Source organism: Pseudopipra pipra, chromosome 6, assembly GCF_036250125.1.
Source record: "Pseudopipra pipra isolate bDixPip1 chromosome 6, bDixPip1.hap1, whole genome shotgun sequence".
Lineage (NCBI taxonomy): Eukaryota > Metazoa > Chordata > Aves > Passeriformes > Pipridae > Pseudopipra > Pseudopipra pipra.
In genome coordinates this window covers 5,214,699-5,357,968 of record NC_087554.1, presented here as the reverse complement: position 1 = coordinate 5,357,968, position 143,270 = coordinate 5,214,699, and the positions used below count along the sequence as shown (strand labels likewise).

At 42.4% G+C, this 143,270-nt stretch overlaps 5 protein-coding genes and 1 long non-coding RNA gene across 14 annotated transcripts; 3 read left to right on the top strand and 3 right to left on the bottom strand.

Annotated features, from left to right (window-relative positions):
- Positions 1–59,625: 59,625 nt before the first annotated feature.
- Positions 59,626–71,476, top strand: E2F8 (E2F transcription factor 8). 5 transcript variants are annotated; one of them, XM_064657161.1, is made up of 14 exons: positions 59,626–59,704; positions 59,928–60,037; positions 61,255–61,530; positions 61,815–61,971; positions 63,065–63,370; positions 64,045–64,206; positions 65,617–65,754; positions 66,073–66,282; positions 66,652–66,736; positions 67,008–67,491; positions 68,377–68,607; positions 69,442–69,571; positions 69,716–70,032; positions 70,737–71,476. In XM_064657161.1, the coding sequence occupies exons 2-14, from the start codon at positions 59,999–60,001 to the stop codon at positions 70,908–70,910; spliced, it is 2,709 nt and encodes a 902-aa protein (XP_064513231.1). In that variant the 5' UTR covers positions 59,626–59,704; positions 59,928–59,998; the 3' UTR covers positions 70,911–71,476. The 5 variants fall into 5 exon arrangements, with proteins under 5 accessions (XP_064513231.1, XP_064513232.1, XP_064513233.1 ...); XM_064657164.1 differs by lacking the exon at positions 59,626–59,704 and adding an exon at positions 70,146–70,208 and having other exon boundaries at positions 59,858–60,037; positions 70,737–70,850; XM_064657162.1 differs by lacking the exon at positions 59,626–59,704 and having other exon boundaries at positions 59,857–60,037; positions 61,255–61,512.
- A 3,734-nt stretch (positions 71,477–75,210) lies between these two features.
- CSRP3 (cysteine and glycine rich protein 3) lies at positions 75,211–90,163 on the top strand. The gene is made up of 6 exons (XM_064657169.1): positions 75,211–75,478; positions 81,555–81,686; positions 85,663–85,831; positions 87,509–87,644; positions 88,318–88,411; positions 89,498–90,163. The coding sequence occupies exons 1-6, from the start codon at positions 75,211–75,213 to the stop codon at positions 89,575–89,577; spliced, it is 879 nt and encodes a 292-aa protein (XP_064513239.1). The 3' UTR covers positions 89,578–90,163.
- LOC135415448 (uncharacterized) lies at positions 75,439–85,676 on the bottom strand. Its single transcript, XR_010431123.1, has 5 exons — positions 84,834–85,676; positions 83,553–83,666; positions 82,403–82,593; positions 81,560–82,269; positions 75,439–80,063 (listed from the first exon to the last, which is right to left on the bottom strand). It is a non-coding gene; the product is annotated as an uncharacterized LOC135415448 (long non-coding RNA).
- A 486-nt stretch (positions 90,164–90,649) lies between the features above and the next one.
- Positions 90,650–107,484, bottom strand: ZDHHC13 (zinc finger DHHC-type palmitoyltransferase 13). Of its 3 annotated transcripts, none has more exons than XM_064657167.1 (18): positions 107,369–107,484; positions 106,260–106,393; positions 105,624–105,746; positions 105,084–105,161; positions 104,467–104,611; positions 103,116–103,180; positions 102,380–102,542; positions 101,466–101,591; positions 100,987–101,120; positions 100,127–100,227; positions 97,627–97,751; positions 96,854–96,916; positions 96,381–96,474; positions 95,113–95,175; positions 94,905–94,988; positions 93,356–93,513; positions 91,940–92,037; positions 90,650–91,254 (listed from the first exon to the last, which is right to left on the bottom strand). In XM_064657167.1, the coding sequence occupies exons 2-18, from the start codon at positions 106,355–106,357 to the stop codon at positions 91,119–91,121; spliced, it is 1,854 nt and encodes a 617-aa protein (XP_064513237.1). In that variant the 5' UTR covers positions 106,358–106,393; positions 107,369–107,484; the 3' UTR covers positions 90,650–91,118. The 3 variants fall into 3 exon arrangements, with proteins under 3 accessions (XP_064513237.1, XP_064513236.1, XP_064513238.1); XM_064657166.1 differs by lacking the exon at positions 107,369–107,484 and adding an exon at positions 106,761–106,885; XM_064657168.1 differs by lacking the exons at positions 95,113–95,175; positions 107,369–107,484 and adding an exon at positions 106,761–106,885.
- A 742-nt stretch (positions 107,485–108,226) lies between these two features.
- Positions 108,227–135,454, bottom strand: LOC135415447 (serine/threonine-protein kinase pim-1-like). The gene is made up of 3 exons (XM_064657170.1): positions 135,371–135,454; positions 110,332–110,691; positions 108,227–108,760 (listed from the first exon to the last, which is right to left on the bottom strand). Exons 2-3 carry the CDS (start codon positions 110,579–110,581, stop codon positions 108,741–108,743), a joined length of 270 nt encoding a protein of 89 aa, XP_064513240.1. The 5' UTR covers positions 110,582–110,691; positions 135,371–135,454; the 3' UTR covers positions 108,227–108,740.
- On the top strand, positions 118,783–121,011 carry LOC135415442 (uncharacterized). 3 transcript variants are annotated; one of them, XM_064657157.1, is made up of 2 exons: positions 118,783–118,867; positions 119,690–121,011. In XM_064657157.1, the coding sequence occupies exon 2, from the start codon at positions 119,743–119,745 to the stop codon at positions 120,988–120,990; it is 1,248 nt and encodes a 415-aa protein (XP_064513227.1). In that variant the 5' UTR covers positions 118,783–118,867; positions 119,690–119,742; the 3' UTR covers positions 120,991–121,011. The 3 variants fall into 3 exon arrangements, with proteins under 3 accessions (XP_064513227.1, XP_064513228.1, XP_064513229.1); XM_064657158.1 differs by lacking the exon at positions 118,783–118,867 and adding an exon at positions 119,038–119,181; XM_064657159.1 differs by lacking the exon at positions 118,783–118,867 and adding an exon at positions 119,195–119,303.
- Positions 135,455–143,270: the final 7,816 nt, after the last annotated feature.

The following is a 143,270-nucleotide window of genomic DNA, read 5'->3' as shown; positions in this document are numbered from 1 at the left end:
TTCAGTGATGTCAAGGTAAGCACTTGTATCTGAGGCCCTAGATTTTTCTGTATACAGCCTTTTGTGTTATCCATAGACGACTGTATATTGTACATGAAATTAAATCAAAGAGAGGGTTCTTACCAAAAATCACCTTTTAAAGGAAAAGGCCAATCTGAGTGAAAATATATTCAAGTAAAAAAAACCAAAACAAAAAACACCCAAACAAAACCCCCACACCTTTCTTCCACAGACAAGAATTATTCTGAAGGTAAAGGATTAATACAGAGAAACTAGGGGAAAAAAAAAAGAAAACTCACGTTACTTTGAGCAGTGCAGCCTGTGTGCCCTTATTGTTCTGCATCTGATCTACAGTTTAACTGATCCCATGGGAAATGGGAATAAGCAATTTGCCTGCAAAAAAAGACAGCCCAAAAAAGTATTAATAATGAGAGCAGCAAAGGACTGGAAAGGATGTGAAGGATCTCCGCTGTAGATGCTCAGTTTGTCTCACCGAAAGGCAGAGGAGAACACTTTGCAATGTGGTGCAAGGAGAGGATTCTAACTTCACACCACCTTAAAAAAAAACAGTCCAAAACACCAAACCAAAATCGAAGACAAAATTCCTTGCTCCAAATTACCAACAGGACAATCTGCTATTTTTATTTAATGCAATACAGTGAACTGATAGTAAGGAGTATATATCTCAATTAGATTAATATCCAAAAGGTACAAAAACAAGTCACTTCAAATTCATAGTCACCATGTATCACAGTAAAGCAAGAAAAAGCAGCGTATTACTACAGCAAAATAACTATAACATCACCTATTTCCATACCAGGTTGCAAAACCACCTTGATTTTCTGTAGGTGATGTTATCTTGTCCCTCCAGAGTTGAAGACGGGTTTAATCACAGCACAATATATATTCCAAGTATATTCAGAAAGTGATTGATGACATGAAAGTCTAACTCATAAACCCCAAAAGGAGATAATATGTTTACTGGCCAAAAAATATCAGCAGTCTAGCAGTTGCCTCCACAACGAGTGACTGCATTTTTCTTTTTCCTCACCCAGTTTTGAGCTGCCTCAGATTCTACTGGGAAAATATTAACACAGCACTACTGACAGCTGCTACATCTGTACACATAAAAGTCTCAATTTTTGTTTTAAAATTACCTTTCAGGGGAACTGTTTGCTTGTGTCCTGCTCACAGCTGATTAACCTCAGTGATGACACTGTACTATGAGACTGACAATGACACAGAGTCTCCTTTTGCTTAGGACTTATCATTAAAAAATTCATGGTTAGGCTTCACGAAGATTTGGGAAGGCTCTATCCACATTTGCTACAGGCACGCTGGTGGCTTATGAGGCCAATACGTGACAGACATATCCGATTGCAAAAGGCACAACAGAAAGACTCCTTAGATGGGGTATTCTGCAAGACACGGTTCTTTCTGTGTTGCCTTTTCTCCTCAAGAGTGATCCTGCGTGTGTTCTCAAAGGAAACAGCTGCGTTATAGATGGTGTGTCTCCAGGCGTCCCGATTGGAGGCCAGAGTAGACCAGTTATGGTGATCAATATGGCCAAGGCTGAGATGTTGTTTCAGGGAGTCCTTGCATCTTTTCTTTGGGGCTCCTCTCATGCGGCAGCCAGTGGCAAGTTCACCATAGAGCAGGATCTTAGGGAGGCGGTGGTCCTTCATCCTGGAGACGTGCCCTGCCCAGCGCAGCTGTGTTCTCATCAACATGGCTTCTATACTTATGACTGCTGCTTGCTCTAGAACAGATGTATTGGTCACAAAATCTGACCAGTGGATGTTTAGGATCGTACATAGGCAGCGTTGATGGAAGCGTTCTAGGAGACACAGGTGGTGGCGGTAGATGACCCATGATTCGGAACCGTATAAGAGAGTCGACAACACTATGGCTTTGTAAACACTGATCTTGGTGCTTTTCTTCAAGTGTTTATTACGCCATACTCTTTTGTGGAGTTTTCCAAAAGCACTGTATGCCTTTGCTAACCTGTTGTCTATCTCTCCGTCGATCTTACCATCCGAGGAGATGAGGCTACCGAGGTAATTAAACTGCTGGACTGATTTGAGCTCTGATTGGCCAATGGTGATGTGGGGATGATGGGGGACTTCCTGAGGTGCAGGTTGATGGAGGACCTCTGTCTTTTTTAAGCTGACTTCCAGCCCAAAGAGCTCAGCAGCATCTGCAAAGCAGGATGTTAAACGCTGCAGGGCTGCTTCTGTGTGGGCAACAAGAGCGGCGTCATCAGCATAGAGCAGCTCCCGGACAAGATGGTTTAAGGTCTTGGTGTGGGCCTTCAGTCGCCTTAGATTGAACAGACTTCCATCAGTACGGTATTGAATGTAGATACCGTCCTGATCATCGAGGTCTGTGTGTGTGTGGTGGGGTCCTGGGCTGGCTGGGAGTTCCCCGGGAACCCCCCCCCGGCGCTGGTGGGGTCCCGGATTTCCGGGTGCCCCCCCGCCGCGCTGCATGTGAGTGGTGGGTCCCAGGCTGGCTGCATGTGTGTGGTGGGGTCCTGGGCTGGCATTATAAAATAACACAAAACAAAATACTCTGCAAGCCTCAGAAAAAATACAGTTTATAAGGTTAAAATCAAGGACTTGAAAGGTGTCTTTTTGGCTAGTCTTAAGGTGGAATAAAAGTGTTTAGTTTACACTCAGTAGGTTTAACCATGTTTTAAGCACAGAATCTGTTGAAAATCCTACCCACTACATCTTAACTGCAGGTGCTCAACACAGAAGATTTGTATCTGATGTTCTCCTAGGATATGCAATCCTTTCTCTAAGTCCCTAAAAGGCATTTGACTTCAGCTCCTAGTGTTCATCTCTTCCAGAGTCCTGCCTAGTAAGAAAATCTTCACTCCACCTGAGAAAAAGGCAGCACTGGTGTCCCAGCCCTGGTTTCCCCTCTCAACACCTTACTGGACCAGCTGGCTCAGAAGAAACCACAACACAAGCCCATCTGCTACAAGTCCACAGTGTCTGACAGGAAAACAAAAAAGAACAAACTGAGCTATTAGTTCATATAAAATTGTTGTAAAAAAGTCATCTTGAGAAATCACTTTGAAATGACAATATGAAATGGTCTCTGAGTAACAAATTCAAAGCTCTGTTTCTTGCAAGATATTTTTCCTACTAAGATTCTGGTAGTTCCCCTCAGAGATTATGTCCCCTTCTCGTTACAGTGCAGGAATATGAGCATAAGAGCCCACTTCCACCTACAGCAAGATCTCAGAGCAGGACTGAACTTCAACTTAAGTAGTGCCAGGGGTTAAAAATGGCAGGTCTGTCGTTGCAACCTTTGCAACTCAAACCAAGAGGTTTCTGTGTCCTCCCGAGGATCACATTGAATTATCCAAGCTGGTAGCAAAACACAAAAGCAGAGTCAAATCTGTTGCTCAAATACTATGGCAAAGCCACTCAGGTCGGGGCTTTTCCTCCAGTGCAAGGGCAGTGTGAAGAGGAGCGATTGCACGCAATGGGAAGGAAAGGTCAGGGACAGAAAGCTCTGAGATAAATAGGCTTGAGGCTTTTTTCCCTTGCAAAGGGAGAAGTCACCTAGAAGTACCTCTGGGAAGAAAGAGCCGTTTAGTTTTTAAAAGGATTTATATCCTTGTCAATTATAATTGAGGAATTTATAATATTACACACACAATTAAACAAATCAGGGCTCACAAACTAGAGATACTCATCACTGGTCTAACCTCTATCTCCATGTTACCTCAGATATAATTAGTACCATGGGACTTTCCTAGCTCTTTTTCAATTTCTTCCTTCAGAAGGGCAAGGTGCTATTGTTTTTAAACTTGTGTATAACCAGGACATTTGAAATATCAGGTAAAAGTCCAAAAATAACACCTTTAAGTGCTCTGAAAGTGCAAAGCGTTATTGTCTAAAATTAAAAAAAAATACCCAAAGGAGGGGGAAAAAAACCCAAAAAAACCAAAGCACTTTTGTCTAAGAGATTAGGAAGATCCACACGCTTTCCAACAAATCAGTAAGCATCTAGACAGTAATAAGATAATGGAAATTGAGAGTATTTTCTTGTACAGAGCCAAGATTGCTGTTTCACTTGACCCACAGGAAGCAGGGAAGTGCTATTTATGACACCAACAGGAAAGAAAAAAATAATTTTTGAAGTCAGGTAGTTTTGCTACTTTTAGTTCTATTAATATAATGGACATAAATTTGAAGCATTTAATGATCCACTAAATCCCACAAAAGGAGCAGTCTACTGCTCCCAGCAGCAGTGCTTCCCTGGAGCTTGTGCCAAGCTTTTAAGAGAGCAGTGAATTCAAGTGCTTCATAAATATTTCTGCAGGACTGTAAACACCCATTTCAGTAACACCTGTGTACACATCGGAAATACTAGGCTAATGCAACAGTAAATACGAGGAAAAACTGTGTTACCCAGAACAATTAGCTTGTAGATAGTGGCAGACAGCAACTTAATTTATACAGAGTATCCCCAATGCCCAGTCCAGCTTCTGATCACCATATCCTCATCAACTTGGCACCAGCTTCAAAACGCCTCAAAACACTTGAAAATTTTTAATGGTGAAATATTTTAGGATTCTTCCTTGGACAGCTGTCAGTAAAGAATGAGGGGGCAGGTTAGGATGGACGATGGTAAAGGCCGAGGGAAAGTACCAGCATTTGGAAGACTTGCATCAATTCATTCACCTGCCTCATCACAGCCAAGTCAGAAACAAGAAGTATGAAATAGCTTTAAGAAATGTGTTTCCTAAAATAATACTAGTTTACACATTGACTAAAAAGCATATGCTTTAAAATTCTTTGGGAATAATAGGGAAGCAGGCAGAAAAAAGACTGGGAAAAGCTGTTCTGTGGAGGGAAAGGGTCCCTTCATTCAGGGTTTTGAAATATTAACACCACAGCCCCTTGAAAATCATTTCACAGCAGTGACTCCCTACGTCTCCATATCAATATCAACAGCTATAGAATCAGAGAATAATTAGAGTTGGAAAGGATATTAAAGATCATCTAGTTGCAACCCCCTGCCATATAGGCAGGGATGATGACTATGCACCTCTGTCCCAAGGTAAACATGCACAAGATACTTAGATATTTTAGACATTCAAGCAGCATTCATAGTCTCACATCATGCTGCCTTTTTACCCCCAAAACTACATATTCCACTGGCTGCCAGCAGGAACAGTGATCTAAGACTATACTGTAATTGACTATACCAACGAGCAGGATCATCTAGTGATGGAACTGCTCAAGTGGGATGTGAACCACACTGACACAGCACAGGACATGACACCACTTCCCTCTTAAAAGGAAGGGGACAACAGAAAAACAAGTCAAACGTGGAGACCAGGGCTTAAAATTGCACCAAGGGCAGCGAATTGGTGTCATGTTGGAATGGAAAACCACAATTCCCAGGGCCCCATCACATACACAAGCAAAGCATCAGTCAGGTAGCGGCCAAAACACAACAGAATGCAGCAAAGACTATGTGTTTCCAGTATTATGGTCAGGTCCCTTGTTTTCAGTTTCTTCTCACCTTAACCTTTAGCTCCAACCCCCTCAATTATTTACAGTCCTTCCCTGACTCCTATAGTGTTCTATTAACATTTTTACTCCTAAACTACTGCTACCATGTTCAAACTTATCTTCTGCTTAATCAGTCACTACATGGAAATAGCTGTACTGAGCGATAAAATTTTATCTATTTGTGTTTACACAAAGGACTATTCATTTCACATTCAGGATACAATGCACAGATAAGCCTTACTGCAGAGGCCTAAGTGGGAAAGCTCGCTAAATAAAAGACCTCAGGCTGCCTGTGCTGGTTTTGTCTGGGGCAGAGTTAATTTTCCTCACAATAGTTGATATGGAGGTATGGTTTGGAGTTGTGCTGGAAACAGTGCTGATAATATAGGGAGATTTTAATTATTGCTGAGCAGGGCTTACACAGAGACAAGGCCTTTCCTGTTCTTCATGCCACCCCACCAGCAAGTAGGCTGGAGGTGCACAAAAAGTTGGGAAGGGACACAGGTGGGACAGCTGATCTCAAGTGACCCAAGGGACCATATGGTGTCATGCTTAGCATATTAAGCTCAGGGAAGAAACAAGGGGGGCACATTTGGAGTGACGCCAGATAGAAGCACAATTTATTTTAAATAAGCCTGAAAAGGCACTTACCCTAGTTTAAATCATTGTTGTGAAAAGAGGAATACTGAAGGTTTTCCAAATACTTAATTTAGCCCATACTAAAGAATATAACACACAAGAAATGCACACGTCTAGTTCTGACTTGGACTTTCACTCACTGAAGAAACATTGTAGATAAAACCTGGATCTTTCCATTATCTACAGGGTCTGTCCCTGTTACACAATCTCATTTATAGGGTTAGGTACCTGAAAAGATCCAGTTTCTTCTAAAAGAGACATCCAGGAAGGAAATGGTGGCTTATTTTCACCTACAAACAGGAAATTCTTCACAGAAGGGGCAAGACAAAGTCTTACTTCTTGCTAGGAGCTGAAATAAGTGTAGAGTTACTACAGGTATTTATGATAAACCATAAGTAAGGAACTACAAATACACTGCAAACATATGCATCCAGCTGCAGTGGTAGTCAAATAAATGACTCATGCACATCATCAAAAAAAAAAATAATTAAAAAATTAGAAGAGCCTCTGGACCTCCCCTTATATATCAGACAGACCCTTATAGAAGCAGTAAGTCAACATTACAGACAAACTTCAAAGGAAAACATATGCCAAAACAAGTTATCCATTGAAAGAATATTCCTTACCTTGAACTGCCTATAGCCAGAAAGACCTACTCCAGAGACATTTCTCCAGCTTAGTCACTTAGTTAACTAAGTGCATTTACTTAAATAAAGGTAACAATTTGATTAGCCATCTATAACCACTATAATAAGACTTAGTTTAACCTTTTAAACTTTGAGTTTACTCTTCATCACCGAGAACATGGCTGAGCTTAATTTGAAGTGAATAGTAACCCTAAGCTTCAAATTACAGTGTCACGCTCTCAGGGAACACTAATGCAGCTGGTGTTAATATTTAAAATAAGGGGCTAATTTGTACGGAAGGAAGTTTCAAAAAGCCACAAATTTTTAAGAAGCCACAATCCGAATACCCCATCATAGCCTCTAAATTACAAGCGACAAAGAGATCAATGCAGCCCACCACTGTGACTCCTCACAAAGATAGCTCTACTCCACATATGCTTTTAGAACCAATCCTTAGATCGTAAATAAAATTAACAGAAACATAAAGCCTCGTGAAACCAACTGCACAGAGGAAACATGAAAACTATCATTAAGGATACCAGGTTTTCTTAAATTTTGGGCAGGAGTGGGAGAAATTTGAACATTTTTCTATTTCTAACACATAGTACTTGTCTCTTCATTGTATTTGTGGTTTACGTGACTGTAGAAGACTCTCCTTCCTCAAAGAAGAGATTTTGAAGTACTTAAATGTCTGAAGTGTTCTTTTCATTGCAACTATGACCTTTAAAATAAGTAGGCACTTAATGACAGAGCAACTGTCCAAATCTTCTAGTGACACTAGAATGAGGAAGCAACAAGCTACAATTTTTTTTTTTTTTTAAGCTCATTATTTCTTCCAGCATTTGGTACAGCTGGTAGAAGTAATCTTTTGGCTAGGCCTGTCATGGGATAAAAAAAAGTGTATTTGCTATGGTAGATTACATACTTTAAACCAAAATGAAAGGCTGAAACATACAAATATTTATAAAGGAATAGGGGGTTTCAGACTTTCAAATTGTGCAATAAAAATGCATACACATGCATTAGTTCAGCATGCTGTAAACACATCCATATCATTTTATACCACACTATTTAACTTCTTTCACAGATCCATCTTCATGTTCCTGCTGCCACATTTCAGCCACAGATACCTGCACTCCCTGCACAGTTACAGAGCCCCTCAGCTCCACACTCCCCCCCAGAGCAGTACCAAGCCTTGTGCATGCACACACACATTACATATATTCCTTAGAGATTCACTGAAATGCTAAGGACATGCAATGCAGTTTTGTATAATATCCATATTAACTGCTTGTTATTCTCTGTATCAGTAAATCACACATTACCTACCGCTCTGAATAGCTCAGTAACAAACATACTGATGTTCTATATTTATATGAGAAAGCCCTGATGAACATGTCCCACGTACCAAGAAGAGATTGTTATGCAGATATGGATAGCTTTCAAGACTTGTTGGTATTGTTTGAAAAGCTTTATAAAGTCATGTCGTGAAAATTCAGCATTTTTTTCTTCTAGAAAGCCACCATTTTAATTTCATCTGGGAAATCAATTTACACAGATCCAACAATTCCTGGTACACACTGCTTTGTAATAAGAGAGAAAGGATGACAGAAGATTCTCCAGAAGTCATGAACCACTTTAGAAGATACAGTTGAAAGCATACACAGGAGGAACTACTGCAGCCTCTGGATGTGCTTGGCATTCAACTGCAAAAGCTGACACAGACAGAATGGGATACGTGGAGCTACACATCATTAGCCTTATTGATAGAGACCTATGTCTCTATCAATAAACTTAAACCCAGTTTAAGAACAACATCAAGCATGGTAAACAGCTGCCTGGCAGAATAGTGTTTAGTCAGTCAGTTTAGTCTGAGTTCCATCCCAAACGATGCAGCTCTAGTTCTAGTGATGTTTGTTGCTGAGCTTTTCCTTTTTTCTCCACTATTGCAAATTTATCCAAACTTACAAACCCAAAATTGTAGGCTTCTACTTGTATCTAAATAAATATCACTACACAGTTTGCATCAACTCATCCTCCAGTGGAAGGCTACAAATAAGAATTTTTCCTGCTCTAAGAACTCCATTGAAACAAAATATTTCTACAGCAACATCCTTGTCACATCAGTTGAGGAAAGCATATAATTCCTAATGACATAGTGGCACTTCCAGCCTTATCTCATTAGTTCAGATGAGCATTAAAAAGTTTGACTGACTTGGATGCACCACTGAACAAAATCTACCAGGCTTAACTGAAAGGATATAGAAAGAAAAGTGTTAACTAAGTTCTGATACGGTTCCTTCCTTGCCATTACACAGCCATGGAATTAGAGATATCAACTGACCCGTGGAATTCAGAGGTACTCAAAAAGCCTAATTTAAGACCATTTATGTGCTCAAATTGCGCAGTGATGGTTACACTGGGAACCTGAGTAGCAAAAACCACAGATGAAGCACTTTAGATATGGTCCTGCATCTTTATATGCATCATCCCAGTATTTTCAAAGCTACTTAGTAGAATATTCATAATAATCATTCAAAGGTCTAGAATGAGGATCCAATAAAACCAAAATACAATGAAGAAAGAAACTGAAGGGGAAAGGTTTTAACCTAATTTCAAAATATCCAGTGTTTGCTTGAAGCAGTATAACAGATGACCCAGAAACTACTTTTTCCGGCTTTCTCCTAGCAGCCCACAACTCTGGTCCTGAGCCTACACTAGACCTCATCACTAAACAATAGCGGTGCAAGGATTGCATGTTAAAGCAGGAGAAAAGAGCCACAAGAATCTGATGGGTAACCTGCTGACAGTACATGATCAAAACACACATTAATTGATTAAACTTTCAGGTTAACTTTCAAAATGCCTGTTCAAGGACAAGTCATACAGGTTGTTCCTGCCTAAGACAGGAATTTCAGCTACTAACCATACAGGTTAAGCAAGTAGAAAGCAATTCTTTATCTACTACCTTTTTTATTACTCTCTCACCAGTGTATAATTTTAAATGAACTAATATTACTAAAAGGGACTCGTTTATGTGGTGAAATAATATGAACAATAACACGTTAGTTTCTCCACTAGAGTAGTTGCCTCTAGTGCAACCATTAGAACTCTCAAATTGGCAATAGACACAGTGCTCATTTTCCAGTGGCATCACACCCACACCTTGAATTCCCTAAGAAAACAAGATTTATTTTTCTAGGGGAAAAACCCTGTTAGAATCAATATCACAAGTTAGCAATTCCCTATCTGATAGGGAATCTTTTCAACCAAGGATGAGTATATGTCAGACCAAGCCATTAACTTTCAAAGGCTAAGAACAGCAAGACCGCCAGTACCACATTCAAAGCGACGTGACCATCGTGCAGTTTGCCAATACAATGCAACAGGCCAGTTCTCCTTTCTAAATCACTTTCAGACTTGTTCCCGTGCAACCCAGGACTCATCTCAAAGCATTTTAATGAAAAATCAAGTATTCCTGATGGAAAAGATATGCTTTATTTTGTGGTTGATATTCATAGGATTTCTCATGTTATTCTGCACTTCACTCCTTGCCTCTAAGCTATTAATTGCAAATGACTGTGCTGCTGGGGAAACTGCATCTTTGGAAATGCAAGACTGAAAAACCCTAGTTTTTATGGAAAGTATTTTTCTATTTGCATACTAGCAGGTCTCCAGCCACTAGGGCACCACCTTCCTCAGGATTCTCTGCCTGTAGTTTAGGATCTTGTAGTTGCGTCTAAAATGGCAGGGATACTTCAAGTGCAAGTTTAAAAAGAACAAAGAGCAAAATAAAGCCCCTTCTGCAAGGTCTCAAATGAGAAAATCCATTTTTCTTTAGAGCATATTACCATAATCACAAGACCTTACTTTTGTGAGACAAAAAATTCTTCTGTTGATCACAGAGGGAAACTCACAGCAGAATCGGAAGAGTCTAACTCAGACTTTATGAATTCCAAGTGCCCTGGGAAATAACACAGGCCTTAATATCACCACTGGCTGTCTCCAGCAAAATGCAAATTAGGTTGTGAAAAAGACTACAAACCCCTTCCCCTCCTTCAAAAACCAACAATTCCTCAGCTTTTTTCCATTTCTTTCACTAGTTACCATGCTCTGTGTTGCTGACGCTTGGATGGACCACTGAAGTGATGCAGTATAAACACAGCTAATCTACTTCAGCCAAAAACTGGAAAGAATATAGCTGAAAAACACAGCAGAATATACCCTGAAACACAGTAAGGCATCACAAAGCTGTTCTGTGCCAAGCTTCTTGCTCCTCCATTTTCATTGCTTCAATGGAGAAGGAAGAACTGCAACAATTATTGTTACAAAAAGGTTAGTGTACTTTATGGACAGAAAGATCTGGGCAAAACCACCACCTTTCATTTATGGTTCCAGTTTGGTGTGCACCTTTCCCCAAGGAAATAATGGAGTCTCTGTCCCAGAGATCTTACCACCTATTTAGACAAATGTAAGGATAAAGGTTGTAGGATGTAACAAAATGCAAAAATGCAAATTTTCAACAATTTAACATGGTTTTTCATTCTCCCTGTGTGTATACTTCTGAAATACAGGTCAGAGCCAAATAGTCAATGTAAGAGGAAATAGCAATTTGATCATTTCTAGTGAGAGCACTACATTGTTTCTCTGCTGTTACTGTGTGTCTGCAAAATTAACTTGTTCCAACTGAGTTTTCTCTCCATGTGGCACAAGATCTGCTATTCAAGAACCTTTCCTTTCCACGGCTGCAGTGAGAAAAGGGAGCCAATTTATATCATTCTTCCTTTGTGTAAAGATTTCCACTGTGGTGTGAATTTTGTTTAAATTCATTTTCAAAAATAATTTCCTCTGTAGCTCTACATGAGCTTATGTCTCAGCACACAGCAACTCTAAAGCAAACTTTTAGAATATGTCACCTTTAGTACAATATTCATAACAGGCTCAAAACACTTTAAGAGAAAAGAACAAATGAAAGGCTTTTACATAGTCACAACCCTCTTTCACTAACTTTCATCCCTCCCACCCTCATCTCCTAGTTTAGTTTTCCTGAAATATTCCTGCATCTTCTCTGTTGGCCTCTGCTTTTATCCAGGGCTTTTCTGGATAAAAATCTCCTTTATTTCTGAGTGAACAGATATCTCCCTCCTGCCTAACCACTTACATCATCAAGGAAATCATCCCCTTGATTGCCCTAACAGCACATTAGCAGTTGAAAATATAAATATATTCTACCACTTAAGCCTGCCTGCCTGAAAGAGCAGATGATGCCCACTCAGGTAGCTCTTCTACACTCAGATTCCCCAACAATTTCAATGCAAATTCCCCACGGAGGATGACTACAAAGACTGGGCTCCTGCAAATATTTATAGTATAATTCAACACGGTTAATGAAGTAACCATGACACAGACCAGAAAGTATACCAGTTTAATATGTCAGGCCTTAGCCACATGAATAGAAATTAATATATACACATAGATATCATCTAAATCATGAAACTACAGGCTCTGCATTAATAAATAGTGCAGCTGTAACAACACACAAAAAAAAAAACCAGCCCTGAATACTAAAAGGTAAAGAAGCTTAACAGACAATTACACAAACAGTAGAAAAGCTAAACTTCATTTTAGGAAAAAAACCTGGTGTGGAAAAATCAGCATAGGTGACCTAACTTACAGTTCAATTTCTCTTGAGTAGATACAATGAGATGCAAACTACTTCTGTACTATCAAAAAGGAAAAAAAATTAAGATTCAGGTTAAATGCTGTCAATTAAAAGAAAATAAAAATACAGCAATTGAAGGACATGTACTTACATGAAAGGTATCCAAGTATGATAATAGTACCCATCGTCTAATTTCCAATCATCAGTTTTACACTTTTTACACATTGTCTGAGAGATAAGTTCCTAGTTTTGAGTGCTTACCACTGCATACACTGGTAATTTCAAGTAGTTTTGCTCACAAAAAAACAAGATTTCTGAGCTGCAGTCATCTCGTTCTTAAAGCATCTGCTATCTTTATTACTGCAGGATTTAACATTCAAGACAGTATATGAGGCATCTAGTGATTTAAAAGATTTTCTTCCTTACAATAAAATCCTTTAAAAATATGCTTATGTGCTCATATGCTTGTATTTCAGTTGTATTGGGAAACCAATAGAAATTAACCTAAAACCTAATACTCCAGTCCCATAACTACATAAAAATCCTAATTCAAACTACTACTCATACCCTTGTTTTTCCAAAAATAATGTGTGACATGAATGACATTAATTCCATAATTAGATATTCTTTTCCCATTACCCAAAAAATTGGTATTTGATGCAATAGAAGTGTGTACAACACGTTATTAATCGCTGTCAATAATGTGAAAGACTGCAAAGATAACTACTCATCATTCTAGAGTCTGGACACATGGCCAAACAGAAAAAAAAAAAAAGAAACATATGGAAATTAAGTTATCATCAATGGTTATGAATAGTTTTTGGCTTCCAAAGTTCAACACTCAAACATCTGACACACTGCCTAGATGTCCCTCACAAAAGCCTTGATTTCAGCAGGTTTAATTGCACAATGTTCTCTGTGAACATATAATGCATTGCCACATACGATGAGTGACAATGTGCTTGGACTGTGGACACACACAGATTTAAAATATTGGAGTCTAAGACTTGATTTTGAGCCATTTGCTGAATGCACAGTCACATTTTCCTCTCAGGCATTAAGGATGAAACTAACTTATTAAACAGTCATGATGTTGTTTTATGTCATCTTTGACATTATCTGCAAAGGAGACAACACTACATTACAAATAAAAACAGTCTTTACTCAGCCCTTAAACAGAAATTAAGACTGAAGGTTTTCATTATTTAGAAGCTGTAAAAATTCTAAATTGCAATCCACTTTCTAGTTTAGTAGGCATGGATATAAGAATAGAAAATAACTGTCATAATGTAAAAAGCACTCTAGATTACTAATCTTAATTGGCAACAAAAGACATCACTGAATTTCATCATAGCAATTGACTTGCAATAGAATAATTTCAGCATACTGTTCTCTTTCAGAAAAAAATCAGTCAGTCATTCCAAACTCCTAAATGAATTTGGTTATGATAGACACCCCTTAAGTTTGTCAAAAACACATGCAAGCTTTAAGGAAACCTAATTACATCCTGTTGTGCCCTCTGCGGAACACACTAACAGACCGTATTACCTCTCTTCTAAAGGCCCATTCTCAGCTGGGGCAGCAGTTACGATACACTCCAGAGCATTCCATGCAGTATGAGGTTGTTAATAGTATATATGGAGGTTCATCAGGGATGGGGGGTTCGTTCCCTTCCTCTCCCCAGGAAGAGATCCAAGCCTGAAAAACTACTCAGTAAATGAAGTACATCTACCAGCGCTAAGTGTGGTGCACACAGCACTTGCCAGGGTTAAGACAGAATAGACTCTGTCGTCCTCTAACCATTCCCTAGTTTACTCTCCCCCTCAGACAAGATTCACTAAAAATTAAGCAAAACCACTGTCTCTCTCTCTTGAATATTTGAAGTGTACCTGCTGAAAAGCCACCTACAGAACAGTACACTCATTTACAAAATATATTGTGAGGGTGTTGCTGGTTTTGTTGTGGTTTAAGGGTTTTTTTGGTTTGGGGTTTTTTGTTTGTTTTTTTTGGTTTTTTTGGGTTTTTTTGTTAGAAATAGGGACAAGTATATATTTCAATTTTTAAGCAGATTTTCTCGTATGAGATGAATGCTTGTGTCATACTTGCTTTCATGTTGCTTACCTTGTGTTCTTGTCTACAAGACTAGAACAAGTATTTCTCATCATTCATCAAGATTATCCAGTTCTAAACCCCATTTTACTGATAGCAACAAAAAGCCCCGAACAAAACCCAAAACCAGCGCTGCAAGAACAAGCCAGCTCTCCTCCAGCTTCCCAACCTCCATCACACTTTTAATCTCCCTGATCCTCAGATCAACCAAGGATCTTGGAGCTATGTTGCCTAAAAGCCACAAAGGGCCATGGTGACAGCTAGATTCATTTGAAAATAATGCCCACTTAAAAAAAATAACACTATCTTAATCCAAGGGGACTCCAATACTGGGAGCTGTGTATCTCAGATATTCTCATCTGTGTAGGGCAGCAGGGGAGTTATCCCAACAAGTTAGCCCTTGAAATGCAAAGCTGCAGCAGTAAGGCAGTGGCAGACAGAGCACTCCAACCTATGTGTCACACTGAGATTCTTAAGGGGTTTCTTTATTTGAACTTTTTAGTAAAGCCCCAGAGATGCTTCTTGCTATTGGAACATATCCAGGTTGGGCCAATTATGACCACCCAGCTGCAGCACTTGCCAATTTAGATCCTGTGATGATAACAGAGAACAAGGGAGATGGGTTTTTCTTTTACACCTCAGCACTTTCCACACTCCTCCTGAACCACAGGGCTACATCTTACCTCCTGTTATTTACAATTAGCAATTGGAAACTAATATTCTACACTATGGAGATGCTTATACACACAGAAAAATCCAACAGCTACATCTACAAGCTGAAAATATATTACCTACATATCAGATAAAGACAGGTGAGTACAGGAGACTATAAGCAAAACATTGTGTTTATACCACTACTGATTACAATGTATGTTAAGAAACCTGGATTTTCTGCTAGTGTCACTCAACTCAGTGTGTATCTTTTGTCTCCTTGTGATTCTGCCAAAGCAATAAACACATTCACACTCAGCTACTGTAAATGCAATGCATGACATTAGACCACCCACCATCAAGATTTGAAGTTCTGTCTGTCTATCTAGAAAGACCTTTGTCTGTACATGTTTTCACCTATTTTGGCATTTCAATGTGCTGTGCTGCCCTCCAAGTTACTACGTAGTTACACAAGGTGAAAAATCTCCCCCCACTCAACTTTCATCCTCTGCCAGCTGGTCTATTATGTCATGTCATTTGAGTTTTAAAAGGATGCATCCATGTATTTATTTTTCCCACCTGATAAATATTTATGAAGATTTTACTCCAGTCCTAACACATACACACTATAACTAATCTTTCTTTTATTTAGTCAAGCATCTTAAAGGAAAAGGAGTTTGAAGACAGGCTATTCCTACTGCCAAACCTGAGATCCAGAAGTCAGCATATTAAGCAAAATGATGCCAGCTTGAAAGACAAAAACAAAACCAAAAAAAAACCCCAACAAATCAGCACATGATATTATCATGAGTTTCACAACAATGGAGTGAAGCATTTAAAATCTGCAAAAACTAAATGTTTGAAAGAAAGATCTCTTCTGCTGTTTGGTGATGGTTTTCTCATTAACAGGATGTGAGCTATCAGCCTAAATAACACTAAAGCACAAACATTATGCAATTAAGAGATAGCTGTTGCAATTTTCACTCATTTCTAATATCTTATATTGATTTTGATCAAGGCTGATATCGAAAGGACACGCTTTCAATAACTAAACCAGTACTATCTAGGGTTTTTTTGGTTGATTTAACATTCATGTTGGGAACCAGTGGGACAATAATGGAACAACTGAGGCCCAGCTCCTGCCCATATCACAAAAAATTTAACTACAATCCAATTTCCCTTACCTAAAGCCTAGCAATTTTGTGATCTCTCCAGTTTCTAACCACTCTTATTTTTACTGTGTTTACAGAATTTACTTAAAGATTTTGAATATCACAGTACTAAACTAAAGACCTTTTAAAAATTCATTACCTTGTTTGACATGATACAGCAAACATCAATGAAGAAAACAAGGCATCTGAATTAGAAAACTTCAGAGGGAGACACTGAAATAACACAGACAATTCCATCTGCCTTGTTACATTTTTGGAGTAGTCATATCAGATGCATGTTGTTTATCCAAAACAAATCCTCCAAGTTACTGAGGATCTGATAGTCACTGCTGTCATCACAATGAAGAACTGAAAGACTCCAGCAAATAAACTGCAAACTCAATGCTTGCAGCACATAGAGTTCTTGTTTTCACCTATAAGTGAGGTTTTTCACAACAAGCCTACCTTGTCTTCATCGATTTCTCAACTATTATCAGATCGCAGAAGCCACTCCCTTGCCCCTCAGCTCCCTTGAGTACAACTCCTTTTTTAGTGCAGAACACTTGAAAAATAGCTACACAAGTCTGAGTACATATTTATTACCATCAATGTGCGATAGCCTCAAGAGACATCCACGCATCATAATCTGTTAGCAAGAAAGGAATCACAGTCTTCAATACTGTGCTATTTTTTGCCTAATGCTGCAAGGACAAGCTAATTTGCAAGCCAGATGATTCCTTTCTAAAGGATGAATGACAGTCTTCTGTAAAGAAGGGATTCTTTTAATTCTACCACAAAAAAACCCTATCCTCTCACTGACTTTTATATCCACAGGAAAGTTGCAGGAGCATCTCAGTCTCCCAAAGACAGGTCTGTTTTCCCATCAGAAGCTGCATAGACTTCTGAGGAATGGGAGAAGGTTGAGGTGTCTACACTGGCTCCATCTCCCCCATAATGCTGTACACATGTCATTCCACATGTCTCTGTCATCTCCTACCTCCGGGTTATTCTGCATTGACAGAAAAAGATCAGAAATAGAGAGTGAACTGTCTGACTGGCAAAAGGCTTTGTGTGAGAAAAGGCAAGAAACTCACATTAACTTCCCTTCCAGTCTTCCTCTGCAAAGGAAAATTATGACTGGATCTAGAAAACAATAGTAAGATACTGCACTGCAAAGGGATTTCTGCTGGGAGAATAAGTTAGTCCAGCAGTCTCCTACAGTTATTTTAGAGTTAGACCAATGCAACCTTGAACAATTTTAGAAGAAAATATCTGCTTTCATCTGTAACACATCTACTTCACCACCACGCTCTTACATTTTAAGTACTCCTTTTAGCAATCCTTTGAAAATAATAAATGAACATGAATGCATACACAGATACATGATGCTTTTCAAGGAGGAATAGCAGAAAACACACACCTTTGTCACACTCACCAAGAGCTCCTTCACCTGCACTGCACATCTATTTTAGAGCCACACACTGCACTGATAAATATGCTTTAAGTTGTCTGTTGTACTGGATCCACATCTTAACACAGAAATCTAATTGCTTTGTTAAATACATTAGAGCTTTGCTGTTACAGGAAGTTGTCACTAATATTTGTTTCTTAAAGTGATGAATTGTTGCAGTGTGCAAGCATAAATAAATCTACACCACATCTGTCAAACTAGACTATAATCAAGTAGAAAAACCCCTAACACTGACTGCCTAAAAATAAAATACTGACAAATGCAAGTCTGTCTCTCCCTAATGCCTCCATTTCCGAAAGACCCTCAGGGTACTCTTAGCTTTGCAATATGTCCTAAAATTAGTAAATAAGTCTGAATTATCACAGAGGTTATTTCCTGTCCACTCCTTCCTCCTTTTTCCCATTCCCTTTCCTACCACTTCCTTCACCAGGGATATCACAATAGATAGAAGACCTCAGGGATATCAAATTCGCTTCCAGGCACAGACATAACAAGAGGCAGTGTCTGACTGTCCAATATGAATTTCCCAGCTATTTAGGTTTCAAAGAATTTAATACCACAGCCCACACATTATTCCAAGTGACAATTAATTCAAAGCCAAAGGGGTGGCCATTTGCATAATAACATTTTTCTAAAGAGGTGTGCAGGAAACTACATGCTAATGAGTTCTAGTGTATATTATCTGAAAGTCACACTTGCTTTATAAAAATAATTAAAAACACAATCTCTAATGTTTACCTACTTGTACCTTTTATGTAACAGATTGAGAGACACCTGTCCTATTAAATGCACAAAAGTACACAGGTATCATTTTTGCAACACTGAGTCACCTGGAACTCAGTAATTCATGTTGGACTGTTCACATGTGTAAGGACTGTGCGAGTGGGCTGGTTTCTGAAGGGGTACATAGGGGAAATGCATCCTATGGCACAGAAAACATGGGTTTGCTACATCTTAATCACTGAAAGAATGGGGGAAATACAGCAATTTCTGTTGAGGTGCATCTCATAGCTGCAGAAGCATTTCCAAGAACACTCTGGCATCACGACTAAATTTTCTTACAATCTAACCAGCAACAGAAGAATTTTCTGCTAGTCATAGAGTTCTCCTTAGCATCCTATAACCCATGTTTGATACAAATATAGTAGGCTTTTCCTTTTTAACATCAGAAGTTCACTTTATTTTGAAGCAGTGTTCTTTATACACTAAAGAATATATACTATACTACATAGCACTTCGCTGTATTTACTGCTTGAGCCTTTTGGTTTCATTACCTTTGAGATTAGATTGATGAAGCCATTAGGATCTTAGCTATAAAACCCTCATTTATATCACAGGATGTGGAAAACTAGAGTAAGAGGCTCACTAATGCACTGAGACACAGATACAGCATCAGGTCCAGCTTTCACTCTTTAGTCCACACTCATGTGGGCCCCAGACAAGGAACCCCAAAGCTAGCTAGAGAAGACAGCTTATATAATCCACCACAGACTGGAGATTTGCCACAGACTCAAGATGCCTGGCTAAATTTTGAAATATCTCAGCTAATTTATGACCATTAATTCTTGCAGTCATCCAAGATAAGAACAAAAAACCTTAGGGTTCAAAGCCTGTTGTCAGTAGCAGCTGGAGGAAGGGCTGGATTTCTTCCCTATACACAACACAACCAGCTGATGCATCATATTGTTGGGTTTCTGTCCAGCTCTGAAAGATCAGCTACTGATCTGTGCCACAGGCAGCAAAGCAACACCAGACATACTGTTGGTAAGACTGGAACCAGCAGATCACACCAGTCTATTCTTAATCTATAAGAGAAGGGGGGCAAAGCCAGTTTAAAACTAGATGCACACAAATGCAAGCAGGGAAGTCCTTGCCGGCAAGGGCAGAGTTAGGGGTGTCATATTAAGTACCCATCAGCATCAATCCTCACTCCTTTGAAACTGGAAATACTCTTCCATACAGAGTAACACAATTTCAGCAAACGGAAATAATTTCTGCCTGATTTTGCACAGTTCCATTTACAACAGCATCTACACTTATCTACTGTGTAAATGCTCTACCATGCAAGCATTTTGAGAAGCATGCTTGCCAGGACTTTGGAATAAACCCACAAGAATAATTGTCCTGCTTTTTGTTCATGTGGGGGAAAGTGGATGTCAGGCTCTTCTGACCACATTGCAATTCATCCTAATGCTCTATTTTTGGTTAACAAAGATAAAAAATTGGGCATCCTGCTAAATCAGTGCCATCAGCAAGTCTGTAAAAGGTGTTACAGGTGTTTTCAACAGAGATTTAAAGTCTTCTCCTTTGTAGTGCAATGCTTCATTGGTAATTCTCCTGTTACTATGTAGCCACAACACAAACAGCAGTTGTTTATGCATCTCATCACCTACTTATAGCTGCATCTCCTGATCAGCTTCACTCCCTCCCTCTTACAAAGGCTTTAAGCCACTGTTCATGTGGAAAGCCAATACTGTCCTTCATCACTTAAACCACTTGTTAGATTAGAATCTTCAAAGCACACCCAAATGATTTACAGTTATGTTCCATCGTCTTACAATGCCATCTGCTTACACATGGATATTTCTTCCACATCCTTAGAACTTCAGACAGAACTCCTTAGCCAAGTTATTTTTAAGATAATGAACTTCCCTCAGTACGTGGAAGAGAAAATACTGTCTTGGTGATGACAGAATTTTTTGTTCATTATTTTCCTGTTGTTCAGTGAAATTAGTGTTGTGCTGCTTCAACCAAAGTGACTTAAAGAATTCAATTTAGCATTGTCAGTCAGGAAGGATAGAACTGTGCCAATATACCAATAAAAAGTATGTCTTTTTAAGCTAGATTTACTCTGATGTACAAGTCATTTAACAGAAATTGCATAACCTAGCAATATGAACAACTGACAGATTCACCTGACCACAACAGGAACAGAAATAAACAGTGCAGCACACCCATCTTATAAATCCCATCCATACACATTCCATCTGTTGTTTTTAGGAGCCACATGTATCTATATCCATTGCTGAAAGTCACAGCATATGTACACGTGCTACATATAGTTTACTCACTTTACAAAACAGAGAGAAAACTCAAAAAATTGTGCAAGTCTAAGGCCTCAAGAAATCACACACAAGGTTTTTTCATTTTACAGTAACAGACCTGGGGAAAGGTAGGGGCAAAAAGATGAAAGACTGATAGAATTACCCTTGAGTCAATTCTAGATGAGACTATACCACAGAGTCCCCAAGCACATAAAGTTCATCACTTGCAGTCTAGTCCACATCAATATAGACTCTTTGTATCACATCCTAATGTGAACTTGCACAAGTTAGAAAAAAAGTCACCCCCAACTTTCAAAAGTTTGCAAAATTCCTTTAATTAGACAAACATTACAGGAGACATCAGCTGAATAGGCAAGATCCATTGTTTACCTTATATAAAAATATTTGTCATGATGGGAATTCCTTTAAGACTGGAGTCTGACTGGGAAAGGACTGGCAATACCAAATCACACTCATAAAACTCTCACTAAAACCGCTGCAGAAAGAACTTTTACAGAAAATAGAATATCTTGTAGCATCAAGGTGATACCTTTCACCACCAAGGTGAAAATCAGCATCACTAAAATGAATATAACTACTTGTTTCTTTGAGCCAATTTCTTAGTAAAAAGTAGTTTAAAATAGTCACAGACAGCACATCCACAAAAAGGGTTTCAGAAGCATCTTAAGAGCAGAAAACTTAGATCCTAAAGCAAAAGCCAAGCCTTGGATTACCCAGGCACATCCATGTAACTAAACTTCCCAAACCTAACTCTGAATTATAAGGTTTAATGTAAATTTACTAACAAATCTTATATACTGTAAGAAAATCATAAACCCCACAGTTAGGAACTAAAATCCTACAGAGATTGTGATGTTTATGGAAGGTTTTAAACATTTGCAAAATAAAGAAGTTGACATTTTCTCAGTTCTCTTGCTCAGTGGATTTTCATTGCATTTCTATTTCCATAAAAGCCCAGTTAGTTAAATTATCAGAACACCACATAGCAGTTTGCTGTAATTTCATAAAGTAAGCCCTGCTGAAATTTATGTGGTTATACTTGAGTGCTTTCACACTGGCTCAGCAGCACAGCACCCACCAATTGCATTATTGTCTCAGCACAAAATTCTACTAATAAACATCGTACTCAGCCACCACTACCCTGCTTTAAACAACACAAGCTCCCAGAATGAGCAGGTCAATACAAGTGGAGACTACTTATGCTCTTTAAACTGACTTCGATATAAAGGCAGCAGCAAAGTATCCTCAAGCAAATTGGAAGGGTGTCAATAATAAACCAGGAAAAAATACAAACCAAGGAGAAAGCTGTAGCATATGGCTTCAGTCACGTGTATCACCACGACTGCTTCAAGAAAAACAATTCAAGAGAGAAGACACCCCATGAAAGAGTGTTAGTCTGCTTTTAACACTGTAAAACTGCAGCTAACACATTCTTCATTCAAAATTAAAAAAAAATAGAGATGAAGATCTTTACTATGAAGTAGCAAGAGAGAAAAGAAATATACTGAATGACCACCATCAGTTTGGCTTTACAAGGTCCAGTGTGGATAGAGCCTTCCCAAATCTTCGTTCGCGAAGCCCAGCCATGACCATGCTGCTGACAAACACAGTCCTTCCTAAAACCGACTGGCCCAGTACACCAGGTAGGTACAAAAAAAACTCTAAGAAAAAATTAAAATACAACTCAAGCAGAGACAAAAGTTTAGTTGGACAATAGAGCACATATAAGCATAAAATACACATTTACAGAGATGCTTCCAAAGTCTGAATGCATTTCACAATTATATTTTACTCATCAATCACAGAGTGTTCATTCAAATAGAGCAGAAGACGCTTCTGTCACTATTGCACATACACATTTCTTTAGCATGTCCTACTAACTTAGAGCTATGGATCTGAATAAAAAGGCAGAAAGAGTGGGAATGAAATTGATGGAAATCAACTGAAGAAATATTCCATTTCAGTCATCAGTAGAAAACACATTTAATCAGAACACAGGGCAGTGCTAAATTTTTCATGACACAAGACATGGAAATGTAACTAATCAGATTATTTTAGCAGCAGTTTTTACCTCAAGTCTCCTCTTCAAGAAAATAAAGAAAATCTGAATTTACTGCTCATGAGCAATCATCCATTTTATATCAAAACAATAATATACATGCAAACTCTACAGACAAAAATCTGCAGTATCACCTCTATTACTCTTGCATTTAAAGACTTCATTGCAAAGGTCATATACTGGCATAAAACCTGCTCACTTTATTCACATTAGTATTCATGCTAGTAATCCTACTACCTTCAGATGGTCTGCTTACACGGTTGTTAAATCTGATCAAATTTTTCACTCCTACATTACACGTTACATGGAATTTGGCTATGTAATTCCCACTAGAACCAACTTAAGATATGTACATAAATGCATTGCTATCCCAAACATTAATATGAGTCCTCTTAAGCTCAGCCTGGCAAGCTGTGATGAGTGAAAAGAACCTGCTTCAACTGATTTCAGCACTCCCAGAGGCAGCCCTGCTTTGAGATCTTGAAGATCAGCCAACACATAGAAAGCAAAACCCCCTACCTCTAAAAAACAAGCACAAATACTAAATCTTGTCTTCCTTTAATCAATACAGCTACAAAGTTGATACCCAGAAATACACTTATTTCCCCTCCCCCCCAAAGAAAGGAAATTAAGCTTTATTTCTACACTACAAATGCAAGCCTAGCATTCTGTATTTTACTTAGAAAAGACAAGCCAGATCCATCATCGAGGGGTGTACACATACAAAATGATTTCTTACTGCTTCAAAACCACTAAACAATGCTTGACTTTATGTCCATAAAATATATGGTGCTAAAAAGGAGAATGCACTTACCCAATTTAAAAAGAGCTTGGTCTTATTTCTTCCAGCACAAGTCTCATTTCCAATAACAAAAAAGTGTCTACTGATGATTAATTTTAATGGCCCGTGATCACACATCCACTTTACCCTACCAGAAATCTCAGAATTTTAAGCTTAAAACCACTAAAGTTTATATTACTATTAAACTCCATAATAACAACAACTGAATTGCATCAACATTATTATTCCAAACTGCTTTTTCTCAGTAAACACAAGTCTAAGCAAACCTCTCCTCAGTAACCTTTCCCTGAAAAATTCTATAGGAAATGAAATGTAATACTCTATTAAGACTTGTTTTGCAAACAGAAGTGAGAGAGATCACCCATGCATGCAGAGCCATTAAAATAGATCTTACATATATCATTATAAATTTAATAAATCTCCATGACGGTTCGAGTTCAAGTTAAAATGAATGTCAGCAAAGCATGACCAATTGATGTTATCCCAGCTGCCACTGAGCCTCACTTGGGGTTATATTATACATTCAGAGGCCCCAACTACATGTGCACCAAATACCCAGAGCCAGGAGCAGATGGGAGATGTAGGCTTCTATACCTATCAGTAAGGAGAGACAGACATAATTGCATATTAATTTTGGTGCATCAAAACAATTATAGTCTACTTTGGTGTCACAGGTCGCAAATGTTTTTCCCATCACACCCCATATGCAGTATAATGTTCTACACTTAAGGAGGGGAAAAAAAAAAAAGTGTTCTAGCAGCCTCCAGAAAGAAATTAAGTCAATGGAAGGATTTTGTTACAACTCATATTGATTTACTTCAGTCCCAAAATGCTTCCTTGAAAAAAGTAGAAGGAAGACCTTGGCAGCTTGTCAGTTAACAGATCTTGTTTGGTGCAATTAAAATACACTCAGAAGTTCTATTTTGTTCCCCAAATAAATAGTCCCCAAATGCTATTTCTCTCTAAGCAAACAGCTGCATTTTATCCAATTTCTGAAAGTTTTCCAGGCCGCTTATATTTCTAATGGGGTGACAGGGAAACCACTTTTATTCTTCAGCAGACTTGATGAAATTGTGACACAAACCTCCCTCTCTCCAAAATGAGGCAGCGCTGTTGAACAGCAAAATAATAGCTGACAGTCAATTTTTTTTCCAACTCACTTTTCAACTGAAATAAAAATCATACAGGGGAAAGGAGCTCTCCACACAAAGCTGAACACAGTGTTTTCTATCGCCCATCAAATCTGCGTGGAAAGTGGCATGAGTAATTTATTCAGTAGAAACATGTCAAGTTTTACATTTTGCTTGACTGGTGCCAACAAAACAACTTTCAAGTCCCAGTTGTTCACAAACCAGAGTCTGCCTGAGACTGCAACTTCATTTAGGTCAATTTACAGCACCAATCCATTAGGATGAAATAATACAACGCTACCTTGACACACAGAGCTTTCACAAACCACTTGGACAAAACAAGGTCCAGCAGCTGACATTGGGCACATTCCACCGTGCATTTTGTCTCAAGTCAAAATTACATCCGGCAACTCCAGTAAAATGCAAACACGACCACCAGGACAATGAGGATACTGACAAGTGTAGGACATTTTCAGCAAATTAAAACACCAAACCACAAGAAAACAATTTTTTAACCTCTCTACTAAGGGTATCAATTAAAAAAAATTAAACTTATAATAAACCAGTAAGTTGTCAATCAATAAGAGTCAATATATTTCATTTTCACTGTATGTCTCCTCACCAACCAACAGCCACAATTCTAGTGGTTTTTCCCTTCTTTCACTCATATTACAATTTCCCCTTCCCTCAGCTCTTTACTCCATACATCGGAACAAGCTTAAAGACAAAACCAAACATCTTCTAAAATATATAATCAGAAGAAGAAATGTAGAGCTGGCTAAGCATAGTGAGCAGCAAGTGCAACTGATAGAAGTGTTATAAGGAGCTCTTCTGCCATTGTGCCTCCTTCAGCAATTTAAGCAGAAAGTGCTTTCGCCTTTTGTCACTTACCCTTTTTTGATCTTCCAGTCCGTGTGTCACAGTCTTCCTTTTCTGATGTTGGCTGGATTCAGAGCCAGATTCCATTTCCCAGCTACAAAGACTCTTCCAGCCTCTAAGCTTTCTCTAAAAATCCATAGCATAAACAACAGAAATCTAAAAATAATTTAAAAAGCAAGATAATTCCTTCAAACCTCATCCATGTCCTTTATCATCCTTCTAAATTCCTGTTTGCCATCACTGCTCATTACCTTAACAAGCAGTCATTCTGTGAGCCTCTATATCCTACAGTAGCTCAGATGAAGGTTTCCATGTACATGCCTTACAGAAGGATGACGGAGCTGAATCCAAACCCAGTAGTTTGTGCCACATTATTGCTCCATCAGCAGCCTTTTCAGTGCATTCCTGGCACGGATAATTTATATGTCAATAAAGGTGTTAATGTGCATTTAATCCACTGTGTTGATATTATCAGCATCCCTCTCATGGGCCACCTTCTTCCCATAAATCAATGTAAACACTTCACAGTGATAATTGCCTTTTGCAAATCTAGCAGGTGTTAATTACGTAAAATCATCCATGCACGCTTGTCATCTTCTTCTATGTATTCAAACAAACACCTAGAAAGGGGGGAAAAAGGCAGTTTTTACCAGCTTGAAGGAAAACATAGCTACTGATATTCTTTGCCCACCACCAGGAGCCACAAGTCAGAACTGATACAATACTTTCATGTTTTGAACATTCTACACTCTTCATGCAAGCCTCTCGAAATGCTTTGATGCCTATTTAGTGTATTACCTTGTCTTTGGGGCTTCTTGCATAAAAACACCCCAGAATGACAGTACTGCACACCACAGCTGAGCCTTTTGCAACACTGACTGAAGCCTGCAAGGATCAACTCAAAACCCAGCTTTGCAGGGTTCGAGTCCCTAAAGCCAAACCCACTATTCTTCTCGGGTCTCTCACCCACGAGACTTTCTCCACAGTCTATAAGGTTATTGTGCATCACCTCTCAAAATCCTGAGCACACTAATACAGTTTCTATTAGTACCTGAGAAAGAAAGTGATGCTTGAAATCACAGCTTAGCAAGTCAAACACCTTATAATGCTGTTCTTTTTTGCACCGAGAAGCACAAGTTTACAAGAGACAAATCGCTTCCTGAGTTAATTTGTAAGGTGGGATCAATATCAGCAGGCTTCAATATGCAGGCACCAGGAAATTACTACGCTGAATTCCATACTAAAAAGGCTAAATATTAAATCAATTTCAGCCACATTAGCTGAGCATGATATAAAACCACATATTTAACTGCATGTTGTTACAAGCCTGGTCATGAGACAAGCTCCAAAAAAAATCCAAACCTCTGTCCTATGTAACAAAGGAACTAATAAAGAAGAAAGTCAGACATCCTGCCATCGCTAAAGGATAAGCAGCATAAATAAAATACATTTTTCATAACATAGTAAAAATGTCTGTTCTACATGCTGAGGTCCACTGTTATTCCAAGGAAAAAATCTTGACAAGACAACAAGTAGAAATACTGCTTTTGCCTATCACTTCAAATGCTCTTTCACTGCTCCTCACCATGAAGCAGTAGGTCATTAATCCGGTTCTTTTTCTTCTAAAAAGCACAGGGAAGAATACAACTGACTGCAGCAATGCTGCTGTGCTTTGCCATTTGAAAATAATCTAAAAACACATCTAAACTATTTTAAAGAGAAATAAGAGGTTTCAAATTTTATTTTGAACCAGAATGTCCTCCTGATCTGTGGTTTCAAACCTGCCAATAACCAGGGAAATCTAAAAGGTACCTTGAAGGCAGTGAATGGCCTTTGACCTTAGCAACAAATATCACACACCAAAAAACCCCCAACTTTTATAAATATCCTTAAGTCCCACCAAGGAAAACTTTTTCCCTCCAGTGATTTCACTGTGATGTGACACATGAGACTGCATCAGTCACATCGTGTAATGCCATGCTGGAATAGCATGACATAACCAGTGCAACTAAGGACAACATGAAAGGTCCCCTGAACTAGGAAAAAAAAGAAAAGAAAAAAAAAAAGAAAAAGTGCAATCTCTGGAAGTTCCTGTGCATTCAACGTTACAGCTTTAAGCATCATGGGAGTAGATAGACTCTCTGGGGAAATATGTGAGTATCTATTTGTATATAGTACTTAGTATATGCCTGTAACCTAAGAGCATGTATTACAGATATTTAGTGTCATCGCATGAGTTAGCTACATTAAGCTTCATATATTTAAAAAAAAAAAAAGGTATTAACATGGAAAAAAGAAATGTACCCTGAAGCTTGAAGAAACATTTCTGATCAGCCATTAGACTGAATTTTATTCTTACTATCTCCAATAAAAAGAAGTTTCACTTTTTATCTCTCCATGTTTCTAATTGTGGAAATTGATTTACTACCAAATTTAATTTAATGCCAATTTAATTGGCATTAAATACAAAACAAAAACTTCAGGAAGAAAAAAAGGTAAGATTTGCTGGGGAAATCACCACATAGCCAGAGACACTGAAACCAACAAAATATCAAGGGACACAAAATTTTACCTCGTTTTCCCACCACTGCAACATCCAGAACCCCCAGTCTGGATCCAGGTGGGCTATGACTGAAAACCCCCCCTGAATAAACAGCTGTAAGAACTCGAAAGCCTACACCTGACCATGGGTTAAATATATAAACGATCTCAATAAACCACAGGTGAGTTAACGTTATTAAATTTAAACCTTAAGGCCTGCACCTGGATGTGTCCTAGGAGGGTCCATCCTCAGCACACAGCCCCAAAAGATCCCGACCTGCACGCAATGTCATTCAGAAACACCTCGCTGAGTACCCAGATCCCCGCACACGCCTCCTGGTTGCCAGTCTTTCATCGAAAGCAGAGCAAATAAACACAACTTTTTGGGGGGGGCGGGGGGGTCGGTCTCATTACAAAAATCCCACGCAATCTCGCAGCATCAGAAATCCTTCATTCCCGCCACTGACTTGTGTTTCAGAACAAGCAAGCCAAGCAAATCCGCAAGTTCCACGTAAAACAGAAGCCCGGCAGCTCCCAAGTTCCGCGAGTCTGTGGCGCGGCCCGAGGTGAGAGACAAAAAACCCCGCGGGGACACCTCCACCCGCGGGTTCCAGGCAGGGCGGGCGCCCCTCTGCCCCGCACGCGACATGAGACAAAATAATAATAAAAATAATAAAAGAGGGCGGCAGCGGCAAGATTCGCCCGGCAGCAAACCCCACCCGCGCCCATCCCCGCCGGGGGCTCAGTCTGCCAGACCGCGCAAATCCGGGCGGGGGCACCGAGGGAGGGACCCCCGGACCCCCCGCACCAGTCACGGCCGCCCCCCGGGCCGCCCCCGTGGGAGGCAGCGCGGAGGAGCCGCTCCTGCGGGCGGCGCCGGCCCCGCCAAGCCGCGCTGCGGATGGGGCAGAGCCCCTCGGGACCCCCCTCCCGCCGCCGAGAGCCGCTCCCTCGGCGGGGCTCGGCTCGGCTCGGCGCTCCGCCCGCCCGCGGCCGCGTCTCTCCCGCCGCCGGAGCGGCAGGGCGCGCCGGGACAAACTTTCGCATCCCTCCTTCGCCGGGCGGGCTCCCCCGCGCCGGGCGGGTCCCCGCCGGTACCTGCCGGGGCTGCTGCGGCGGGGAGGGTGGGCGGCCCTGGGCGCTGCTCCTCCCGCGGGCCGGCGGCCCATGCGCCCAGGGCAGGGCGAGGGGCCGCCCTGCACACCCGGCTGCAGCTCCGGCTCCAGCGCCGCCGCTCCGCGCCGCCGCCACAACTCACTCTCCTGTCGCCAGGACAACGACCGCCCGCCCCCTCCGCCGAGCCCCCTCCTTCCCGGCAAACGCCGCGCCCACGTGGGGCCGGGACGCCAATGGATGGGCGGGGGATGCGGCCGGCGGAGGCAATGGGGGCCCGTGCTCTGGGCGGGAGAGGGGGCCGAGGGGCGGCGGGAGCGGCTGCTCCGCGGGGAGGCGGCGGTGGGAGCGCTCGCAGAGCCCGCGCCCGCACCCTGCGTGCTGGGCTCATTTCATGCCAAGCCAAGCTAGGCCACGCCACGCCAAGCTCTGGGCTCCGGACCGGGCTGACAGTGCGCGACCTTGACCAGAGAAGCAGCCACCGGCACCCTTTGGCTCTCCTGCGTCACCTGCCCCAGGAAAGAAGACGCGATGTCGCTAGCAGAGCGGTGCGGGCAGGCTTTGGGACACATCAGGTCATGTCCCCTGTCTGCCCAGCCCGCTATCCTACATCCCATCCCATGGGATGTAGGAGCATCGCTGCAAGACCAGTACAAAGAAACAGGCACACAGACCTGGGGGATGCCAGTCGGGAGAAGCCACAAGGCCCTGTTGCACATACAGTATTATTAATGCAATATATTGTTGGTACCAAACACATCTCAATTAGGTATGTATTCAAAAAAAACCGGTATGAACCCTCTCATTAGTGCAAATCCTTGTGTTGGACCCTGAGATTAGTTCAGCTGGTTGGAGCATGGTGTTAATAACACCAAGGTTGTGAGTTTAATCCTGTACAGGCCAATCACAAGTTGGACTTCAATGATCCTTGTGAGTCTCTTCTAACTCAGAATATTCTGTGAAATTACTTGGAGCAGGTCCAGCCTGCTCTGGAGCCTCGCAGGCTTTAACAAGCCAGGGCTAATAAGCCACACTGGGTGGAAGTTAATTCCTTACAGACCCACTTTGGCAGCTCAAAAACAGTTCTGGAAATTACATGTACCCACACTCCAGAAGGTTCTGCAGAAGCCACCTGCAGTCCAATATGACTCTCTGGCCTGTGGTGGTTTCGGTGCCAGCATGTGCCCATGCCCCAGCAGACCTCAAGCAGCCACATATTCCCTTGGTCATCCCCATATCTGTGCTAACCTGGCCCACACAACTTCTGTGGAGAAGTAAAAGAAGCACTACCAAATATCAGGACAGATGAGAAATAAATGGGGTTTATGTAGAAAGATTTAGCCTCAAACTGAAATACACTTTTTTATAGCAGGAGTACTGTAACACACTGTGTTTAGAGCAGAATTGTTACCATCAAAGTCAAGGCTGGCTGGAGGCCACAGAAACAGGTGGTATTGAGGGGACTTTGGATTTCTGAAGGCAATCAGCTGGTCATGGTTCACTGCCTGCTCTGGCTACAGTCCAAGACACCCAGGATGGCCACTACCAACCACTTTTTGGGAGTGGCCAGCGTGACGAGAAATGGTTCCTGTTCCTCAGGAGTATATATTCAGGAGCAGTATCACACTTCATCCTTCCTATCCTCGCACCAGTCCAGGTTTTCAAGGCATTTTCCTCATTTTCTGCTTAAACTCCCTAGTTAGTCCTATATGTGATTCCTTCTGTGGCACCTCATTCTTGAGCAAAGAAAAATCAATTCATTCCCAAATAAAATTATGGCTACAGTGTCACCTTGCTTTTAGCTTGATACTCAAGGCTGTTGATTCAGCAGAACTACAGCTTTCCACCCAATATTCAGTACATCTGCTGACATGAAACACCAGTAAACAAAATTTACATCTCATTTAGACCATTCTTTAGTTCTGTACTTTAAGTGTTAAAGAATGTGGCCTCTGTAAAAAATAGCCTATAAACTTAGGTTGCCTGAGGTTTTGTTTAAGCTTACCTGGAAAAACAAGATGTCACAAGTGTCTGGGCTGCTGTGGCTCTTGGGACCTTTAAGGACAATGTGTCTTGCAGGAGGCTTCACCACGATGCTCAGCCTTGCCTGTGCTCCAAGGCCTTTGCAAGCATTTGTTGCACTTGCTGAATGCCATCTCCTGTGGAAGATGAAATTTGTATCAATGTGTGACTCAGCTGCCACTTTTTGTGTAGATATTTCTCATGCAGACAACAAGAATGAAAAATTAAGCCAAACTGGTTCCTTGGTGAAATTCAGTTGGTGTTCTGGTACGGTAAGAGACGGTCTATAATACGTTAGTAAGAAACTCTGCTTCTATTGTAACATTTTTATGTTTAGAAAATCTTCTTTTAAAATATGTGGCTAGAGGTAGAAAAGAAGATTAGAACAGCCTAGTCTGTGATAAAGGAAAATTTCAATTCAATGGGACTGCTGTAAAGGCCCTTATTTATTTTTCTCAGCAGTTGCATTTTGCCTTTCACTCCTTTGCCTGCAGCTTTAGTTGTTGTGGAGGTTTCCTTCTGTAAATTCTTCAAAGTGATACATTTTCCCTTTGAAAGAATGCTTGACTGTAGAGAACTACAGAAGTGTAACCTTTTTTATTTTTTCCTGTTCACATGTGATGGTTTGAGCTTTGAAAAGATGTGTGTACTGCCACCTCTTTTGTTAATTTGCATACCAAGAGCCTGAAAATTGGCATTACTGGTTTCATACTCTCCAACTGAAAGGCAAGTGATCTCCTACTATTCCCACTTAAAGGTCATCTGAAAAACTTGTTTCTCTAGCTCAGACTAGTGAGACATTCAGCATTTTATCAATCAAAGAAGCACAAGGCATATTTTTATTGATTAAATGTTGTGGTTGTAGCAAGGAGCACTAACATACAAGGTGTTGCACGTGTGTGCCCTCACCAGTGCTTACAATCTAGACAGATAAAAGGCAAGAGAAATGTCCTAGTTAGGACAGCTGAGACCAGTTCATCACTGGATGAGTGTAACCCAAAACTGTGTATTCTATAGCCTTCCATGCCATTTCCCAGAAACTATTATCAATGAACCATTTACACTATCTGCACATAGAGCCTGACTCCTCAGGCTATAAACTAGGTGCTAAGAGGCCTTCTAGATAGGACTCACACCCATTAAGGAACCCCCCCGCCCTGAGAGAGGTACTGAGCATTCCTGCCTGAACTGGAAGATATATAATCTTGGAGTCTTGGGACCTTTTTAACCACTTGTGGGAACCAGAGGAAGACTGCAGACCACCGCTCTCAACCAGACTGTAGACCACCACTCTCGACTGGACTGCAACCACCACTTTTCAACCAGACTGCAACAGCACTCTCACCAACAGGTTTTCCCCTCTCCTTTTCCTTTGGACTCAAGGGGCCCAAAGAACACCACTCTGTTCATGCCCCAGGGTGCTGGGTTATATATTTGGGTTTTGTGGGTTAAAACCAATTGTTTGTCTGTATAATCGTACTTATTGTATTATTTTATTAAATTGTTATTCAGACTCATAATCTCTCTTTTGAGTTGAGTTCATTTCCCCTGCTGGTTTACCTTTACCAGCACAAGAAAATAAACCCCAACATTTTAATCTCTGTTTTAGAAACAGAAAGCTATGGTACAGAGCTGATGAGAGGAATTTGCCAAGATCACATCTCTCAACTAACATCAGCATCTAAACCACAAGCTATTCCCCTTCTTCTTGGTTCTTATCCTTTTGATGTGTTCCAGCCTGTTAGATAGGTAAAAGTAATCATGCGTTACAGCTTTGGACTCTAAAAAATGATGATCAAAGCCCAAGTTCTCATAGGACACTAACACAGTAATAATTCTCTTATTTAAGAGTCCATACAGAACCACAGGTAAAAAAACACTTTAAACATACACCTTTAGTCTAGGGAAAATGCCATTCAAAGCCCAATACAATTCCTATGAAAAAGCCTTCTAGTATGTTCACAGAAGTGAAATGATGGGGGGGGTGGGAGCACCAGCCTGGAACTTGGGACTCTTGAATCTGTCAGCTTTCTGTCATCTAAACCCACCCTGGGTACTGTGGAAGCTCACTGGGTTCCCACAGGATAAAATCTAACGGCCAGCCATGCACTATAAATGTGTTAAATCAAAGATCGCCTTTTACCACAAATTCTAGAAATTCTGCTAAATGAGCCCATGGTCTTAGCTGGAACTTCAAGATACCAAGTCCACAATGAATAAGTGCACACTATCACTGGCCATGCTTTGGAGTTGTGATCTCAGCATGGACAGCAGGATCTGGCCCAATGCAGTTTAATTACCACAAGGCTATTAAAATGCTGTGAAAGCTATGATGCCATAATCTCACACTTTGCCATAAGCATTTGAAAATATGAGGCTTCCTTTGCAAGTGCCTTTTCCTCTGACACTCCAAAATGTCACAGAAAGTTCAGTTCTAAAACATTAAAAGATGCCTAAAAATACTGAATATTCATATTCTTAAGGAACCAGTTTTTATCGTATGTGAAAAATGTTTCATAATTAGAAAACAAAACATTCATGAAGAGCTACATGCAATTCATCATCTAAAGAATTTAAATCATTTAATTTCAGAAAATTCAGCTTTGATCCTAAGACTGTAAGAGTCAACATTTCCTGAGGTGTTTTCACAGACTTTTCAGGACAATCTTGAATTCATTTGTCGGTGTGTCTGCTGCAGGGTCTGGTAAAACATTCTGTTACAAAACTGATGGTTGCAATGGTAGGAGTGTTAAAAGAGAAGAAAAACAGGGATGGTAAACTAAAATAGCAAAGCTTTCATTAATTTTTCATGCTCTGTTATGTACCTTTTAGCTTTTGGCTGTAGCTAATCAATTTGAATGTTCATATGAGTTCTGACTTTAGGCAGTGAATTCTTAAAAATGTCTTATTTTGCATTTTTAAGATGTTATTGTGTAATGCATGTGCATTAACAAAAGTTGTTGCTTTTGGGGATAGAATGCATCTTTAGAATCTATTTACCTCTCTGAATTCCAATATAATCTTTGAAAGATTAACTCTTGAGATAGCTAATAGGTTTTCTTAAGGACAGCCAGATGCTGTCATTCTTCGTTATATTCTTTGGCACGAGGGGGATTGTTTTGCTTTTTAAAAATGAAAGGTTTCTTTAAAAAATCATCTAAGTTTGGAAAATGAAATCAACTGCTGATCAATTGAATGAGACAGGTATATAATGTCTGAGGTGCTGTTTCACCCATTTACCTGTCCTATGATCTGAAAACCATTAGACTAAAGAGAAAGTTCAAACACCAAAATTTAAATTACAGTTTTAAAAGAAAAAGGACAGCAGTTCTCTAAGAATTATGTCCCCCCTGTACTTGTTAAAGGGTGGGTATCCCTCCCTCTTTGGTAAGAAATACATGGATTCCTCACTCATGGCTCATGAGGATAGCTGGGTAGATTCAGTGACCAATCACAAGAGCATGTCTAAGCAGTGGTTTACATGAACTAAGAATTTACTTCACAGTGCCTTATATTTTAGTTAAAATATTCTGAAACAACCAATTGTTGTTACCGTTATCTAGCATCTCCATCATCTTCAGAGTTGTCACTCTGTATTTCCATGGTTGGAATATGTACCTCTTCAAAGTAGGATGCGTCCTCCATGGCTTGTATCCATGGACAGCCAGCATCCTCCATGGTCACTCATTATTACAATGAAGCACCTTTGTCAGCATCAAGTTGGTATTTTGGTGAGCCACTGCCCCAAAATATTACCAGTGTTCCCATACAGCTGAAGCAACCTGCTCTCCTTTAACCAGTATGGATGTTCCCTCAGGATATCAGATTTTTTTTAATAAGGGGCATCATTCTATACTGTGATTCTGTCAAGTAGTTACTTTGCATCATGGCACCAAAATCTTGGAATTTGCTTGTGTAGTAGGAAGAAGCAATTTGATCACACTTGTTTAATCCTTGCTTTGGTAGGGGGGGCTCAGGGCAGGCCTCAGTTGTTTGTCTTCACTCCCAAGGTCTTCCCTGAACATCTGCCAGATGTGGTGGCATTCCTAAAATTCTCTCTGCTGTTTGTGTCTCCTTGGCCTCTGAAGCCTGGCTGCCTAATTGGAAACAAACCCTTTCCCGGGCTGCCAAAGGAAGTGGGATGTATGAACCCTCGCACCATGCTGGCCTCAGCCTGCAACTGGTGTGTAACAGGAGGATTCCTGCTTGGCAGCAGGGACACCACTAATATGGACACCTTCACAGGGCAAAGTGGTTATTATGTGTTATTCTGTGCAAAGTCCATCTAAGAGAAGCCAACCTGACCTGTTGTTACACATTTGTGCAGGTTTTGGCTGGGGTAGAGTTAATTTTCTTCACGGTGGCTGGCGTGGCGCCGTGTTTTGGATTCATGCTGAACACAGGGCTGATCATGTAGAGGTGTTTTTGTTGTTGTTGAGCAGGGCTTGCACAGAGCCAAGGCCTTTGCTGCTCCTTGTACTGCCATGCTGGCAAGGAATTTGGGGGTGCTTGGGAGGCTGGGAGGAGATACAGCTAGCACACGTGACCCCAAGGGACCAAAGAGATGTTCCAGACCATGTGAAATCATGCTCAGTATATAGTGGGGGGAAGAAGGAGGAAGAGAGGGATGTTTGGAATGATGGTGTTTATCTTCCTAAGTAACTGTTGCACATGGTGCACTGCTCTCTGGGAGATGGCTGAACATCTGTGTGCCCATGAGAAGCAGTGAGTTAATTCCTTGTTTTGCTTTGCTTGTGAGTGTGGCTTTCACTTTTCCTGTTAAACTGTCTTTATCTCAAACCAAGAGTTTTCCAGATTTTACCTTCCGATTCTCTCCTTGATCCTATTGGTGAGCAAGTGGCTGCGTGGGGTTAGGTGAAACCACGACAGCCCTTTTTCACCTCACGATTTTCAAGATTTGAGATCTTTTTTTTTGCTTGAATAGGACTCCTTGAGAGTGTCTCAGGAGAGCTACATTCAAAGGAGTTCTCCAAAACATTTTCTATGTCTTCTTTTATCTGAGAGAAATGTGTCTTACAAGTTAGTCATGTACACTGCAGAAGGCTGTAAAAGACTGCGTATAAACATGTTTAATGAAGCTGAATACTGCAAGCATAAGCAGCAAAAACATTTTGTTTACTTAACATTTATACACAGTCAAGTGAAAGCTTGTTAAGTTTGGTTGGCTAAGCTTGTTTTCAAAAGGGACCTAGAAGGCTGAAAAAGTTGAATAAATCAACATATGCATAACAACACAATCATTCATGTTAGCATTCTAGTTAAGTCAATGATTAATTCTCCTTTGAGGATGAAGTGCTGGTAAAACAACTCTAGTCTAATATCTAGTAACAATATTACAGTCAAGTCAAAATTCCAGATTATATCAACATATGCTTATGTAACACAGGAGAAACTTTCAGAGCTAAAGTTTAAAGAGAAATCTGAATAACCATATGCTCATTTGAGTATTTAAATATAGACTGAAACTAGCTAGTCTCCACAACTGGCTTGTAGATATCTGCTCTGTCTGCAAATGAAGAGGCCACTAGAGTTTTCTACTGGCTTTAAATGGCTGAACTGGAAGCAGAAAAGCAGAAAGGACAAGGTCTGAAATACATTGGCTGTTGTCAGAAATAAATATGAACTCCAGAAGGAAGATGAGAGACACTGCAATGGTATCTTTTTAGAAACATGATTAGCTGCTCTGTCTTGGACAACCTGGATATCAAGAATGTTGTAACTGAACGTTGAATAGATTGGTGGGGGTTTTCCCTGCTGATAAAGAGTTCCCCATCCTATTTGTCAGTAAAAATTGCAGTAACACAAAGCATTGCCCAGCTGGAGGCTGTAAGAACAGCACTGGAGAGAAAACTGAAACCTTCTGCTGCAGATTGGTCTTTTCACTCTGACAAAGAAGATAGGAAACTGAGCCTTTCCTCTTGGAGACAGTGAAAGATAGTGTGGGATGCCCCATGTGGATTAAGAGGGTGATCCTGAATGCCTGAAAAAAGCAGTTCTCTACAGATTTTAGTCAATGGCAACAGCAAAGAGGGAATATCTTATCTTATCATGCCTGGAGAATGGGACTTCCAATATCCAAACCAAGAAGCTGAGGTGGCAACCCTTATTTCCTTGCTCTAAGTCTGTCCTTAGTGTGTACTCCAGGGTCTCAAAAAGGCTGTTGCCTTACCTCCCTTAGGCTTATTAACAGTTCTTACCCTCCCTTCTCTCCAGTATTCTTTACAGGGGAAAAGAAGTTACTGGGAATGACCATGGACAATCTTTTGGCTACAGAGATGGAATGAAAACAGAAGCAGCTGAGTTCATTGGGTGATCTAGTGGTTCCAGATAGAAGTTGGTGGGCGAAGAGATTCTCTGCCTGGATAAAGCCCTGAGAAACCTGATCTGATCTCATGGCTGACCTTGCTTGGAGCAAAAGGTTGGACTAGAGATCTTCTGAGGTCATTCTAACCTGAATTATCCTGTCATACTGTGAATCTGCTGTACAGAAACCAGCGCAGATGCTGGGATAGGGAAGATGGTTCCCATTTAGAGAACAAATGATGCATTTTGAAAAGATTGTTTTATGCCAGTTATTTTACAGTCTGAAGTGACATAAACCTGATAGAGGAACTTCTGTTTCCTAATATAACCCTATGGAGAGAGCAGTATGAATCTTTCGGCATGGATGCAGTCCTACAAGATTCAGCTGAATATAACCAGGACCACATTTTAATTGGGAGAGCAGAGAATAGAAGATTAAAAACATTGCTAAGAAGTTTTTTACATTAACTTTCTTAATATGAAAAAGATTCTTTAAAAAATGGGCATTTGCAACCTCATGTTATCTGTACATCAACGGAAAATATATTTGCCTTGATTCTAAGTTTATATGGTTACAAAGATCTTTATGAACAGGTGAGGTAAGAGAAGGAGGGATAGAGGTTGTGAGTTCACATTTTCCCTTTAATATTTTCCACTTCTATAATCTCTTTTATCTAAGGATTTCAAAGCACTCTATGGACATTAATGAATTAAGACTCACAGCAGTCCTGAGAGAAAAGGTAATGGTTTAAAGGTTGAAATTCAAAGAGATGAATGGATATAAATGGGAAATAGCATTCCTAAAATATCAAATAGTATTCAGACCATATGGAAAATCCCCTATTTGCCTCTTTCTTTCTATCCTATGTGCCTTCAAGGCAATTCACAGTACTGGAAAAGATGGTAAGAAGTGTTTACAACTGTTTACATACAGACAGTTTGGATTCAGTGACAGCAGTGGTAGCAGAAATAAACAGATAGCAAAAAAAAAAGAGTTGTTTTGAACATGTTAAACTTAATTTTGGCCTATAGAGGTAACAGATTTTATAGAATACTTTTGTATTGAAATGGATTTTCTTCACAAATTACAACGTTCAAGACTGTATGAAATCACTAAACAAGACAGTAGATTTGGAGAAAGGCTCTCCTGCTCAGAAACCCAGTCTCTGAACACAGAGGCCACAGCAGAGGGAAGGAGTCTTGGGGCTGACTGGAATGCACAGTGTACAGAACATTAAAATGCACTTACCTCTTTAATGACCAGCTGAATTCCTGGGCCTTTGATAACCTGACAGGTTTCATATTAAATAATTCTATTGATAGTTGGCAGAATTCATCCCAAAGGATGCAATATCATGTGCAATGATAAAAACAGCATCTTTCAGAGAGCAAGCAAAGTCTTCAATGCACAGGGATACAGCATTTCAGGAGGTCTGTGAAGTCTTGCAACTTTTCTTCCCCTTTTATGTTTCCATTGGTCACAGATACACTTTCCTCTCAAACACATTTGTACTTCTCCAAGCTGTAAAAATTCATAAGCAGGATCCAAAGGCAAAGTGCCTTGTATCTTCCAAGGAGAATATGTGCTGTAATCGTGTAATGAGAGATCTCTCTTGAATGTACAGCTTTCACTCAAGGGAATAGTCAACAATCATGTTAAGGGTATGTAATTTCCTAACTCAGAAGTCCTCGCTGTCCTGGGGCATTAGGAAATTAACCACTTTGCAAATCGATTTTATTTCCAAGTTGTTTTTTTTGATTCATGCTCTGAACAAAGCAAGAAACTGAGAAGTGTCTGCTTACAGAGAAAATAGTTTCACATCAATCAAGAAAACGTGCAATTACAAGTGGAAGCTCATTTCACACTCTATAAAAAGCAAACAAGACCTCAGTTATAATACATGCATATTAGCCTTTATTTACAATTATAATAATCAAGCTTCAAGATAAACATCTAGGAGCAAGTTTTCTTTCCTGTAGGAGGACACTATTCCAAGTGTTCAAATATAGGAGCTCCTGAGTCACTTTGGCCAGCAACAATTTGGTGCAGCATCATTTAAAGGCCATCCTCCCCTGTGCTTGGTGCTGTAGCCTATTTCCACCTCTGCAGAGAGAGTATGGCAAGCTGAAAAGATGTCCAACCCCTAAATCAACATCATTATGCAGATAAACCAGGAATAGCAGTACTGTAGCAAGCCAGCTCCATCTATCCCTCTAAAACTACTCTAAAGTCTCAGAAAGTAAAAGCAGATGTACCAAGCCATGCCAAAAACCAGTTTTGTTCAATATCCTATCACTAACAGAGCTCAGTAACCAAAGTCTGAGAGAAGATATAACAAACCAAGCACAGTTATATTTATGAACTGTATAGTCCCAGCTTGCAGCAATTTGTGGCTCATAGCCTTGTTCTTGTATTAGAAGAGAGAGTAAATGAATACTCCCAAATCTTCTTCTGAAAATAAACAGCTGGGCATCATAGGCACTCAGGCATCCCACACAATTTCCTCATCTCTTTCCATTAAGATAAGTAAAACTGTATGAATTCCCATAGGGTTGTAAGGAGAAGACAAAACAAGACCCTTCTCATTGATGCCCAGTGAAAGGACAGGAAGAAATGGGCACAAAGTGAAATACAGGGAATTCTGTTTAAATATTTTTAAAGTCTTGGTTTGGTTTTGGGGTTTTTTTTGTGGGTTTGTTGGTTGGGGTTTTTTAACTTTAAAGGTGATCAAATGCTGGAGCAGGTTGCTGAGAGAGGTTGTGTAGTCTCTATCCTTGGAGAAAATCCTGGAGAACCTGCTGTGGCTGACTGGTTGAGCAGGAGGCTAAATTAGATGAACTCCCGAGATGCCTTCCAATCTCAGCTACTTTGTGATTGTGTGAAATAAAAGCAGCAGTGTGTTGCAAAATATCCAGACTCAAAGGATTTATATTGTTTCTGTCTTGAAGCAAAACTTGAAACTTCAACTTCTACAGCCCAAACTCTTGTATTCTGTATGAAAAACTGCTGTTAGGCCAGAAAGGCACATACACTTAGTCATTCTCCATATCTTCACACTTAAGACATTCCCTCAATATGTGGATAAGACAGTTATCCAGTATATTTATCTTTAGTTGTCTTGTATGAGCAGATAACCATCTTTGAAATAGGGACTGTTTCAGCAAAAACTTATCTTTTTTTTAAACCTTTTGGGTAGCAGGTGCTTATGCAGTAGAAGTTTATCATCAACAGAACCCGAATTTTTCATCTACAAAATACAAGCAAAAACTTGAACTAACAGTTTTAATGACTGGTAATGAATATAAGGTCAAAACAGTCTCTCTGGTCCTGCACTATATGGATTGTAAGTAGGCAAAAGAACACATTGCATCTCATAGAGAAGGGAAGAAATTGAAGCGTTTGAAAAGTCTGCAAAATGCAAGCTCCCAAACTGGGGTTATCACAAAAATCTTGTCTTGGATTTGCCTGTATTACTGGCTCAGAGTTCTATCATAATTTAATTATTTCCATGCCACTACTAAGTACTCATTCAAATACTGGTTCTAAAATACAACTGATACTAAAAGTTCCTCTCCTGTCTTGGGTGCCCCAAGCTGGCCAGGCAAACTCAAGAAAGCAAGAATAAGGCTGAGATTAGAATTCCAGTGGTTCTTTTTCCAAGGAGAGGCATTCAGTGTCTCAGTGAAGGTTGCAGCTTGGCCACTGGATAACTGTGTGACTCTTCAATGGCACATACAAATAACAGCAATTTCAGATGCACATAAAAGACAGTTTTAATCAGATTTACAAAAATCCTATAAGGAATAAGGGAAATGTGTTTATTCCCAAGACAGGTTAGCAGGATATTGACTTGTCTTCTTGTTCACTTCTGCTGTTGTCAAATCCACCTGCTGTGGTCTCTCCCTAGTTTGTAAACTGTAAAACTGTCAACGATTGCTTGTTATCACGTCTCGTCCTATTTAAACACCATACAATCAAATTTTCATTTCAGTTAACAGGAACTGTCTCTGTTTGCAAGTACTTGGTCCCACAAAATTAAAACTAATTTTAATCAGTTCAAGCAGTTACAGAAAATTAAAATCCATCCCAATATTAACCAAAATTTACTTGAGTGCCAGACAAACGTAATACCTTTATTTTATACTGGCAGTCCTAACCTGGGACACTTTTAAACACATATTTTTAGGGGAAAGAAGAGGCGGGGGAAGGACAGTTGCAGATGAACCACAGCTGAGAAGTCTGCACCTAAAACACCTTTGTATGTAAAACAGTTGTTACCAAAACTGCTGAATGAACCAGGCAAGAAAGAGTGTGAGAAAGAGCATGAGCCAGAGCATGAGCTGGCCCTGCCTCTGTGCAGTGCTGGGCTGCTGTGGATGGGCCAAAATAGGCATCAATTTGGTGGCAACATATACCTCAGCTGACCATCTTTTATAAACTGTTAGAATAAAGCTGATGATGAGTAGAAACAAAGCCTAAACAACCAATATCTAAGGTAACCACAACTGGATGGTGTTTATTTTGGCTAAGTTCTTCTTTACATTCAATATCTCCTAGACTTTTTGAAGCAATTAATTTTTTTTTTAAGGTTGCAATAAAATTAATACCAATTAAAGGTCCCTACATTTCTTTGGTAGTTTCACCTGAAACCTAGCTGCTAGGAGAAATTTCCTAAGGCAATCGCATGCAAAGAACAGGTGCTTGAAAACAAAAAGAAGGGTCCATACCTTAAATCTCTGGATTAATCACATAAATACACACGTGCTTGCCTTTCCCACTTCCCAACTTAATTTGTTAATTTATTTTTTGTTTAATTTTATTATTTTTTTTCTCTGAGTGGGGGAAAGAAGGAGTGAAGCAAGGAATGTTATGACTATTGACCTGAGACAGTCTCCTGGAAATAATCTAACAGCAGGGAACAGCAAGTCCTTTTCAAAACCAATGAAGCAAGAAAATGCTGTTGACCAAGCTATTGGGAGAGATTTGAGGGAGGAGAGGGGGGAAAATTATAGAAAAGAAGGAAGAGAAAGGATACAACTATGCCTTAGACTCATACTTACTATTTCCTTTAAAAGAAAACCACACATTTTCAAGGCCATCATTTTTATGCTACCTCTATCATAACTAAACCTTGTTCCAAAAAGATGCAGTTTTTAGTGGCCATCAGATGTCATGATTAGGTTATGACTGCAGGAGTTTTGCTCACAGCATGCGGTGATATACAGCCTTGGATTTTCCTTGGATGTCTCTCCTTATAATGCCCTATGGTAGCTTGGAAAGACAAGACAGTATTTCCATAATGTCTGTTTATGTCCTTCTTTGGGGACTCTATGTTTTCTCACTGTGTGAGACTTAAGAATTCTGAAATCTTCACATATTTATTTAAATGCATTTTAAATGTGCATAAATAATAGGAGAACAAACCAACCAACCATATTCCCAGTCCTAATGAGACCAGCAGCAGCCAGCACTGCCAGGACCACTTCCACTGTGAAATTATGACCTTAGAGAGGCCCTGAGGGCAAGGAGGACCTTGCTTAGATACGTTTTGTGTGTGTTACTTCAAGATGCTACTGCCAGTTCCAGTTGAGTCAAGCACCACAGCAAACTTGGCCCTAGGAACAGATAGTGTAGATTTTAACTATTTGTTTTCTACTGATGCTTTTTCTCTACAAACTCCCTTTTGTTTCAGGATTACAATGGACAATATTGATATATTGCTGGATCCGCACCTAATGGTAGTTAAAAACATAATAAAGTGCCTAGATAAGCTCTCAAATAAACAATATTCACCATCTTAAATAAGTTAGGAAAGACTGTAGATTATAGTTGTGTGAGAGAAACTTCCACTCAAGATTTGGGTTTTGTGTTTAATGATCTTTGGTTCTTTTTGCTGATCCTTCATTCCTTTTGTGCATGTGCACAGGCACATGGAGTAGTTTCTCAATGAAATACAAAACCCTCAATGTTAACTCATCTTTTGAGTTAATCCATTTACAATGAAAGCCAAGAGACTGAAATTATTATTGTTGGGGGCTGACAGCAGTGGACTTGACTTTCCTCATTCCTCATAATTTTCCCCACATCAAGCCCACTAATCAAAACTGTATCATAAACAAAGGGAGGTTACTGTTTGTGGGGTTAGAAAAATTCAAAACTGAAGCTGTGTATGAACTCTGGCTTTTATTTATGGCATTTTTTGGTGAAACAGATGGTATTCTCCCACCACATGATGAAAGAAAGTGGAATCCTGCTCTAAACTTTCAGAAATCATCTATTCTTATTACTCAGATATGTGTAGCCACTATTCACACAGAGCAACTTTGTGAACGAGTCAGCACATATTTACATTTTTAACCATGATATCACACTTTAGGATTCTTTCTTTAAGGACAAATTCCCTGGTAATTTCAAGAAGCAAAAACATAACAGAGCAGGCAGGTTTTAAGAACTTTGTATAGTCATCTATAAAAGAAACTTCCTCTACTGTATCAAAGGCAGATGATCTGCAGAAGCACCAACACTAATGTGCAAAAAAAAATAAAATAAATCTGAACTATTGATGAAATAATGAAGATACTTTTTCACATATTATGGTATCAAATAAATAGCCAAGAAAATGTTGTGAAAGAATAAAGAAAAAGGCTAAACAAAAAAGCCAATACCACCTTTTGGGATGAAAGCAAGCATGTGTAATGGGAGCCCAAAAGGTAATATATTCAGAAAGCTGTAAGTGCTGAAAATGAAGGCTTAGAATGAAAGCAGGTCTTCGGCCATAACTCTACTGTCACTAACATAAAGCTATAATCTTTTTTTCCTATGTTCTCATTATTATCCAAGCACTAAGTGTCAGTTAAGAAGATGTAAGAGAGCAGGAATTTTCAGTGGGGTGGAAATTTTTCATTGCCTGTTTTTTTATATAAAGGAATGTTACAATTTTGTCATGGCTTTTAACTAATCTTTGGTTTACTGCTGCTGTGACAACCTCTTAAGAAGGTAGAATGTGCGATGGAATGATACTGTTACGCTCTAATAGACTGAAAGTACTTTTTTTTTTAACCCAAAATAGTGGTTTTGATATTAACACTGGAGAGGTTGAAGCCCATATCTGTGATGAAATTGTGAAAGAAACAGAAGCAGATTTATTAGCAAGCAGGAAGGGACACCAGGTCAAGCTTCTGATACCTTTTTTGTTGTATTTTGAGGGCTGGTAGATAAAATGCAACTGCCTGGAGTCAAAGAATTAATTTGTTTTACAAATTTTCTTATTAGTAACAGAAAGAATATGGTATTTTTACCTAATTATTTTACAGAAGAGAAAATGGAAGCGATGCAAAGGGAAATGATTTATGAAAAAGGTTCTCCTCATCCACAATCTGTCACTCTTTCATAATATAGCTCCTGTAAGTATAGTCTCAGTGGAGTTTGCAGCACAGTTTAAGGAATAAAATATTAATCAGAGCAAGAAAGAAAACAAAATATATCTATGAGTTAGCAGTCAATCTCAACCTGCTGTTTGTTTCAAACTCAGACAGTTTCATAACTGGATGTTTATAAGGTTTCAGAGTTGAGGCAGACTATGGATTTGAGTGGAATACCTGAATTTTGAATTGACTCACCCTCCAGAGAAGAAGCATGAAGAAATTTGGATTCACTGTATTCATTCAGTTCCTCCTGGAGTGAAAAGACTCTTGGGGTGCAATTTCTAGTATGTGTTCAACATTTTATTCTCTTTAAAAAGAACTCATGGGAATGATAAATGTATATATTGAGGCACTTTAATTTAAATAGCATTCATTCACTGCTTCCATGAGACATAAATGTAGCTGACCAGACAAGGATAAAATATCTCTCCCTATCCTAGACAGATCATCATGGGTAGGCTTCGCGAACAAAGATTTGGAATCCTAGACAGATACAAAATTGAGTTTACACAAAAAATTTGCAGCTCAAAATATATCATATGCTGCTTGTTTAAACAAGCAGCACTCACACAAGAAAAATTACACTACACGTCTCCCAGAGAAAGTGATTTAAAAATATCATCAGTACAGTTTCAGCTAAGCTAACAGCTGATTGTACCATTGATCAGTCTTACACAGGGCTTTGGGTTGGGGTTTTTTTAACAGTAAAATGAAGAAGTAAAGTTTAGGATTCAAAGTGTTCTCATCCCAAAGAGTTTCTGTGCTCTCCACTCTGAGGTAATCAGGCAATAAAATCCTTCGGTCACCCACAAGGAAAGCATTCAAAACTGCAGTCATGCATCTGTGCTTTTGGGTATTGTCTTCTAGTTCCTCAATTTCACACTTTGCTAGAAGCACAGTAACAGCAAGTTTCAATTACTCACATCTCAAACACTTACCAATATTGATGAGCTGCAGCAATTTCAACCCACACTTCTGATATGGAGACAGTCTCCTTTTGAATTTTCTAACGCTGTCTGGGTATCATTATTTTGAACATAGCTTGCTGCATCCTAAAGAGACATAATAAAGCAGGAATATGGCAACAGACACATTACTAATTACAAATCATGCAAGTGTGGTAGCTTTTCCTAGAAAAGAAAAAGCATTTCTTCCTTTAACCTTAGCAGAAATGAAATACATCCCCTGCTGACATAAGTAATGACAGAAAGCAACATTTTAAAATATTAAGTGGTTGTTCTATTTATTCACACCCATGGAAATTACACGTTAGCTTGCCATGTGCACAAATGGATTCACATCCATAAATTGCAAGTAATTCAGTAAAGTTTACCGCAGTAGAGCTAACTCATTTGGGGGGCCTGTCAGTTCTGTTAGCATCACCCCCATGGCCTCAACAGGAAATGAGTATCAGTCCAAAGGATCATCTAAGGAAGCACAGTCATGTAACGTATTACTACAGCAATCCCTCAGTTGATACAGCAGCAGCTAAGTAGTGTAGACTTCCACCCTGGAGCTATTTCTATCTGAATACAGCTCTGAGTTATTACATCCTGAGTTAAACTCACTCTTATCTCACCCAGAAATAGCTTAGTGACTGAGAATCCCAAGTCCAGGACTAACTTTTCTGTTACTTTACAGTCAGAAAAAATAATAGCCATATTCAGTCTTTAATGGTCATCTATTCTCTCCCATATTCCCCCTTACTCCAGGAAAACAAAGAAATGTTGAAACATGTCTGCTGCTGGAGTTCACTCAACATTTCTGTAATTATCCCTGCTGAGAAACTCATTTTAGAGAGGGTTGGGTTTTTTCCTCAGAGAAGGGAAAACAGATGAATTCCTTGGCAACAAGATTCTAATTAATCAAAAATGTGGCTCTATTCATACTCAGATTCTTCATTACAATAAAATATCAGATGTTTACTGCTGAAATTATAGTCTTGATTGAATGCAAAATCAGGTGGCTCTTAAGATTTAATTATAAAAATAAAAATTAGTTTTATTGTCTCTGCATGAGTGTTTATCTCGATCTGTGATTCACTGATTATGGAGAGAAATGACTTAACGTGAGGCAGGACTTTCTGCAAAAAACTGGAGAAACATGTTTATCTCCAACCCAATAATCTGTCAATCACCCTGGGAAACCATTCCCATACTGATATGGGAGCAGAGAACTGGCCTTGTACTGCCTCAGATTCATTCCAGCAATTATGTGAAGGAAAGCAAAATTTTCAAGAGCAATCTGGCCTGTGTATAAAGACCGCTCACGGCACTCACACTCCACCAAGGTCATTGCAGAGAGGTTTGCTTTTCAGGGCACACAAGTTTCCATCGTATCCTTTCCGATATAAGCAGCAGCTTTCCATGCCAAGACCCATCCATCGTCCACTGCATTTTCTTTGGAAGCACATCTCTCTACTGTTTAGCTTACAGAATAGGGAGCTTTTGTTTTTTCATGACTGAATGAACCTGACCCTGCCACTTGAGTCCACCCAAATCTGCCCTTCAAATCAAGACATGATTCTGATTTTGATTCATGTATTTAATTGCTTAAAACTATCTGTCAATGCTACTTTGTGCATCCTGTAAATTCTAAAGGAAAAATATTGAACCTTACCTGATAGTGTCTCTCTTTGATCATGTTTTCAGATGAAATCCAGATGTTGAGAAGTGAACTAAGAATCAGCAGTGGTGCTGGCTTTTCTATTCTTCCATGTGGTGCATGCGGTGAATGGGGAACAGAGATGTGTTTGAACCTTGCTTTTTTCTCCCCACTCCAGATAAAAAAAATCCAAGAATTTACCTTTTTTTAATGTAAAGATAATTATTTAAATAGACTAAGAAAGGAATGTATATCTGCCTAAATGCATAAAGGGGACATACTCTTGCTCCCACAAGCTCAAGAGAGGGTGAAAAGCTGAGCTTTTAATATCATAGAATCATAGAATCGATTGGGTTGGAAAAGACCTCCGAGATCATCGAGTCCAACCCTTGGTCCAAATCCAGTCCATTTACTAGATCATGGCACTCAGTGCCACGTCCAATCTGCGTTTAAAAATCTCCAGGGATGGTGAATCCACCACCTCTCTGGGCAGCCCATTCCAATGCCTGATTAATATACTCAATAAGTTTCTCCCTCACCCCATCCAGGCCTCTAATTTCGATAAAATTATTTTAAAAAAAATTAAAGGTAGCACCTTCTTCCCCTCAGGATTTTTAAAGTCTACACCATCTTCTAGAATTAAGTAGCTTCCTCTGCTCCACCCCACAAAATTCATCTGGAAATCCTCCCTAGTAAGACAGTTGAATTTCCTCTCTACACAGGGACATTTGAACTTGTCTGTCCTATCTCCTCTTGGCATGGCCTTAACCACAGTAGAATACTCCCAATTCTTCTGTTGAAGCTCTTTCACTTGTAGAGCATAACGGACTTTTTATTGGGACAGAGAAAGAAAGACATTGCAATTGAAAACTGGGGGCAGCCACATGCCATTCTGGCCCTACATCAAACAATGTACAGGTATTTTGTGTGAAACACTGGAGGCACAGGAGCATCTTCTTACAGATGAAGGTGCTGTAACAGATTTTAATTCTTTTGCACTCTTTGGCCCAATAAATGTTGGCTTATCTATAATGCAGAAAATTTAAAATAATTCCAGGCATAGCCAGAGGCAGCTGTTTTTGTGCAGTCTGCAATCAACTGAATTGAGCAAGGATTTTAGAAAATCTAAGCCCAGTTTTGAAATAATAAGCACCCTAATTGCTGGAAAAATCTGTCATTGTGTATTTTGTGGTTGTGAACAGCATATCAAAACAGAGTCCTTGTTTCGGCTGATGCTCCTGGATGCTACTGTAACAAGAGACAAGAGACAGCAAAAGCAAATAGGTGTAAAAACCAACTGGTTGTTGCCCCAGCCTAGTGACAAACCTTCACCCTCAATCTCGGGATATGCTGGGTGCAGGTTCACACCGCCAGGCATCATTTCACACCACAAAGTTCTCCAAAGAGGAGCTTCCCTTTCTTAAACTATCAACAAGGAGCCCATCTTTTGCTGGTCAGGATGCACAGCAAGCTTCCCTCAGGATAAATGGTCCTTGAAAAAGGTGCCTGTGTGACTGTTAACAGCCCATTATACCTCATCTCAGGAGTGCAGCCCTCCAAGTGTCTTTCCAGGCCCCTGTCATTTTAATGGACAACTCTCAGTTGTAGCTAAACACTGTATCAGTCCCTTCAGGGGGAAAAGGAGCAAATGCTGCACATAGTGTACACCTGACTGACAGGCCACATTCTGGAGTGCAGCCAGGAGGGTATTCACAGTGAAAACCCCAGTTCATCATAATCTTCACTGGATGCAGAATTTTCCCATGTCATATTATTCAGACGAAAAAAAGGCTCTTTGTTAGAGTGCCACACATTTTCCTGCATTCTCCAAGGGGGAAAAAACAAAACAGAACAAGATAGCTAAGAAATGAATATTCAAATGCATTTAAGTTGGGTTTTTTCCCCCTTTGTATCTCCACAAGAAAATATCCTCAGAGAATTATAATTTCTGTGAGGCTGCCAAGCAGAGCAAACCGGATTTTATTTTGATGGGCACACCACAGTGTGTATTTATCATCCTCTGCGCCTTCTTGGAGCACAAGTATTACTGTGTTGTACCGTCTATGCCAACAACCTCATCCGGAATATTATAATGCCCAGAGAGCACCCTAAATGTATTTGTCTAGTTATTAGCTTTAATTGCCAGGCTTTCAGCAGGAATACAGTGAAAAGGTAATAAACACAAGTTTCCTTTAATAATAGAGGACTGTAAGTTATTTTCTCATACAGTTCTAGATTAATGTATATTTGATGACATACTTTTTTCCAATAAAAATATTTCAAAAGTGTGAAACGTGGCTTTAATATCAAAAAAAAAGAAACACCCTTTAAAACCTGATGTTAACAAAATTTTTTATTTCTCTTGACTTTTGTGGTATTTTTATCAAAACCTTCACTGCAAGGCTCTGGTAAATGACATTTTACAGTCATTTTAAGTAAGAAAACTTGTTCATTAACCACAACACGAAGCTAAACTTATTTTAACAATACAAATTACAAATAGGTTTCGAAAAACAGCACTTGAAATATTTTGTCTACAAAAAACTATTCAGTTATTTTATAAACTGAAACTCTCAGGAGCCCTTTCCTTGGGGGTGGGGTGTCTTTGAAAAGTCTATGAAACTTAAAGGTCAAGTTAGTCATTCTTCTTGCTTGCTCTCTTGTCCTCACTCACATCTGCCAGTTTTCCTTGGCAGCTCGACTGTCATTAGAATTTAAAGCACAAAGTATTTCATATTAATAAGACAAAGCTTTGCAAAAATTCTCAGTCCTCTCGTAGGTTAGAATCACTTTCTAGCAGCAGCCTAAGAGGCTTCCAAGCAGAGTGTAAGCTCTGCTGGGATTTTAACTGGAACAACACAGATTAGAATTTATGAGTAAAACCCTCCTGACCATCATCTGTTTGCAAGAGTGGACAAATGTGTCAGCACTTGCTGTGCCAGCAAATGATACCTTGGTAGATTTATGCAGCAAGAGATTCAGTGAGAAAGTTATAATGAACCTCTGAGCATATTTAAGGAAAAGTAACTGCCAGAGATTAAGCCAAAGATAATTACTGTTGACATGTTTAATCCCTTTGTAGCAGATGAAATAATTCAGCTTGTTTGAGATGCTACATGCAGAATACAGGAGTGTTTCAACAGATATGGCATTTGGAATAGGAGATGGCAGGTGCAAGTAAAGTTTATTTCAGATATTGTGGGCTTTGTGGTGGATTTACTGAACTCAAGCAGCATTTTTGTAGGGGAAAAAAGAAAAAGGTTATCTGTGCAGTGCTGAACAAATCTCTCTACACACAAAAGACATGGACTACTAGTCAACAGACAGAAAAGTCTGTTTTCAACTCATAAAAGGATTTTAATTGCACACAGAAGAAGCTCAGAATCCCCTATTCCCTTTATGTCATTATACTGCATGACATTTCCAAGAAGTAAGGAATTTTTATTACCCATTTCACAATGTGGAATCCACAGCACAGACAAGCTAAGAGTCTGCCTTTCCTATGGACTTATTACAAGGAAGACTGGTGTTGCCGGAACAGAGAGATTTCTCTGAACAATTTTTCCTGCACTCTGTAGGCCTTGCTTGCCATGGAAGTGACAAGCGTGTATTGTTTATACTTATAGACTGTGTGAAAATATGTGATGTTTATACTTGTTAGCTGTGTGTCTAATTATAAGGTTTGAGAACATAATATGTTTATAGAAAGAAAACCTTGAGAAACTAGAGATAAAGGTACACCTGCAGATTTAGGAAAACCTCTAAAAGCAGATTAATTAGAAAGAGCTTTTTATGCCAAGAATGATTTCAGGTCGCATGGGCAGAGCTTCAGATCCAATAAACTGAGAGCACTAGACGCGTGCACAAACTGAGCTATCCAATCGTCTTGTTGTGAGCATGTACCCTGAGCAAACTAAACTGTATGAAAGTTAACTGATTTAAATAATAAATTGGACATTTTGCCTGATCACATTGATCGTTTGCATGTGTTCCTAAACCTCTCCATCAACAGACTGGAAACAGGGCATGTGGTGCTGAATACCTTTGAAAAAAGCAGAAGGTCATTCAGCAGCGTAATCCTTTCAGCTGGGAACATGGCAGAAAGCAGGAAAGAGGAATGCTGAGTCCTTGTTTAATGTGTTCACTTGTACATCACAAACTTAGAGCTAATTACAATGTGCACTCATGTCCCAGTGCGGGTTCCTGTCATGTCCTTGTCACTGTGGTACCTGGCAGCCAGCAAGAACACACCTCTTGTGGATGGGATTACCCAGAGCAAGCTTAAGAGAGTTGATGTGAAACAAATGAGCTATCAGAAACTAGAGCAAGAGAACCTACAAGCAAGAAGTCCCCTAAGATGAAAAGGTGGCCCAAATTAGAAAGGCAGAGCTGGACAGAAGGTTTAAAGCAAGACACGTGAAGAGCAAACTCAAAGAAACAGCTTTCAAATATGATACAGTACAAAAATTCAGGAAAAGGAGAACTACACTGACATGGAGAAAAATCTTCAAATAGAAAATACTATTAACGTTCTCAAACTATATTAATTCCTGATGTAAATCCTCTGAAACCAGTCAGTTTACAGTAGAGGAAGATGTCTTGATGTGAATGCAACATTACTCCAACTCGATGAGTTATGCCAAACAATTCAACATGAGAATATTGAGAATCTATTCAGTTGAGCCAGAGGAGTGAAGTATGTCTGCGCAATGTCAGTGTAGTCTGCTTAGTTAATCCCACAATGCAGAGTATTCTGCTATTGACATGCCATTTAAAATTGCATGTGTCATTTCTTAGTTAGAGCACTGAGGGAGGAAGGAATTGGTCTAAGAATCTGCGGTTTGAACAAACATTAACTTTTGAATGTGTCTGTGTAGTAGGAATCCTTTTGAATAAAAAATTAGATGCTGCTTGTTGATAAGAACCTAATGAAATCACATCTTAAGAAAAATGCTTCATAAGCTGCTTTAAGAATCCACACTGGATTCCACTACAAATACGTGACAGAATAAATACAAAATAAATGAAGCATTTTCAGTAGCACAATCACTTGGGGAAATAAGATCTTCCAAAGGCTCCTGCAAATAACAATATAATATCAAGCCCTTTTTTTTACACATAAAACATTTGGGTTGGGAATTAACTTCTTTTGTTGCATAGTCCTTTCAAGTTTTTGGTTGAACAGTAATATTAGATACTACCTAATGATATGACATGTGCTCAACCCATATTCAACAGTAACCTCTGTGACAGCACAGCAGAGCTTGTGACATTATCTATAATAACACCGCCTGATGCCATCAAAGTAGCCCTAAAAAAGCACCTCTTTTCAGCAGATCCCAGCTGAAAATGAACCACCACAGCCCCTCCCAACTGCTTGGTTCATACACAAGCGCTACTGATACTTCTCATCTCTTAGACATTTATCCTCATCTTTATTGCTCCTGCCTCATCCTCTCTGAGCATTTATCTTCTCATCTTCCTTTCAATCATCAGCAAAAGGCAGTGCAGGGAGAATATCTAACACAAAGAAGCTTGGGCTGATGGGCACTGACACTTGCAGAGTAGATGCCTGTAAGACCAAGGCATACAATGTGCAATGGATCTGCAAGTTCTGTAGAAGTGCTGTTGTTTTCCTTATGTATATATATATATATATATATTTATAAGCAATGTGGGTTCTGTCACTGTTGTAAGTTTTTTTTCAGGAATGGAGTTGACCCCATATTTTAGCTGGGCTGTGAACTTCAGTGAGTTGGGTGGAAAGCATACAAAGTAATAAAAAAAGAATATAAATAATAAAGAATAAAAAATCTAATCCTCTAGTTCAAGGACATGAAGCAAGCAGGCTTTTGCTCCAACCTACCCTTCGGATTTGGATCACGAAATAACTCTGTGAAAGACTTGTCTGTATGTTTCTCCTTGGCAAGCAGAGTTCCTCTTAATTTCTCAAAAATATTGATTCATTTAAATGGCCATGAGTCTCAACTCTTAGTAGAGATAGCTCATCTCTGAAATGTTGAAACAACAAAATCTACAGTACACTAAAATATACCTGTGAAATGTTTGACTACAAAGAGTAGAATGCATTTGAAGCAGAAACATGCTCTTTACTGAGTACTCTAAACTCTTAGCTCTAGATGCTTAGCACCATTGCTAAGAAAGTGCCCTGTGTTTGATCTTGAATAAACACACATTTCTGGGCTGTTATCTTCTTTTTCTAATAATTCATCTTAGCAGAAAGAATACACCTACAGAAGTGAAGCACCCTAAACACTACATCTCTATTTCTCTTTGTACCATGCTATTAATATTCTTGCAGTGTAGTTTGTGGTGCATGCATTAAGTTTTAATTAGCATTCTCTGAAATTAGCATGCCTGAAAAAGGCATTTGTTTGTTTAGGAATCCAGGTTTCCATAATGATTTGGTTTTGTTTCCTTCCCAGCCTTTGCCTCAGTTTGACCAGCTGATTTAATTTGCCTAATTTTAAAAGATAATGTAACAACTGAAAGCAAATAAACTCAAGTTAAATTGAATCAGCCTGTTCAATAATATGCCTTAATATGATTTAATTTTATGCAGACTAATGAATACAAAATTATGTAGGGCTGGCGCAAAGCACTCCACAGGACCTTCTGGAGCAGGGACTGCCACCTCCTGATCCCTGTGCCCTGCACAAAGCACAGCTCCCTCACCCAGATTTTGGGCTGCCACTTATTTCTCCCCTATCACTTCTCCCAGCACACCAGTTCCCAGGCTGGCACATGGCAGCAGTGATTCCTTTGGGTTTCTGCATGCAACTAAGGCTGTGTATGTCAGCTGTGGAGCTGATCTCACTGACCACCCGGGCCATACAGCTGCACAGAGAAGCTGTGGATGCCCCATCCATGGAAATGTTCAAGGCCAAGCTGGATGAAGCATTGAGAAAACTGGTCTGCTGGAAGGTGTCCCTGCCAATGACAGTGGAACTGGATGATCTTTAAGGTCCCTTCCAACCCAAACCACTCTATGATTCTATGACTACACGTTGCTGTCTGCAGAGATATCAGATGGCAAAAATACCTGAGATCGTTTTTAGACATTGTTTTTTCAGTCTGCCATGTCATTTATTTGCCATCATTTCCCTACTACTTCCCTATTTAATCTTTGAAAAGTTTGGGGTTTTTTTTAAATCATTTAAAAGCCATTTAGTGCTGCTATACCCTGTACAAAATCACGTCTCAAGGATGAAGGATCACCGCCTCCCTAAGATCTTGCTTTACAGTGAACTTGCCTCCAGATGCCGCAAGAAAGGAGCCTCAAAGAAAAGATACAAGGACTCCCTGAAACAACATCTCAGCCTTGGCCACATTGATCATCATAACTGGTCTACTCTGGCCTCAAATCGGGAGGCCTGGAGACACACCATCTACAATGCTGCCGTTTCCTTTGAGAACGCACGCAGGATCACTCTCGAGGAGAACAGACAACGCAGAAAGAATCGTATCCTGCTGAATACACCACCTAAGGAGTCTTTCTGCTGTGCCTTTTGCAATCGGATATGTCTATCTCATATCGGCCTCATAAGTCACCAGCGTGCCTGTAACAAATGTGGATAGAGCCTTCCTAAATCTTCGTTCACGAAGCCTAGCCATGATGATGATGACCCTGTACAAAATTACTCGTGTCATTTTGCTGGGTAAATAATATGACGTAAACACAGCCCGCAAGCACATCTCCATGAGGAGCAGCAGACTGTCTTACAGACAGAGGAGTAAATGAAGTGTGACCTCTAGTGAACTTGAGTGCTTATACCACTTCTGCAAGAGGCAGAGCCTGAAGTTATCTTCATACTCTGCAAAAGTTTACTCATAGCTCTGAAATTAAGGGTAGATTTTTGTTGCAGCATAACCCAGAATGAAGAGGAGCACAAAAAAGGATAATTATAAACCAAATTACTGCAGAATTTTGTATTGACTGGAGAGATTAACATTACAGAAACATCTGAATAAGGAAAAAACTGTGGTTTCTGATTACTACCTTGTATTTCTGAAACTACTCTGCCTCCTTTTCATTTTTATTTAATACAATAATTTCATTATCTATACTTAAAATATATTGAATATTTAACGCAATCTACGGAGAGATTTCTGAAGTATTTTGGGGTCTGCTTATGTCATGAACTTGTTGATTAGAAGTACATACCTGCTGAATTCTGCAGTTTATCCTAGATACCCATCAGACATTAGAATTAAGGTATAGTAAAAGAAGGGTGTCTATTGCCTTTAAAATTGACTTGAATAAAAGAAACGTTACAAGAAAACATGAAAATTGAAAGTGACCCCATGCAATAAACAGCAGCACTGACCAAGATTGCCACAAGCAGTGTTTCCATAATGGAACTGGATGCTGAACTCGAGGCACTTCCCTGCAAAGCTCCTGCTGGCAGCCATGGAGTACAAATTCACAATTCCAGTCCTAGAGAGAGTAGTTACAAACTAGTTCCTTGAGGAAAGCAGCCTAAAATAGTCTGAACACTCAGACAGCAGGGCTTGAAGTTACAGCAAGTTCAGTTTTCAGAAGGTTGTACAAACCACAGAAAGTTTTCAATACACCTACCAGTAGTGATTTTTGTTTTTTTTTTTTAACTTTACAACAGATTATGCTCAGAAATACAATCACTGTATATCTCAGAGATCCCAGACTGGCCGAGGTCAGAAGGGACCTCTGGAGGGCATCTTGTCCAACCCTCTGCTTGAGCAGGGCCACCTAAAGCCCCTTGCTCAGGACCATCTGGACAGCTTTTGAATATCTCTAAGGATGGAGATTCCACCACCTCCCTGGGTACTCTGTAAGTGATCTTATACATGGAATTACCTAATAAGAATGATTTCAGTAAAATTCTCTATGTATTTTGGCTTTATGTGAGCCATTAATTACAATTCCTCTTGACAGAAGTACAGCATCACATCCATGAAGCAAATGAGCACAAGATGCTGAACTTTACTGCCTTGTGATCACACTAAAACCAATCCATTATTGACAACGTGTTCATACTAGAAATAAAACTCAGAGTAGAGCATGCAAAGCAAACCAGATTAGTGCTTTCTTTAGAACAGTTCATCACTAATGCTGTGACTGGAAGAGGAAAATGTCTATGGGCAGAGAAGGAGGGAGGCTTAACTAGAATGCAGGCACTGGAAGCACTTAATTTTACATATTCTACACTTATTTACCACCTCATCGTTCCTTTGATTTGACCAAATCACTAGGATATGTCACACATTCTCTTTAATCCACTGGATGATGCTTCAAGTAACTCTTTAGCTGAACCAGCAGAGATAAAATTACCTATCACTCTCCAACACTGATTTCTGGCATCAGGCGGTGTCTTGATTAAGCACAATACCTGAAACCAGCAAACATCCCAGACAAGGATGATCACACAAGAGCCTTTAAGGTTATACATTAAAAGACCTACTATTAACTTGCTACAGGTGCCTTTGGTTGCCATGTCAGGGTCATACGATTTTTAATCCTTGTGCTTTTTTCTCTAGAAGGTACCTTAGCAGAGAATGGAATCATTGTTTCTTATGCCCAGGGCTGCAGAGAGCAACTCAAGCAAGAGCAAAGGAAAACACAAATACAAATACTACAAATACTTTAAATTGATGGGTGCAACAGAGCACACCCTTGACAGATCCACATAATTCCATAATCTCAAAAAGGCAAAGGCAGTATCGTGCTAAGGAGGATCACAAAAGAGGCACACAAGTTACTAAAAGAAAAATTATTTCAATAATGGTAATAATGGTAGCAATTCTTTTAATCTCTGCTTTAAAATGTCTGATACTCTCAAAATGACCAGCTTTTAAGGCTAAATTTGAGACCAGGAAATATCTCCCCTGAACAAAGGTCACAAGAGATACTATGGTGTTTGAACAGAGATAATGGCTTCTTGATTAGGGGATAGAGGTAATTTTCAAAGCTCAGCATAAATGAAATAAGTAATCAGGTGATACTTGAATGCAAAAGCCTGATTATTTTTTCCAGTTTGATTTTTGAAACATGTTGAATGCATTTTCTCCTCATTTAAGTAACTCAAATTCCATGCACGTTGCATGTGGTCATCCCTGTGGAAAAAAAAAAGGAAAGATAACACATTATTTTTTTAGCATTTGTAATTGTACTTGGTATTTATAATTGTAATTAGTATATATAATTGTAATTAGTATGTGTAATTGTAATTCTTGTAAGTCGCACAGCAGCTCTGGGTTATCAGGACACAACAATCACACCTTCTAGTGCGTCTTTTACATAAAGAAGCCAGTGCACAATCAGTGCAATTGGATCAAAGCACAAACAAGGGAAAAGAGCAAATGACCACTCAAATCCTACTCCTCCCTTTTTAAGGTGGGGCGTGTATGCCCTGCCAGAGAATAAAACTTGGCTGCTACATGCCTGGTGATGCCAAGGAGTGAAGGTCACTCAGGGTCTTTTTTTTTTTTTTTTTTTTTTTGAGTTTACAAGCTTTCAGATTTTCCTTTCAGAAAATTACACAGTTGCATTTAAAGGTTTTGCCTTTATGCAATCCCAGCTCTGGTAAAAAGAACACCCAAGGTGGGTTTGCATCCTAAACGCCTGCCTGCAGAGCAGGGGTGTTGTAACCCCTGTGATAAGGACAAAGGGGACCTTATCACTGCTTACAAGTCCCTGAAAGGAGGTCGGAGCCAGGTGGGGGTCGGGCTCTTCCAGGCAACAGGTGAGAGGAGGACAAGAGGACATAGTCTTAATCTGTGCCAGGGGAGGTTTAGGTTGGACAGCAGGAGGAATTTATTTACAGAAAGGGTGATTAGATATATTGGAACGGGCTGCCCAGGGAGGTGGTGGAGTCACAGTTCCTGCAGTTGTTAAAGGAAGGACTGGACGTGACACCCAGTGCCATGGTCTGGTTGACACGGTGGTGTTGGGTCACAGGTTGGACTCGGTGATCTCAGAGGTCTTTTCCAACCTAAATGATTCTGTGACAGGCGGCACCAGACGGCTGCGGACCTTCATCCTGGGAACACTAATGCCTCTTGCCCAGAGGCTATCGCAAGCGCTCCCACCCACCGCGAGCCCCGCAATCGCTCAGCTATTCACATTTTTTTCCCCCCTTTTTGCTGAGCAAGGAGTGCAGGGGCGCGGCCGTCGGGGGGGCCCAGCCGGGAGCCTCCGGGCCGGGGCGCGGACACCATCAATGTATGGTGTTTCAAACACAGTGTGCGGGGTGTTTCGAACACGATGTGCGGAGTGTTTCAAACGCGGCGTGTTAAACCACGGTGTGTTTCGAGGGGCGCGGCAACCGCGGGGGCCCCGCGGGCGGCATCCCGTGAGGGGGCGCGCGGCAGGCGGGGGAGGCGCGAGGGGCGCGCGCGGAGCCCGCGCGGGGCGTGCGGCCCCTGACGGACGGGGACCGGGCGAGGCGGCGGCGGGTAAATTGGCTCCGCTAAACCGCCCGGCGCCCCTCACGCCCGGGCCCGCCCGCTGGGCCCCGCGACCCTGCCGGCCGTTGGGGCGGGCGGGAGACAGGGAACCCGCCAAAGCCCCAGCCCGAGCCCCGCCGGCGCTCGCCCAGCGGCGGGAGGCGGGAGGAGGAGAAGAAGGGAGGGAGGGAGCGGCCACGGAGGCGCCGCGCTCCCATTGGCCGCTTGGGGAGCAGCGCCGCGCGCTGATTGGCTGCCCCACCCGCCCGCGGCGGCTCCGCGCGGTGAATTCAAACCGGGCTCCGGGAGCGGCCCCGCGGCGCGGGCGGTCCCGGGGCGGGCGGCGGCGGCAGCGGCAGCGGCAGCAGCGGCAGCAGCGGCAGCAGCGGCAGCAGCAGCAGCAGCAGCAGCGCTGTTCCCGTGGGCCGTCGGCGCTGCCGGCCCATGGGGTGCGCGGCGGGAGCACAGGGCGGCGTGAGCGGCACCTTCCGGGTGTTCGAACGGGCTCCCAGGCGGGGCCGATGGGCGGCGCTGGGCTGGGCCGGGCGGGGCGGGGCCGAGCCGTTGGGCGGCGGGCGCGCGCGGGCTGGGGCGGGAGGCGACGGGACGAGCCCGGGGGCAGCGGGAGCCGGCCCGGCACCGCCTCCCCCGCCAAGCAACGCCTCCCTGCAGAGCCGGCAGGACCTGCGATGCGGAGCGGCGCGGCAGGACCGGCGGGTGTCGCCTGCTGAGGCGGCGGGAGGATGCGGCCGGCGGGCGGGGAGATGGGCATCGGCGACAAGGTAATTCCCAAGTCCCGGGCGCCTTCCCGCGGCAGTGGTGACAGTCCCGGTGTCTGTGCTCGGACCCTCGGGGGGCGAAGCCGCCTCAGCGATCGCCCGAGCGATCACGCGTAGAAACCGCGGGACGGCAGAAACCGGGCGCGTGTTACCTTCGCTTTAATCCCTGTCCGTAACGAAAGTTCCTAAAACTTCACCTCTGACGACCTTTATCCACCGAGTCCCTAAGGAGCACCATTTCTTCCTGGTTCCCCTCTCCTTCTTTTCTTTTTTTCCTTGATGAAAGCTGTGTGGAGGAGCAGGTACGATAAGTAGGTCACGTCCGTCTCCAGCATTCAGCGGTGCTGTGACAGGGAAGTTGCCGCTGGAAGAAGGTCCCGCGGAAGTGGGGCAGCGCTGGGCTGAGCCCGCTTCCCGTGCGGGTCCGGGCTTGCGAGCCCGCCTGGAACCCCGGGAACCTCCTTGAGATGGGCTCTAGGAGCTCCAAAGACCCCCGGGAACTCCAGAAATCCCTGACCCAGTCCTTGGAGGGCTCCAAAGCGCGGACCGCGCATGCGCGAATGTACGGCGCCAAAAGTAAAGGGGTTCCAGCAGGGAAACCACACGAGGAAGTGGATCGGTTCCTGGTCACAGAGATCCTTCACTCTCTCTCCCTCTTTTCCGCCTTTATTCCCTCCTCTCTTGTTTTCTCTAGGCAAGCGCCGCAATAATATTCCACCCCTTACTCTGCACCGATTTTGGAGCTTGTTAAAGTTCGTTGTTAAAGTTCTTTGTAAAAGTTAAGGGCTTGTTAGCCAACACTTCTGTGGCTCTATAGTGGGCTGGCTGCCGGAGTTAAGGCGGCTATATAATAAAGGATGAATTCCCTGACACATACGCTGATGTCTGTTCAGCCCAACAAGAATTTATAAGAAACATCACACCCACTGAAAATGTGTTTCAGCCGTTCTTTCATAGCTCTGCTATGCATTAACATTCGTTCTGACTGTATTTGCCCCAGAGGGAAAGAAAAGGAAAATTACCTAAGGAATAAATGCCACAGACCCCGAGCCTTAAGCTCCAGGCACAGAAATGGTTTTCAGGGACAGGACTTGTTGGTTCAGAGCAGGACTGGAACCGTTGCACAAAAAATGCGATGGTCTCTGTGCCCCCTTTGGCTACTATTGATCAATGGATTGTTGGTTTTTAATCTCACCATTGTTCTCTTTCTTGGTGTATAGGAAAACGAGCCTTCTGAGCCACACAGAAATGTACTGAAAACCCCTTTGAAACAAGCAGCTACCTCACAGGTGGTACTGACAGAGAGACAGCCTGACTGTCAGCCACTAACCACACCCCCAAAACCTAAGGAAACCTCTCCAGCAGAGCCATGGACACCTACTTCCAACTTGAAAATGCTGATTAGTGCGGCCAGTCCTGAGATTAGGAGCAGAGAACAGAAAAAGCAACTGTCAAACAGTTCAACTGAGGTTCTACAGGTGAAACACTGTTTGCAGGTATTTTTTTTTTCAAGTTAGCTGAAGGCTATTTATTCAGTATAAAAAGTTGTACATTGACATAACAAAACTTTTTTTAAGTTTTGATTTTGGAGGATTTACCAAATATAAGTAAGGATATTGACTAGTTACATACAACAGGTAATGTTCTGGTTTAATTTCACAGCTGCCGAGGACAAAGGGAGAACACTGGGCCTTTTACAGTGCTAACAACGAAGCTGTTAAATATCTGTGTTTACATATTGTCAAAAATCTCAAATTCTCTTTTTCTCATTCCCATGTAGGAGCACTTATTGGGAGATGAATATGAAAAATCTCAGCCAAGTCGCAAAGAGAAAAGCCTGGGATTGCTGTGTCATAAATTCTTAGCTCGATATCCTGATTACCCCAGTGCTGCACAGAAAAGTTACATTTGCCTTGACGAAGTCACTGAAGAGCTACGTAAGTTGCTGTACATACTGCTAAAGATTTCTTCGTGCAAATATGCCAGTAACTTGCCATTTGTGTTAGTTCATTTTTGCTCCATAAAATGTTGAATGCTTACTGTATTCTCTCAAACTTATTTAAATCCAGTTTTAAACTCCTCATTCTTAGAACAATTTTTTTAAAATGCTAAAGTTTCTTCAATGAACTGAACTGAGAAACTCTGAATTCTGTTTCATATTAAACATCTACATTATTGCTGATACCATGAATAATCAGTTGCAATTTTTTGGATCTAGAGATGATGGCTAAGATTAGTGGTTGGGATTTGGCAGCAGGAATTTGCATTTCTCAAACTGAATCCACAACTTCCTGTCCAACCATGACATCAAAGCAAGAAACTATTTTCTGCCTTTGATGATGCAATATAAAAATAGTGATATAAAATGAGAAAGTTAAATTATCAATGATTTTCAGGGACTCTTAAGTTGCCAACATCAAGCTGAAGCTTTTGTAAGCCAAAAAGCTATGCAGTTACAGTATTCTACAGATTACAAACTGGTAATAGTTATAAAAATTTTAAAGCACTGTGATTTGTATTTTTTTGTACTTTGTACAAAAGAACATCTCTTTTAGAAAATGCCTACTCAAAACCAAGAATTTAACAGAAAAAAGAGAAAAGGACAGTGTGTTAATCGAATAACATATCAAAAAAAAAAGCAGTTACCTACCATAAGTTTCCAAGGTTATTTAAGGGGACAATCTAAAATCAATACAATGAATAATTAAAAATGCTCTGGTTTTTTTTAAAGCTGGATTCAAACCCATCTAATGGCTCTTCTGGGAACAGTAAGTTTTATTTCTTAAGGAATGCTGTAAGCCAAGTACAACTGTGGAACAGCGAGTCTTTCCATATCTGAAGCAAGAATTATTTTCCTTGCTGGCAAGATCTATGAGGGCTATTTCCAGAAACTTTTCTAACAAGGAATTGGCAAAAATGGTTTAGAAGTGTATTAAGAGAGAAGGAAGGATAGGGATCTGTTGCAGGTAAATGCGTGACTAAACATATTTTGTGTAGTAGAGATGTCATGTTCCTCTCTTTCTTTCCCAGATGTTGAACGCAGGCGCATCTATGATATTGTGAATGTGCTGGAGAGCCTGCACATGGTGAGCCGCCTGGCCAGAAACAGATATGTTTGGCACGGGAGACATAACCTCCCCCAGACCCTGCAGGCTCTGAAAAAAGTTGGAGAAGAGAACAAATACATACAGCAAATTCAAATGATCAAGAAAAGAGAGTACGAGCATGAATTTGATCCTGACGGTGAAAGGAATGAAGAAACGGCAAGTTCTCTTGGCTCAAGTGAACAGTCAGAAATGTCTTTTGTTGAGCTCCCAGGAGTGGAATTTCGTGCTGGTAATAATTATAGTGCCAAGAATAATATGTGTTTGTAATGATAAATATCCATGAACTTTGAAAAAACATTTGTTGACCTTTTTTTTCGGAGATAGTACTGCCCCAAAGGCACCACAACTGTTTGTGGGGAGAAAAAGTGCTCTGCACTCTTTCACTTGTCTTATTCATTCAATTCTTGCACATGTAGTTTGTTTTTACAGGGCAAGAACAAGGGAGCATCAGGTGAAACTATCAAATATACCAACATACAATCCCAAAATACACCAAATGTATCAAATATACCAAAATACAACCAATTACCATTGAATTGTTATAAAGCCAGAAGTTACTATGGAATGTTATAGAAGCAAAAAGCATAAATTATTTTTTTTTAATTTAGGTTTGAGTCATTGAAGAAATTTTAATTAAGGGTCGAGCATCTTTAAGAGTACAAGTTGTCAGACAATAGGAAATGTATATGGGGGGTACATCACACTCTCTTCTGTGTAGTTAGACTTGGTATGCACCCAGTTATCTGGCTCTCGTCATGATTCTGGAGTTCACATTGGCCCTGTCTAGTCACTGTGTTGTTTGTTCTTGTAATTATTATTACTGACAAATTTTTTCAGTGTTTTAGAAATGTTTGTAGCTGGTGTGTCACTTAATACTTTAATCTTTTCTCCTGTCTGCTGCAGCATCAGTAAATGGCAGGAAATACAAATCTTTACGAGTGATGAGTCAGAAATTTGTGATGCTGTTTCTTGTTTCAACACCTCAAATAGTGAGCCTTGAAGTTGCTGCTAAAATCTTGATTGGAGAAGACCAGTTAGAAGACTTAGATAAAAGCAAGTTTAAAAGTAAGTAAATATAAAGCTTAAACTAAGTGAATGATTCCAGTATTAGTTCATATAACGTAAAATACTGTCATATTTTTCCTACCATAAATATATTTGAGCCTCCAAAAACTCACTAAACACCTTGTGCTGTTTATAAGAGGGACACACTTGTATAGTCATTGGTACCTAATGCCCACAAGAGGAAAAGTCCATTAAATTTTCTCTCCTGAAGTAATGCCACAAGGCTCCTCATTGGAGCCAATTTCTTTCCTCAAGAGACCTGTCAGAAGGTTTTCAGCATCATTTCACCAAAGATGCCCCACAATTATTCAAATCTATGTTCTGGTTATATAACTAACTTGGTGGAAATATAAAGAGATTCTGTAAAAGTCCTACTAGTAACTTAAATGTCAGAGGAAGTGAAACCAAAAGCTCTAACTGCCAGTTATTTCTTCATTCTTTTATCCTGCTCTCAGTTCCCTACACACTTCCTCTCCATTCAAATGGAAAGGTACTTCTAGGTCTAGGTCTGTACATGTATAATAATTAAAATAATTAAAAATGTACCTGCTTTTGAAGGATCAAGAATTAATTGTGGATTTCATTAAAAATTAGACCCTTCCTTGATTTTTTTTTTTTTGGTGGAATTGTATCTATGTAAAAAGTGATCCTCACTGATTTGAATTCATAATTTCTTTTTCACTCTCTCCTGGCAACACAGAGAAGATGGATGGTTAGTCAGTGGGTTTTTTTGTTTGCTTTCAGTCTTCCTCCATAAAGCCTGTCTCACAATAAAAGCATTTTCAGGGCATTCCAGCCATGTGCCTGTATTTCAGGTATCACATATTTTACCATGTTCTTGGTTACAAAGCACAGTCCCAAGTTCCATAACTTGCTAGACTTTTAAATTTTCAGTAGCAGAAGCTTAGGCCTAAGCCCATTCACTTTACCTTCTAGAAATCACTTGTAATTTGACTTCAGCCTAAAACTTTTCCCTAATAGCTTAACCTAGAGACAGTGAAGAACATGCAGGATGATTATCCTGTTGGATTTTAGTCTCTCTGCCCTCCAGTTCCCACATTTGCCATTGCACGTGTGTACCTCCCTTTTAATCTACTTATTTTTACTGCAGAATTTGTATAGATTTGATCATTGCACAGGAAAATGTTGTTTTTTTTTTTTCCTGTATTTAGCATAATAAACTTTGCAGCATTTTCTTTTCCAGATCTATATCTAGGTCATTCTATTTTACATGTAAACTTTGTATCACAATATGTTATTTCATTGTATAAATACCTGTTCCACAAAATTGTTTTCACAAAAAAAATTATAAAGCTTTTTCCTTTTAGCCACCCTTTTTCATCTCATATATACTAACCTGTTAATTGGAATTGCCTTACTTTACATTTATTTATTTTTATTTCATTTCAGCCAAAATTAGGAGGCTTTATGACATAGCAAATGTTCTCAGCAGCCTTAAGCTTATCAAGAAAGTTCATGTTACAGAGGAGAGAGGTAGAAAACCAGCATTCAAGTGGACAGGACCTGAGGTCTTGCCAAACATTCAGGGTAGGTGTATGTGTAATTTCCTTTTGTTCTGCTGATGATTTTTGATTTTTTCTTTGTTTTCTCTATTAGAATTTCTAGATCAAAAGACAGAATAACTAAGCAGAAAGTCTTTTACTAGTCACATCTCTGTCCTTAGTCCTTGACAGCACAGCACACCAGTATCTATTTCCACAAAGTAGATGTTCTCATACTGAGACTCTTGAATTCCATGTTTGCTGCTGCTAGTACTTCAGTAATTATAAGCCAGGCTCAAATAATTGCTTTTAATTACTGAATCTGCATATTATATATATTTTCTCCTTTTTTCCTGCATTTTAGATACAAAACTTGAAGCAACTTCTATAACCTGTTCCCCACCTGTTTCAGAATCTGTTCCTTCCAAAGAGCACTGCTCAAAAAACCTTTTTCCTTCAAAAGGGAAGCAAAACTTCACTCGGCATTCATCTCTAATAAAGTTAGTTAAGAGTATAGAAAATGACAGAAGAAAGATCCAGTCTGCTCCAACCAGCCCAGTTAAAATGAGTACAAGTACGTATCTTTTTTTAAGTTTGTTTTTAAGTCAGATCCAGTCTTGCATTAAATATGTGGGCTTGCTTTGTTGTGGAAACTCTGCTTTGGGCTATCCTCTCTAAACAGCTCTTCTATAATCCAGAAAATTGGCAGAAAATTACCTATCAATGTTCATGTTCTTGTTAAGGATCCTCTCTGGGGGCTTTAAAATTCATCCAATTGATAAAGTCAAGTCTGGTCTGCAGTTTGAGGATAATAGGTCTTAGTGCTTTGCCGTTGAATGTGTTTGCTACATTAAATAAAGAAGTCTCCTCAAATTAAAGTTAAATTTTAACTTCTACATTTGATGTACTAACAGTTTTGATTTTGTTTTCCTCTTCCCACCAGGTACTTATCAAAATTTACCAGTTTTCCCAAGTACAATAACTCAGCTTCCAGCAATCGCTAAACCGCAGCTGGAAGGACAATCCAAGTAAGTTTGCACAAGTGTTAAGGTGAGAAGCTTTATGATGGCACTGGCCATTAAGTTAAAGTTATGCTCAGTTTGAGTGGGGCAATAGTCTGTAAAAACAGCTAACCATTGGTACTGCAGGCTATTTATTCACTTACTTTCTGTTCAGTGGATTGAGAAGTACAAGTTCACGTTAAGTCTTTGTACTACAGAAAATAATTTGTCAGGGCATTCATTTCTGCCTGAAGGAATTAAAATATGTTTGGGCTTTTTTTTGTTTGTTTTGCTTAAGGACAGCAGAGGAGATGCAAATGAAATGTGTCCTGTCCTCACCTGAGGCAGTCCCCAAGCCTGAACCCCCTCAGCAGCCAACTCCCAGCCAGCCCCTAGGGGTCTGCCCTGCAAGCCACAGCTCAGTCTCACCAGTAATCCTACCTCATCCTCACTCTGGGATGTCATATGCAATATATCTGCATCCTTCTCAAGCCCACACTGTGACAACCTACAGCCCAGGTTTCATGTTGCAGCCTCTACCATGTGCTAATGTAACTGGAATTAAGAGTAATAATTCAAAAGTATTAAATAAAATAACCACTGAGGAAGGGGACAATCAGATCGCTACAGCTGAGTCAACAAAGCCTTTGGCAGCTGAAGAAAGACCAGAGATTAAATCAGAAACTTCATCACAGAGGTGCCTTAAAAGATCACAAGCATTACAAGAGAATAATTTAATTAAAAGGCATAGAGGTGATGAGGAGAGCCTTGGTACCTCTTTGGTAAGTTAAATTAGTTTTAAAATGCTATTTTAGAGCTTAATGATGTTGCCACCTACTCATTTTCAAAGTGATTTAGAAGCCTGCCAGTGTGTTTTTAATAACATTGTTTGAAGAGATGATGTTCATTTGTTCTACTTGCTGATGTTGGAGGGCTTGGTTTTGGCTCTAAGAACATGTGTCAAAGTGTACAGATGTTAGTCAAAACAACTCCCAAAACATGTCAAGACTTTACCTATTTATATTTTACCTATTTATACCTATTTTTCCTGATTAGGTCAGATTGAGAGTGGGGTAGGAAGGTCCCTTCTAACCCAAACCATTCTAGTACTCCATGAACTTGCTGGCTCCCATTCTTGGCTTTAGAGGTGTTAGGAGGGAAAATGGACACATAAAAGTCATTGGACAGGGAACATCCCCAAATCCTAATGCCTTCTAAATATTTCCACCCAATGTTGTGCACTGTTGGGTTGTTGTAAGCACAATAAAGTAGCACATTAAGAGAATAAGAGGTTCAGACAAATTTGATGCATATTGAGAAACTGGGGCTGGATTGCTTTCTACTCCTTGGTTGCTGAAAGTTTTAGGACCTCTGTAAATTATAACCCTGCTGTAAATTGTGCTTCTGAAACAGTCATCCTATGTTGTCACCATGTTGTGACAACATGTGATGTCAAACATCCACCAGCTGTGAAGGAGAAAGAAGGGATAACATGGACCTGGTTATCTTAGCGATCAGAAATTTTTATTGCACAAACTTGGGATCAGGAGAAAGGAGAAAGCTTGCTTTCCAATTTTAAAAAATGTATAAATATCATTGTATGGCTGTAATTGAGAATGTTAAGCCTTACAATATCTGCCTTTCTTTTTGTGTGTACTTTTTTAAAGGGAAAATCCACTAAAAATGAAAAACCACCTTCTAATAATTCACAAGTGAATCATGAAATGGATAATGTCCAGGAAGATAAACAGAAGGAAACAGAAACATTAGATCAAAATGTGGATCAAAACATGGCAAGTTGCTGTGACCAATGTAAAAAGGAAAATATTCCAGAAGATGAGGATAAAATCAAAACTAAACAAGACATACCTGTAGCATTTGCCATTCCTACTCCTGAGGTAAGCTTTGTCAGACACCATAGGAGATCTTGCCATTCCTAAGAAAACACCATTTGGAGTCTTTGCAAAAGAAACAAAACTATAACAAACTACACCTACATAGATTGTCTTTGGATGGATTCTTTTTAGAGTGCTTTAAAACCTTATTTTGTAGGAATGTAGAACTTCTGTTTCTGCATTAGCACACAAATAAGAGGACATAAAGTGGCTTTCAGGCTTCAATTGGAATGAAGATCACCCTAAGACTGAGGCTGAGAGCAATGTTGAGATCCCTCACCTCCCCAGTCCTTTGTTTGCACAGGCTTTGAAACAGAATCCCACAAAACTCTCTCCTTATCAGTAAAATCCAGTATTCTGCAGTTCAGACTTAACTGCTGAGGAGAACCTGAATAAAGAGCAGTTGACCCAAACGTGTAAATGCAAAAGGTTTGTCTTCCAATATATCTTGGATTGTGTTTTTCATAAAACAATGAGGTGATATGATGACTAATGAGTCCAGTAATTTCTTCTAGAAAAAAGTATTCAGTGTCAGGGTTTTTCTTTCATCTTGTCTAATTGCATTGTGTTAATCTCAGGCGGATTTTTAGTTAATCACTGAGGATATCAGCAGGAAATGGAGCCAGCTGACTTGTATGTGGTCTTTTAAGAGCATGTCCTTGAGTTAGTTGTGTCTCGTTTCAGACAAAAGGTAGCAGGAGCATGGAATACAGGATCCTGGGGATGTGGAGGATAGAGAATAAGAACAGGGCAAGGGAGATGCAGCTTGGGAGAACATATTTGGATTTTGTTTATTACATGTTTGAGCTAAAAGTGTGTCGTCTTTTTCTTTGTCAGACTTTTTTTCCCTCTGGTTATCTTATTCCTCTTACTCACTGCACCCATGGCACAAAGGCAGACTGCTCCAATAAAGAGAAAGCTGGGATGTGTTCCTTACAGCACCCTACCTACAGCTCACCCATTACTGGTGAGTGTTTAATAAAACAGGCATAGACTTGTCTGGTTTAAGGAATTGCGGGCCAGATTCATCCTACTGAGTTAATGAAGTCACAGCACAATGTCCTGAGCCTCAGTTCTTGATCCCCTTCAACACTTGATGTTTCTGTTTCAGGTGTCATTCCAGTGACAGCCTCAGAGCTGAAAACAGTTAACATTCCTGCTTTTCATATAACACCCTTGAACATTATGCTGTCACCAAATTCCATAGCTGCTGCACCTGTACTGAGCAACTCCTGTCTCAATTCAAACAATGCCAGTTCTGCCCAAAATCCAAGTTCTTCAGCTCTGAACTTTATGCTGCAACACATAGGACTATTACCTGCTGGTGTGCAAGTTCCTGCAAATCCTGTTCTTCAGCACGTGCCAGTCTCTTCCCAAGCAGAAAACACCAGCCATAGCTCAGGAAACATGAACGTGCAAGAAGGGAAGGTAAGTACAAATATACTGCAACTTGGCCATGGTGGGTTGAGTGGGAAGTACAGTGCAGCAATTCCTTTACGGCAGGTAAAGTTTTTAAATAAACATTTTCTTTTGATCTTTAGAAATCAGCAGTGCCCAAAAAGAGCTAGCAGTGAAGGCCAGCCTAAGTACGATAGAACTGAGAGGTTAGCAAGGAAGATAAGTCACTTATTTGTTGTGGAAGTGGAGCCACCTGGAAGATGACAAGATGTGAAGAGACAACTGTTTTAGAGGGAGGATTTTGCATAGATCTGAAATTATGCTTATCAAAAAATTGTCCCTTTGTTACTTTATCTTTCCTTCTTGTTACTTCCCTAATATTCGCAAGTTCTTGTGTTTAATATTAGCTTTTTTTTTTCTTTTAATAGGATAGGATTGTAAAGGACTTTAAAGAATACTTTTTTCTTCCAGGAAGTTTTCCTGTATATTTTGTTTAATACTGTATTGCCTAATATCTGTTTGTATTAAAAAAAAAAGGTAGGAGGGGATTAGAAAAATCATACTTTTATTTACTTATATATATTTATATCAAGGAATACAGGTAAATTCTTTGTAAAAAGTTGTTAAGTTTTTAAATTTTGGGGGGGGGGAAAGAGTTTGCTAACATCCTGCAGAAACCTAGAGCTAGAATTCACCTTTATTCCCCTTAAATGAAAGTAACTTTTTCTCTTCAGCCTTCTGCTCCAAAGGAACCTCTGGAGCCTCAGGCAGTTACAGAAAGCTTTTTCCGCACACCAGGAGGCCCAAATTCTGGATCTTCGCTATCTACAAACTCAGATGGTACCGAGAGAATCTCTCAAGGAACTCTTTATATTCCTCAACGAAAACTTGAAGTTTTGGAAGACTAATTTTGGGATATGGAATTGCTGAATGTGTTAACGGGCATAATTACTGCTAACACACTGCACACGTCTGGCATTGTCCAAAATACATTTTGGACATGTATTGGCAAAACCTCAGTGCTGGAATAGCCTTAATTAATGCTTTAGAAATAAAATTGACTCTTAATGAGAGTTAATACCTAATGATTTTTTCCAAAAGGCTTACCTGAAGTATTTTAACAACAAAGTTATGTATCTAGTGGTTTTTTTTTTTCTGTGTGTGTGTGTGTGTGTTGATTTTCTTCTATGCAAAGTAAGCTGAAATTGTCTTTGTACAGAAAGGTACAGTCTATCAGTCAGTACCTATTTTGCACCAAAAAAAAAGTACTGTGAGTGTGTACATATTTTATGTCTTAACAAAAAGGCCATAGTTAAAATGTTTTGCTTCTATGTTTAATAATGCTCTTTTGTAAAGTTAGTAAAAAAAGCAAAAATCTCCCCAAATTTTCTTAATCGATTTTTATATAAGTTAAGAATTATTTATACTGTATTTTTAAATCAATTTGTTCAGATTAAACTTACATAAAACCCTGCATTGACTTTTTCTGTTTGATCAAATTAGATTATCTGAATTAAGTAATACATTTTGTATTCACTGGCAAAGAATCTTCATTCTTTTTTTGCCAAATAAGGGCATCTCTGTGTTCTGAAGGAAGGGGAAAATGGAATTTCATCAGAAAGGGACTTAAATAACTTGATGTAACTTCTGAACTCTTGTCACAAGATATTATAGCTCCTAACAACAACAGTTAGAGGAAAACATAGTTATGAAGTAAGGGATTCTGAGTATCTTTATGCAAAGTGTGTCCAAATGTCAAAAAAATTTCAAACAAGTTAAGTTAGACCATTTAATTTAAATGATTAATTTAAATTTAAATACATACAGCACCTCTTCTACACTGAAGGAAGAAAGATGAAGACTCCTCACTCAGTTCACACTCAGATAATGAGGAATAACTAACAGATTAAATCAAAATACAATGTATCTGCTTTTCCAGGTCAAATGTGCCTGGCAGACCAAATTAGGACAGGAGAAATGGTAGCAAAGCCTAAGATTCAGTCTTGGACTGGGGTAAAAAAACATAGTCAAAACAGCTAACACAGTAAAACTATCTGGGCTGCTTTTTAATAATGCAAAATTATAATACAAAATACACCTGACAGAATACGATCACTATGAAAATACTAAATGAGGGGGAGAAAAGAATAAAAGCTGCAAGATGGAGGAATTCTCACTGCAGCAGAGAGTAGATTTTTCTTCTCCAAAGGGATAACTTGATTGATCTTCCTTACACCTGCTATTGATTTCATTCTAGAAATATAAAGGCAAAGGTTTTAGAAACTTGCATTACTCATAGGAAACAAACTCCAAACATTTCATTTTCAGACACCACATTTGACAGACTAATGAAACTACAGTAATTAGGGTTGGTGAAAGGGTCTCACAAATGGCTGTATCCTGAAAAGCCAAGCATACATTCTGACATGCTGTCCAGCGTCCCCTGCCTCCTGTGACTACAGTTGCTTTTTCGCTGGGACCTTTCCTTTTGATTGTTCATTTTGCAAGCTGAAAAGCTGCTCAAAGGGCCCCTTTTTCCACCTGCCTCACCTCCCTTTGAACGTGGCCTGAGCACCTGATGTCCTCCTGGAAAGTTCCTCTACTCCTCAGACTTGCTTTGCTTTTGATTCACTGAGTTCCACTTCTCTGAGCAGGGCTTCTTAATCCCTGCCTTTGATTTACATCTTTGACCCAGTTCATGCATGTGCAGCTCCAGTTGCATGTTTCAAGCCTGTTCTTCCAATCCCAGGTCCTGCTAATCACAGTTGAGCAGGAATTATATGAAATGCCAACTGCTCCTTGGAGCTATTAAGACCCTCTCAACAACGCACTTCCTCACAGGGGCACACAGTAGTAAAGAAATTAAGCAACACCCAACACCGGGAAAACTAAAAACTGCATTTTTCCCCTTAAATCCTCTTCCAAATTCAAAGGGAAAAGACATATTTTGGGGGCAAAATCTTTCTCTGCAGATTTCCCTGCAGTTGGTTACGGTGCAAATCCATCCAAGGACACGATATATAAAACACGAGTGAAGGTTACAGAAGGTTCAGCGCTCTCAAATGTTAGGGATCCTAACATGAATCACCAAGGGTGCAAAGCTTTTTAGAAGCTTCTCAGTGCTTCCCATGCACTCCAATAGTGAACTCAGTCCTGCCTCAACCCCTCCTCACTGCCTTCTTAAAAGAAACCTTCATCACTGTCATGGTTTGAAATTGGCCCCCCGTGAGAGGCTGGGGGGCTCAGAGGTGATTGGGTGCCAGGGCAGTGTTCCCTGGAGAGCCAGTCACCACTCGTTGTTCGCTTCTGCTCAAAATCATATATACACAGCACCAGAAGTGGTTGGCAGTCTTTCTGTTTTGCTGTTGGTGTCTGCTGCGTGTAGGTGTAGGAGGCCAGGGGGTGCCTGGGCTCCCTCTTTCCCCCTTCCGGGGGGCAGAGGGGAGCCCTGCGGCCCCCCCAACTCTGCCTGGGCCGGAGCTGGAAGCAGCATTTGGAGTATGTGCTATGTATATTCACAGCACCTGAGGTAAAGAGAAGAGAGGCAGGCTTTGCAGCCAAGCCCTCTCTTCCCCCTCCTTTCTGCAGTTAAAGCTGTGGAGGGGGGCTTTTTCTTTCCCTCCGCTGTGAAGTGGAGGAGAGGCTCAGCATCGGGGCTGAGCCAAGAGACGGGCCGGAGGAGGAGGCGCGGCACTCCGGAGAAGAATCCCAGGCGAAATTGGAGATGGGCCAAGAGCTCGGCAGTTGCCCTGCCAAAGCTGACCGTGGGCAGCTGAAAACTGACTCGGAGGACACTTGATAAGCTTAACTACACTGCAGCAGCCTACGAACCGAGGTATGAGATCGAGAGGGAGAGATCACACAGCAGACCAAGGAGCAAGGACTCAAAGCTACTTTCTTGGACTTCGTGAGGAGAAAGACTGCAACAAACAGCCAGAGCTTGGTGAGGGGGGAGCGTTCAGGCCCCGAACACTCCCACAAGGGAGAAACTGGTTACTTCCCAGCCTGAAAAGACTCTTCCTGGACTAAAGTTAAAGGGAGGGGCTTGAAAGGACTGACAGAAATGTAATATATATGTATATAGTTGCTTTTAGTTTGTACAGTATATTTATTTGTGTAAATAAATGTATATACTTCCCCTTCCCCCTACAGAAGCCTCTGGCCTGAAAGTTTCTCTCCAGTGTTAGTATAAATTGTGGGAAGGGGTGGGGGGAAGCCTGGAAATTGGACTTTTAGATTTCTAATGTGGCTCAAACTGCCACAATCCCACACACACTGCACTGTCCCCTCTGCATTTGGAATTATCTGACACAGGCAGAAGAGTCCAATTAACTACCCAGGGGGAATGACCAAAAAGGGATGGACTCTGGCTCTCCTGCTTAGGAAAATACAGTCCTTCAACTTTACACCAAGGATCTGTCTCTGCATTATAAAACCTTGCCTGACTCAAAAGCAAATGGATTTATAAGCTCCTAAGAGTTTGCATAGCAGCCTGAGCAAACAGACCCCTAAAATCTGATGTGGATTTGGTATTTAATTTCCTTACACTCCCATGAAATTCCCTGAGAATTTTGGCTTCAGAGTTCTGGTGTTTAACCCCTGGGCTGTAAAGGGCTTGGCCCTTTCACACGCAGTGAAGTCCATGATGCCAAACAAAGTTGCTAAATTCAGGCATCCCAATAGAAAATAAGAATTGGCATCTAAAGCTTTAAAGCCTGTAAAATAAAAGCTTGTAAAAAGTGAATTTTAAGAGCTTCATACTTTATTGCTCACCTCTCTAACACATCTGTAGCATCATCCATTTCCAAGGGACTGATCAGGCATGCCAAATATAACTGCAGTTTATCAGACAGACTAAATGTTATACATATTAACAAACCATCTTAATGCCTAAAAACAGTAAAAAAATGAAAGATTACAGTGAAAAGCATAATTTCCTGTATCCTAGAAGGCAAACTAGTTGTATCTATCAAATCGTGAACTACAGAATTAAATGCTTTTTGGGTTACAAATGTTGTGTTCCAGGGGGTGCTGCAAACAGGTTTTGATTTATTATTATTTTTAACAATTTAATATTGGCAATGTGACCATTAATAACTAAATCCTCATTTCAACGGACTGTTATTTCATGATTCACATTTAAGCAATGCAGGAGAGTAACTATAAAACTTTAATCTTTATTTCTGATCTGTTAGGCTGCAGTCAGGAATGTCCTTTAGGTGTAATCCAAGGGGCTGCATTGTTGTCCACCTACTCACAAGTGGACATAGGGGAACAAAATGCCAGGCTTTTGTCAGAGGTTATTTTCAGCTTGGTGATAGCAATGGCATTGCTCAGATCCCTGAAACTCTCATTCCCCTCCCCTCCCAGCTTATAGGGCTGACAGTGGTGGTCACTGCATTTAAGGAGTGCAGGGACCCTCCTGTTCCAACTCTTGGAGACCTAAGGAAAGAGGGAGACACTTCAAGCAACTCTGGTAAGTTGCATCCAGCGGGTTCTGCCAAGACTGTCTGATACAAGGGTTTGGGCAATTTTTTCCTAATAGGTGGTTGCTTAACAAAGAAAAATGTGCAGGCATAGTACAGAAACATGATTCCTGCAGAGCTGAGAGCAGTATTTTAGGTTTGGAGTAGCCACCTCATAAGAGATTCTTCTGGACTTTTCAGCCTGGGGAGTAGCTACTGGTGTTGCAAGAACAGAGTTGTGGGGATCCTCATTACAGACACTCATTTTGACTATGAAAGGCTGGATAACAGAAGTTTCAGAAGTGCTTAAAAATTGTGTTTCAAAGCTACCGAATTATTTTTCCACAAACGATTCGTTTTTAAAAAGCATATATACAAAGCATATAAATTTGGGTGCTTTCATGATTTCTCAGTTAATAGGATTTTAGAAGTAAAAAAACCAAAACAGCATCCCCCAAAACTTCAAAATATTTAATATTTGTGACCAGCTGGTTTTATATCAAATAGGAAGAAAACTTCTATGCAGACTTGGAAGAAAATTGCTAGATAACTGGATGCAGGATGAAAGAATTATTCCCACATCCATCACTCAAGCATTACAAGAGAGTGTGATTGGTCAAGTCTTCAGAAAAGCCCCAATAATTTAAATAAATAAATAAATACATGTTTTTCCTTTGAAATAATTTTACCCTTAGGTAGAAAGCTTTTCAAAGAATAGGGCTCGTATGTGGATAAAATAATTCTGTGTCTTAATCATCACAGTGCTATTTCAAAGTAGGTAATAGCTTTACTTGGCACTTAAAAGACTTAGTGCACAGAAAGGATTTAGAGAAGGATCTCATGGAATGAAAAGTGAAAGCTGATAGCCCAGGATTAGGTCTGAAAAAAGGAATGGGACATTTGTACAGCAGGATGCAGCTTTCCACAGCCACATGGATCAAACTGAACTCTAAGCACATATTTACAAATATATGAGTGTGGGGTGTCACTGGTTTTTAAGTCAGAATGAAGTACCTTGTCCTACTTGTAGGATGAATGAAGTACCTTTTCAGGATACCATATTTTTTGGAGATGCAAACTTAAATTTCTGCAAAAGTGTACATCAAGGAAGTTTCAAAAGAAATATGGCATCCCTATGCTAGAAAATAATAGATAATTTGGAAGAACAGAGATGAAAGCAATGGGAAACTATCAGCTACACACAACGCATGCCTCATATCATGCCAGTTAAAATCTTTTGTTTCAAAAGGAGTGTGTAACTTAGGGTGACCAGTGTCAATGCAAAATCAATTTTTACTTTCTTGTGTCAGTGTCGGAATTCCCACCCCTTGATTTCTATGTGTTGCTTTACTGCAGAAATGAAGGGAAAATGCTAATCGTTATGAGATCATGGTGGAAGCTCATAATAAACTTAAAATTTACCTGTATCCAAAGTCCACTGAATGAATCAGAAGAAATAAGAGTATAAACAATATCACATCTTCATTAAAAGAGCTCAACTTTCAAACACAAATGTTTTCTCTGTTGTGAATTTGTCCTGCTGAGAGAGAACTCATTCTGCAAGGGATTGGATTTCGACAGAAACACCTTCAGGCTGTTCAAGATGCAGTGGCAGGAATTGTGCCTTGCACTGCAGACCAACAGAGAGAGATAAAACCTCCCCATGAGTGTTAGTTGCAGTGAAAGAGAGAAACTAGAGCAGCATTTTATTGCTACTGTTTAGAGATATATCGTTACCCCCCCAGTGCTTGTGGGGGCGTAACACTGAGGACGTCAAATGAGTCACTGGTGGTCACAGGACAGGTCACAGCAAAGCTGTGATTAGATACCAGAATGAAGTCCTGGCTGCATTGGCATCTCCCACAGACTTCAGTGGGGAAAAGAATTTCAAATGCAGCCTTAATACTTGTATTTCAGTGTAGACAGGGATATTTGGATTTGATACCATTATTGCTTATTCATTAGGTAAGGCATTGGTATTCTTTGAGTCTAGACCAAGCATGTAGCTGAGACTAAAATGGAGAGAGATGGAAGGCATATCCTACCCACCAGTTCCCATTCAGTAATTCTACTACCAGTGCTCACAAAGGCCAATATTTCCCATTCTGTTTATCCCCTTCAAAGCCATCCTGTAGCATATGTGGCACCAGAGATAATCCTCCCAGCCACATAGTACACAACTTCTGCAGCCCATTCAGATAAGGCCTGAGCTCCAGACTGCCAAATACATGAGCATGTAAAAGGGAAAACCTTGTGTTTAGAATGGAAGCACCAAAACTACTTTCAAGACTTTTTTCACCTGCAGCACTGTCTGGCACTTGCACTGCATTTTACTCCTCTACACAACTGCATCAGGCCAGTACTGTGTCCACCACCCATTGAGATCAGTGGATCTAAATATATTTTTGGGTTATATTCTTATCAATAGCACTTTGATTAGAGTAAGACACTCTGTGACAGTGATGTGACACATAGATTTGTACAGTATGACTAACAGCCCAAAAGAAGACGGCTCACAATGTTTTCATGCCTGTGCAGAGCACACAAACACTTCAAAGGCTCCCTTGCTCCAAGTCTGGCCCATATAGCTGTGATATAAGCTCTAAATAACGGGAGGCACATATCCCTGGCTGCATATCTTGTGTATAAATTCTACTCCATATAGTAACTGCATTTTGAGGAACAATACAAGCTGCTGAATAGTAACAGAGGAAGTTCAAGAACACTCTTCCAGTTTAACAGTACCATGAGTGCCTACGTGTTGCAGTACTAACACTCAAAAGTTTATTTAATAATAAATAAACACATTTATTACATTTAGGATGAGTCCACTCTACTTCCCACTAGATCACGAGAATATAAGCACCATGTGGTGAGCAGACACTGCAAGTTAATCAGATTAAGACAACTAAATTCAGGGAATTTCAAGGGGATTTAGATACTGACATCTAATGAAATTATGTGAAGTGAAGATTTTGGGTATATTTTTTTCTGACAACAAGTGGAAGACTGAGTTCTATTTGCACATTGTTAAGATGGAGATTTATCCACCATTTATAATTTAGACGAGTAGAAAACACTGAATGCCATGTACCTTGTGGACTTTATTTGCACAGGCACCATCCACAGGGATGGCACTGCAGTTCAGTGTCCAGAGAGATGATCAAAGCAAGGACAGAACCTGCCCTGGTACCTCACCCAGCTGTTACTCCAGCCAGCGCAGACATCGTGGCACACATGGCTGTTCTTCCCCTGGCATCCTTGTAGTTTTACTGTGACTTTCTTCTTCCTCCTACAGCTTCCCATCAGGTGATGCCAAGAAAACATGGAAAATGTGTATGCATGCCCAGTCATGTTACTATAATTAGCCTCAGGGACAATGGTTCTTCTGAGAGCTCTAACCATGGCCCCTGACAGCACAAGGTTCACTATCACACATTATCAGACTTTTTAAGAGATTATTTTCCCCCCTTCAGCTAATGATGTAATTGGAGCTACTTTCCAACAACTATCCCATTGCCAAAGACAGAGATTCTTGGTGTGCCTTTGAGGGGAACTAACACAGCACAAATAGCTTTACAGAGACCAGAGGTACAAACCTCCCTGGCAGCTACCAGTGCTGCCTCAGCTGGGAAGGGATTCCACTGGAAACCTGATTTGAAAGGGAACACAAAAATCTCATTTTAATTTTCAAGAAAGTGTCACAAAACTGATTGTTATGCCCAGTCTCTCTTCCTTCTTTTAAAATGCTTGAAGCATCACTTGAACTATTTTCATAAGAGAAAATGGCACCAACATGAAAGTACTTTAAAAATAGAAGAAAATATAGAATGGTGGAATAAGATTCTATTTACATGAAAGATTTCTCTCTGTGCCTTTATCTCACATTTAAAATAAATGAAAAAAGAATTTAGCAGTGCTGTTCAGTAAAGGCTTCACTGAGTGAGAGGGATCAAATCCACTATATGTTTCTTGCATGCAATTAGTTTTGTTTCTTACTTCATCTACATTAGGTTTATGCTTCTTACTCATTACACCAGATAAACAGAATTAGAGGAAAGATGAGTCTTCTTTTCCTTTTTGCATCATTACTGTTTTGGAACTGCCACAGCAGTCCATGAGCAGCCTCCCAAGAGAGCTGAGAGGGTCTGGAAGAGATTAACGATGGTGCTGCTGTGTTACAGCAAAGGACTGGGCTGACTGAGCTGGGGAGGGTGTTCAGCTGAGCACAAATCAGCCTCACAAAGAGGAGGGGAGATTGGACCCTGCATGAGGATGACAGGTGTGCTGTCTACCACAGGTACCAGTCACAATAGTGACTATTTAATTACACAGGGTTAAAGAGATACTAATCATTGCTGTGCTAAGGCAGAGGTTTGGATGTGTTGGTACCTGCACTGTTATCAAACACTGACTGTAAAACCTGCTCACATTGCCATGTCTCCAGTGCTATGGCTTCAGTGTGTGCACACACTCTCATGTCACCTTCCTTTTGCTGGACAGATTCTTATACCATTGTAGGATTTTTGGTGTTAGTTGTCAGAAAGAATTCCCTTCAGGCTGCAGAGCTGGCATGTAGACATTGTTCATTTCATTCTGAAATTCAGAAGGTTACAGAATGGAAGTCACTACAATGATGATAAGCAGGGGACATTAGTGTCCAGTGTGAATATATAGTAAAATATTAGTCTAATATGCAAGTAATTGAAAATACTGGCTTATGTTACATCACCACTGTGACTTACAACACTCTAAACTCCCCTCTATCTCTCACTTAATCTTAGAAGAAAATTCTCAGGTGGCAGGCCTGATTCAGTGTTCAAAACCCCTTTCTTAGTTGAAAGTATCTTATGGTGAATTTAATCAAACACAAATAGCACAAGCAGGCTTCAAAATAACTATAATAAGAAGGTGACTGGTTTTCCAAGAAGGAGAAGGAAGGCCTGTGCCAGGAGCTTGATAATATGATGTGCAGGTGACAAGATGACATCCCAGTCTTTCCAGAAACGATGACTCAAACAAGAAAACAGAAGGGCAGCCTGAGGGCTGGGCTTGTTTCTGATGTGTGATAGCACAATCATCAGGAAGGGCACTGAGCCATCAGGCCACCTGAGCTGGGCTCCTGCCCCTCACAATGCCCTCCTGTGACCTTGGCCAAGTCACTTCAACAGTCACTGCAAGAGCAACCAACAGCAACCACTGCTCTTCTTTTCCCTTATGTTTACATTTCAAAAACAATTGAAAAAGAAAGAAAGAAACCTACCTTAGGAACCTATGTATTATTACCTTGCGATGGCTGTGCAGCACAGGGACCTTGCAGCTGGGAACCTTCTGAATTCTCATGAGGAATTCAGAAAAGCAACAAACAACTTGTTTCTATTGATGTGTCCTCTTAAAGTGCCCTTGTTAAACTTCAAGGTGGAATTATCCAGGTATGAATTGTATAAAAAAATATCATACTGGCAAAGAATGTGTGACCAAGGCAGCTTATGGGGTACTGGATGAAGCAGCACTTGCTTTGGAGAGGTATAACTAGTCTACCTATTAACAGAGAGTCAAGGTAGGAAGCTGTTCTGTAGAAAATTTAATGCCAAATAATGTCCAGACTTTTGCTTCACTCCAGTAAAGCTCCAAAGTATTTGCTAGCCTCCATTAAAATTTGCCTCAAAAACCAGATCAACACTAAGCAAAAACTGAGGGGAAAAGGCTACACTGGGGTACAGAGGAGGGCAGGACTAAAAGTAAATGACTATTTGATGGAAAATAAATCCTAGATCCACTTCTCCAGAAGAAATTTCAGTGGTATTAGCACTTTTTCACTGATACACCTCACAATCATTTCACGTATTTACCATCACAATATACTAAGCTAAGGAATAGCCTTATTTACAAGAGAAGGTCACACAGGACAGAGGATTTGGACTGTCCATGCCCCTAAAGCACCAGGGTAGCTCCTTCACCCATGGGTAGTACATTGCAAGTATGCAAGAGCAATTGACTGGAGAGGGGGGGAAAATATAATAACTTTTTTTAAAAAAATCAAGCTGTTCTGTTTAAAATAATTCACTTTTCAATTTGATTTTCTAGGTTACCTCTCAGAGACAGGGATGCCAAACTGGGGGGGTGGAGCCAAATGTGGTGCCTGTGAAAAGACCGTGTACCACGCTGAGGAAATCCAGTGCAATGGAAGGAGCTTCCACAAGTCCTGCTTCCTCTGCAGTAAGCCGGGCTACACTGGTTCAACTTCACAACATCCCCATAGTTCTGTATAAATGTTGCATCAATTCTAGTACATTTACTTTTGTATTACTTTGCAGGCAGTTTTCTAGCCCTTTACCCCAAGCAATCTGCATCTTGGGTTCCTGGCTTTTCTCTTTCCAAGCATTAGATGGTTTTTGTTAGGGACACTCAAGTGCTGCAGGATCATGGTATCATGGCCCACCTCCAAGATACCCTTCCCCTCTGTCCCACAATTTGGCATATTACAGGTTTGCTTCAAGTTAAAAAGTCCAGCAGAACTAAACAAACACTCATCAGACAGAAGGATGTCTTATTAGGTTGTTAGAGGAGATGACTACTTTGACAGTGAGTCCTTACATTAATCCATTTCACACAGAAAAGCTGGAAGACAGCAACCCGGGGGCATCAAAACCTCCAACCAACACTCTGCACTTACCTTAGTCTCTTTCCCCCCCATATTTCATGTAGTTCACTTTCACTTGCTCTTTCCCTCCCACACTCCACTGTGATGTTTGGCAGATGGTTTCCAGAAATCTTGTTTTCTCTGCAGATGAGTTAGCACCTAAAAAAAAAAAATCAGAGAGAAGGTATCAATTCAGCTCTGTTTGCCCTTTGTGGAGGGAGAGCAAACAATTTGCTAAGAACTAAAAGTAGATGAAGAGTTTATTTTGCAGACAATGCTTGAGATTTAGTACCTTTATAGTATGAATTCCATTGAAGCCATTGAATCCAATTTTTCACCCTCTTTTCCCAGATGGAAAGAGACTTCTTATTTGAGGCATGAGGCTATAACACACTTAGCTGACATGGTGCAGTCAATGCAGAACAAGTTCAAAGGACACACTGGAGTTTACTTGGCTTTCTCCAAGTGCCCTGCAATTGATGCCTAAAAGGCAGAATAAGAAAGAATTCCTTCAAAAGCTTTTCAGTTATATGACAACTTTCAGCCAATTCTTACAGAAATGTAAAAGAAAAAATCTCAGTCTCAACTAGTGCCTTCTTATTGCTTCCATGTGCTGCTTATAACAATTAATACTAAATATCAGAGAAACTAATAAAAATAAGCATCTGTCCTAACAGAACATAGTTAATAATATTTATCAAGTTTAAATTTCATTCTTAGTATAAGTGATTTTTTTTTTAAGTGGTTCATGATAAACAATATATATATGTTACATTCTGACAACAGTTTGGTTTGTTTTGGTGGCTTTTTTGTTTGGTTGGTTGTGTATTTTGTTGTGGATTTTTTATTTTACTTTATCTTCCCCTTGTGGTTGTAAGTCTGAGCTAACTTATTAATAGGTTAGATACCAAAAAAAGTATTCCCATAAGAAATATGTTTAAGGTCAAAAAGTAAAGATGCATCTCAGCCCAGCTGGCATATGAGAGGTATGTTAATTGGTTTTACTTTTACCATGATTCACACACACTATTCAGCAGCTCTGGATGCCTCAGGATCATGTATCACATTCATGGGCTTTTCTATGAACCAATTATAGGATTTCATTTCTTGACAGAAGGAAACCAATACTCCCCAATGTAACCTCAGGTATGGAAAGAGTTAACCTGTTTAGCTGAGCTTTTCTATATTTCAATATTAAAAATATTTCAAATATATCATATATTTTACATAATATTTGACCAGACAAAACAGATCCGTAGTTTTCAAACAAAGAGTTCAATTTCAGCAAAATTATAAACAATTCAAAGCAATCTGTTAACACAGGAAGAATCAGACAAGCTAAACTATAAATCACACTCTCTTCGCTCCATAGTTTTGCCCTACAAACATTATGAGAGAGAAACCTCTTTCCAACAATCTCTACTTCCCATGCTGCTCTTTACCTGCAGATTGTTGTTTCCCTGTCAGGTTTTACTCAAACTGCAGCTGTGAGGGACATTTGGCAGAATCTCACACTGTCAACCTGAGTCTACTCAGTGCCAGAGGGTGACCAGGATCTGTTGGCAGATGACAGGTCTCAAAGTTATTTCAACAATAGCACTTCAAGGGCTTCTGCTCCATCTGTTGTGGTGAATTGATACTCTATCCCTGAGGTACCAGAAATAGAAACACTTTATCTGCTGCTAGAGTTTCCATCGGCCCTTAACTCCCTTAGCAAACTTAATTACCATCTCGATGCAGAAGAGACTGTCGCACCAGGAGATCAGATTCACACATTTACAGAAGCCCTTCATTTTATCTCTATTAACTATAAAGGTCTTTGCAAAACATTTTCCTCTCTATGCAGTACAGGGAGGAGGAAAGCAGAGGGCTGGGGACACATAAGTAGTACTTTATGCAGTCTGGTCTAGCAGAAGGTGTCTCTGTCCATGGCAGGGGGTTGGAACTGGATGATCTTTAAAGTCCCTTCCAACCCAAACCATTCCAGGTATTCTATAATTAAAGCCGCAGAGATTTCAGTATTGGCTTAAATTTCCTGAGGTGGATGAATTTGATCAACAGGAGGATACTTAAAATAAACAGATGGGCAAGCCATCAGCTGGCTCCTCTAGAGCTTGCACTTCCAGCCACTTTCAATACTTCTGTATTTCACACCTTTCTGGTGCATACATGAACTAAGTAACTTGATTTTCCAAGCTATCCACAGTTCATGCATGACTGGTATGCCCTCTGCAGGACATGCACTTGCTCAAAGGAAGCTGGAGAGAAGGCTTTAGCTTTTTTTTCTTTTGCCTCTATCAACCACTGTTGACTTCGTAAGAAGTGTTGAAATATTAATTTTTTAGCATCCTAGAAAATCCTGGTTTTCTACAGGCTCTCTGAATTGAGAGCTTCTTCCTCTCTCAATGGGGTGGAGGTTTTCTCACACCAAGTTCCCAGAGTGGAACAAGCAGCTGACAAGCAGCTGAGGAGTGTAGCTACTGTTTTTTTCTCCATTCATTATTGTCCCATTTCTATGCATAAGCACCAAGGGGATCCACTGATCCAGTAACAGAATTTAAACTCTAAACACTGACCAGGTTTCAGATAAGCAAAGAACTGTGAGAGAGTAATTGAGCTTCCATGCCCACTCCATGAAAATAGCCACGCTTGGAACTCATCTCAGCAACACCAGTTAGCTCTGGGTGTGCCTTGTATTTCTCAAAACATAGATACTCGCTTACCAAGATCCCCAAATAAGCAGCTGTTAGCACTCAGTAGCTTCTAGTCCGTCCAAGTTGAGGCTTGGCTTAAAGTAGTGCTGCAGAGGACATAACTTGTATTCCCTGGTGAAAGCTGGGCATTCCTATGGCATCTTCTGTCCAAAAGTCTCTCAGATCTTTCCTAGTGAGCTAAGCCAAGCCGTATTTCTCTGTAACAAACACGACTTGTAAGAGGTCTCTGTTTTGGGAATGGCTTTAGTCATACTGCTGTCATCCCAGAGGAAGTCTAATGGAGCTGAGATTTACTTCCTTTGCCTTGGTGCCACAGCTTGAACAAACAAATAATATTAAAAAAAACCCCAAACCAACATATCCTACCTGACTCTGGACATGGTATTATATTATAGCCTCTTTTAGAAACAAATGTCATCAAAATAGCTTGGGCTGAGCTGAGAAAGCCACCACAGACTCAGAAAGAATATTTTGAAAGGTCCAGATGCTCAGTGGAATCAACATCCCTGCAATCTCCTTTTCCCCCTTTTTTAAGGTTTGGGAGTTTAGGATGGTTATCTCGAATCCATCTTAACATCACAGATCTAGACAAATTGCCTTGACAAGCCAATGATTTCCCTGGGGCTACAGTATAACTTCAGAGAGGTAAAAGAGGAACATGTTGTGTGCACACATCTATTTTAATAACAGCCCAGTCCAGTTTTATACTGACCAACTCCTTTTCCTATATTTTTAAAGGTAAACAAAACATAACCAATAAATGTAACTACTCTGAACCACATGAATTCAACTTTGAAAACACAAATGTTGATAGATGCCTCTCTCTGCCTGTATCCAGTGGCCTGCAGGAAAGCTCTGGACAGCACCACAGTGGCAGCTCACGAATCCGAAATCTACTGCAAAACCTGTTATGGGAGAAAATACGGTCCCAAAGGTGTTGGCTTTGGACAGGGGGCTGGATGCCTCAGCACTGACACTGGTGACCACCTGGGCTTGAACCTGCAACAGTGAGTCAAACCCCACTGACAGCACCTTTCTCTGGTCCTACTTGTCTCTTAGCAGGGTATTTTAGACATTTTCTTCTGTTTCCATAACAACATCCAGCGTAAATAGCAGATCAGACTTTCCTACACCCTTTCCTTCCAGGGACACAGTAATTTACCAGTTTTTAATGATGCTCAGTCTCTTTAAGCCTTCTTTACAAATTATTTTCTCCTTCAATAGGCAATTATTGTGCAGAAGTAGCCTTTATATGCCACCACAGCTGTAAATATCCACTGCAATTGTATGTTGCCATTTGTAGCACAGTGGTAAAGTCACATTCACTGTAGAAAATGAGAAAATATATTTTTTTTTTTTCCTGTCAGAGGCTAAAATCCAGTTTGGTTTTACTCTTAGAGAAATAATCACACTACCATATACTGCTAGCTCTCCTCTCAGTGGGGGAAATAACATTTCTAAATCCTTCCTGTGGCTTTAATAACACTCACAAACACACTGAGAATGTGTTTGAACAAAGGAATTCTAAAGGGATACCATCTTCCAAAAATGCATAATTAGCTCTGACAATACATTTTTACACCGCTGCGACCCGGGTTCAATTCCCGGCCAGGGAAAAACTCCCCCGGGCAGATGGAGCTCGTCAGCCCTGTAAGGCCATCCATCTAAGAGAAGGTCACTAAAACAAACCTACATCCTGAGGACCTCACTGCCACTGTCCAAGCTTGCTCGGTCCCGGCAGATGAACCTCAGGATTAAAGGGTGGGCTCAGTTCAGCGCACACTGTGTCTCACCTAAAAAATCCACTGCGCAGGCTCGAAGGGTTAACGACCTTTCCCAAATCTTCGCTCGCGAAGACTGGCCATACACACACATTTTTACAGGATTTTTTTTTTACGACTCTCAAAGCGGCACATTTCCAAATCAGCAATGCTTCCTTCTGGTATAACTATAAGGAAACCAATTAACTAATATGCCATGTAGGGAATAAAAGCTTTAACAATGTATTCAAATGTGGCTCCTTCTGTGATATGAAGCCATTATTAGCAGAGTTCTGCATCAAAAACTGTCACATCCTGTAGATATAATGACCTGTTGCAGTCCAACAATCCAGTAATTCAGAAATCATTCTGCGAAAGGTTTTAAGCATAAACTCATAATACACAATGTCCAGAAACACAAAGCAAAGCTACTTTTCTGACGTGCTTTTGACCCTGGGCCAGGTAAAAACCCCAATTCCCTTGTCCAAATGTTTCACTGCCTAATGAAACATCTGTATGCAAAAATACGTATTTTTATTTTCTACTCATTGAGTAACAGCAGACAGCCAGTTATAAAGGAGAGTGGTCTTCTGCTTGTATTTTCCCTCTTGCTTTTCCATAAAACAAAGTTGTTTTTTACTTTCACTTTTCATTAAATGCAATCTTTTCTGCATTTGGCTGCTGTCAACTCTATGCACTCAGCCCAGAACAGGCAACATCAGAGCTTACAGTACCAGCTTTTCCATCACACAACACAGAATTCACTAGAATACTTTGATTTTCCCCTTTTTTATCCCCAGTTTGCACATCAGAAACAGCAATTCAGTATTTTTCATCCCTTACCAAAAAACCCATTAAATACTTTTTCTAAGGTAGGTAACATTTGAAGCAGCATTTAAAAAGCACTGAAACCTTGTGTTTTAGGGGGTCACCAAAGCCTGCTCGCCCTACTACACCAACTAATGCTTCAAAGTTTGCCAAAAAGATGGTAGATGTGGATAAATGTCCCCGTTGTGGCAAATCAGTGTATGCTGCAGAGAAGATCATGGGAGGAGGAAAAGTAAGTAGTTACTTCAGCACTAGAAACAAAACAGTTTTATAATGGTGATAAACTGTAGCTAATAGGTCCTTGATCATTTAAATTTTCTTTCATAGTCTCGATGAAGAAAACATGAAGCAGTAAATTGCTTGAGTGGGATGTACTTTCAGGTCTAAAATCACGTGCCTTTTGTAAACCTTCTCCAACATTTCTCTTCTTATTGATGTCTGAAGAACAACCCCTGACTACTGTATAGCCTGGTTCTTCCTCCACCTTTGGGGAGTATTTATAAACATTTATTTGTAGTGACAATTACAGATATATTAAAGAGATCCTGTAACTACAAAAACAGAAGCCTTTCTCAAATGACATGCAAAGCTCTCTGCTCAAGGAACTCTCACTAGAATATGATGTCTGCACACTGAAGAAGTGCCCAAAATAAGGGCACTCCCTGCTCCCTGCTTTTTACTAGACCTCCATTAATAACTGTGTATCAATAACAAAGTCACTCGGTAACTCTTGACATGGCACAATAATGTAACTGAAATAAGACTAACCTGAAATGATTAAAAATGGAAGCCACGAGATCAACAAAAAGATTTTAACCTTTTCACACTGTAAAAAGCAGTAGTTCTTCATTTCTTGTACCTGTGCACTTTCTGTAATATACAATGAATTGTCTTCATCTCCTCAGCCTTGGCACAAGATGTGTTTCCGCTGCGCTATTTGTGGGAAGAGTTTAGAATCCACGAATGTTACAGACAAAGATGGAGAGCTCTACTGTAAAGGTGAGAGTTCCAGAGAGCTGAACTGGGTTACTGAGTCAATCTAAAATTAGTCTCTTTAGATCTAGGAAAACCAACTTCAGGAAATTTATCTTTTTTTTTAACAACTTTCTGAAAGCAAAGCAAAGAGCCGTGGTAACATTGCAATTGCAGCTTATACTATTAACATTTAAAGTTTAATGCTGTAATTTTTCTACAAATATCTCTCAGATCTACCCTCAGATCTTTTAACAGAACATTGGCCATCTCTGCTGGGCAGGCTCTTGTACCTGCACCATCTCACTCACTAAAATAAAAAATCCACATAGATACAGATCTGCAGAGGTCATCTGGAATTCTTGACAATTAAAGATACTTCCACTGTAGTGGTAGCACAGAAGATAATGCATTGATGCTAAATTATACATCTAGATGTTCTCAAATTCTGAAAGTTCACAGACTTCACTTGACTCTCAGAAACACCTTATGGGGGAAAAATATGCCAAGGTTTTATATCCCAAGCTAAACTTTATAGAGAGCCCTAAAGAAGAATATTGAAGTTCTGTGACTTTGGGTACAGTTTGTCAGCCACAAGTGATCAAATCACCACATCAGGAGAAACATGCTGACCATTACTACTTCCTTAGCAGAGCTGTGATAAAAAACTATGCACACATTTACCAATACACAGTTCAAATGGAATGGTTTAAATGCTCATCAATAGTTTCAGAACTATGCTCCAGTTCTTTTACCTCCTGGAAAACTACTGACTCATTACTCAGCCTGAATTACTCACCAGACCAAGTTTTACCGAGTATTTTCAGACAGGAAAGTAGCTTTAATGAAAACATTACTTAGATCTTAAATCTACAGTTAGTTTCCTAATTTTTTTGAGATCACCAGATGTGACTTTTGTGTAATTCAAATATGTGATTTCAGTTTCACTACTAAAACCTGCCAACACTTGTGGGAAATAAGCTATTTCAGATTTCCTTCCTTTTATTAACTTAAATTTGGTAGTGATCTAAAAACTAAAACCAAAAGACATTTACCCCTACCTGAGAACATTTAGAATTCAAAAACATTTATCCTCCCCTCCTTCTTTTGCAGTTTGCTATGCAAAAAATTTCGGTCCCAAAGGAATTGGGTTTGGTGGCCTCACTCAAGTGGAAAAGAAAGAATGTGAATGAGAAGAAATGGATGCAACAGTCTCAAACTGATGTTGATGCCACCAAGTGATAGTTGTCAAGTAAAACATTAAGCATCATATATTGCTAAGAACATAGGGCATTTGGGCAAGATTTTCTACCTTGCAGGAAGAATTTGTGAGCTTATATCTTAAATTCTTAGATTAGATTAAAAAGGTACAGTGATAAAAGAAGGTTCATGTCTGTTTTACAGTAAACAAAGACAAAAAACCCTTGTGTAATATTATTGCTTCTTAAACTAGTATTTAGCACATTTTAGATTGGAGTTTTAGATTCAGCTTAGTGTCCCATAGAGATACCTTATGGAGTGCAGGGTCTGAGTGTTCGAGTTGGACTGTATTTTCCTTTGTCCTCCATGGTACTCTATTCCTACCAATCTCCTAGATGTGTTTTGAAGGTGTTGGCATTTTGTGTTGTGACAAGGTAGAGGTTATTCACTTTGAGACAATTAAAAAGGGTTTGAAATTCTTTCTATCAAAGAAAAACAAAACTTTCCTAGAATCCAATGTTGTAAGTTTTGTTACTGTCTGTTTTCAAGCTACAATAAAGTACTTACTGCTTCACATTATTTCCATTTGAATTTGCTTGTGCTTTTACGTTCTACAATGTTGCAGATTTCAAGATAAATGAAATCTCCCATTTCTTTACTACAAGAATTGTGTTTCATCGCACTACTTGACTCTTATGTTGTCAGTTCTAGATGGCATTTAATTTTCTGACCTTGATTTCTTTCCCTGTTGGTTTTCATTGCTACCAACTTTGACTTATATTCACACCACAGTGTCCAAGTGGCCCTTCCAGACTGACACTGTAGCCTTTTCTTGGCCGACATTAGCCATTAAAGATCTATGCATGCAGCTGGGAATAATTCCCTCTTTTTATTTACATTGCTATTTTTCATCATGAACTTACCCATTTTCATACACTAACAAGGCATATACGTGGAAAACATAAGGCAGAGTCAGGCTTTCTCTTATGGTTTTGTGCCTACTTGCTCTTAAAAACCTCACTGGTCACATGCCCCTTGAATCTATTTCAGTCTGCAAAAATACACTTAGAAGTATGAAAGCTCTATTTTATTACATGTAAACCTTTCAAATACAAAGACTTAATGGAGGTTTTCACAGCATAAGAAACAAAATTACAATATAACCATAACATGAAGTTTTAAAATATGAACATTCACTTTAATTTTCAAATGTAATTGTCTTATTATCTGCAAGGATAAAGCAGAGGGTACCAATGTGGTTTTGAAATTCTGCCCTAAAAACTTACTTTTAAAAAATATATTCTTAGTGTCCTCTCATCACATAAAATTTTAAATAGTTTCAGCTCAAACTACATATACACACAGACACACAATGACTGTTCCATATATAAACCTGCTGTAGCTTATGCAAGATAAGGTTTAATATTTGAAACAATAGTAAAACCAAGCAACTTCAGAAGAATTTGGAAAAATTAACAAAATATACAGTTTTATTTAGCTTTCAGCTCAACCATTTTAGAAATTAAGCAAAACTTCACACAGAATGAACATTTTTCTCCTTTGCCAGATGAAAAACATTGTATTGCTTGGTCCAGTCAATTATGTTGGGTTTGAACACACCAAAGCAACTGCACTGAAAAAAGTCTGCAAGATTCTGGAAGCATCCAAGACTGAAAAGGAGAAAAATATGCATTAATAAACCTAAAAAAAGAAGACTGCAAGCATCAAAACTACACATTCACCACAAGACAGTACTTCAGATATAAACTTGTCAGTTTTAAAATTGTGGAGTTGGGTTTTTTTAATTAAACAGTTCTCTATTGAGCATTATTCCTTTGGTGAACTTTTACAATCTGTTTTACGTTAACAAATGAGAGTAGATGAAGTTGAACTCAACTATTTAAAAGTTAGTCCTTAGTAAGATCCCATCTGTTAACACATAAGGAAACAAAGAAACAGGGAAACCTTGGTACCAATTTCTCTAAATACTACAAGAGAAGTTGTAAAGGGGCCAGTTCATGTCTTAGTTCTCTTTCTGATCCTACACAACAGACAGAGAGACTGATGAACAAATTAAAGGACAGCTCTCCCCCACTCCAAAATAGTGTCTACTGATTAGTGCTATGGACTGATTTTGGCACATGTTTTTCCTGTGCACACAGTCATGCACAAAAAACCCACAGGTCTTGTGCTGGTTGTTTATTTCCTAGAGAAAAGGAAGTTCTCAGTAAGGAAAACAAAGTCCACTTCCTCCTCTTAGCACAACTCTTAACAGGCATGACCAGCACATCATATTTTTGCATTTATAAAGCAGTGAAGCAAATCACTTAAAATACTCTGTTAATCAATACCCACTTGTATGGAGTTCTCCTGAGTGAAACAGGATGCTTAGAAGATTTTCTCTGTATCAGGAGATTCATTCTTTCATGAGAGGTCAGCCCCAAGAATGCAATCTTAGTGAAAGGAAAATGTAAGTAATGGTTACAACATGAACACCACAAATCAAAATTCTGGTGATGCAAAAAGATACTAATGAGAAAGGAGGTTGGCCATATCTAACTAATAAGTAACTACTGCTATAACTGATGACTGAGAAGTATGTTTTTAAATGTCACTTAGGCTAAAACAGAGCCCAGCAAGCTGTAACATGAATGCTTCCACTGACAAGGCAAGCTTAATTGGGCTGTCTATAAAGACTGCACTTCCACACATGTCTGCAGAAGTCTAAGATCCATCACAGTTAGGCACCAATCTCCTCAGACTTTGTCTATATTCTACCACACAAAACGGTAGAAAAAGATCCCCTGAAAAAAGGCCAAAATACTTGAGCAAAAGAGAAGTACATATTAGAGATTCAACAATAACTTTTCCCTTTTCTTGACTCTGTTTTCTTTCACTGAGTTTCAACAATGAACTTTGATTTCTTTTCTGCATTTTTCCTTACCTATTCCATTTTTAAATTTTTTAATCAACACGAATCTTATAAACCCTCATAAATGGCTGCAAGGGTCCTTCACCGAATGACACACAAAATATCACAAAGCAGTACATTTAGAAATGACTGTGTAGGAAACACAGTAGTTAACTGTAAACATCCTTCCTAGATCCTGGTTTTTTTCCCCTAGCACAATATCTCAGTGACTTGGATACTGCAGGAATCTAGCAGTACACATTTCAATTGTGGAGTTGTTTTTTTTTTTATTAAACAAGATATAAGACAAGTCTTTAGCTCAGTGTGCTTAACACATATTTCAGTGACATCTTTCCTAAAAGCTGCTAAACGAGCTGTTTCCCAGATGTTTTAGGACAGCTTTTCTTTCTTTGCATAGCCAAGCTCTCTCTGAGAAAAACATAAAAAAGAAATTTGACAAGATAAAATCCAGGTTATGTACTTTTATTGTTGCAATGTGTCTAATGACACACTGTTGAGCTCTGCCACTGAATTTTAAACTCAGGACTAATTGTGCTATTGAACTTTTGTGTCATTTTTGGGGCACTAATACCAGTTCCATTTGTCAAATACATTTGTTTTCTTTAAATACTTTTTATAGGTTTGGAATTTTTGATGAGTAGTAAACCCAGAACTCAGCTGTAGGAATGATTTGCAGACTGTGATCCTGCTTTTAACAGGGTGCATTTAAGTACTGCCCTGAGATTTAAGAGAAGCTCCTTGCTGTGACAGAAGCCAGTCAAGGAAAGCAGACACAAGGTTTTCATGGGAGCAAATCATCTGGGGAAAAGTTCTAAGCATAAACTGAGGGAAAATAGTACCTGATAAAGCTGAACAGTGAGCCACAAGGAGGCCCAAACAGTGTGGAAACAGGCAACTGCAGAGATGTAGGAAACCCAGGGAGAGCAGTACATGACCTGTGTGAAGTATGTCCATGCTCCATCCTGGTGGTAACTTGTTGGACAATGGTTGGACCAATCTGAGAAGACATACAACCAGTTAATTATGTTTTTAAGCCCTTAAGAACTGAACAAGGATTATTTGCACAAAATGAATATTACATAGCAACGGGCTCTAGAAATACCGTGTTTAATATATCCCATTCCCACTTAAAAGCACCCACATAGATACATTGGGTTATCTGCTTGTTATTCTGGCTGCATAATCTTTACATTCTGAGTTCATAATCCACAGAAAGAACATTCAAGGCACTGCCTAAGCTCTTTTTACATTATATTGAAGTGTCATAATCTCCCATTGTCAAGACTTCTGGAATTTTGCTTCATGCTTATTTGTAACTTTTAGGACAAGAATTTATCATTTCTCTTAAACACCATCATCAACAAAAGGAGACTTGATGGTGACAATTCCAAGAAAGCAGTATTCTACCACTATCAAACAGACGTAAACTGGGATGTCCAATTCCTGCAAATTTCTTACAAGCTAATTAAGTCTAACACATATGTATTTAATGTATTAGAAAAAACCCCAAACTACAAGGAAAGTAACTTTTTTTTTCTTCTCTGTATCAGTAGAGCAATAAAGAGGTTTTCTTCCCACATTCCTTCACATACAGGAAATGGAGAAAATAACATGCTTTTTTCATACATAAGATCCCCACCCAAACACACCCAAACACAGGAAACACTAACTCATGTTCACACAAGTGACCTGTATCCTCCACTGGCATGGCTGGTTCATTGCATTCTATGTTGAATATTGCCTCATATCAACATAATGTGAAGCAATATGAAATAAAATTAACTCCCTCTGCTTTTTTATTTAAAAGGTTAGTGCTGTGGTAATTCACCCTCAGGAATTACATTTTAATGTTTCTCCTCTCCCCTCTAAGAAATTTCCTAATTTTTAAAAGTAACAGTTTAGATCTGTTAATGAGATATACAGTTCTCTTCTCTTCAAAGTTATGACTGCATTAAAACCAAAAAGAAATGCTTCCAGGTATTCAATACAGATATTTCCAAATAACAAAATCAATAAAGCTTTTGTAATAATGTATTTACAAACTTATTTTCTATTACAGTAAAGGGCATCCAGCTTAGAACCTGTAACCTTCCTCCACATGGCTTCTCTATTTCACCTCTAACAAAAATTCTTCCTGCTATTTCATTTTCCAATGGACATCCCACTAGAGTTGTATCTTATTATGTTTGTGTTGAGCAAGAACTATGATATTTGAGCAAAGACTCAGACATGATGTATTGTCATTTATTTACACAATAATGCCACTGCTGAAATATGGCATCACTTGTGCAAGTATAGTTACACTTGCTGGAAACAAAATGCTGAAAAATAAAGACCAGACACACATGTACTTGAAAAGTAAAGTAAAATAAATTCATAGATACATACACAGAAGAGTTCCATAGAGCAGCCAGACACCTGTCATTGTTAGGAAAGTCAGGAACAACAGGTAATAACAATGGTTCCCAATACCTGAAATTAAGGCAAGGAAAAAAATAAAAAAAAAAGTTTGACAATTCAAAATTCAGCAGTATTTGCATTTCCCCTGAAGTTAAATAGGAATAAAAAGCAAGTCAAAACCATTTCTTGTTATTACCTCTGCCATCCACAAGAGAGCTTGACAAGGTTGATCTCTCTCTCAACTTTCTCCTGTAAGCCACTCCAATTTATACAATAGAATTAGTTTTGATAAAGTCAACCAGGATTTGTGTCTTCTTCAGAGCATGCCTTCAGCTGTTTTAGCTAGATGAGGATTAATTATGCAATCACAACTCTCCTCCATGCACAGTAAAATTGTCTCATACTGCTGAAAAGTCTAAGCTATTCAATTTGATTGTTTGACCTCGTGTACTTCAAAATTGCAAACATACACAAAACCACCCCAGACCTCTGTCAGAGAAACTGTTACATGAAGATATAAAAATATCTTTATTTAAATTACAATCATATTGCTCAGAGCCTCCAGACAATGCATCAGAAGGATGTCCTACCACCTTGTAAATAGCAAACACCATAAAAATATTTCCAAGGATTTAATATTACAAAAAAAAGCTACTGGAAAAAAAAAAAAGGTAAAAATATATTGTTACAGATGAAAAGGTCTGACCTTAATATCTTGAGCATCACCAGTAATGAGCCAGGAAGGAAGAAAGAGGGCAAGAGGAAAGAACACAAGAGCATGAATAACGCCCTGCTGGGTTACCTCAGGGGTCCAGCTGCTCCTCTCACAACTGTCTCTAACAGTGAAGGAGGCAATGGAAGGTTGGGAGGACACCCAAGCCTGGCCAATTTCTGGAGTTCACTCTCCTCATCCACAGCTACTGCTTTAAAATGTCAGTGTGTGCACACTTGTCTAGTTCTTTCAGTATCTACTTTTGGACACATTGTCCAAAAAGTCAGTCTAACCCCTTTCTGAACCTTCTGACTCTGCCTGTATCTGCAAACCCTTACAGCAGCAAGTTCCAAAATTTCACTGCCTGCCATGTAAAGACAGGACTAATTTTAAATCCCTAGTTTTAGTATGATGTGCTTGTTGAGTAAGAGTTCTGCATTCACTTTAGCCACCATCTTCATATTTTTTCTCTTTCTTTCTTAACATCTCAATCATATCCCCTGTTCCTTCTTCTTTCAAAAGAAAGAGTTCCAGACTTTGTGGTTTCTACTCTTACGGTGACTACTCTATCCCTTTAATAGACTTTCTCTGTTCCATCTAACTAATTTCCCTCTGGCACCTACCAGAGTCCTTCAGTATCAACTGCATATTCTTGTATCATGTGAGCTCTCTCTCTTTAAGGAGATAAATGTTACTTCTGCAACTTTTAAAATATGTGGCATTTGCAAATTTGATAAAACACACACTCTCACCTATGCACTGTCCAGTCCACAAAGAATGCTGATCATATCTGGCTACACATGCTTGGCAAGCAAGGCAATGCACAGATCTCAAAGGCTTCCTTACCTAGTTGAGGATGAAGGAAAAGAATACACTCATAGCAGAAGCATCTGTTTTGCTCAAAGTTTAAAGCATCATCTTATAGGTTGGGCACATTTTGCACAGTTACTGTGTAACAGACCTCACAACAGAACATAGATGAGAGCCATACATCTTAATTTTACATTAAAAAAGAGATGGAAATAGTTGTTTGGTTTTTTTTTAAGATTACAGTCCAATCAGCTCATATCATCTCTTGTCACTGTAAAAGATATAAAGAAATCCAAACAATATAGAAAAAACCCCTCGTGTAACATTCAAATGACAGAGAGGAAAATGCTTTTTATAGCAGCACTGAGTATAATGCAGGTTCACAAAAAAAAAAAAATACCAAAGGCCCACTTACAAGACACGATGTGCAGAATGTTCTGAAGTCCAAGCAACCTGCTTCTGCAAGACCTACAATGTTCTGAAAGACAAAGTATTTTGGACTTGTATTTGGATCACATTTTCATAGGTGCTGTGAAGCTTTTTACATTGTGACTTTTGCCGTTTGTAAGTATTTTGAGTGCCAAGCACTGACAGAACTTGCTATTTAAAAAGGTCCACAAGAAAACACAAACCAGTAAAAACTAATGCAGCTTCACCAATACAAGATTACACAGAAAAGTATCTCTATGTTGCCAAAATTAATAAATAATGTGAATTAAATATTTTTTAAAGTGAGATGGTGTTTACATACAAGACAACTCTCATACAGTCAGCCAGACTTCAGGGAGATGAGGAGAGGTATGACTCATTCACACTGCTCTCCTACAGTTCTCCATGCTCATCTCTCTTTTTAGCCACAAACAACTGGAGCAGAAACCATATAGAATTTCTATTTTTAAGTGAAGTTCTATGTGAATTTATATCACAGATAACATTAGCAGGTCTGTAAGATGTTTGGCCAAGCTCATACTTCAGTGAAAAAAGATAGAGGCACAGAAATCGTAGCAGGATGATGAAGATAAGGAAACAAGCAGTAGGAGGAGAAATTCTCTCGCTAAAAACTCTTAAAGGAAGAATATCGCACTGCTCTCAAGTTTACCAAAGCTGCACATAATGCCAAACAAATCAACCAGAAGTACATACATATTGCACCAGGTTACAGCCCTTCCATTTGCCAAAATCACCTACCTCTTTTCTTTCTTCTTCTGAAGTCTTTATATATCCCGGATCAGTACTCCAAGTTTTATAGAAATAATAAAGAAGACCCATCATGCTGAACATGACAGTGATTTCAAGAATTATATTTGTTATATGTAATTGTCAGGTTAAGGAATATATTCTTATACCACGTATCAGCACTCTTTGTCAAACAAACAAAATATTCTAAAATTAGTTTATGTTATTTTACAAGCAACACGCAAAATAGAAAAAATTATCTTCACCCTTATAGCTGGATCTTCTCTGTCCTTCAGAGGCCATCATATCAGAGAAGTTGAGTATCTGTCCAGTTCGAGTGCTGGAGAAGATTTTTACAACTGTATAAATCTGAATCACAATATGGCTCCCTGTCATCCTCCCTACCAGAGTGCAGACTTTTGCCTTTCAATGTTCAACAGATACAAAATGAATTTGATTTCTTTTTTCCCTCCGAAGCTTCTCTATTTTATTTAAACAACTAGTCAGACATGCAGAGTTATAAAGCTTCCAGTAGCTTTGAGATTTGTTTGACGGCTGCACACACCCCTAAGTCATCAAACACTCAGTCTTACCTTCTCCTGTTCATTTCAGCCAAAAGCAGTTGTATATACTCAGTCAGAAGAATGTAATAAAGCCATCATGAAACTATTTTTGTCACTCAAAAAAACCCAAGCACACACTGCTTAATACTTCTGAAGGACATTAGAACATAACTTTTATACTATGGACTACAACCATCAGGCAAAAGGGGGAGAAAAACATGCCAAGATTAACTGTCTCTATACAGCAACAGGGGAATGTGGAGTGGGACAAGTTTCTTACCAATTAAATTCATACACCCAGCTTGAGAGCTCGGGCTGCTAAGAACAGTCCATGATGCTCCCAAGGAGCAGGCAGAGAGCCCAAGTCTGAAACACATCTCCAGTGACCCCTGTCACTCTACAAACTGTACTGCAAATAACCCTTAAAAATCCAGCGCTGCAACCATAAGACAGGTTGCTTTGTCTTATGAACTAATGCCACTGCAAACAGTTCTAATTAAAATCAAGACGATAAATTATGAAATATTGGCACCACGTATTACCAGCTGCTTGTTACAACGCAATTGCAGGGTGCAGTTGCAGAAGTCAAATGATGGCACATTTTTTGTGGATACTGGTGGTCTATTTGCATTGCTATTGGTTTTTTGGAACTAATTGAAATTCTGGATTTTCATTCAGTCCAGAGGAACAGTTTGACAGACAAATACAGGTAACTAAAATCCTGAAAACGTTTATAATATTCAGATCTGTGACCAGTTGCAGAAGGAAAACACATTAACGAGAAAAAGGGTTGGATAGTGAAATGGAAAACTGTCCACTGACCCACCTCATCAAGCTATGGTTAGACCTTCAAGGACACTGCTGTGCTTACTATCCTCAGCAAAGTGCCTGACTCAAATCCCTATCACTGGAATTATTTTTTTCCCCTTTTAATTTAGATGACACCAAGAAAACCTTAAAACTTCACAACACAGCACTGAATAACACAATTTTCATTTAGACAACCATGTGTGTATCCCCAGCGGGAATATACTTGATCAGTTCATCGAAGTTAATCCTGGTAATTCTATTATGGACATCTAATTGGGAACAGTACAAAAGAAAATGCCATTTAAAGGTTGAACTAAAAATTAATTAAAACTGTGTAGCAATATATTATAGCTGGTTTAGTACAAAATTATTTACAGTTCTAAGTATCTTCCTAAATGCCTTCCCACAAAACTTCACCAATAAGTACATGCCCCCGTGTAACAAAAGAGCAAGGCACTGAAAAGAGTGCAAACTACTAAAATGTTTTTGTACTCAACAGTGAAAAACCTCTTCAGAGAAAGCAAATGAGAGGTAGAAATGAATCCACTGTATACTAAGGATTCAGAGTGAATAAAGACAAACAGGAGACTGGATGATCTATTTTACACAAAGGAATACAAAGAAATTTGATCCTTTTTGGGGGTGTGTGTGGAGGGTGTTGTTTTTAAAGGCAGAAGCATGAACACCACTGTCAAGTCCTCGTCATTTTAGAAAGACCAGTTGCTTTTAAAATTATTATTAATGCATGTGTTATCCAGTTATACCACATGCCAAAATACATACTGTATGAGAGGCTCAATGAGGAAGATTAAGAAGTCACATGGAGATGCTAACAGAAACAACTGGATTTATAACTGACATCTTCATTTTGATTTTCCAATAACATATGAAATAGTTCAGATTATAAAAAAACAAAAATCTGCTAAAGACAAAAGAAGGTACACATTCTTAGTCCATATATAACTTTAAATTAAAGTCAAAGTTACTTTGCCCCTCTCCAGTGGAAGTAAACCAATGTTACCAGACATTAACAGTCATGTGGAATTATCTGGAACTGCTCATTAGTTTGCATGACCAGGTTTAGATTTACAAGGAACTATAGGGACAGTTCTATTGCATTTCCTCAGTATAAAGGATATCGGGCAGGAACCAGAAAAACCAGGTCATGGACATCCAAAAAACTGAACTTAGCAGAAATGCTGTGGGAAGATACCTTAGATTCTTGAGCCCCACGAGTTGCCTGAAAGAATATTAAAATAAAAAAATAATATTTTTCAAAATATATTTAAAACACAAGTCCATAGAATATAAATCATCTGGTTTGTTATTGTAAAAACTTCATGCACATGGTATATTTCAAGTCTCTCAAAGCAATCAAGAACTGTCACTCAAAAGGATTCTTTATCCAGACGGACAGGGGGTTATCAACGCAAAAATAGACCTACTAAGTGCTCTGTTCCAGCCTAATATTATATATGAGAAGTGTTGTAGCACTGGGTGAGAAGTACAGTCTCTGTCTATTTGCACACAGACAGCTTTGCCACATCAATGAATACTGACTGTTGCAGGAACTGTTGGAGAAAGCAGGAAAAGTACAAACCAGCTCAGGATAACACTGGGAGCTCTGGGGAGGCAAAACCTATTCTCTGCCAAAATATAGCAGGAAAAAGTTGTGATAAAACACATTTCTGAGCACTGTGAATAGATATCTCAGTATCTGCCAGATGAAAACCATCAATAACACTCTTTAACATTAAAATTAGCTAACAGACTGTTTGGGGTTTTTTAATCTTTCCGTGACAGGAAACTACTATTGTGTACACCTAAAGACATTCAATTTCTATGGTCATTCATTCTAAAAAGTACATATATTTAAATTCTTACACACTCTGCAACCATTTTTCAGGACGTATCTTCTAAGCTATGTGAAACTAAACTTTGAAAATATATCATGACTCTGACAATTAAATACACATACAGAGAGAAAAAAGCCACAAACCTGACAAATAGTGTCATTCCAAATAGCAGGCAGAGAAGCAAACATCCTTTCAAAAGCCAAGAATCAGAACTTAAGTTCACGACGTATCCTATGGCCCACATGAATGTCAAGGAAGATGCCAACATCAGGAAGAGCTGTTAAAATTATTATTGTGAAAATATTCAAGTTATTGTTTTATTGTTATTGTATTATTGTTAAAGTATTCAATCAGACTTACTTAAAAGTATTCACTTCATGTAATAACAGATGCTGAAAGACTCAAGATAGAGAAGACACATCAACACATCAAAAGCAGGGGAGGAGGAATGACACAAAAAAACCCCACTCGAAACACTGCTATGTGCTTTTAAAGAATATTTTTTGTGCATCCAATTTCAGAAATCTCAGAAGTTGCTTGTTAGAATAGAGTTAATTTGCATATCACTCTAAACACAGCATGCTGTAGTTTTATTTCCATTAGTTATCACTTGGGAAATTACCTCATATTTCTCTACTATTTTCAGCAACCTGTTATTTTTCCTGCTTCTCATTCTTCCTTCCTCTTTCATCATATAAACCATGAAGTGATTCTGACTTTGATAAGCAAGGTCAAGTGGTGTCTCTCCCTTTAAGAACAGAAGAAGTTATTTATTTATGCACTTAACACATAAATACTTTCCTTTTTAACAGAAGCAAGAAATTAATATAGCTAAAACAAGAATAACTTGGCAGTTACTTCCCAGCCCCACCTCCCCCTCCCCCTTATTCTTTAAGGCAAAGTAAGCTAAACTCAGGGTTTTAATATGCTTAATTCAGTGCTTTGCAATTCTGAAAACTGACACTGGCAAACAGATTGCACCCATTTGAGTTATCTGCTGGAATGCCTCCAGTTACATATTTACATAGTCATGAGAATTGATACTTTCAACATTTATACTTCTCACTATCAGTTTTTACAAATATTAAGAGGAAGACTTTCATATGTGACCAACCCAGGCATTGCCAAACACTAGCTTTCACATGTATTTTGAAGTCTTTGTGAGTGACTGGACACTAAGGAACTGTTACTTTTTAAAATCTACCGAAGGTCATTAGTCTCTATGACAACGTTCTGAAGTAGAAAGCAGCCAAATCAAGAAATGAAGAAACGAAACAAACCACCAAGAAAATGAAACGATGCTGAGGGAACACAAGGTTTGGCTGTTCATTAAAGAAATGTTGCAAAGAACCTCTGCATTCTTTGAGTCACACCTCAAGGAAGGCGCTAAGTCCTTTCTGTGAAGTCTAAGAACATCTGCTCTTAGTCAACTCCTGTTGCAATTGACATCCAATGTGAAGAGGGCTCAGATTTTTCTTTACATTTATTTTACACATTTATGCCACATGAGATGAAATATCATGAAAGAAATTATACCTTGACATTTTTTATGTCGAGGCTGGCACCAGCTTCCAGCAACAGATCCACTGCACTGATATTTCCTGATGATATTGCCCAATGCAGTGCAGTATTCTTTTGAACATTGTCTACAGCATTGAGAGAGGGGTTAAACTTTAAGAGAAACCTCGTGGGTTCCGGTCTAGATGAAAATAAAGTATAACAGTTAACAAACAGAAGAGAATCTAAGCTGGAAATGAAACTTTTGAACGCCCTATAAAAAAAATCAGTAAAACAACAGGAGATATGCAACACCTTGTCTCAGAACAAGTTCATCAACAAGAGTTCCAAGTTTAGAATTCAGGACCCACCTTGAAGGTTTTTCTCCAGATTATGTAATTTTACCTTTTTAACAAATATGAGGTCTATAACACAGATTGTATCTTCTACAACACCATGTGTAAGCTTATATCTCCACATTTAATTTGTTCTAAATGCATTTCACTGTGTCCACTTCCATTTATTTTCATTTTGGGGAAAGCACAGTACGGCTGCAGATGATTCAGCCACAAACCTAAACTTCTTCTGGAAATTCTTTTGACTTTGCTATATCCAACGAGCTACTTCCTAACTCCTGATCTCTGAAATACTGGATATTTTAGTACAAATGAAAGTGAAAGGAATGTCAGTTGAAAAAAAGAATCGTAAGAAAAAATTCACCTCACTACTTCTTGGGTACAATAAAATAGACCCTTCTCAGTTATTCACTACTTACCCAATGGCTTTTTGTGCTGTTAACATTAAAGGTGTTTGTCCATTGAAGTCTGTTGTGTCTATGTTCTAAGAATAAGAAAAAAACAACAAGCAAGTGATTACCAGTAATTTCAGGAAACAGTGAGGTGGTCAGATTTGGAGCTATACAACTGGCTTAGCTTCACGAATGAAAAGAAAATGGAAAGAAACCGAATTACATAAGCCAAGAAGCCAACACTTCTTTAAACGTTTTTCTTCCCTCTACAAGTCTTGCATGTCGTTCCTTCCAGAATATTCTGAGTTTCTACTAAGGACACTTTTAAGGGAGAGTCTCCACAAAGGATATTTCCAAGTGAATCATGTTAACCATCTTCCTTGTGTAAACAGAATACATAACAGAATGTCCAAGTACATAAAACAGTTTTATTAAAACAAGAAAAGATTGGTTGATTACGTATCTCAAAACATAAACACTTCACTTGTATTACCTAATTTTCTTCCTTCTTAACAATGAAGGTTTCCTTGTTCCCTGCTTCCACCTATCATTACATTAGAACAGATTTACTTAAAAGAAATTATTAAATACTTGGATTTTTTCAGCTGAAGATAGGTGAACTAACAGCTTTATTAAGTCTGTGATACACATCACTATACCTACACTCCAGAAGGCAGTTATTCTACCAAAGAGAACTCTATAAGAAAGAAAATAAACTCAGAAAATCTTTAAATCCTAACACTCAATGTTTCTAAGAAACAGTCTTGATCATATAAGAACTCTTCTCTCATTTTTATTAGAAAACTGTTACACTTGTCATTAATTCTGATTATTTCAGATGCAAGTTGGGAGATATCAACTACCATGGATACAATATAAAATTAAAGAAAACACAGAAATTAATAAAAATTCAGACCTAGTCTGATGATCTATTCTGTATACTTCAATTGATGGACAATTCCATGGATGACTAGTTACAAAACTGTAATCAAATCATAAATACTTCATGACGTATATCCATCATATACTTTTTGTTCTCAGGTTTAAATGTTTAGTTCTTTTGTTCTCATGTGTAAATGCCAGTTGTCATTTACATAGCACCACAAATCTGCATAGCCTTAGCAATGCTCTTTAAATACTCTGAAATGTAGGTGAATCTGGACATGTGGGGATGACAGGAACAAGGAGGACTATTAAAAAAAAGTTTTTTTAAATATATATTAAAAAAATCTAAGTTTATCTGAACTTATAACACAGAAAAAAGTTATAAAATACCTGCTTTTCATGTAAAAAACAAACCAGCTAATTCTGAAAGGTATCCTACACACAGACAGCTACTCACAAGTAGAACACAACAACTGGGACATCACCGACATACCTGGCCTTTTGATATGAGGTAAGCTATGATGGGCATGTGTTGGAAGAGCACTGCTAAATGAATGCTACTGAATCCTTCCCCATCAATAAGACTGGGATCCGCTCCACATTTCAACAATAATATGACCATGGGTAGGTGTCCTTGTCTACAACGATATATGAAATGAAACTATAGAGATGATGAAACAAATGGGTATTTTAATGAAAGCATTGCCCTAATAATTCTTACAGAGACCCCACAAAAAAACAATTTTCTTTCAGATTCTCATGCTTTTATTCAGGAAAATACTTAAGCTACAAGTTTGTATCAGGAAATTTATATTAAATATACACCTTAATAAATCAGCCTAGGGCAAACTGTTAATTTAGAATACAGTGGTTATTCTACAGTAATCTCTCCTGTAAGCAGTCATCCAAGCATCCAACTCTGGCAGAACACTGACAGTCCAGAAGAAAGCACTGATCTTCCAATGTGAGAACTGGCACTCAGAGAAGTTATCCCAGAATAATTATTTAAGGTTATGTTTTCTCCAGACAAGCAGTGCTTTGTTCTTTGTACCACACAAAATGCTACTATAGCTTTTAATATTAACAGATTTACACTTGCAAGCAACATACCTAATGGCCCAGTGAAGGGGAGTAGAATTCAAATCTCCACCCAGCTGATCCACTATCGCACCTTTGGAAATATAATATCTGTGTAATAACAACACAATAAGATTAAGAACATAATAAGATATAAATATATACTAATGATAACATAACTCTAGTAATGTGGCAGTAGCTTACAATAAAAAAAAAAATCACTAGAGAAGAAAATCGACAAAAGTTTTTGCAGTAAAGGACACTTTTCAAGAAAATGTTTGAGAAAAAATACAGTCATTAGCAAGGTACTTATAAAATCAGCTGTCATGTTTGTTAAACAAACCAAACCCAGGAAAACGATTTCATGTACTACATGATTTCACATATAAAGAAACCAGGCTATCTTCACATTGCAGCGACATTTCCACAAAGGTTATTGGGTTAAAGTTTGAATTTCATGCTTTTCTTCTCAAGCAGCAGGTTCCTTTGTTTTCAAGTACAAAAGCAACAAAGAGATTATAAGTAACAGTGGCAGAATACTTGTGTTACTTTCACAGGGACTCTTGAACTTACTTAACCAGCTCCTGTCTGTTGTTTATTGCTGCCCAGTGAAGAAGAGTCACATTTTCTTTGTCTGGTTGTCGAACATCATATCCTGCTTCTACCAGTTCTCTGCATCGCTCTAGCATTCCATATCTTGAATGAGAAAAAAAACCATCAATTTATTTATCATTTGTTAAATATCCTCCAGTTTGGAGACAGCCACATACTAAAGAAAGAATAAATCTCTGTGAGCATCACCCAGCAGTTCCTACTCGCACAAATTCCACATTGCAATCAATGGAAGTCTTGCAAAAAGAGCTGGGCTCTTAACAAACCTTCTACTTAACAAACTTGCTTGAAATGAAATACCTTTGTTTATGATAAAAACATTTACAACAGTAGCTGTAAATGATCTTCCTTCACAGAATCACAGAATATGTCGAGTTGGAAGGGACCCACAAGGATCAGCGAGTCCAGCTCTTAGCCCTACACAAGGACCATCTCCAAGAGTCAGACCATGTGCCCCAGAGCACGATTAAAACTTCTTCCACTACAGGGAGAAAATGAAACTGAAAATGCTTCCTTTGTAAGAATATTCAGACTGGCTCACATTTGAGGACACTCCCATCTATTTCACCACTTGGCACACTCAGAATGTGTACTTACTGTGTAGCCTTGACAATATCACAGGTCCTGGGGTCTTCAACAATGGGATATGGTCCCGGTAAACCTTTATCCCCGTGGGTGCTGTGATTGTTGTGCATGTGAGGTCGATGAGGTCCATGGCAATGGCCTTTACACTGTCAGTTAACAAAGTACTTATCAGCCATTATTATTTATGGGTTCTACACCACATACACAGCAGTTCTGCCACACCAGAAATCACAGTCCACGGCCTTGGGAAAGGCTTTAAACGCGCTCGGGAGCCACAGTGCCACCCACACAGCCTGAAACCACACGCGATGGAACAGAAGAGGCACAGGCAGGGCAGGACACGGGCCGCTTGTTGCCGGGAACCCTCGCCAGACACCCCCCGGCAGCACCGCGGGGACCGCACGGCCGTCCCGCTCCGGCCCTCGGCGGCCGCGCTCCGCACCCACCGCCCGGGCAGCGCCGGCCCCTCCACCCCGCTCCCGGCCTGGCACTGTCTCCGGGCTCCCCGCTCACCGCCGGGCCACTGCCCGCCATCCCCGCGCCCGCCGCAGCTTCCTGCTCCCGCTTCCTGGGAACGGCTCCGGGGCGGGGCCCGCGCCGGGCACACACGGCCCGGGCGGGGCGGGACCGGCGCCGTGCGGGCGAGTCCGGGAGACTCGAGTCTGACCTCCCCCGGCCGTGCAGGGAATGGCGGGGAAGCTGTCCCTGACGTTCTCCGGCCGTGCAGGGAACTGTCTCTGACGAGCCGCCGCTTCGGCTCGCGCGGGCAGATCAGCGGCTTCCAGCTTTCTTCGGTTGTGCCTGAAAAATGGTTCCTTCCCCTTTTGCAGGGCAGCCACACGGAAAAACTCTTTCAGTTTCGCTCAGTATATCCCCCAAGGTCCGGGACAAGAAGCCTTTTCTGCTGGCGAAACTGCGGCAGTTGTGCCTCAGCAGCAGGAAGGGATCCCCTGGGGAAGGGTCTGGAGCACGATTCTGATGAGGACCGGCTTAGGGAGCTGGGGGGGTCAGCCTGGAGGAAAGACCTTCTCGCTCTCTATAACTCCTTGAAAGGAGTAGTGCCACCACTTTGCTGGCATGGTTCTCTCAAGGATTCAGGGCCATTTGGAAGTCATACTTACAGCCCCCAGCCGAGCTCCGATGTCCCCTCATGACACCAGGATGAGGGAGGAGCCGCCATTACGGGACAAGCCGTGAGTGGGAGCAGTCACCCCCTAAATAAACGGGGATAACCTGGGAAAACACCCACAGGTGTCAAACACCCACAACCTTCCCGGGTGATGTGGGACCTGGTAGCCCTCAGAGCGACTCCATCTCCTCTGCCCTGAGGAGAAGTCCCCCCCCTGCGTGGGGGGCGGTGATCACCAGCTCTCGATGGCGCTGGGTGTGGGCAGAGAGGGACAGGGCAGTCTGTGGGGACTTGGGGACCTCCCGCTCCTGGGGGAAACGTGTGATGGCTTTAGTGAATTAGCAGTTACCCGAAAAGGGAAAATTATAACGCCCAGCTCAGCCTCCTGCTTACGTCGGACTCAGGACTCTCGCAATCCCCTGAGGGTGGGGTCCTGGCTGGAAGGATCCTGCCAAGCCTTCAGGTAGAGGCTTGGATAGGCATTCAGGGTCGGCAACTCGCAAAAAAGGGAAGAAAAATGAAAAAGCAGATGCATCTCTGAAAAAAAACCAAATCCTTATTTTGGGAGCACAGGGCAGTAGGCAGAAAGTGGCACAGGCTTTTTCTGGCACCTCACCACTGGGCCTGGGCTGGCACCTGGGTGCTTTGCCATAACTAGACCTGTTACTGCACTTGCCCTCTCCATCAGCTGCCTTTAAGGTACAAGGAGATATTTTGGGGAGCAGAATAAGATCAATACCATGGCAGTGAGCCCAGGATCTCAACAATTGTGAATGAGAAGGAAAGACAGGAGAGAAAGTCAGTTCTTTTTCCCATCTCAAAGCTGAAGCTGAGAAGGGGAACCTCGGATGAAAAAATAGACCATATTAGAGTACACAACTACAAGGAGAACTCTGCCTTCCTGGTCAGCAGGTGCTACTGGGATTCCGTGATGCTGTGTTCGAATAGGAAAGTTTCCAGAAAGGACTTGGGTGGAAATGCAACTTCTTCCACACAGTTAAAAAACTGTAGGCTACAAGGTGCAAAGTTATCAAGACTCCCTCCATACCATAAGTCCTACTCCGGTTTCTCTTGGAGTCAATATTGATGACTTACAATGCCACGAGCATGTGCTCAGAGCCCAGCCTTGCCTGCCCATTCTTGAAAATTATGAAAGAAAGACTCTGATTCCCCTTTTGAAAAACATGTTTTTTCAGCTGAAGCTGCTAAATATGACTCAGTTTGACACATGGGAAAGGGTCTTGGGTTGTTTTATTTTTTGGGGGCTGTAATAGGGTGCTGTGGAAATGCCTGCCCCACAGCCAAGGGTGGCGGCAAATCTCTTCCAGCGATGGCCTGTCCCAGGGGCGCTTGGATAAACACCATCAGATCAGGTGCTGGCACTCTGGGGAGAGAAAGCAGAAAGCAGTGGTAAGTTGGAGAAGGCTCCTGTGCCCCTTGTGCCAGGCCATGCCGCGTGTGCTCAGTGCTGCACAAGCCTCCTGGCCGACTCTGCGCTGTGGAGCAGAGTGGGATGACAGGACATGCGCCAGCTCCTTCAGCAACTGGTGCAAGATCAGCCCCGTCATGGGCCACCTCCTGCAGCCACCGATGGGAGACAAAGCTCCTGCGGAGCTGTGTGAGCACGCTGCTGGTGTGCGCGGGGCTATCTCCCAAAGCCTGAGACCAATCTGAAGAGACCTGCTGCCAGAAGCAAAGCTGCCCTGCCATGATGTCCTCATCCTCCTCGAAGGGGAAGTTCCTGCACACCATGACACAGAGCAGCACGCCCAGTGTGATGGTTTCACTCTAGGCCTTCCTGGAGACCAGCTTGTAACCAGGAAGGAACTAGGAAAGTGATCACGGATGTATTCCATGCTATTCCTTTACGTAACTTGAGGTATAAATAAAGCCAGCAGGAGGGACCTTGTTCTCTTCCTTTCCGGCGAGGTTCGAGAACGGTGGGTCCCTGTCTCGGTCTGGCTTATCTGGAGCAGAGGCCTACAGTGACTGCTGTTATCTGCCACGCGCGAGGGGAGAGCCCTGGGCCGTGTCTAGCCATCCTGCCTGTTCGAAGGGAAGTGGTGAGAGTTTTGCTAGTTTGCCTTCGATTGGCTGGTTGACTTGCTCGGTCCTTGCCCCTTTTTGTCCTTCTCCCTTCTCCCTCCCCCTCTTCCCTTTTTGGGGAGCTGTTTGGGATTTCTGGAGTTGTGGTGTGTGGTATTCTCGTTTTGTGTATCTGTCTCATATGTAAAATATATATATATATATTTTTGTTATAGCTTTGGCTGCTTGGGGTTTTTTTTCTTTTCTCTTCCCTCTCTGGGAGGCGGGTCCTTGTTGTCGGGTTTCAGGGGCTTGGCAGGAAGCCAGCTCGAAACTTGCACACCCAGGGACCAGATGGTCACTGAGTGGCCGCAATAGTGGCCAAAGTGGATCCACTCTGGTGGGCAGTATTGCCGTGTTCCTATGGGATACAGGCAGCATTGTTCAGGCAGATGCTGCCGCTGGCTTCCAGAGCCTCACCTGAGCATTCTCTTGGATGCAGAGGCTGCACTGCTGTCCACAACTCCCCCCCCAACACCGTCCTGCGTTCCCACCCAAGTGAGTAAACCTAAGAAATCCTAACACAAGGCCAAGAAGGGAAGGGGAGCAGCCCAAGCCTTTCCGCGCCTGCAAAGCCAAGGGGCTGGTGCACAGGTTTTGCAGCCCCCCCACCTCTGCTCCCTCCCCCGGGGGTTTGTTTTTGTCATGTTGGCTCCTCCGGCCCCAGTCCAGGGCAGGGTGGGGGACAGAGGCTGTGGGGAGGGCCAGGAGCCGGCTCCTGTTTCCCAGCCTCTGTACTGAGCCTAAGAGCGGCTGGCAGCCAGCTGAATCCCACAGCAAAGAGCGGCCAAGGATGGGAGATGTGGTGAGCAGCCAGGCTGGGCCATGCAATGGCTGCGCGTGGGAGCACAGCCCCGGCTGTGGGCTCACCTGCAAAGCATGTGTAGGGCTCATCCCAGAGGAAGGTGGCAAAACCGAAGTCGATGAGCTTGAGGTTGCTGGTGTCCAGGTGGAGGATGATGTTCTCTGGCTTGATGTCGCGGTGCAGGACACCGCAGTGGGTGCAGTGCCGCACGGCCTCCAGCACCTGGCAGAACAGCCAGCATGCCATGTCCTTGCACAGGAACTCCCACTCCACAAGGAAGTCAAAGTGATCCTGTGCTGGCTCCAGATGCTCCATCACCAGCAGGAAGCTGTCAGGCAGCTCAAGCCAGTTGAGGAGCTGGGTGATGCTGGGGCAGCTTCTCCAGGAGCACAATCTCCGTGGGTCGGTCCATGGGTGCCATCGGGCTGTGGGGAGGAGACAATGGCACCAGGGGGTTTATTGGTGCCCAGTGGTTGCAGTGCCCCCTGGCTGGGATGCTCCAGTGCAGCCTTGTCCAGCCTCCCTGGTGCTGGGCATCCCTGGACCGAGGATGCTCCAGGTCCCAGGGTGACCCCATGCCTGCTCCCCCCAAAGCTATGTCACAGCTTCCACACTCCTGGCCCTGGGCTTATCCCTGCATGTGATGCCCTAGTTTGTCTGGGTGGCCCCACTGACTCACCAACTCGCCCCACTGGAAGAGGCTCTCCTGGGCCACACATTTGATGGTCATCTGCAAGCCAAGGGGAGAGTCAGGCTGAGCTTAGCAGCAGCCCCGCCTCCTGGCCCTCCTCCTCTGCCCTGCTGCTGCCCATGCCCCTGAGCACGACCCATTCCCAGAGGCAGAGTGTGGCTGTGCCATCCTGTCATTGTGCCCACGTATTGGGTTAGACTAGGGCTGGAAACCTGCATCCTATTATCCCATTCCAGTAAAGTATTCCCAGTGACATAGCAGTAAGCGTCCTGGAGTTGCTGGTGCCCAGTCCATGGCTCTGATGAAGCTGCAGCAGTGCCAGCTGGGAACACTGTCTGCTTTGTGCCAGAGAAGATCCTCCAGCAGCAAAGGGAGGTGTTCCCATCTCGGGCACTCTCCCAAGCCAGCTGTGGAGGAGCAGGATGAGGACTCTGTCAGCACATCTCGCAGGAGCCTCCATGTCTCCCAGAACTTCCATCCCTGGCAGCCAATAGCGGGGGAGTTGGGGGAGATGTCCAGTGCTGCCCTCCCCATTCAAGGTGGGGTCCAGGGCACCGTGACCCCTGGGGAAAGATGCTCGGTCCCAACCCACCCTTACATGAAAGGGAGATGAGAAGAGCAGGGTACTGAGGGCACAGGACCCTCCAGATGAGATGCCCCCCAGCTGTGGTTTCCCCTTCCCTCCTGCTCCCTTCCAGCTCCACACTGTGGAGCTCAGAAACAAAAAAAAGAAAAAAAAATAAAGCAAAAGGAAACAGCTCCTCAGCAGATTCCTGGAAGAAAATTCCATCAAGGGCCATTAGGCTCCTGCGGCTCCTTCCCACAGAGCAGGGGGGCTGCAGAGGTCACGGTGGGGTGGCCCCAAGGACTCATAGCTGGGCATTGCCCAGGCACGATCCCTCCTGGATCTCCTTGGCACCCCTTCCCCAGGCAAGGATGGTCCTGAATGTCCTCCTGGATCTGTCCCAGGAAGGTCTCTGCTCCCTGGTGTACCTGGGCAGGGGTAGACGGGACCCCCACACACACATGCACTCATCTCACCCACTGCCCCCTACACTGGCTTCACCCCCTGGGTGCTGACCGCCATTTTTACGGTGTACAGCCCTGAGGAGAAGCCAAGAGCTCCAGGTAAGGGATTAAACCCCAAATCAGTTAAGAATTAACCAAGGGAAAAACAAGGGTCCTGGGCCCTCGTCCTCACTCCAGCCCTGCTCCTTCCCCTGCTGCCACTCCCTGCCCTTCCTTGGCAGTGAGGGGGATGGAGGGGGAGAGAGATGGAGAAGGTGGGGCTTAACCTCTGGAAATGAGTCACCAGCCCCTCCTAGGAAGGTTCCCAATGCAGTGACTGGTTTCCAGTCAGCTGTAGCCCCATTCCCCTGCACCCATTGAGCCCTGTCCAGGGTTTGATCCTGGCCACACACGAAACACCACTCAGCTGCTTGCTCATCCCACCTTTGTGAGTGGGAAATATGGGTTGTCGCATGGGACAGTGCAAAGTCCTTGAGGAGTGTAAGCCCTGCTCAGCAACAACCCAACCACCCATGTATGATCTACAACATTCCCATTCTGAATCCAAACACAGCGTGTGCAAGCTGCTGGGAAGAAAGGAGCCCTATCCCAGTCATAACCAGACCAGTGTGTTACAGTAAATTGGCAAGTAAAATCTTCTAAGACTCATTTTAGGGGAGGCATTATTTATTTATCTGGGCACACAGGGAGGATCTTTCTTCTAATTGTGTGTGTCCTGTTTTCCCTCAGGTAGGGAAATATTTACTTACAATTTTCCATATTCATCAAATGTCTTACATATATGTGAACTTTCTGAGAGAAGTAGTGTATATGTAACTAGCTCTATGAAAGTCTTCAGAAGTCCTTATTTGGTCACTAGAGGTCTTCTGGTGGTCTCTCGGGGGTCTCTGGTGGTTGTTTGGAGCTTGAACTTGTCCAGATCAAGTTGAACTTGAGCAGTGTATTTGCAGCATCTTTGCTCAACATCTCTTATCAAAAACTTATTTATGTGAGAACTACTCTAACTCAAAGCATTCAGAAACTTGCTTATTTTGCAACTACCTGAACAGAAACTTGTATTGTAAAGGCGGGGGGGAAAATTACTGAGCAATGGAGTATTGCTCACAAGTGGGAGTAAGCAGCTAAGTAAGTGGGAGTAAGCTAAGCAGCTCAGATAAATCTGCGGAACCTCTGCTTTAAATAAGTTTTTCCCAAAGAGCTGTCCAACAGAAACCTCTTCCTGGTCCTCAACAACCATTTTTGGGGAGCTCCCCAGAGATGGGGGAACTCCAATTCCCTTTGTTGCTGGAGGAACCTGTCCAGCATAGAGAGGAGGGTGTTGTCAGTTGGCACCTCTGCAGTGTTCTGGGAGCTCTGGGGTGAATGCTGGTGGCTCCAGGACTCTTCCTGCTGTGCTACTTGCTCCTTCACTGGAGCCAGCTGGGCTCCCATTTTTACTTCCAGGCCTTTCCTGGTGTCATAGTTTGAAATTGGCCCCCCTTGAGAGTTCGAGGGGCTCAGAGGTGATTGGGTGCCAGGGCAGTGTTCCCTGGAGAGCCAGTCACCACTCATGTTGTTCGCTTCTGCTCAAAAATCATATATCACAGCACTGGAAACGGTTGGCATTGCAGTCTTGGTTGTTTTGCTGTTGGTGTCTGCTGCGTGTAGGTGGACAAGGCCAGGGGGTGGCTGGGCTCCCTCTCTTCCCCTCCGGGGGGGAGAGGGGAGCCCTGCGACCCCCCAACTCAGCCTTTGGCTAGAATTAGAGTCAGCATTTGGAGTGTGTGCTGTGAAGAAAGAGATTCACAGCACCTGAGGTAAGAGGGAGGAGGCTAGGCCTTCTTTCCCCCCCTGTCGCTGGGACACAGAATTCTGTGAACAATTTTTCCTGCACTCTGTAGGCCTTGCTTGCCATGGAAGTGACAAGCATGTATTGTTTATACTTATAGGCTATGTGAAAATATGTGATGCTTATACTTGTTAGCTGTGTGTCTAATTATAAGGTTTGAGAACATAATATGTTTATAGAAAGAAAACCTTGAGAAACTGAATCATAGAATCATAGAATCATAGAATCGATTGGGTTGGAAAAGACCTCCGAGATCATCGAGTCCAACCCTTGGTCCAAATCCAGTCCATTTACTAGATCATGGCACTCAGTGCCACGTCCAATCTGCGTTTGAAAATCTCCAGGGATGGTGAATCCACCACCTCTCTGGGCAGCCCATTCCAATGCCTGATCACTCTCTCTGTAAAGAATTTTCTCCTGATATCCAACTTAAATTTCCCCTGGCGGAGCTTAAGCCCGTGTCCCCTTGTCCTATTGCTGAGCGCCTGAGAGAAGAGACCAACCCCCACCTGGCTAGAACTTCCCTTCAGGTAGTTATAGACGGTGATGAGGTCACCTCTGAGCCTCCTCTTCTCCAGGCTAAACAACCCCAGCTCCCTCAGCCTCTCCCCATAGGACTTATGCTCCAGTCCCTTCACCAGCCTTGTTGCTCTTCTCTGGACCCGCTCCAGCACCTCAATATCCTTTCTGAACTGAGGGGCCCAGAACTGAACACAATACTCAAGGTGTGGCCTCACCAACGCAGAGTACAGGGGAAGGATCACTTCCCTGCTCCTGCTGGCCACGCTATTTTTGATACAGGACAAGATCCCATTGGCCTTCTTGGCCACCTGGGCACACTGTTGGCTCATGTTGAGCTTCCTGTCAATTAGTACCCCCAGGTCCCTTTCTGCCTGGCTGCTCTTCAGCCACTCTGTGCCCAGCCTGTAGCGCTGCATGGGGTTGTTGTGGCCAAAGTGCAGGACCCGGCACTTGGCTTTATTGAACTTCATCCCATTGGATTCAGCCCATCTCTCAAGTCTATCCAGATCCCTCTGCAGAGCCCTCCTGCCTTCCAGCAAGTCGACACTCCCTCCCAATTTAGTATCATCAGCAAATTTGCTGATGATACACTCAATCCCCTCATCTAAATCATCTATAAAGATGTTAAACAGGACTGGGCCCAACACTGATCCCTGGGGAACACCACTGGTGACCGACCGCCAGCTGGATGCAGCTCCATTCACCAGCACTCTCTGGGCCCGACCCTCCAGCCAGCTCCTAATCCAGGAGAGGGTATACTTGTCCAAGCCATGGGCTACCAGCTTTTCCAGGAGTATATTATGGGAGACAGTGTCAAAGGCCTTGCTGAAGTCTAGATAGACCACATCCACAGCCTTCCCCTCATCCACCAGGTGGGTCACCTGATTGTAAAAAGAGATCAGGTTGGTCAGACAGGACCTGCCCCTCCTAAACCCATGCTGGCTGGGTCTAATCCCTTGTCCATCCTGAAGGTGCTGTGTGATTGCACTCAGGATGATCTGTTCCATAACCCTGCCAGGCACCGAGGTCAGACTGACAGGCCTATAGTTGCCAGGGTCCTGCTTGCAGCCTTTTTTGTGGATTGGGGTGACATTCGCCAACCTCCAATCATTTGGGACCTTCCCAGAGAGCCAGGACTGTTGGAAGATGATGGAGAGCGGTTTGGCAAGCTCTTCTGCCAGCTCTCTCATCACCCTGGGATGGATCCCGTCTGGTCCCATAGACTTGTTGGGGTCCAGCTGGCTCAGTAAGTCGCTAACTACATCCTCCTGGAATACAGGAGGGCTATTCAGGTCTCTGTCTCTGTCTATCTGCTCTAGAGGCCAGTTGTCCTGAGGGCCACCTGTCTTACTGCTAAAAACTGAGGCAAAGTAGGTGTTAAGTACCTCAGCCTTCTCCTCATCTTTGTTAACTATATTTCCCTCAAAGTCCAACAGAGAACTGAGGTTTTCCTTGCCTCTCCTTTTGCTATTAATGTATTTATAAAAGGACTTTTTGTTATCCCTAACTGAATTAGCCAAATTAACTTCAAATTCCACTTTTCTTTCCCTAATTTTTTTCCTGCATGACCTAGCTCTCTTCGTAAATTCTTCATAAGTGACCAGCCCTTTTTTCCACAGTCTGTAAACTTTCTTTTTATCCCTGATTTCTTTTAGAACCTCCCTATTTAACCAAGCCGGCCGTCTTCCCCTCCGGCTGGCCTTTCGTCACACTGGTATAGCCTGTTCCTGTGCGCTCAAAATTGCCTGCTTGAAGCATGTCCATCCCTCCTGGACCCCCTTGCCTTTAAGGGTTGTTTCCCAGGGTATGCCTTGAATTAGTTTTTTGAATAGGCCAAAATCTGCCCTCCGGAAGTCCAGAGTAGAGGTTTTAATGATGGCTCTCCTTACATCCCTGAGGATTGAAAATTCAATTATTTCGTGGTCACTATGCCCCAGGCGGCCTCCAACCACTACATCATCCACCAGCCCCTCTCTGTTTGTAAACAGTAGGTCTAGTGGGGCCTTACCCCTGGTAGGCTCATTTACCAGTTGATGAAGGAAATTATCCTCTATACACTCCAGGAACCTCCTTGACTGCCTCTTCTCTGCAGTATGAAGCTCCCAGCAGATATCCGGCAGGTTAAAGTCACCCACAAGCACAAGGGCTGGAGATTTTGAGACATCTGCCAGCTGCTTGTAGAATAATTCATCTCCTTCATCATCCTGGTTGGGCGGTCTGTAACAGACACCCACAAGGATGTCAGCCTTGTTGGCCTTCCCCCTGATTCTGGTCCACAGGCACTCAACCTTGTCACTGCTGACCTCAACTTCAACAGAGTCAAGAGACTCTCTAACATATAAAGCCACCCCTCCACCCCTTCTTCCCTGCCTGTCCTTTCTGAAGAGCTTGTAGCCCCCCATAGCAGCACTCCAGTCATGTGCGTCATCCCACCACGTTTCTGTGACAGCAACTATGTCATAGTTTTGCTGCTGCACTATGGCTTCCAGCTCCTCTTGTTTGTTTCCCATACTGCATGCATTGGTGTACATGCACTTCAGCTGGGCCATTGATTTTATTCTCAACTCAGGCTCTACACCCTTAGGCTTTTTTCTGGAGAGCCCAGTTGCCGCCCCTTCCCCCTTCAAACCTAGTTTAAAGCCCTCCTAACTAACCCTGCCAACTTACAGGCTACAGTTCTTTTGCCCTTCCCATATAGATGAAGCCCATCTGGTTTGACGAGACTAGGCAACATGGAGTTTGCCCCATGATCAAAAAACCCAAAATTTTGATGATAGCACCATCCTCTAAGCCACCTATTGGTAAGCTGTGCTTTCCTAGACCTCTCCTCATTTATCTCTTCATTCATCCCAGCTAGCACAGGAACTGAAGATAATGAAACACCTGCAAATTTAGTAAAACCCTAAAAGCAGATTAATTAGAAAGACGTTTCTATGCCAAGGATGATTTCAGATCACGTGGACAGAACATCAGGTCCAATGAACTGGGGACATGAGACACGTGCACAGACTGAGCTATCCAATCATCTTATTATAAGCATGTGGCCTAAACAAACTAAACTGTATAAAAGTTAACTGATTTAAATAATAAATTGACATATTGCCGACCATAATGACCTGTGAGCATTATGTTCATGCCTCCCCATCGATACCCCCCCCGCAGCTGCGGGACGCTTGGGACAGTGCATAACTGAACTGAGCTGCCTGTGGCCAAGGCTAGGGGGCTTTTTTCCCCCCCACTGCATTTAGGCTGGTGGGGGGTGGATTTTGAGGCTCAGCACTTGAGCAGAGCCAAGTGGACGGGCTGATAAAATCAGCTGGGTGCTTGGGAGAAGAATCCCAGGTGAAATTGGAGATGGGCCAAGAGAGGCTCGGGAGTTGCCTGTCGAAGCTGACCGGAGGCAGCCAAAAACTGACTTAGAGGAATAAAGATTCCAGGACATGTACGCTTGATAAGCTACACTGCAGCAGCTTAGGAACCGAGGTGGGACACCGAGAGGGAGAGATCACCAGCAGCAGGAGAGCAAGGACTCAAAGCTGTCTTCTCGGACTTCATGAGGAGGAGAGACTACAACAAACATCTGCTGGAACTTGGTGAGGAGGGAATGTTCAGGAGCCCAGAACACTCCCACGGCAGACTGTGTTACATATCAGCCTTAAAGGCTGCTCCTGGACTAAAGTTAAAGGAGGGGCTTGAAAGGACTGACTGATAGTAATGTAATATATATATATATATAGTTGCCTTTAATTTGTATAGTATTTATTTGTGTAAATAAATGTATATACTTCTCCCTTCCCCTAGAGAAGCCTCTGGCCTGAAAGTTTCTCTCCGGTGTTAGGATAAATTGTTGAGAAGGGGTGGGGGAAGCCTAAAAATTGGATTTTAGATTTCTAATGTAGCTCAAACTGCCACACCTGGCCACGTGCATCTTCAAGGATGAGCAAGTTCTGCTATTGATACCCACAGCTCCAAGGGAGCAGGGAGACCTGTCCACAGGGTCTTGTTTGTCCAGAGTCCAGCAGGTCTCACTGAGGCTCCTAGAGAGACAGATGCTTACAGAAGAAGTAAGATGCTCAGAGGACTGTAGGATTTTGGAAGGATGGAGGCTCTTATAGGAAGGGAGGTTTCTGGAAAGATGCAGGCTTTTAGAGGGAAAGGAAGCTCTCAGAAAGAAGGAGGATCTCCAGCAGAGGGAGATTCTTGGCTGGATGGAGGATCTCTGATGGAATGATTTCCTTGGAAGGGCAGAGGCTCTCCAAGGGATGAAGACTCTTGGTGGGAGCAGCCTCTCAGAGGGATGGAGGCTCCCAGAGGAGCTGGAGGAACTGGACAAGCTGTGGCAGGGCAGGTGGCCTCGCTTCACCAGCTCCTGCAGTTCCACCCACAATTGGTTCCACCTGTGTGTGGGGACACCTCTGTGATGTTACAGAACTGTGGGTGGGGACACCTATGTGATGTCAGAAACCCCATCCTGGTCCTCATGGCAGCACAAATGGAGGTGCTGGCTACTGCAAAATCTGAGGGTGGAATGGTGAGATCTTTGCAAGATTCAGTGAAGGCTTTGTAGGAAAAACCAGGAAAGGAATGCTCATAGGGATCTGTTAGATGGGAAGCAGTTTGGAGGGAGAGGGAAATGAATCTATTGCTGCAATTGGCCCTTCAGGAGGTGATGGAGCAAGATGAATCTCTGGGAAGAAAGGAATGCTCATAGGGATCTGTTAGATGGGAAGCAGTTTGGAGGGAGAGGGAAATGAATCTATTGCTGCAATTGGCCCTTCAGGAGGTGATGGAGCAAGATGAATCTCTGGGAAAGCAGCTGGAAAGAAAAAATCCCACTGCCATAAGGTCACCTGGCTTATGTGTTATGAGAAGGCAGTGCATGTTCTTTTTTGGGATTTTAGTTGGAGTTTTGATCACGTCCCTCACAGAATCCTTTTGGAGAAGGCGTCCAGCTTTGAGATGAGCAGGTACAGGGTGTGCTGGGTGAAGAACTGGCTGCTGTGTTGCTTTTTGGTGGGATACTTTCTTCATAGTACCTGGCACAGTACTGGGTTTGGATTCAGGAGAGGATAACAGCTGGATGGTCTGGTTGTTGCTGAGCAGCACTTGCCCTCCTCAAGGACTCTTCAGTGTCCCATGGGACAAGCCATGTCCCATGCTCTGCCAGCGAGGCAGTGACAACATCCTCCTTCTCCTCCTCATGACTGTGTCCTACTTGGCCGAGAATGTTCCATCCAGTCTGTTCCAGAGGGGCCTCGAGTACCCACAGGGAGCCCCTTTCTCCCCCATGGAGCCCTGGTGAGCACTGGGGTGAGGCAGGGCCATGTTATGACACAGGTGTCCTCTCCCACAGGACTGACATCACTACACAAGAAGTGCCACCACCCCCCGGCTCCCAGTGTGGTCATGATGGGCCGTGTTGGAGCCATGAGCGATGGCAGCATCCTCCTCTCCTTGTTTTTCCTGCTGCTGGCCACTGCAGCTGTCTGGCTGGCCGTTGGCCACTGGCAACAGCGGGTGCTGGGGACACCGAAGAACCCAGGGAGCCAGGCCGGGGGCTCTCCGAGCAGCCAACTAGCTCCGGTGGAGGCTCCCAGTTCCTCCACAGCTCAGGCAACCGCTCCCCAGCGTCCAGATGCTCCTGTGAGCCCCGAGTACATCCCCTGTGGCTGTGGCCCCAGCTGCACCCCCTGCATGGCAGTGGCCCAGGAGCTGCAGGATTTGGTCATGTTGGTGTGGGTTGGGAATGGGATGTCTTTCCCACTGGATTCTGAGATGTGGCAGGTGTTGTGGGAGAACCTGGAGGAGTTGGTGGAGCGAGGCCACCTGCCCTGCTGCAGCTCGTCCAGTTCCACCAAGAGCCCCCATTCCTCCAAGAGCCAGCTCCCATGGAGAACCTCTGTCCTTCCAAGAGCCCTCATCCGTCGGCAAGCCTCCGTCTTTTCAATATCCTCATTCCTGCCAAGAACTCGATTCTGTAAGAGATACTCCATCCTTACAAGAAGACCATGCCATAGGAGAACCTTCATCCCTCTGAAAGCCTCCATTCCTTCCAAGAGCCTCCATTCCTCTGAGAGCTTCCACCTTCCAAGAGCCTGCATTCCTTCCACAGGCCTCCGTTCCCCTGAGAGCATGCACCTTTCAAGAGCTTCCATTAGTTCCACAAGGTTCCAGTCCTCTGAGAGCCTCACTTCTTCCCAGAGTCTTCATCCCTACAAGAGCTTCGGTGAGAACTGCCAGACTCCAGATGGAGTAGCCCTCATAGACCACTCTCCCTGCTCCCTTGAAGCTGCAGGTATCAGCAGAACTCACTCATCCCTGAAGATGCACATGGTCAAGGAAAGCCTGGATGTAAAAATGGGAGCCCAGCCCATTCCAGTGATGTGTTCCCAGGAGCAAGCAGCACAGCAGGAAGAGTCCTGCCGCCACCAGTGTCCACCCCTTGACTCCTGGGATGCTGTGGCAGTGCCAACTGGGAACACCCCCTGTGTTGGAGAAGCACAGAAGAGCGCCCTCAGTGCAGGAGAAGATCCTCCAGTGGCAGAGGAAGTTGCAGATCCCCCATCTCCAGGGAGCTCTCCCCAGTCAGATGTTGAGGACCAGGATGAGATTTCTGTTTGCAGCTTGGATACTTCTGCAGAGCATCTGTGTTAAATAAACCAGCTTCTTCCCGAAGAGCTGTGAGTGCTTCCACTGGTCTGCTTTTGACTAGCACAGGGGAAAAGATCACACAACAACTGAAGGGGTTCAAGCAGCTATTGCCCTTTATTAAGGGTGGTTCACTCTATTTATAGGGTAGGTAGGGAAGGCTCTAGAAAGATGGGAGGAGCATGGGACTGACAGAGGTTGTAACCAATCAGGAAAGGAAGGAGGGAACATGGGACTAACAAGGACCAATAAGGGAAACATCTGCGTTGCAGCAAATCTTAGCCAATGAGAAAACAGCGGATAAACATGAGGGAAAAAATGCTATAAAACACGGTAAAAACAGGGGTACAATAAATTCAGTGCATGCATTAACAGTTTCTAATAGTCTTGTTCAGTTAACAGTCTCTCTTCTGGTATGGTCTCAATGTCACACTTCACAGCATGTTCTAGTCTGCTGTTGCCTTGGCTACCAGATGTCACTGAAAGTGTCGGAACGGCCAAAGCGACACGAAAAAAGGTTCCAGCAAAGTTTTATTCCAAGAAAAAAGCAGGGACAGCCGGGGCTGCTGCGCAGCCCCTTAAGTACAGTTTTTGAACACACGTAATGCACACGGATAGGACAGTTCAAACTTTCACACCAGAATTCTTACAGCTAATAGGTGCATTTTCTAAACTCTACTTTCTCACAACAACTTTGCTCTTTCTCAAAACAGCCCAGTTCTTTCCCACAACAGTCCCGAGCACCTGCTCTTATTTTTCTCTCATGTTGATGTTCTTCCCAACTACTCTCATTCAAAACAGGTCCTTGTTCTCATGAGACAGTGCTCCTGTTCTCATGAGACAGTATTCTCTGTTCCCACAGGACAGCTTCTTCAGGATGCATCAGTATGTTGTCAGGATCAGGGCCTCCATTTTCTGTCCTCTCTTTCAGTCCATCTCAGGGGTATACTTTGATCTGGTCAACATCTATTGCTTCGTCAGTATGTGCCAAGGTGCTGACAGACCCACTGTCACCCGTGACAACCGTCCTTCGTAGTTGCTGTTTCCAAATAAGAAATTTCTCCTCTTCACCACAGGTGCCCTCCACAAGGTTTCTGTTTGCAGCTTGGATACTTCTGCAGAGCATCTGTGTTAAATAAACCAGCTTCTTCCTGAAGAGCTGTGAGTGCTTCCAGTGGTTTGGTTTTGGCTGGCATAGGGGACATTTTCCAGACCTGGCTCCTGCATCTCCTGACACTGGCCAGAGTGCAGGAATGAAGAGGGAACATGACGCAGTGGAGCCTGAGTAGGAGAAAAGGTACCATCCTTGGGGACATTCCCTGTGCCGTGGGGTGTCCATCAGACAGAAGCGAGAGGACTCCAACCCCTTGGGGGCCTGCCCTCCCTTGATTATCCCCCCGTTTTGGAGGGGATGTCCACATGTAAATGGCTTTTTGGATGCACTGAGCTGCTGGACAGGACAGTTGTACTAGTTTTGTGCCTTCTCTGGGGGTGAGGAAATGTCACTGGGAGAGAAATGAGGTGGTGGGGGAGCAGGTGTTTGGGGGACGAGGGAGGGTCATGCGGGGTCCCTCCTAAAAAGTGATGTTACAGCCCCAAAGTGTCTGAAAATTCATGAAGGATGTCTGTGCAAAATACTGAAAACTGTAAAGTTTCTCATTTTTATATATAATGGAAAAAAATTGATTTATTAAAAATAGATTTAAAAATAAAACCCGTATCTGTTGTATTTTTGATTATAAGAAATTCTGGATATAACAGCCCTTATCCCCAGCAAAGTAAGGCTGCAAGGTTTGGCCTTCTGGTGCAGTTGGTAGGCCAGTCTGGGCATTCTATGGGCAGCAAGAGCTTTCTCTGCTGGCATCTTAGTTCTGGTAGTAATCTTGGTCTGAATGCAATCTGGGGAGCTGGGGTGGCAATTTCAGCACAGGGCTGAAAAAAGCAAACAACAGCTCCTATCCTTAGCAAAGAAAACCTTCAAGCTTTGGCTTTCTGGTGCAGTTGGTGGGGCACCCTGGACACTCCTTGGGCAGAAAGATATTTCTGTGCTGGCACCTTTGGTCTAGGAGGAATCTTGGTCCATCTACAATTTTGGGAGTCAGGCTGACAGTTGCAGCTCATGGCTGAAAAAATCAAACAACAGCTCCTATCTAAAGGAAAGAAAGACTGGAAGCTTTGACTTTGTGGTGCAGTTGGTGAGCCAGCATGGGCACTCCATGGGCAGCAAGAGCTTTCTGTGCTGGCACCTTTGGTCTGGGAGGAGTCTACGTCAGTACTGAATTTTGGGAGTCGGGCTTGGAGTTGAAGCTCAGGGCTGAAAAAAGCAAACGAGGCCTTATCCCCTCTGCAAAGAAAGCCTGCAAGCTCTGGCTTTCTGATGCAGTTGGTGGGCCACCCTGGACACTCCTTGGGCAGAAAGATCTTTCTGTGCTGGCACCTTTGGTCTAGGAGGTATCTTGGTCCGTCTGCAATTTTGAGAGTTGGGCTGGCAGTTTCAGCACAGTGTAGGAAAGACCAAACAACAGCCCTTATCCCAAGGAAAGAAAGCCTACAAGCTTTGGCTTTCTGGTGCAGTTTGTGGGCCTGGTTGGGCACTCCATGGGCAGCAACAGCTTTCTGTTCTGGAACCTTTGGTCTGGGAGATATCTTTGTCCGTGTCGAATTTTGGAAGTCGGTTTGGCAGATTCTGGCAAGGGCTGAAAAAATCAAATAACAGGCCTTTTCCCCAGTGAAGAAAGGGTGCAAGGTTTGGGTTTCTGGTGCAGCTGGTGGGCCAGCCTGGGCACTGTATGGCAGCAAGAGCTTCCTTTCCTGGCACCTTTAATCTGGGAGGAATCTACGTCGGTACTGAATTTTGGGAATCAGGCTTACACTTGCAGCTCAGGGTTGAGAAAAGCTAAAAACAGTCCTTATCCCCTCTGCAAAGAAAGCCTGCAAGCTTTGGCTTTCTGGTGCAGTTAGTAGACCAGTCTGGGCATTCCATGGGCAGCAAGAGCTTTCTGTGCTGGCACCTTTGGTCTGGGAGGAATCTTCATCCGAATGCAATTTTGGGAGTCAGGCTGGCAGTTGCAGCACAGGGTAGAAAAAAGCAAATGTCAGCCCTTCTCTGGCAGTTGCAGCACAGGGCTGAAAAAAGCAAACAAGAGCCCTTATTCCCAGCAAAGAAAGCCTGGAAGATTTGGCTTTCTTGTGCAGTTGGTAGGCCAGCCTGGGCATTGCATGAGTAGCAAGATCTTTCTATCCAGGAACCTTTTGTCTGGGAGGTATCTTTGTCCATGTCAAATTTTGGAAGTCGGGTTGGCAGATTCAGGCAAGGGCTGAAAAAATCAAACAACAACCCTTATCCCCTAGAAAGAAAACCTGCAATCTTTGGCTTTCTGGTGCAGTTAGTGGGCCAGCCTGGGCACTGCATGGGCAGCAAGAGCTTTCTCTGCTGGCAACTTTGGTCTTGGAGGAATCTTGTTCCAAATGCAATTTTGGGAGTAGGGGTGGCAGTTTCAGCACAGGGTAGAAAAAAGCAAATGTCAGCCCTTCTCTCCAGCGAAGTAAGCCAGCAAATTTTAGCTTTCTTGTGTAGTCGGTGGGGGAGCCCGAGCACTCCATGAGCATCAAGAGCTTTATATCCTGGCATTTTTGGTCTTGGAGAAGCCTGTTCCTCCCACACCAAAGCTACATGGATAAAAAGCTCCTGCTGCTAGGGGAGTCCCCAGGCTGACTCAACAACTGCACCACAAAGCCAAAGCTTCCAGGCTTTCTTTCCTGGCCATAAGGGCTGTTGCTTCCTGTTTTCAGCCCTGTCTCACATCTGCCAGCCCAACTCCCAAAATTGCATACGGACGAAGATTCCTCCCACACCAAAGATGCCAGCACAGAAAGCTCTTGCTGCAAATGGAGTCCCCAGGCTGACAAACGAACTGAACCACAAAGCCAAACCTTCCAGGCTTTCTTTCCTTTGGACTGGGGCTGTTGTTTTTTGTTTTCAGATCTGCCTCCCAATTGCCAGCCCGACTCCCAAAATTACATACGGACGAAGATTCATCCCACAACAAAGATGCCTGCACAGAGAGCTCTTGCTACCCATGGAATGCCCAGAATGACACAGCAACTGCACCACAAAGCCAAAGCTTCTAGACTTTCTTTCCGGGGGAAAAGTGCTTTGATTTCCTGTTTTCAGACCTGCCCTCTAACTGCCAGCACAACTCCCAAAATAGCATACAAACAAAGATTCCTCCCACACCAAAGGTGCCAGCACAGAAAGCTCTTGCTGCCCATGGAGTCCCCCAGCTGACTCAACAACTGCACCACAAAGCCAAAGCTTCCAGTCTTTCTTTCCTGGAGATAAGGGCTGTTGCTTCCTGTTTTCAGCCCTGCCTCCCAACTGCCAGCCCGACTCCCAAAATTGCATATGAACGAAGATTCCTCCCAGACCAAAGGTGCCAGCACAAAAAGTTTTTGCCTCCCATGGAGTGCCCAGCCTGGCTGACCAACTGTACCACAAAGCCAAAGTTTCCAGCCTTTTTTTCCTGGCGATAAGGGATGTTGTTTGATTTTTTCAGCCCTGCCTCACATCTGCCAGCCCAACTCCCAAAATTGCATAAGGACAAAGATTCCTCCCACACCAAAGGTGCCAGCACAGAAAGCTCTTGCTGCCCACGGAGTCCCCAAGCTGACTCAACAACTGCACCACAAAACCAAAGCTTCCAGGATTTCTTTCCTGGGAATAAGCGCTCTTCTTTCCTGTTTTCAGCTCTGCTTCCCAACTGTCAGTCCGACTCCCAAAATTGCATACAAAGATTCCTCCCACACCAAAGGTGCCAGCACAGAAAGCTCTTGCTGCCCATGGAGGCCCCAGCCTGGCCCAGCAACTGCATCACAAAAGCCAAAACTTCCAGGCTTTCTTTCCTGGCCTTTCTTTCCTGGCCTTTCTTTCTTTCTGGAGCCCTGGACATGGGCTCAAGCTCTGCCAGGTGTCGCGACGGAAAGCTCTAGACACCTCAATGTGAGAATCCAGGAGCTTCGTTTATTGTAGATTGACAACAGCTTAATATACACTCTATAATAGGTTCATGAATATTACAGAAATTAGGCTCATTATTGGTGCTCAGTTAGGTGGTGATATCATCTTAACTGTCTTTCATTGTTTACACAGGTGGCTCGTTAAGTGTTTCTGTTTTGGTAATGCCCAGCTCCTGTTTTTCAGCTCAATTTAGAATACCCAAGGATGTTGCTGCTTTCTCACGGCCCTGCTATCTCAGACTTTCTCATGGGCCTAGTCAGACTGTGTCTTATACTTTAGCAGCTCATCCATAGCCTTAGCCATGTTCATATGTCCTCGCATTTCTAACCAATCCTCTATAGCCAGGGGAGGTTTAGGTTAGATGTTAGGAAGAAATTCTTTACAGAGAGGGTTATCAGGCATTGGAACGGCCTACCCAGAGAGGTGGTGGATTCACCATCCCTGGAGGCTTTTAAAAAGAGATTGGATGTGGCCCTTAGTGCCATGATATAGTAATTGGAGTTGGATCAGGGGTTGGACTTGATGATCTTGGAGGTCTTTCCCAACCCAATCTGTTCTATGATTCTATGATTCTATGATTCTATGATAAGGGCTGCTGTTTCCTGTTTTCAGCCCTGCCTCCCAACTGCCAGTCCTACTCTCAAAATTGCATATGGACAAAGATTCCTCCCACACCAAAGGTACCAGCACAGAAAGCTCTTCCTGCCAACAGTCTCCAGGTTTATAAACCAACTACAGCACAAAATCAAAGCTTCCAGAGTTTCTTTCCTGGGGAAAACTGCATTTATTTCCTGTTTTCAGACCTGCCCTCTAACTGCCAGCACAACTCCCAAAATAGCATACAAACAAAGATTCCTCCCACACCAAAGGTGCCAGCACAGAAAACTCTTCCTGCCCAGGGAGTCTCCAGGCTTACAAACCAACTGAACCACAAAACCAAAGCTTCCAGGTTTTCTTTCCTGGAGATAGGGGCTGATGTTTCCTGTTTTCAGCCCTACCTTCCATCTGCCAGCCCTACTCCCAAAATTGCATACGGACAAAGATTCCTCCCACACCAAAGGTGCCAGCACAGAAAGCTCTTGCTGTTCTTTGAGTGCCCGGGCTGACAAACCAACTGCACCACAAAGCCAAAGCTTGCAGTCTTTCTGTCCTGGGGATAAGGGCTGTTGTTTCCTGTATTCAGATCTGCCTCCCAACTGCCAGCCAGACTCCTAAAATTGCATAAGGACAAAGATTCCTCCCAGAACAAAGGTGCCAGCACAGAAAGCTCTTGCTGCCCAAGGAGTCTCAGGGCTGACACATGAAGTGCACCACAAAGCCGAAGCTTCCAGGCTTTCTTTCCTGGCCATAAGGGCTGTTGTTTGATTTTTTCAGATCTGCCTCCCAACTGCCCGCCCGACTCCCAAAATTGCATGCGGACAAAGATTCAGCCCACACCAAAGGTGTCCGCACAGAAAGCTCTTGCTGCCCATGGAGTCCTCAGGCTGACACACAAACTGCACCACAAAACCAAACCTTCCAGGCTTTCTGTCCTGGAGACAAGGGCTGTTGTTTTTTGTTTTCAGACCCACCTCCCAACTGCCAGCCCGACTCCCAAAATTACATACGGACGAAGATTCATCCCACAACAAAGATGCCTGCACAGAGAGCTCTTGCTACCCATGGAATGCCCAGAATGACACATAAACTGCACTACAAAGCCAAAGCTTCCAGACTTTCTTTCCGGGGGAAAAGTGCTTTGATTTCCTGTTTTCAGACCTGCCCTCTAACTGCCAGTCCGACTCCCAAAATAGCATACAAACAAAGATTCCTCCCACACCAAAGGTGCCAGCACAGATAGCTCTTCCTTCCCATGGAGTGCCCTGGCTGACAAATCAACTGAACCACAAAGCCATAGCTTCCAGTCTTTCTTTGCTGGCACCAAATGTGCCAGCACCAAAACCTCTTGCTGCCCATGGAGTGCCTAGCCTGGCCCACAAAGCCAAAGCTTCCATGCTTTCTTTCCTGGGGAAAAGTGCTGTCATTTCCTGTTTTGAACCATGCCTTCTAACTGCCAGCCAGACTCCCAAATTTCATATAAACAAAGATTACTCCCACACCAAAGGTGCCAGTACAGAAAGCTCTTGCTACCCATGGAGTGCCCAGAATGACACACCAACTGCATGACAAAATCAAAGCTTCCAGTCTTTCTTTCCTGGGGAAAAGTACTTTTATTTCCTGTTTTCAGACCTGCCTTCTAACTGCCAGCCAGACTCTCAGAATTGCATATAAACAAAGATTCCTCCCACACCAAAGGTGCCAGCACAGAAAGCTCTTGCTGCTCATGGAGTCCCCAGGCTGACACACCAACTGCACCACAAAGCCAAAGCTTCCAGTCTTTCTTTCCTGGAGATAAGGGCTGTTGCTTCCTGTTTTCAGTCCTGCCTCCCAACTGCCAGCCAGACTCCTAAAATTGCATACGGACGAAGATTCCTCCCAGAACAAAGGTGCCAGCACAGAAAGCTCTTGCTGCCCAAGGAGTCTCAGGGCTGACACATGAAGTGCACCACAAAGCCGAAGCTTGAAGGCTTTCTTACCTGGGTATAAGAATTAGGGTTAGGGTTAGGGTTAGGTTTAGGGTTAGGGTCAGGGTTAGGTTATAGGTTTAGGTTTAGGGTTACAGTTAGGGTTAGGGTTAGGGATAGTGTTAGGGTTTAGGGTTAGGGTTACAGTTAGGGTTAGGGTTTAGTATTAGGGTTTAGGATTAGGGTTAGGGTTAGAGTTAGGATTAGGGTTTAGAGTTAGGGTTTAGGGTTAGGGTAACGGTTTAGGGTTAGGGTTAGGGTTTAGGGTTAGGGTTATAGTTAGGGTTCGGGTTACGGGTTAGGGTTAGGGTTTAGGGTTGGGATAGAGATAGGGTTTCGGGTTGGGGTAGAGTTAGGGTTTAGGGTTGGGGTTAACATTAGGGTTACGGTTTAGGGTGGGGGTAGAGTTAGGGCTTAGGGTTAGGGGTTAGGGTTAGGTTTAGGGTTACGGTTAGGGTTAGGGTTATGGTTAGGGTTAGGTTTTATGTTTAGGTTTAGGGTTACAGTTAGGGTTAGGGGTAGGGTTTAGGGTTAGGGTTAGTGTTAGGGTCAGGGTTAGGGTTAGGGTTGGTGTGCCATTAGGGTTTAGGGTTACGGTTAGTGTTAGGGTTAGGGTTTAGAGTTATGGTTCAGGATTAGAGTTAGAGTTAGGACTTAGATTAGGGTTAGGTTTATGGTTAGGGGTTAGGATTAGGGTTACTGTTTAGGGTTGGGGTAGAGTTAGGGCTTAGGGTAGGGGTTAGTGTTAGGGTTAGGTTTAGGGATACGGTTAGGGTTAGGGTTAGGGTTAGGGTTATGTTTAGGGTTAGGTTTTATGTTAAGGTTTAGGGTTACGGTTAGGATTAGGGGTAGGGGTAGGGATAGGGTTAGTGTTAGGGTTAGGGTTAGAGTTAGGGTTAGGTTTAGGGTTATGTTTGGGGTGCCAGTACGGTTTAGGGTTAGGGTTTAGGGTTAGGGTTACAGTTTAGGGTTATGGTCAGGGTGCCAGTAGGGTTTAGGGTTAGGGTTAGGGTGCCATTACGGTTTAGGGTTACGGTTTAGGGTTGGGGTAGAGTTAGGGTTAGGGTTAGGGTTAGGATTTTCATTAGGGTTTTCGTTAGAGTTAGGGTTAGGGTTTCGGGTTAGGGTTAGGGGTATGGTTTAGGGTTAGGGATAGGGTTAGAGTTAGGGTTTGGGTTTAGTTTTAGCATTAGGGTTAGAGTTAGGGTTAGTGTTTAGGGTTAGGGTTAGGGTTAGGGTTAGGGTTAGGGTTTAGGGTTAGGGATAGGGCTAGGGTTAGGGGTAGGGTTAGGATTAGCGTTGGGGTGCCGTTAGGGTTTGGGTTAGGGTTTTTGTTAGCGTTAGGTGTCGGACTTACTGTTAGGGTTATGTTTTATGGTTAGGGTTAGGGTTAGGGTTTTTTGTTAGGGTTAGGGTTTAGGGTTATGTTTTAGGGTTAGGGTTAGGTTTTGGGTTTACTGTTATTTTTAGGATTTGGGTTAGGATTAGGGTTAGGGTTAGGGTTAGGTTTAGGGTTAGAGTTAGGGTTAGTGTTAGGGTTAGGGTTAGGGTTAGGGTTAAGGTTTAGGGTTAGGATTAGGGTTAGGGGCTAGGGTTGGGGTTAGGGTTATCATTATGGTTAGGTTTAGGGCTACGGTTAGGGTTTTGGTTTCGGTTGGGGATAGGGTTAAGGTTAGTGTTATGGTTAGGGTTAGGGTTTAGAGTTAGGGTTAGGGTTTAGGGTTATGTTTTAGTGTTAGGGTTTGTGTTTATGGTTATTTTTAGGGTTAAGGTTTGGGTTTAGGGTTATTGTTTGGTTTATGGTTAGGGTTTGGGTTAGGGTTTAGGGTTAGGGTTAGAGTGCCCAGAATGACAGACCAAGTGCACCATAAAGCCAAATATTCTGGGCTTTCTTGTTTTTGGATAGTAGCTGTTTTTTCCTGTTTTCAGCCTTCCCTCCCTACTTCCAGCCCTACCCTAAAATTGCATACTGACGAAGATTCTTCCCAGACCAAATGCTCCATCACAGAAAGCTCTTGCTGCCCATTGATTGCTCCGAATGACACACCAGCTGCAACACAAAGCCTAAGCTTCCAGTCTTCTTTTCCTGGGGAGAAAGGCTGTTGTTTGCTTTTTTCAAAAAATTGTGACAGGTTAATAAGGTTTGTCATCAGCGGTGATAAGGTCTGGCTGCAAAAATATGTTTTAAAGCAATCTTCTGACATATATGAAGCAAGCACAAGCTCTGGTCCTAAAAGCAATAGTTAACATGCCTTGCCAGTGCCCTTGGCCATCTCCAGCACAACTTGTCCTGTGCTGTCCCACAGCTGCTTCTGTTTCCCTGCAGGCTGCGGACACCCATCCGGCTTCCCCCCCGACTCTCACCCTGCCCACTCTCACACTCTGTTTCTTCAAATACACACATGGAGTGATCTCATCCTCCTTCTGGATGCTTCTCCTCCCACAGCAATGCCCTTGCAGGGACATTTCTTTCTCCTCGTCCCCTCTCTCCACCTTTCAGACTGCAGTGTGGGGCAGTGTCTCTGTCTCGGGCAGTTTCCTTCCTCCTAGGAAAGCTCCAGCAGGTGGGACACAGCCTTTCCAGCAGCATGCCAAGCCCTCAGACCTCCTGGGGCCTTTCCCCTGCCCTGACAGCAGTAGCTTCTGTGTGTTGTCCCCAGGCTGCTCCTTTCAGCTACTGGCACAGACAGGGCCCAGCTGTGCCAGCTGCTGTGCCATCCTGCGCTCAGCATGAGGGACAGGGCAGCCCAAAGAGAAGCCCTGTTGCTGGAGTGAGCCCAGGCCCTCAGGCAGAGGGGATCTCCCAGTCCCTGTGACAGCCTTGTGCTGGGCTGTCAGAGGCCCTGCTCTGCCCCTCTCTGAGATGCCCCACGGCCTGAGGGACAGACACAGGGAGCTCTGTTCACAGAAGCAAATCCCAGGGCTGCATTCAGGTGGTTTCCCAGGGGATGTGATTCTCAAAATAAAGTGATCTCAAGACACTACCCTTCCTGGCCTCCCTAGAAGTAGCTGATGGCATTTGTGCTCACTCTGATTCCTCTCTCCACACGCACACACAGTGTGAATTCTTCAGTCTCTTCTTTACAGTGCAAATATGCTCATTTGATGTTCCTCCGTGGGGGACAAACAATCCTTATGAGGTGGAGAGTTAGACCAGTGCTGGGAACAGTGATTGCAAGGGACTGGTCTGTGATGAGTGCACTGGGCCCCCTTGAGCAGGGGGCCCAGAAAATAGGGTCACAGACCAGACTATTTTGGTCACTGTTGGTCCTTCAAGAGTATTCATGGAGGCCTGGCTGTGGAAGAGACAGGGCTGTGTGCCCCCATCCTGTACAGTCACCAACTTCAGCTCTTCAGTGGTGCTTTATGCAGCAGGAAACTTCCTGGAGGTTGTTCTTGGCAGCAACTTTGAAAGAACACTTGAGCCTTCAGGCACTGCCCTGAGGAGATCCCCTTTCTTTTTGGAGCTCAGTTCTGTCCCAGCAGTGCCCATGGCGTGTCCCTGCCTGCATTGCAGGAGTGACACACAGCAGAACTGTGACCAAGCTGGCAGAGCACTCAGGTTTTACACCAGCAATCAGAGGTGGATCAGATCAGAGGGTGGAAGTTAAAGAGAGCAGCTCAGGAAGACCAAGTACTGGCACTTCCTGGAAGATCTACCATGCCAGGAGTCTTTTCCTATCCATCCCTGCACAGAGAACTGTCCCTGAAATTCAAAGAAAGGTCTTGGGTAAAGGATCTCAGGAAAAAAAAAAGGACCGAAGGACCCTTTGTATTTTTAAACACAGAGACAGATTCAAAGAAATCCTTAAACAATATGTAAAACACACTTTTTTTATGGCCGGGGGATACAGGGGGTTTCGCCCACCTGTGCATTCTGCTGAGAAAAGAAACAAAACAGATTTTTATACATTTGGAAGAAGTGAGCTTCTGCCAGATTCTGTCCATGGGATAGGGTAACCCCGGACGTATGGACAGACTGGGAATGACATGCTGCATAACAGTGCTGGAAAATGGCCTCTGGGGTCGTGGTGGATGGCCAGTTGGCCAAGAGTCAGTGGTGCTCACTCAGATTCTGCTCACTCTGACAGCGGCTCACTGCTCGCTCACACAAGGGTTTTCAGACACACAAGTTCTTTCCCTTGCACACACACACAGACAGTTCATGGCAGAAGGGGCAGTATCTCCTGGGGCTCCTGCTGCCACGCCCGGAGCCTGGATGCACCTCTGCCCTGTGGGGTGCAACCTGCTCTGCCACTATCTGCGATGCCCCACGGCCTGAGGGATGGGCACGGGGAGGTCTGTCCACAGAAACACATCCCAGAGCTGCATCCAGGGACTTTGCCAGGGTTTAGTGCTGTAAATGCAAAGTAACACCGAGACACTCTTTGTCCCACCTAACTTCAAGGCTCCCCCAGGAGGCTGATGGCATTTGTGCTTGCTCAGGGTCATCTCCCCACACCAACACCAGGTGTGTGCTCAAGACTTGTCTGTGCAATGCAAACAGAGACATCCTGTCTAGTCCTTCCGTGTCTCTCCAGGGAAGGCTAAAGAACCTCTGTGGGCTGGGTGAGAAGCTAGTGCTGGAAGTAGTGGTTCTATTGTGAGTGCCAACCAAGAGTGGTTGGCAGGTCTGTGATGAATGTCCTGGGGAGCTGACCTGGGTCTTACGGTGCACATGGCAATAGATCACACCCTGCCCTGGTGGTCCTTCATCTCTCTCCCAGGAGCTTGGAAGTGCACAGACACTGCTGAGTTCTTTCACCTAACACAGTGCCACTCTGTTTCACTGGTGTTTTTTCTCCTCAGTATGTTCTTGAGAGAGGACTTGCAAGAAGACCTAAACTTTCAGGCACTACCCCTAGGAGATCCCTTTGGTAGGATGGAAATACTGTTGCAGAGGGCAGCTGTGCCACAGAAGTGCTAGTTGCCTGTCCCTGCCTGCAGAGCAGAGGGCTGACACACTACAGCCCTTAGATTTAAACTTCCAGAGCGCTCAGATCTTACACCGACAGCTCTTGAAAAACCAAAGGCTGCTGCTCCCTGGCAGTGCTGCTGTGAGCAGCATGACAGAAATGATGCAAAATACAGGCAGAGAACTGCAAGGGTAAGTTGATCAATTTGTGAGAAAGAGGGAACATAGCCTCGGACACTGGTGAGGAATCCCTTTGGTCAAAAAGCCCCTTGATAATGGGCAGGCTTTTGAGATATGGAAGGGAAGGTTAGAGAAAGGGGTGTCTGGAGTGCTCAGTGTGTTAAACATAGGAAGAAGACCTCAAATAAGACAAAAATGTCCGAATGCAAGATCTGGTGCTTTTCTGAAGACTTGCCTATCACTGTGAGTCCCCCACAAATTTGGGGGGACTCCTAAATCTCACAATACACGCCTAATACTCTTCCAGCACCCAACAGTCCTCTATTTCCCTCCTTCTCTCCCAAAATAAAATTCCACCTCTTTTACTGCAGCATGACTCTGTCTCAACCGGTGTCCCCAGTGATGTCAACAATATCTTTGTGATATCACTTTTGTCCCCAGGGATGGCACCATTGTCCTCAATGATGTCACCAATGTCCCTGTGCCTTTGCTGGCATCCTTTATCTGGGAGAAATCTTTGTCTGTATGGAATTTTGGGACTCAGGCAGGCAGAATAAATGAAGGGTTAAAAAAAGCAAACAACAGCCTTTCTCCCCAGGAAAAGAAGACTGGAAACTTAGGCTTTGTGTTGCAGCTGGTGTGTCATTCAGAGCACTCAATGGGCAGCAAGAGCTTTCTGTGATGGAACATTTGGTCTGGGAAGAATCTTCGTCGGTATGCAATTTTATGGTAGGGCTGGAAGTTTGGAGGGAAGGCTGAAAACAGGAAAAAAACAGACGCTATCCAAAAAAAAGAAAGCCCAGAATACTTAGCTCTAAGGTGCACTTGGTCTGTCATTCTGGGCACTCTAACACAAACCCTAACCCTAAACCTAACAATAACCCTAAACCCTAAACCTAACAATAAAACATAACCCTAACCCTAACTCTAAACCCTAACCATAACCATAATGCTAACCCTAACCCTAACCCTATCCCTAACCCAAACCAAAACCCTAACCCTAGCCCTAACACTAACCCTAACCCTAGCCCTAACACTAACCCTAACCCTAAACCACAACCTTAAACCCTAACCCTAACCCTAAACCACAACCCTAAACCCTAACCCTAACCCTAACCCTAACCCTAACTAACACCTAACCCTAGCCCTGAGCCCTAACCCAAACCCTAACTCTTACCCCGAACTCTAACCCTAAAGAAAAACGAAAACCCCAACCCTAACCCTAACCCTAAACACTAACTCAAACTCTAACCCTAACCCTAATCCCTAAACGAAACCCTAACACTAACTCTAAACCCTAACCCTAATCATAAACCTATCACTAACACAAACCAAAACCCTAACCCTAACACTATCCCTAACCCTAACCTGGTCCTTAACCATAAACCCTAACCCTAACCATAAAACCTCCTGGCAACTGAACCGTAACCCTAACCCTAACCCTAACCCTTACCCTAACCATAAAAGCCTAACCCTAACCCTAACCGTAACACTAACCCTAGCCCTAAACCTAAACCATAACCCTAAACCCTAACCCTAACCCTATACCCTAACAATAACCCTAACTCTAAACCCTAACACTAACCGTAACCCTTAACCCTAACCCTAACCCAGGAGCACAGGGACCCCGCTTTGCAGCACAGCCCCGGGCACCCCTGGCTGCATCCCCACCTTCCCACCCCGCAGTCATCCCTGGGAGAAGGAGCCCACCTCTGCTGTCCCTCTGACGGTGCTGCAGGGAAGGCCTGCTCTGGAGAACATCCTCCTCCTGTGCAACAGAGAAACTGGGAGAGTCCTGACAGATGCGCAAGGCTGTGGGATGTGGTAGCTTTAGGAGATTCCTCCAGGAACACAAGCGACATTGCCCTGCACCTGTAGACTCACTCTGCACAGCAGTGTGAAGTTGTGTCCCCAACGAAGTCTCAGCTGAACACCTCCCATCTTTCTGCTGCCTTTAACCTCCCTCTGCCTTGCTTCTCTTCTCTCGTGCCTACAGGCAGTGCCCTCAGCCCTGCTGGGCTGTGCAGAGGAGCTGCTCCTGGGTGGAGCTGTCTCTCTGCAGTGCTGCCCGCTTGCCAGGATCTCCCTGTGTGCCAGGAGCCCGGCCCAGCTGAGCAGCACAGCAAGAGCCAAAGGCAGCCCTTTCTCTGCCCCTCTGGGTTCCCCAAAGGTGTCCCTGGGTCTCCAGGGGAACCTGCTGTGGAACAGGCTGAAGGAAACAATGATGTTCCCTCTTCTCCCCTCTTCAGTGACACTTCTTTCCAGCAGTGACATTTCTCCTCTTAGAAAATTAACAGGGTCTGATGATCACCTGTTCTAGTTTCATCATTTCACAGGACACCAGCAAAGGTGACAGCAAAGGATCTAATAACTCCTTGACAAAGGGGGGGTTTTCCTGCAGTCACACACCGAAATGTGTCAGGGTTCTGAGAGGTGTCCACACCTGAGCTGGAGTGATGCACTGCTCACACCCACTGGGGTGTTCAGACGTCCTTCCCACGCGCAAACACACAGGCAGTTCATTGCAGCAGGGGCAGTGTCTTCCTGGGCTCCTGCTGCCACTCCCAGAGCCTGGAGCCACCTCAGCCCTCTAGTGCTCCCACCCTGCCCACTGCTGCACTTCAGAGGAATATTGGGGTTTTCTACTCACTGGAACTGTCCAGCCCAGCCCCTCCCCCGTCCCCTCATCTCCCTGCCCCAGCCCAGCAGAGCAGCACAGTCGTTCCTGGTCCTGCCACAAGAAAGGGAGGAAATAGAGGACAGGGAGAGTGACTGCGTGTCTGGACTGCTCAGGAGATCATCAGCTCAGGTGGCAGCTCCTGCCGCCCCAGGGCTAGACTTGCTTCCCTGTGTCCCAGGCAGCTGCTGCCATGTGGGCACAAGCTCTGCTGCCCAGCAGAGTCCTGTAGTGCAGGGCTTTGCAGATGGCCACGTAGCAGTCATAGAATATGATGGTGAGAAGGGCAACCTCCGCTGTGATCAAGAAGAAAAGCAAAAAACACCTGTGCAGCTCATCCTGAGCAGGAGATGCCCCTGGTGTTCCAGAGGGAATTGGCCATGGCTTTGGGGACAGTGATGCAGATGCAGCCCAGGTGAGTAAGGGAGAGGTGGAGCAGGAAGAAGTCTCTGGGGGTGTGCAGGTGGTGGTGGCAGGCTATGGCGCTGAGGATGAGGCTGTTGGCCAGGAGGGCAGCCAGGGAGATGCCCAGGAAGAAGCAGAAGTGCAAGAGCTGCAGCCCTCGTATGCCAGGAGGAGGAAGTGGGGGATGGAGCTGCTGTTGGACATGAGTTTCCTCCGGGCATCAGGAAGTGTCCAAGGAGGAAAAGGCAGTGAAAACTTTGGGACTGGTTTCTTAGATCGAAGCCCATGAATTCCTCTGAGCCTCTACCCTCCTCCCAAGTATCTGCAGTAAGACAGTAGATTCTGGACTGTAGAAGAGAGGCTTAGCATGACTTTAAGATGATTTCTTCTGAATTTTTTGATTTATTTTTCTACTGCCAGGCCTGACAGCTGTGTCACAGTGACATGGGGGGCAGAATGAAACCAACCGAACCCTGAGACATTTCAGAATCCCACGTGTGTTGGGTCTGTCTGAGCTGGAGTTCATTTTCTCACTGCAGCCGTCACAGTGCTGTGCTTTGCATTGGGAGCTGCAAAGGGGTTAATCACACCAGTGCTTTGGCAACTGCTGAGCAGGGCTGATGCATTGTCAACTTCCTCCCTTTAGTCGGGGGCAAGATAATGGGAGGTCATACAGACAGGTCAGATGACCCAAATGGACCAAAGAGATGTTGCAGAATATATGGCATCAGCTCAGCTACAAGAGTTCAGGAAAGGAACACGAAAGGGGGAATCAATTTTTTACAATACCGTCCGAGAGGCCTCTCTGTATGGTGAAGCCCTGCTTCCAGTGAAGTGGCCAGGCATGTTTTTATTTTCCTCTTCACTTATGCATGCACAAACTTTGACTTTTGCTTTATCTCAAGGTAGAAGTCATTTTCCATCTTTTTCTGTCTCTCCTATCTGGCTGGGAAGGGCAGTGATAGAGTGGCTTTGTGGGTAACTGGCATCCAGACAAGGTCAATCCACTGCAACATTGCACGGTCTCACGGAACCAAAGGACTGCTGGGACACTTGGGGAACTCACAGAATCAAGCGACCGTTGTGACACGGCCCTGCATCATGGAAGCAAATGTTTCCTGGGAAACTACAGAAAACCAGGGAATTAAGGGACATCATTGCGATATATGGGACCTCATGGAATTAAACAAACCCTGGGATATCTTTGGAACTTCATGGAATCAAAGGGGTAAAACAAAAGAATTCAACCCAATGACCAGAAACCATTGGCTTGAACATTTATTTAATATGCCGGCTGGGGATTCATGGGGTACTCTGCCATGCATGAATCAAAGAATAAGTATAAATTTCAGAATATAAATACAGTGATTCTTGAAAACTCCCGTGCCTTCACAAGATAATCATAATTATCTTATGATTTTGGGGTCAGAGCATCTTGGATTATATTCGTGGAGCAAGACTGCCATCTAGCGTCCATTTCTTCTGGGAGGGGCAGTCATTTTCGCAGAGCGGTATTCTTGCTTAGCAGGCTTTGAAGCATCTCTGATTGACCTTTCTGACCTCTAACCCCTAAAATATATGTTCTAGGATCAGCTAAGGCATGTGTCTTAGAACTTCCCATTTGCTTAAACAATATTTAACTGACTTTCTTCGTAAGAGAACAATCTCTTATAAAACAAGTTTTCTGAGGCATGTAAGCTAATTTCTTGAAGATGGGCATACGATACATCTCTATTAGTTTCCATGTATCATCTACATTCTCTCTCCTAAAACTAATTGCAGTCTTAAAAGAAAAGAAATTACCATGACAAGTAAGCAAATTCCTTTGTTGATTAGGATATCATTTTTATCTAAGAAAAAACTTCTGATTTCCTATGTCGTTTAGAAAGGAGATCCTCTCTCATTTCTATGCCATTGCGATATGGAGCACTGAACACTGCAGATTCCCGTGGAATCAAGGGGCCATTGTGACCCTCTTGGGCCTCATGGAAGAGGGAGGCAGTGCAGAGAGAATTCAAATCAGAGATTTGGGCAATCATCCACCAGAGGAAGTTCAAAAAGTGGAAGGGCTGGATTCTCTCCCTGGGATGGGCCAACCCCAAATGTATGGACAGACTGGGAATGACATGCTGCATAGCAGTGCTGGAAAATGGCCTCCGGGGTCCTGGTGGATGGTCAGCTGGCCAAGAGTCAGTGGTGCCCCGACAGGGGCTCACTGCTCGGTCACACAAGGGTTTTCAGGCACACAAGTTCTTTCCCTTGCACACACACACAGACAGTTCATGGCAGAAGGGGCTCCTGAAGCTCCTGCTGACACGCCCAGAGATTGGATAAAACTCAGCCCTTTGGGGTGCCACCTGCACTATCTGAGATGCCCCACGGATGGGCAACGGGAGCTCTGTCCACAGAAGCACATCCCAGAGTTGCATCCAGGGGCTTTGCCAGGGTTTAGTACTGTAAATGCAAAGTGACACCGAGACACTCTTTGTCCCACATAACTTCAAGGTTCCCCCAGGTGGCTGATGGCATTTGTGCTTGCTCAGGGTCATCTCCTGTCATGGTATGAGATAGCCCCAAAATCCAATTCCCTAGTTCCATCCCCCCTCCCACATCTCAACCTAATGTGAGATGGGCTTTTCCAGACAAAACACACCAGACTCAAAGTGGGGGAAAGGGAATATATTACAATGACTGTACAAATAAATATAACATCACATTATACACACGATTATAACTATCTCTACCATGACATATAGTATTTACAGTGGATCAGGTCTCCTCTCCCCTCCAAATAAAAGTCCAGGAGGGAAAGAAGGACAGATCCCTTCTAGTCTTTGAACAGCAGCATCTTCTGAGGCAGCAGTCTGTCTGTCTTATCCACATGCAGCAGCTGATAGCTGGCTTTCTGCCAGCACTCAACGAGGGAGGTATCAAACTCCCCCGGCCCCATCGCCTCAACCGAGGGGTCTTCCGTGGGCTTCGTAACCCCAGACAAGGTCGTATCACCACGTCATATCACGAAGACACAGGGGAGTCTTCGTGACTGTCTGGTATCTCTTGCAGGAGACTCAGCTCCTTGCTTGCAGGGCCTCTGTGCTCTGCCTCTCAGGCTGCCACCGCGGCAGCAGTGCAAGGGGGGGAAGAACCAAGGTCACTCCCCCCTGCATTCCATCTGGCCGTCCCGGTCCAGCTCCCGGGACGCTCTGAGCTTCTCAGCTCCTCTCTGTAAGTGCTGTAGCACTCCAAGGCTCTTTCAAGTAAGAGTCCATCATCTTCCTCCTTCCAGGAGGTCTCAAATGAGTTTGAGGGGCTGGTACAGTCTTACCCCAAACTCTGTCTCTCAGCTGCTGGCTCTCTTTCTCCCGGCTCTGTCTTCCAGGAGTCTTCTCTGCAGTGCTGCATGTTGTTTCTGCTGCTTCTTCTGGTTCAGGTTCTTATCTCTTGGCTCTCTGCCACCGTTTCTCTGGTCAGTCCCGGCTGCTGCTCTGTGCCCATGGAGAAAAACATCTCCCAGCATAACTACAGGCACCTAGCCCAGCTTTATGCTGTTCCAGGTCCCTGCAGCCCCCCCAGCCAGGGGCTGGGAGGCCCCAGAGGGCCCAAGGGGCTCAGAGCCCCTTCCTCGTGGCTCTACAACATGGCCACCTCTCCTCAGCCACCAAAACTACAAACTCATCGCTTCCGGTCTGGTTGTGGTATGTTTACATTTCTGCAGGAGCGCCCATTGGACAAAATTTCAAAACTTCTAGGGGTTTCCACCCCTTGGGGTCTACCACTTCTCTTAGCCTCTGGGGGAAAACAAGATTCAAACCACGACATCTCCCCACACCAACACCAGGTGTGTGCTCAAGACTTGTCTGTGCAATGCAAACAGAGACATCCTGTCTAGTCCTTCCGTGTCTCTCCAGGGAAGGCTAAAGAACCTCTGTGGGCTGGGTGAGAAGCCAGTGCTTGAAGTAGTGGTTCTATTGTGAGTGCCAACCAAGAGTGGTTGGCAGGTTTGTGACGAATGCCCCGGGGAGTTTACCTGGGTTTTCCAGTGCATATGGCAATAGATCACACCCTTCCCTGGTGGTCCTTCATGTCCTCCTACGGAGGTGACAGAGATGGGAAAGAGGATGAAATTTTTGGCTGTGCCTCTGAGTGCCATTCAACCTGCTGCAGATGTGCTGGTTCCAGCATATCCAGTTCAGATGTGACAGGCTGTTCCCTGTTTCTCTGAGAAAGAGGAGCAGGAGGAGGGTCACAGCAGAGCCAACTGACGGAGACTGCATCTCCACGAACTCCAAAGCAGATGGGAGATGCCATGCCATGCCACTTCTGAGATTTTTCTGTGGAAGCTGCTTTTCGCATGCACTGCCTCGCCGTATCACTGGTGGCACAGCCCCCGACAAACACCCAAGTGTTCTTTGTCCCCACTAGAAGTGCTTCTGCTGCCAGTCTCAGTCAGTGAGCTCTGCAGGGAACAGCTCTTGTTGAAATTCTTCTGGTTGATGATTGCCCGACTCTCTGATTTGAGGTCTCTCTGCACTGCCTCCCTCTTCCATGAGGCCCTAGATTGTCCCAATGGCCTCTGTTAAGAAGAAAGTCAACTAAACTTTGTTTAAGCAAAAGGGAATTTCCAAGACACATGTCTTAGCTGGTCCTGGAACATTTACTTTAGGGGTTAGAAGTCAGAAAGATGATGAAAAAATGCTACGAGGCCTGGTAAGCAAGAAGACCACTCTGCGAAAAAGACAGTCTCTCCCAGAAGAAATGGACAATAGATGGCAGTCTTACTCCACGAATAAAATCCCTCCTCCTGCTCACTTGCTTAGAGGGCCAGGGCCTGTTACACCTGACCTGGATGAGCTAAAACCAGCATATCTGCAGCAGATTGGGGGCACTCAGAGGCACAGCCAAAAGTTCATTCCCTTTCCCATCTCTGTCACCTTCGTAAATTCTGAGGGTTCATCAATCTCCGAGGTCCTCACTCCCTGAGAAGAACTAATGCTGATCCTGCAAACAGGGAGCCTCGAATGAATTACCAACCGGGGGAAAACTGGAAGTCGTTCAGGAGGCAGCCTTGAGGCAGAGTGGGTTGCATTATTAAAGTTAGTGAGATGAGAGCTTGATACGCCTGGTGCAACTTTGAATGGATCTGCTGATTTTCTTTGGAGAAGGAGAAATGTGGGACTGCAGAGAAAGCAGAGATATCTTGAGGTGGCAGTATGTGGATGAGAAGATGGAGGGAGAGGGAGAGAGGTTGAAGGGAAGAGCAGAGAAAGAGAAGGGGCCTGAGAATTCTCTTCTTTCTCTCCTTATTTCCTTACAGGATTAATATGGTCTGGAGTGAACCCATGCAAGACAGCAAGTACGAGATTTGCAACGATTTTTCTCTATTCAGTGGTATTTCCCAAAGGGGCCTGAAAAGGCTCTTGAATGTTTTCTGGGAGGAAGAAGAAAGATGAATTGATGAAAAGCCGAGATTTTAACGGGAGGTGCAGCAGGACCTATTGGTAGAGACAACGAAGGGCAATGAAATCACCATAATATTCTCACAAGCCAACATAAGGTCAGTGATTTTAACCCTTTATACTGGCAGCTCCCGGGCCACAGCCCCGAGCTCCTGGCAAGTGCTGCTTAAGACTCCAGAGAGATGCGGGCGCCAGTGGAGCTGCTTTCGGGAACTGCTGTGGACAAAGAACATTTGGGGTTTTGTCGGGGGCTGTGGCACAAGTGCTACAGGGAGGCAGTTAATGGCAGAAGCAACTTCCCCAGAGAAAGCTCGGACTTGATATGGAATCTCCCACCTGATTTGGACTTCATGGCGATGCCGTGTCTGTCAAAGATCTCAGTTGTGTCCCTCCTCCTGCTGAGGCAGGAAGGATGTTTCTTTGCTTTACTCTCTCGCGTTCAGAGAACTGATGCAATCCGTGCTCTGTGTAAGAGTGAAACACCCTGTTTTCATAGGGGAGCTACATTACTCCGCTGTAGAACCAATTAGCCGAGTAATGTATTTCTAAGCAAATCCCCTGAAAGCTCTAAAGACGACGTAGTCCATGAGTCCGTGTCCACCAGAGCGCAGGAATACAGCGCTGCTTCCCGGTGGTGACAGGGCTCGGAAAGCCAGAGGACCATCCAACGACGATCTCCCGACACTGGCAGCAGCCCCGCTGGTGCCCGCAACTCTCTGGACCCTTTAGCAGCTCGTGCCAGGAGCTCGGGGCTGTGGCCCGGGAGCTGCCAGTAGAAATTGATAAAATCACCGATCCGTGTATTGATTGGCGTGTGAGCACGTGCTGGTGATTTTACTGCCCTCAGTGGTCTCTACCTATGGGTCCTGCTGCACCTGTGCTCTGCCTGCAGACACTGGCGGAGAGATAAAGAAGAAAATCCGTCAGAATTTTTTTGCACTGGATGTTTTTTCCCAGATCAAAGGGCACAGAAGCAGTCGGGATCATGCGGAGAAGAATTTTAAGATGATGTCATGATGTGCAATGGTGGAAGTCTCCATTAGTATTTGCTGGAGAGATGAGTGCGGGAAAG

Coding starts and splice junctions, on each gene's coding strand:
- E2F8 (XM_064657161.1), top strand. CDS start 59,999: ATGCGGCCGGCGGGCGGGGAGATGGGCATCGGCGACAAG. Junction 64,207..65,616: donor AGATAAAAGCAAGTTTAAAA/GTAAGTAAATAT, acceptor ATTTCATTTCAG/CCAAAATTAGGAGGCTTTAT. Junction 67,492..68,376: donor AGAGCCTTGGTACCTCTTTG/GTAAGTTAAATT, acceptor ACTTTTTTAAAG/GGAAAATCCACTAAAAATGA.
- CSRP3 (XM_064657169.1), top strand. CDS start 75,211: ATGTCCTTTAGGTGTAATCCAAGGGGCTGCATTGTTGTCCACCTACTC. Junction 85,832..87,508: donor CTGGGCTTGAACCTGCAACA/GTGAGTCAAACC, acceptor CTTGTGTTTTAG/GGGGTCACCAAAGCCTGCTC. Junction 87,645..88,317: donor AGATCATGGGAGGAGGAAAA/GTAAGTAGTTAC, acceptor TCATCTCCTCAG/CCTTGGCACAAGATGTGTTT.
- ZDHHC13 (XM_064657166.1), bottom strand. CDS start 106,781: ATGGCGGGCAGTGGCCCGGCG. Junction 105,162..105,623: donor AACAGACAGGAGCTGGTTAA/GTAAGTTCAAGA, acceptor GTTATTACACAG/ATATTATATTTCCAAAGGTG. Junction 91,255..91,939: donor CTCAGGAGAACTCCATACAA/GTGGGTATTGAT, acceptor TCTCCTTTTCAG/TCTTGGATGCTTCCAGAATC.
- LOC135415447 (XM_064657170.1), bottom strand. CDS start 110,581: ATGGAGCATCTGGAGCCAGCACAGGATCACTTTGACTTCCTTGTGGAG. Junction 108,761..110,331: donor GCCCTACACATGCTTTGCAG/GTGAGCCCACAG, acceptor TTCTCTCCCCAG/AGTGCCAGCACCTGATCTGA.
- LOC135415442 (XM_064657157.1), top strand. CDS start 119,743: ATGATGGGCCGTGTTGGAGCCATGAGCGATGGCAGCATCCTCCTCTCC.